We start from the raw sequence: 144,179 nt of genomic DNA on the forward strand, positions 1-144,179 counted from the left end.
ATTATCAGGTAAAAATGTATGAAAAAGTATTACAAAAGTGTGATAGTTAATTCATAAATATGTTATTTTATGGATTTTAGAATGTTTGTTGTATTTGTCAGCTTTTTAAATAAATTTGTAATTTTTTGAGATTCCTTTTTTTCAACCTAAATACATACTTACTTTTCAAAATAATTTTGTAATCATTTCATATTTCTCTTTTTAAAGAAGGATCCCAAAATCCAGTAAGCTACGGACCCCACCGAACCTGAATCTACTTTAATAAGAAAAGTCACAGATGAATAAGTTTCCTTTATTTTATACCTCTTCTTTAAGCATCAATCAAAAGTTACACTTCAAAAGTCTACAGTTTCTTAGACAAGGGATAATGTAGGGACAGGTAGGAAGCAACCAAAGTAAAAGGGAAGTGGTGTGGCTACTGTGTTGTTGGTAAAAGCATGACCAAGGGAAATGTATTCTATTAGCTTGTATTAGAGAGCTGAAGAAAGTTGGATAAGAAAAAAAGTTGGGTAGAAATGCTTCAGTGAAAAGATGAAATACTTATTTGTCCATCCTTGTCTAAATCAAGGCTTGCTGGACATACATGGTTAGTGTATGCACAAACTTCTGGGATCTGTAGATTATCCATTTCTGTGTATCATCTTGAATGCTGCCTGTGTCTAACTTAGGGACACATAGGGCTCCTTATTCACTGGAAAGAGGTGTATCTACAGCACAAAATGCTCCACAGCATCAATGGGATATTAATAACAAATCAAAGGGAAAGGCATTTTTAAATCCCAAGGGAAAATTCAAAGCGAAACAATTTTTTTTTTTTTTTTTGCAAATCAAATTTAAAGTAGAAAAGGGCATAAACATAAAAGGTATGGTTTGAAAAAGTAAAATAAGTTCTCATTAGAAATCATTTAGAACAGTGAACTGTTGGAGGAATTTCCCTTCCTTGCCTTATCATGCTCTGTTTTCTTTGAAAAGGCAGATGGGCTATCGTGTCAGTATGTTGTTTAGGAACCTAAATCTGTAAAAACTCTGAGAAGAGAAGAGTAAAATAACTTAAATCAAAACCACGTAAGTCACTTGAGATTGTTTTGATTAGATCTTAAGAGGAGAAAGTTAGAAAGTGGGTAAAGCAGAAGGGAAGCATTTTTGCCCTCTCTTCATTTCAGTATGTGTGTAGAGCTAGAGGTGATGGCCATCTTGGAAAACTGGGATATAGAAGTCACACAATAGTGTTGCCTGTAGATTGGGCCACAGATTTTGCAGACTATCTCTTAAAATCCATTATCAGTTATGAAAAAAAATCACACTGAGAAGAGACTTCTGGGTACTGATTATTTTTCATGTAATTTGACCAAGGGTTATTTAAGGGACTTTTGTCCCTTAATTTGTACTTCTCTTCTGATTTGTGGTTTTTCTTATTTTTCTTACATACTGATTTGTGATACTGATTTAAGTAAGCAGGAGTTAATTTTGACTCTGGTTGAGATATACATAATTACATTGATATGACTAGAAGGTTTACAGCCATGTTTGCATTTAGATAAATAGAATAGGCATTAGTGCTTTTCAAGTAGAACACTGAGCAACAATTAGTTCTCATGATTTCCCATCACCATTGTGTAGATTATATTTCCCTAAGATGTCCACACCAGTATATCCCATCCAACATGCTTTCCTTACCATGAGAGATGCTTTTCTTTCCATTGAGAGATGGGGTTGGAGGGAGCCTGCATCCGCCCCCCCTTAAAACTGGTTGGACCTGTGACTCCAGTGGAAGCAAAGTTATATGTTTTCTAATGCTAAGCCAAAAAGAGCAATAGAGCTTCCACTTGATCTTCTTGGGATGCTCACCCTTGAAACCTAGCCATATTGTAAAGAAGCCAAATAACCACATGGAAAGGCCACATGTAGGTGTCCCAACAGTAGCCTTAGCTGAGGTCCCAGATGACAGCCACTGTCCACACCACGAGACTGAAGACGATCTCTGCCTTCAGCCTTCCAGACGCTCCAGCTGATGCTGCATAGAAGAGAAAAAAAACCTGTCCTCACAAATCCTATTCACATTGCAGATTTATGAACAAAAATAAGTTTTGTTTTTGTTTTAAGCCAGTAAGTTTTGGGGAGATTTGTTACGTAGCAATAGATAACCAGAATAATTATCAACTTAAAATAATATTTCCAGGGGAGACAACAATACTTCCATGTTTAATAACAGTTGCATGCCTATACATTCTCTTAATTCATCAAAATGTTAATGATAGTTAAATAAAATGATAGATACTATTGATTATAATCATTTGTATGACAAAGAATAAAAGTTTAGAAAGTCTGTTTCAAGTAAGTTTTTTTTTTTTTCCTGCTCACTAGCCACAATTCAGAAAACTGCCTCCTAGGGGTATAATGAATAATCACAAAAGATCTTTTTATTCCATTACATTGATATTCTATACTAAAATGACTCAGGAAGGCTAGCATAACAAGAACTTTATTTTTTTTTTACTGGAAAATTTATGTTATGAAATTCTGTAGTCTCCACTCTTTAATGCATTACCCAATATGCTAATTGCCTGAAAAGTTTTAAGGAACAAATATTTTATTCAAAGGCTTATGCTTTTTTTTAAAAATCCACAGCTCAACAAAGAAACTTTTGGTATAATAACCTCTTCCCAAGTAATATTAATGTGGGTCATTTATGATTTTTAAAAGTATTGCTACAGTGTTATTGCATCTTAATTGTACTGATAATTGATTCAGACTTATCCCAAGGACTATGTGTTCCTTAAGACATTTTTTGAATGGTGAATGAGAAAGAGGTCAGGACATGAAGCAGCATGCAACTAGCCATGTCACTAATACAATTTAATAAACACATAACATTCTATATAAGAATGTTTTTAAACCTTAGTGTAAAATGCTTAAGAATTAATTGATCGCCTCCAGGTCTTTTAGACCGGGCAAAAGGTGAGACAATGTTGTTTCTACACTCGGAATATTATTAGTGTACATACCTCTGTTTTAATGTATAAGTAAATAAGTCATAGCCTATTGCTTGTCCTATAGTTATGGAATCAATTTATTTTGTGTTGCCCTAGAAGGGTGGGCGTTACAAGGAAAACAGTTTCAGTTGAATATCGGGACAATTTTAACAAAGTTTTTCTGCAATGGAATGGAGTGCCTTAAGAGACAATAAATTTCCCATAATGGAAAGCATCCTGTTGAGAAAAGTTTAAGAATATTTCCTCATTTGAAAAGAGATTGAACGAGATGTCCTTGTACGAGCTCATGCAACTCCAGTCTGCGATTTTATTTTTCTAAGCTAAAACAAGAAAATATTTTAAGCAAAAAATAGAGACTGAAAAAAAGCTCAGCATTGAGAAAGTAATAAGGATATAAATGGGGAATTAAACAGAAAAGAGAGTATGGTACAATAAAAGATGAAATTAGTATAGAGATTTAGCCAAGTATAACAAAGCAGTTTGACCTCTAGGATGAGGGTCAAGGCCATGATACAAAACGCAGCCAGAGATTGACAGATTGACCAGAAGAGAAAGAAGAAAAATCAGAAAGTCAATGCGATGCTATAGAGGTAAATGACTGTTAAGACATGCCCAGTGCAAATGATAGGTCAGCATCCAATGACTTCGAGATTATAGCAATTTCAGTGAGAAAAGACCAGAATGCCGGCTAAATTCTTGACCATATATTTTTGCATACTTTATGTCAATGCGATAATGTGGTCAGGGAGGAGGAGGAAGGTGAGAAGTTGGGAGAAATGAATGGAAAGAGATGTGAGGAGTTTTTGTGAAGGTAAGGGAGAGAACTTTCCAGAAGGTCTGCAGAATTTGCATATGTTTTTTACAATGTCACTCCTCCCTCAAGCAAAAGGGAATTCTTTTAAGGAAAATAAGTAAAATCTGAGCCCTTCACACATTTTCATTTACTAAAGATTACACACTACTTCAACAGAAAGGTATGTGAATATCCTCACATCCTGGTCAAATTTCAAGTTGAATAATTTTGTTCTCCCTGCCCAAATACTCTGCTGTTTAATTGAGGGAAGTCACACTTCACTCCAGGGGAGTCACACTTCACTCCATTTCAACAAAGGCTAATAAAACATGTCTGGAGTTGTTCACACTACTATACTATGCAGTATAATGTAATTCTTAGATTCTTAAAAGTCCACAAACTCTTTGTATCCCTCAGAAAAAGACTCTAAACTTAGGTTGTCAACATTTGTCCCAGCAATAACATTTTGGATCTATATTATGTTAGTTACATATGTTTATGAAACATTGTGATAAGGAAATATAATTTAATATGATTTTTTTATATAGCAAGATGGCATCTTTCCTCAAATTACATAATAAAGAGCAACTTGCAACTTTTCTTGTATTTTGTTTGGTTCTCTTTGGAATGCTTGTTAGGCTTAACACAGAAATCCAAGGAAACATCAACCTCTGCTTGTTCCTTTACTTTACCTCTCAGTTGTCAGTTTTTCTGAATTCTCTTTTATATTAAAGCAAGACCTAACTTGGCTTGGTTGTTGGAAAATCCTGGCCATCATAGGAGGATGGAAACTTGGCCCTAATCCAAATAACTTTCATGATAACACCCTTTCAGCTTCATTTTGGTGGTTTAATGTGATAACCAGAAAGAAAGGAACTACTTAAAAAATATGTCAGCTTACTATCTAGTTTGGTTCACACCTCTAAATTAAAAAATTCTACTACCCATTGCTAGGATAAATGTCACATTGTTGCAAAGACTAATCTTGTTCAATGGATGCACTTTTACATTGTAAATCTACTTAAAAACCCATCTGATAACAAAGACATGCCTGCAGAAGGATAATTCAGTTATATCAATGTACTTGTCACTCAGACATCAACCCCCCAAAAAATAATGTGATGGGGCTGGGTGGGTGTTAAAAACATGCAGTCTTGATAATAGGAAATCATTAGCCACAAGATGAAAAGAAAAAACTTTTTTTTTAAGTTCCAGGCAAAACTTTGTCTAAGTTTTTTCAGACTTCATTACATGAGTAGAAAGAGACAAACTGTCAATTTGCCTGAAAAATTAGTAAATCTTAAGAAAAGTTCTATTTACTTTGGCCTTTATCATTATTTTTAAATTGAGATTATACTTATTGTCCTTACTCATTCTCAAATGGTAGGTTTGAAATTGGGAATATAACTCTTCCTTGCTCAAATGTAGTCAATTTTGTATACTTGTAGGGAAGAAAGACTTTCTTTTAACTATACTTGCAGAAAATGCATTCTATCTCCCTACCATTTCCTAGTTTCTCCTAGTTTCTTGCCCAGTGTCTCAGTTTAGTTATTTGTTAATATGTTATAATATAATTTTACTTCTAGAAACCATTGGCCAAGTCCAATAGCTTCTAACTAAAAGTGAAGGTCATTTTCTATACATGCTTTAATACTTGAACAGAGCACTTTAATTATGTCCAATTTGGCACAAGAAACTGTTCCTCTGAAAGCTAATTAAGTAATTCTAAGACAGGAACATATTTACAAGTTTGCAAAATCCAGCCCCCAAAAGCCACTTTTCCTAATTAATTCAATCAGCCCCTCCCTACTTCACAAACCAAATCCAGCATGCAAAGTCAAATAAAAGTATAATTATTTGATATATCGATCAGGGTACTCTACTATTCCCAGGGAATCATTATTATTTTTAATTATAGTAAATTAGGCTCTCTACCCTTACTTTTTAAATGGATAATTAATTACCCTTTACTTGACTTTTCTCACATCTGCTTGACCTTGACTTGATTTTACTATTTTACTATGATATTAGGTGGCAGGAAGATGTTATCCTTCCTTCCTTCTTTCCTTCCTTCCTCCCTCCCTCCCACATCACTCATGGTGCCCCGCTTCCTCCTTCACTCACCCATCACCCTCCTATTCTTCCTTCATGTTTCAATTTAAACCTCACTCCTTCAGAAAGATTTCCTCCAACTCCATAAACTTGGTTAGATACATATCAGCTATAAACTTATAATTTTTCCTTATAATGAAACCAACTATTTTATTACACCTATCTTTGGAAATTAAAAGCAGAAAACATCCCATTTTTTATTTTGTTTTTTTGGTTGTTGTTTTGGTTTGGTTTGGTTTTCTATTGTATCCTAAATACGTTGCACATAAAAAGTGCTCAATGATTACTTTTTGAATTAACAAATAATAGACGCAGTTCAACATTTATAAATATATATATTTATTTAATAAATAGGTTGATTAAAATAGAAAATTGTTTGTTTGTTTTTAAGCACAAATTCTTGGATGAGATTCAGAAACATTTGTAGGTTCCCATTGATAATACACATCCTTGGTATGAAATTTGATTCAGTTAAACTATGTGATGATTAACTTAGACATTACTAATTATGGGAAACAAAAGTCACAAATATTGAAGTTATCTTAATATTATGATTGTACTTAAGATATAACTCATTTTGGAGGAGGCCATTATCCCACTTAGTCTCTCACATAGGGAATTGCAAAAGTCAGCAGCTTCCATGCATTAAGCATGTGTTTTACTATAAAAAGTGGTGTGCTAAAATGTCCAAAAAGAAATGTGGAAGCTATGCCACCAAATGTAATCATGAGTTTCCCTTAAAATGTTTAAATCTTAAATTTGATGAAATAAGCATTTATGAATGCTTCTCATAGTGTTTTCAGAATTTTAATTAAATTAAACAGCATTAAATATCTAATCATGCTTTGGGGTTATACACAAAAAGACATCAAATGCAACAGAAGATTTAAAAACATTCTGAAATATTGCCACTTCATATGCCAGGGGCATACTGCAGTATTCCAGTCAGTGAATTGTTGGAAGCATGGTTTCACTGTAAGACTTTCTATACTAATAATAATATTTAAGCAGACAATCTATTCAAGATTTCTTCCTGTTTAATTATTACACTCGAAGTTTAATGTAAGCCTGACACATTTATTTCTGTGAATTGCAAGTATTTTTCTGTAGAAAGAAAGTGTTTATAAACATTGCCATGTAATCCTTGTAAGACAGTCATTTGTTTTTTTAATTAGAAAACAAAGACAGTGCATAGACTAGAGAGAAGTAGTGCTGAGTTTTGTTATTTAAAAATGTTTCAGGTTTTCACCTAAGTCCACATATATTTCTATAAGAACGTGACTTGTAATAAAGGGTTAATGAAAAAAATAATAAAAAATGTTCTAGGGATTTTTAAATTGTTTTTAACTTAAGATATAGAAGGTATATGGTATAAAAGTAATTCCTTTTTATTGTAATATATATATACGATGTTGGGGGCAACAGATTGGGGGAGGGGGTTATCACTTAGTCAAGAGTGAAATATCTAACTATTGCATTGTTTTATCTAACTATTCATTGTTTACACCTGAAACTAATTACAAAAAATTTGTTGAGATTTTATGTTATGTGTTTGCTTTTTTTTACCATAGTAAAGAGTAATAATGATTATTGAGCTGATCAACTACAAAGAGTAACCCTTATACACTGTTAATAGGAATGTAAATAGTACAGCCACTATGGAAAACAATATGGGGGTTCCTCAAAAAATTAAAAATCAAACTGCCATATATCCAGCAAGTTACACTTCTGGGAAACAAAATCACTATCTTGAAAAGATATCCATATCCTCATGCTCATTGCAGTGTTATTTAAAGTAGGCAAGACATGGAAATAACATTAAGTGTCCATCGACAGATGACTGGATAAAGATGTGATGTATATATACAATGGAACATTATTCAGCCATAAAAAAGAAGGAATCCTGCCATTTACAACATGAATGGAACTTAATGGCATTATGCTAAGTATAATAAGTTGGGCACAAAAAGACAAATACTGTATGATCTTACTTATATGTGGGATAAAAAAATCCAACTTATCTGATACAGAGAACAGATTGGTGGTTGCCAGAGGTAGGGAGCATGGGGTGAGAGAAATGAGTGCAGGTGGTCAAAAGGTACAAACTTCCAGTTATAAGACAAAAAGTCCTGGAGATGTAAAGTACAGCATGATGACTACAGTAAACAATATTGTATTGTATATTTGAAAGTTGTTAAGAGAGTATGAGTCTTAAAAACTCTCATCACAAGAAAAGAAATTTGCAACTATGTGTGGTGATGGATGCTAACTAGACTTACTATGGTAATTATTTTGCAACATATAAATATATCAAATCATTATGTTGTATACCTTGGACTAAATATAATGCTATGTGTCAATTATACCTTAATAAAAAAGCCCCAAATACAAAAAAATATAATAATAATAATAATTCCTTTTTCATACAATATAAACTCTCTGCGTGAGAGTTGAAAGCATACCTCAACACACACACACACACACACACACACACACACACACACACACACACACACACACCCTCAGCAAAAAAAATAGAAATTTATTAGTTGAGGAATTTAATGAAATCTGTGACCAATCACCAATCACTAGCTGACCACTAAGCTAGCCAAGCAGAGACTTTAGTGGCCAAACTCAAAAAAATATACAAGGTCTGACAATTAAGTTCGCGAACTTGTTGCAATGATGTTACTAAACTCTTCTGATATCAGAGGGATTATTCATTATGAATTCATACCAACTGGACAAACAGTTAACCAACTTTACTCTTTGGAAGTGCTGAAAAGGCTGTGTGAAAAAGTTAGATGACTTGAACTTTTCCCAACAATTCATGGCTCTTGCGTCGAGACAATGCACCAGCTCCCAGGGCCCTGTCTGTGAGGGAGTTTTTGGCCAGTAAACAAGTAAATGTATTGAAACAACATCCTCCCTACTCACCTGAACTGGCCTCCAATGACTTTTTTCTTTATCCGAAGATAAAGGAAATATTGAAAGGAAGACATTTTGATGACATTCAGGACATCCAGAGTAATACGATGACAGAAAAAGAGTTCCAAAATTGCTTTGAAGGGTGGGCTAGGCTCTGGCATCAGTGCATAGCTTCCCAAGGGGAGTACTTCGAAGGTGACTGTAGTGATATTCAGCAATGATGTATGTAGCACTTTTTCTAGGGTGAATTCATGAACTTAATTGTCAGCCTTTATAGAATTAATTTGGAAAGTCACTAAATAAACAAATAGCATTAGTAACAACAACAAACCCTTGGATTTCCAAATTTCTATAGTTGCCCCATTACGTATTTTTAAATGTCCAATTTTCAACATTTAAAAATCATAAGACACACAAAAAATAGGAATATATGGCTCATATATAGGAAAAAAATAGTCACTAAAAACTACCATAAGGAAATACAGACATTGGATTGCTTAGACAAAAACCTTAAATATTATGAATATTTTAAAGAACTAAAGGAAACCATGTTAAAGAATTAAGGAAAATGAGAATGATGTCTCATCAAATAAAGAAAATCAATAAAGAAGTAGAAATTATGAAAAATGAGCCAAATAGAAATTCTGGAGTTGATAAGTACAACTGAAATGAAAATTTCACTAGAAGGGCTCAATATCAAATTTGAACTAACAGAAGAAAAATATCAGTGACTTTGAGAATAAATCAATTGAGATTATCCAGCCTAAAAAAACAGAGGAAAAAGAATGAAGAAATATAAACAAAGCCTTAGAGATCTTTGGGACAACATCAATGGTACCAAGATAAATATAATGGAAGTTCCAGAAGGAAAGGAGACAGAAAAAAGCAGAAGAAATATTTGAATAAATAATTGTTAAAACTTTCCAAATTTGATGAAAAACAATTTATACATTCAATAAATCTCAATAAATAAGCTCAATAAATCTCAAGTAGGATAAACTTAAAAAGAACAAGATAAATAGCCAAGTCATTATCAACCTGTCAAAAGATAAAGATAAAAAATCTTGAAAATACAAGAGAAAAGTGACTCAACATGTACAAGGGACCCTCAGTAACAATATTCTGGCATCTAATCAGAATCCATAAAGGCCAGAAGGCAGTATGATAACAGAAAGTGCTAAAACAAAAGGATGGTCAACCAAGAATTCTATATCCAGCAAAACTATCTGTCAACAATGAAGACGAAATTAAGACATTACAAATAAACAAAGTCAGAAAACACTAAAGGTAGACCTTTGACCTAAATGAAAGAACCCTAGACAGTAATTCTAATCCACATGAAGCAATGAAAGCACCAGTGAAGGAAAATTTACAGGTAAATATAAAAGCATACATGCATTTTTTGGTAACTCTTTTCTTCTATTTGATTTAAAAGACAATTGCATAAACAATAATCACATAGCTATGCTTATGGGCTTATGATCTATAAAGATGTAATTTGTAAGACAATAATAGTATGATGGAGGTGCAGGGAACAGAGCTATATTGAAGCAAAACTTTTATGTCCTTTGAAATTAAGTCATTCAATCCAAAAAGATGGTTTTATATTAATATTTACATTCTAATGATAATCCCTAAGGAAAGCACTAAGAAAATAGCAAATATATGTATATGAATTAAAATGTTACATGAGAATATACCAATTTAACATAAAAACAGGTAATTATTATAATATTTCATCCAAATTTTTGGCTTAATGTGGTGAAATTAAACCACTGAGTTCCTATTAGGTAAAATGACCATATAATTTATCATCAACGTCAAAGTAGTTTGAGAGTGACAGAGGACATTATTAATAATTATTTCAAGACAAAGTATAAATTGGAACTCGCTGGCTAGTCAGAACATAAGATCACCCTACTTTTAAGAGAAATGTTTAGGTATATTGAATAATAAATTTAATTTGTATTCTATCAACCATTTTTTGGTATTCATATTTAGCTACTAACTCCTAGGGCAAATTAGGCACTATGTTTTAACATTCTAATACAACCTGATTATGAGAAATTACTTTTAATGATTTAAATATGGCAACTACCACCAAGTAAATATTTTGTTTGGCTTTATTGATCAATTATGAGGAGAACTGTTTCATAGTTTTCATTATACAGGTCTTGCATCTATGTTGTTAAACTTACCCCTAAGTATTTCATGCTTTTTATGCTATTACAATCTGTATATTTTCAACTTGTTTATTGCTGATGTAAAGATATAAAATTGATTTTTTTTGTACTGACCTTGTATTCTGCAACCTTAATAAATTCCCTTATTAGTTCTATTAGTTTTTTTTTTTATAGATTTCATTTTACCCTGTCAGGTAAGGCTAAAATTTTAAAGCATTAATGCTTAATACTGGTAAGGATGCAGAGAAATTGTATTTGGAGATGTGAATTATTAACACCATTTTGGAAAGCATTTTGATAATATCTATTAAAATTTTATATATATATTTCGCTCAGAAATCTCACTGCTGAAAATCTATTTCATAGCCAGTATAAGGATATATGTACAAGAATGTTGATTGTAGCTCTCATTCATAATGGCAGAAAATGAAGTGGATGTAAGCAATAAGTGAGTGGCCAGTTGATGATATATCCACCATTTGTGTAAGCTAGCTTGAATGAGTTTCTCAGGCTAATAGAAAAAACCTGTTTCAGCGAAGGAATATTAGTATATTAATAATAATTCATTTCCAGATCTCATATTTGCTGAAAACCATAAAAGTTCAAAGATCTATTACTGTCCAGTGGAACATCCTTTTTTTTTTTCTAAAGTTTTATCTTGCTGTAAGAAGAGGTATCCACAGTATGGAAAACATGTGTTGGTTCCTTTTGAATTTTCATAACAGATATGCAACTATGAGTACTCAATTATTTTATTCAATTGTCAGAAAATTTTCATATCTCTTTCAATAGGACCTACTTAAATATAGCAACATATGTATTTAACCTATTACTAACTTTTAAAAAAAAAACTCTGGTGTCTATCTCTCTCCAATCATTACTGCCTTAAAAAGAAAAACAAACAAAAACAAAGAAAACTTTATTCCAACAGGTGATGAGATGACCATGATTTCTATATATCTCCTAGTATCACATTCTTTCATGCATACTTTTAGTAATGGACGCAATCTGAAATTATTCATTGTATCACTGGGTATCATATTAAATGCTTATTTTTATGGCTCTGTAGACTTTATTTCCCTTTGGAGAAATACAGAAATACTTTTTGAATAAAAGTAAAAAAGTAAAGGAATGTAAAGAGGTGTTATGGTCAGATCATCTACAGGGCCATTAACAGCATACCATGGTTATCTTCCTAAAGCTTGACATATGAGAGGTCTGATTTATAGCAGATTCTTGGAACAACTACTATCTGGTGAACCTAGCAGAGAGAAAAAAATACAAAGACATAAAGAAACTCAAAAAAAAAAAAAAAAGCCACTTTTGCATAGTCATTAACTGCAGAGAATATGGTTTATGTCCTTAAAAAGAGATCGTTTGAAACATCTGATGAAGAGGGGAGGTCAGAAGCAGTGACAAATGCTTCAAATGGGGCTTAAAAAGGGAAACACAGAATGGACTGGGGAAACAAGCTGATTATTTCTTTTTCTATGTTTTAAAATTTTATAATTATAATGAAACTCCTTTTTACTTTTTTCTTTACTACCCCCTTTGCCTGAAATGTTCTTATTCTGCTATAGAATATTCCAATTCTCAGAAATATTATATTTCCTCACCTTTTGCCATGAACCAAAGAGTTCACATAACAATAAATTGAAAATTAATGCTAAGTACATTCTTCAGAGAGAAAGAATTCTCCTTCAAGCAATTCCAGACTACCAGGTGTTCTTATAAGTAGTCAAAATTCTTAGAACTATCTATTGAGGTAATATTCAAGGAAACTTTTCAGTGTAATCACCAAAGATACCAGCTTGGTTTCTGTTGTGAAAAAAATATACAATAATAATTTTATTGAGTGTTTTCATACATTTATCAATATAGCCAGCTAATTTCAGTAAGTATGATGGCTTAAAATGAGTATTTTCTTCAATATTTTGTAGGTTTTATTTGCAGCTGCTCAGTCCTTCATCTATTCAGAAGATAAGTCCCAAATAAATATTTACTGAAAATCAATATACTTTGTCTGTCATGTAATAGACATAAAAACAACCTAATTGTAGTGCTTATAGTATCAGTCTAATATAGAAAACCATAATTTGGTGAACTGGGGCAAAAATGAATGAATCAATAAATCAATGAATCAATGAACAAATAGCAGTTTCTGAATTTCAATCTTCACTCTATCTAACCTGTTGAGAATAGAATGTATGCTGCAAATTTAAAGCATTGTCTCCCAGAAAAGATTAAAAATTAATGAAAAATCTTGTAAATTTGGTGCAGATTCTATAATCATCAAACTAAGTAGGAATAAAATCACTGTAACCTTCGAGGTGCCTTAGAGGTGCCTTTTACTAAATATTACATATAGAAAATATTTTACCAAGAAAACCGTAAGGAAGAACAAGAATCTATGAGATTGGCTTTGGGTTGTCAAAGCAAAGATCATCCAGGATAAACAAGGGGTGGAGGATGATGACCACGACACATTTTTTAAAACAGCAAGATTGAGCCAAACTTGGAACTCCTCCTCCCCACAAATAGATAAGCCAGGCTTTAAAATTACTTCCAATTAAGCTCTTGGCTTAGGCCTGGATGTCCCTGGCCAATTTCAGGAGATCAGCTTTACCCTTTCTTGGGGCTAGCAGGGAGCCCCTGAGCAGAGAGGGTGGCGGTGAGGGGGAGATGACTTGTGCTGATTTAACATCCCTGGCACACCCCTCTTGCCGGGGTTATTCTTGGCTACAGACACACAGACGAATGTGCTGCCATGATTGACTCTAAAGATTACCTGATTAAGATCATCTAATTCAGGAGGATGCTTTAATGTATTTCTGCATATGCAATAATACCATAAAAAAAGACAAATTCAACTATTTTCACTTTGCTTTCACACAAAGGAATTCTCTTAATGCATTTTCTCCTTTTGTTTATGTAATAATTTCCTCCAGATTGACTGGGTTCTACTTTTGTTTTTAATTTGATAGAGTCTCTCCATTTTGTGTATCTATATACCACACCTTGTATCTGTTACTATTATTGTGGTTCTACACTCTGGATTTTGAAGTCTCAAAGATATGAGTAATCATGGTAAGGCAACATCCATGGCTCTGTTTAAAATATTCCATCAGCAGGAACTTAGCACAAATAACTTTCATTGGAACAGCCCAGGCTCTCTTAAATATCTTTATATTTAAATGATGTGCTAAGAAACAATGGCACTTATTTTTACTTAACTTCAGCCACATTTGGAAGAAGATGAGGACATTTATTCTGAACTCCATCACTTGAATGTTATTGTGGTTACTTCATTGCTAAAACTAGAAAAAATCAGGCTGAGATGTAAAAAGAGCAACTAAGTAATTAATTCCAAATTTTCATCCACAATGACTGGACTATGCCCCCTCCCAAAGACAAAAAAAAAACACACAGAAACAAAAACACTGTTTTAGAACAGTAGAAAAAGTGCAGGCTTTAGAGCCACCTATAGACACAAATCCCTGGGAAGTATCTTTTGTTCAGCTATTTAAGGTCATTACATTTCAGTTTCCTTATCTATAAAATGGAGACAATACCTCCTTCATGGCATTGCTGTGAGGATTAGAGCATGATGGGTGAACCCTAATACTTGGCACACAGCAGTTACTCAATATCTGGGTGTCATGAGTAATAGGAGGGCCTCTTTCTGCTCATGATATGGACAGTGGTTAAGAACCAGACCAGGGTTTTTATGATGACTACGTAGAAAGACTGGGTTCTATGGTGACATCATGGTCATAGGAATGAAGACACAAAACTTTCTCCTCCTTTTGTGAGACTCAATGAAAAAGAAAAAGCTAAGAGTGCTGAGAGTTAAGCATCAGGATAGCAATGGTTGCATTAACACCTCTGGACCAGATGGTGCCTGATGGTTGAGGACAACCATCTCTTTCCCTCCCCAGCCCATAAACCCTAGAATCCATGCCTCTGTGTGAGCTTTGCCCATGTGTGAGGCAGCTAGGATCTCCCACAACAGGTCCCCGCTGGCATACCTACCAACGACTTTCGCCAAATAACACTTGCGTCCTGCCTCCTCTCCATGCCTTCCTGCCCTTTCACTCACAATAATTAACACCTTTGTTATATGATTGTTTTATTTCATTAAGCAAAATATTCTGACATCCCCATGCAATTAGATTCAAAACCTAAGTCCTAGTACTTGAATAATGATTTGTGGTTGTGGTTGTTTTCTCCCCCCACCCCTTGAGGGAACTTTACCTCTGTAAACTACACGGCAAAGGGACAAGACAAAACAGGAGTCACAGTATACATAGGAACAAACCACCAAATAGCCAGACATTAAGACAGACAGCGTCACAACAACTCCAGAGCCTGGCAGTTTCTGGGCTTCTAAAGTAGAATAACTTTTTTTTTTTTTTTCTGACTAGATAAACCACAGCTACTTGTGTGGTTGGTGTCTTGCTAAAGGCCATGTCTCTCCTATCACATGATCTCACACAGAGCTGAAGTTCTTCTAGTGAGCAGGTGCTAACGGTCCCTGAAAACCATTTTTTAAAAGAGAGCATAGAGGGGTCAAAAAGACACCTCCAGCTCTTATCCCAGAATGATCTGTTTTGAAATCGAAAGAAACCCAGGTTTCCCAGAAAATTGATATCAAAGTTGAACAGAGATTCCAGTACATGCGCAGGACACAATTTACCCACCATTTATTGTTATTGAGCACCTGGTACCGTGTGCCAGGTACCTTGCCCTTCCCCAGTTTTGTCTATTTAAATTCTGCTGTTTCTTTAAATCTCAGGGAATTATCAATGAGGAAGGACTTTCCTTCCTTCCTTGGCCAGGTCAAATCCTATTTTATACATGCTGGTAACACTATGCATCTCTCCGTCACAGCTCTTACCAAGCTGAAATTTACATTTATTTTTGTTCCTCTTTGAATAACATCAGTCTTCTCTACCATGGTGCTCTAGCAAGCACCATGATAGCAAGAGATTGTAATAGACAAGACAATAGCATACATTCTATTTCTTACATACAATATTTTTATAATATTATATATAATTATATATATAATAAAATACAGTTTTTTCTTTTGAATATTTCTTTAATATTACATTTAAATATTCTATTTAAATACAGCACTATCACAATGTAAAGGCCCTACAAGGCAAAAAAAAAAAAAAAAAATTTTCAGAGGGCCAGACAAGCTTTGGATTCACATTGAAAATATTACCTGTGTACAGTATCTGAGAAAGGAAATTGGATGACTTTGGTCATCACTGTATCCAAGAGTGTGTCAGGCACTTGGTATATATTGGCAAATGATGGCAGGTTTTATGTTGACTACAATTTTACACGCTCTTAAGGTAATAGTTCAGCTGACCTGGCTTGGGATCAGCTAGAATGAAGTGAGTAAACACTGAGGAATAGTACGTATTTCTTCCTTTGGGAGATAGAAATTACCCACACCAGTCATGAGCTGGTAAACCAGCTCTCCAAAAAGAAACAAACACAAACAACTCTGATTTGCATTGTTGCTATGGCTTATATTTACAGACACAAGAGCAGGCTACAACACCTTTTGTCCTCTGGTAGCATGCAATTAGAGATCTCATGAAATAAAGTCACAAATGATTCACCAGGAAAAAGGCCATGTCACTGGGAATGGAATGTTAATTTTTCTATCTGCACAGGATTGAAATTATTGTTAAGATCCTGTTGGATGGAACATGGATTCATGTTAGAACTCTCAGGGTAAAAATGACCTGGGAACATGTATTCTCAGTTTAGAATATTATTGATCTAGTACAAGAAAAAATAATGTTTATAAATTATTGTCTGGGCTTCAATTGGTCAGCTTCATAAGTGGCCACAAAATGAAGACTTGAAGGACTTCAAACAGAATTCTTCCCCCTAGTCTCTACTTCTAAAATTCCACTATTAGAGGTGCTATTTTTTAAAGCTTATTAGGGCTGTAAAACCACTATAAAAGTGAGTATTCTCCAAGGAGAGCTGGCACTTTAATCCTTCATCAGCCAACACTTTACTAATAAATGAAAATGAGAACCAGTAGAAATAGGCTTGGTCGGCTCCAATACATGGGAACAAAAGCATTGGAAGGAGAAATAGAAATTTGCATAAACAGCTTATCTGCCTCAGTTATTGTATATGTATTTCCTCATAATCTAACCACCTACTTCTGTTTAGGCTTCTGCAATGCCTAATATTTTACTTTTCAGTCATGTATTTGTGCTAACTTTTATTGAACAATCACATTTGTTGAGAAAAACCTATAGGAGCTACGGGTTTAGATCCAGAAGATGGTTAGTTTGAACCACCTGTAACTCTCACATAAACATGACTAAGAATTCGCATTGATTATTTGCTAAATATAAATACCAGAAGCCATTACCTAAATGACTACTGTTTTCTTTAAAGTGGTTGCCTTGGCAGGCTCTATAGGTATTATATAATAATATTTCTAACATCTGCCAGAGCCTTTGGAGCTTTCAATAGCCTCCATGTCAGCAAATCTTTGACATTGGGGGACAATTGATTACTGAATTTAGCCAATATCACATGGAGCCAAGTCTAGACTACAGCCTGAGTGTAAACCTGGAGGTCACTATTGGGAACAAATGAGGTCCAGAGCCCAGTAATGGGACATACAGCAGCTGGACACACTCTGAGGATTGAATGCAATATGCTGACACACGCTGGAGCTTCTAGCACAGGAAGGTACTCAAAAAGCCTTCATTTGATTAACTATAAACTTAAATGTGTGAAACAAGCCTTCTATAAAAGAAGGTTAGAACATATTTTATAATAGGTACAAAACTGAAGCAGTAAATGGGGGGGAGGCAGATATGACAACGGAGTCTTTGATGTCAATTGAAAGTCTAACTGGAAAATATTCATCCTTCAGAAGCTCAAATCCACCCACACTGGAAATTGTCACTAACGTACTCTTGCCCAGGAATAACATACATACTCTCACTTGTAAAATTTGTCTGATTCTTTTACTCTTATAGTAGAAAGAGGTCATGGGGCAGAGAGAGGATAATTTACAGTTCAAATAAAGCCAGGTTGAAATACATCAGAATTTAACTTGGCAAAAAAAATGGTGAACAATTTCAGACACTAAAACAGTGAGAAGTTATGTGGCCCAGATTTTAAACAATCTAGAAAAATCATCCTTCTAATAGTCTAAATATCTATCAGGAAAGCTCTTAACTTTGAAATATTTTATTTCCATCCTGAGGGACTGGGCAATTCCCCCTTCACTTAGTTGCACTGCTTGGCTTATGATAAAATCTTCTGCAAATATCTCAGTAACCAAATATAACATAGCTGTATCTCCTTTGTGATCACTTCCTTTTTGGGGTCCCCTAAAGTACTGGTTGTTGTTTTGCAAGAAAATATGGAGCTGTGGTTGTTTCTCAAAAACTGAATTTTTGCTTTACAGAAAGTGGTAAATAGAATAATAGTCTCCACAGACTTCCAAGTCCTAATCTGTGGACTCTGTGAGTATTTTTAATATACATGGAAAGAAAGAGACTTTACAGATGTAAACATTAAGATGTAAAGATTAAGATTAAGGACCTTGAGATGGGTAGATTATCCCAGATTATCTAGGTAGACCTAACCTAATCCCAGAAAAGCAGGGAACACTTCCCAGCTGAGATCAGAGTCAAAGAAAGAAAGAAATATAGAAAAAGGGCTAGAGAAATGTGATTTGAGGAGTCAACCCTCTTTTGCTGGCATAGGAGACGGAGAGAGAGGCCTGCGTGGCAAGGAATGTGAGCAGTCTGTACAAGCTGGAAACAGATTTTCTCCTAGTCTCTTGAAAGGAATGTAGCCCTACTAACATCTTAATTTTAGTCTGGTGAAACTTGTCAGACTTCTGAGCTATAGGACCATAAGATAATTAAAGCCATAAGGTAAAAAAATTATGTTGTCTTAAATGACTATATTTGTTTAAATTTGTTACAGAAGCAATAGAAAACTAAAGCAGCTATTATCAAATGTATGCCCCACTGCTTTGTTTACATGCTTTTTTTTGTACACACTTACCTTTACTCTCAATTCCAAATATCAAAGTCTTTAAAAAGACATCTTACATGACAATTAAGCTCAATACCTGTAGTGTCAACAATGCATGTAATTAAATTAAATCAACCATAATACAAACAGTTATGACAAGTTCATGCATGCTCAGGCAACGACAACTACAAATGCCACCTCACTGACAGTGACTATAGGATTGTAAGATGCACCCCAATTGCAGAAATGTTAAAATGTAAACAAATAGGACCTATGAAATATGGAAGATAGGAATTGTGTTCTCCAGTTCACAACCCCCACCACTCCCCACCACCAACTTTCTATGCTCACTGGCATTACTTGCCTGGCATTGGGGGTCCCTGGTTTAACCTCTCAGTATCCTCTTTTGTAAACAGGAAAAATGATATCCACTCCATTGGTTCATAATGAGGGTGAAATAACATCATAAGTATGGAGACCTGTAAATACTACAGAGTATCCTGCAGATGACCAAGACGCCCTTAGGCTTCTAGTTATCAGACTGGAATCCTTCGCAACCCCTTTTTCTTTCCCCTCTCCTCTTCAATCCATGTCCAATTGGAGCTCAGATCTTTCCATCCATCTACTCTTTTTCCACTGCTCATTCCACATGCTAATGCTTAATTATTTTAATAACCTCCTAATGGTTCTAACTCTAGGTGTTGTTTGTCTTCTCCTTCCGTCAGTTTACAAAAACAAAGTCTTATCTATGTCTGTCTTCCTTGACAGGCAACTGCAAACCTTTAATGGTTCTAAAGTTTGACTGAAAAACCCAAACCCCTCAGCCTGGAATCCAGGGCCCATAGCAGTGTTGCTTTCTACCAGAACACACCATAAACCCAGCACGTCTTTGCTGAGAGCATTCTTCTAGTCTCTCTTTCCTCCTCTATGAATATCTAAGTTCTAAGATTTTGTTAGAATTGAGCTGAAGATGGAGCTCCTCCACAAAACCTTTATCAACCAACCCAGGCCTTGAGTGCCCTCTCTGACGCCTTGTATCTCATGTTTAATGCCTCTAAATTTTCTGACACACCTAACTCTATGCCCTAAATGGTGGTTGTTAACGATCATGAAAATCTTCCCAGGTTTTCATTGTCCCTTGACTCTGTTATGTTCACCCCTGTATTGGCAATATACTGATGCATTTCATTTTGACTGAAGCACCTTTCCCTTACCTGTAACCTGTCCAAACCCTACTCACCTCTCCAGGGCCAGCTCAAGTTCTCCACCTCTCCTAAGAACTTAACCACTCTAGCTCATGCCATAGGCACTGTTTGAATTATTAATTTGGACACCTGAGTTTGGTCTGTGAGATATCTCTATTTACCTAGGTGATATGTGTAATTCATGTTTTTTCCTCCCACCAAATTTCAAGCTCTTTAAGACAGGAAACTTTGCCATATTGTTTGGATATTAGAATTCCACTCCTGCCACATGCTTACAGTGTGGCCTTGGGAAAGTCACTCAATCTTCAAGAGCCTTATTTGTAAAATTTCCTCATTTGTAAAATGGAGAAAATGTATGAGAAAAGACTTCACCAAGTGCCTGGCACATAGTAAGTCCTCATTAAATGTTTATTGTTTTATAATATAGTTTATAAGCTTCTATCTCATCCCATTCCCCGCTACTCTGTCCATATACCGTTTCCCCGAAAGTAAGACCTAGCCAGACAGTCAGCTCTAATGCATCTTTTGGAGTAAAAATTAATATAAGACCTGGTCTTATTTTAACATAAGATTGGGATATAATATAATATAATATAATATAATATAACATAATATAATATAATATAATATAATATAACATAATAAATATAATACCGGGTCTTGTATTAATTTTTGCTCCAAAAGACACATTAGAGCTGATTGTCCAGTTAGGTCTTATTTTCAGGGAAACACTGTATATATAAAGGCTACTTGTTAAACCAATTATTTCATCCCTAAACTGGTATAATTCTAATCTTTGGAATGGTTTGTTGCTCACCACAATGACCACAACTAATGATATGCTAACCAGAGACAGACACTCCCAGAGGTTGGTGCTTTGTTAGTGAGATATTGAAGGAAAACACTGTCATCTTTTGATCTTGAACCTTATATTTTTCATCTACAATGACACTTGCCTCCTTAACAAGAGTTTTGAGAGGTTCAAATGAGCCAAATTATGTGAAAGTGTTTTATATGTTTTATAACATACTATTAACATGTGTTGTTATCACAGTGTCCTTATTTACACTTTTGTTTTAATTAAATAGCTTTCTCAATTACAGTAAAGAGGCTACAAATAATTCTCAAAGATTACTCACTTATCCATTCATTCACTTTGTCAACAAATATTTACTGATGTCCTATTCCTATTACAGGCAGAGTAACTGTGCTAATCACAAAGAGGGGGTGAATACAAAGATGTAATACATCTACCCTCAAAAAAACTTTGTGTGATCCCTTTTTTCCTTCTCACCTTTCAACTTAAACCATCCTGTTTATCAACTGAACATTTTATGTGTCTGCACATGAGACAGAATGGGGTGGAGAAAGAAGCTGACTGAGTAGGTGACACAGAAGGGGACTCATTTGTATGATCCACTCTGTTGTACCATGTGAACTACAAGAACTGTATTTATAGTGTAGTGAATCTTCTAGAGATTAAAAGTCTCAGCTCCAGAAAAGCAATGCCAAGTTATGAAAAATCTGAAGGCAGAAGAAAACCACCAAAGGGTATTCTTAAAACAAAAAAACGTAAACCTACTGAAGATTCTGACCACATATCATTATGATTCATAGTAAAATGGTCCTTGGTGATTCATTGTTAACTTATTTTTTTAAGCATGATAATTATCTTTACTGCTTAAATTAAGCTTTTTTTATTTCCAAAAACAATTTTTTAAAACCCTGAGGCTTGGTTGAATTTTTATTCCATTGTTTAATGTAAATAAGATTAAATATTCTGAGCCTTTCAAGTCTAACATGATTCTTGGTTACACGTTTGTAATACAGAATGTATTTTGAGTTCCCATTCTAGATTCCTTTTTGGAACAATAAAAAGGTGTGTTTTTTTAAATAAAAAGTTAGCTATAAAGTAGAAGTTTTGAAGGTAAATTATAAAAATGCTATTTCAATGTATTTTACTCATTGAGCACTTAAAGATAAGCAAAGGAAGAGAGGCTGGGAATGAAAAGTCTATGAGATATTTTCACTGCCTTTTACTTAAACAAGTATTAACCTATTTCAAAACCAATATCAGTGTCATAGTAAATGAGTTTTGACATGTACATGATTATGGTTATGTTTTAATTGAAAATGGCCTGGCCTGAGGCCAAGAATCTTCTGAGATACTAACCACTTCAGATATTCTCACTACTACATATGTTCATTAATGACTGAATTCATCTGATAGGTAGATTGGATGCAACTGAACTCTCCATTAAGTAATTGAGTTTATTTTTTTAAATGCCTGAGAATTTAAAAATAAGGAAATAACCTGAAATACTCTAAAGAATAGCAAAAGCATATCCTCCAAAGACCAGATTATCTCCTGAGCATGGTCCTTATTCTCTTTTGTAATTCTACACATCTACCATGTTACTTGGAACATGGTAGTTTGTTGTCCAATGTGTTCTTTTTGAATTGCAAAGAAATCAAAGAAAAACAAACCAAATTCAGAGAGAAAGTGTGCATTTCTGCCTATGTATTTTTAACAATCTTATCTGACTTATTATGCAGAAAATAGTACTTTGCCAAGAATTTCATTATTTAATTAATTAACACTGCTACTAATTTATACCCTTTAACCAACTCACTACTACTTTGTTTATTTGTTTAATAATTCCTTTAGTATTTATGAAATAAGACTATCTTTTTTGACTTTATAAATGTACAAATATATCCTTTGTACCTGCCAACCTAGGCAAGGATATATAATCAGAAGTTTGTATGTCACAAACTTAGTAAAAGGCTAGTGCTCAAGCATATTTAAGTACTAAAACAAGACTTACTTGCAATACCATCCCACAGAATTCTGCAAAATTTTAGAAAACATCTGTTCATATTGTCTTGTGTGTCTTGAACGTATTTAAAAGAAACAGTCTCTCAGACACTTAGGAACTATCATGTTGGGAGAGTTAATTCTAGATTTGCCCCTAATTATGATTTTCAGTCCTTTATTTTCTCTTAAACATCTGTATTTAAAGGAAGCTACTGAGAAGACAGTAGACTGACCCATACTAAAATACACATCTTTAATACAAAAGTTTTCCAAATATCTTGTACCATTTAACCTACCCAATGAACTGATGAGTTTGGTAATATCACTGAGCTTATTTTTCCAGCTATTGTAATAAAACAGAGGACCAGGTGGTAAAAAGGCATAAATTATTTCAATGTATACACAGGGCCATTGCTCAAGAGAAATGTGGATGTGGCTAGAAGGAATTACACATGTTTGAAATTCAAAGAAGTAGACTTGTTCTATCAGTGAATACTAGCAACACTATGTAATTAGCCACTAGACCACATGCATGTATATAGCGGGGTGCCAAAAAAATGTATACACATGGCTTGTATTCATCTTTTGGTATGAGTATATATTGAGTATTACAATTTTAATACAGCTTTTTCCTTTCTTAAAATGTGTACACATTTTTTGGCATGCCCTCTATAACTATTTATATGTTGTTTAATGTTAAATATATATTAGTACCTTAATAAGTGCCAAATACTATTCTAAGCACATTACAATAACTCTTTTAATCCTCCTAACAAGTTTTGAGATAAGTATTACTATTGATCTCATTTTACAGATAAAAAGCTGGGACACAGAGAAGTTAATGCCCAATGTCCACACAGCTAGTAATTGAAGGACTTGGGTTTGAACCCAACACTCTGGATTTTCAGCCTCTACAGAGCAAAGATTGTTTTCAACAATCACGCACTCCTGACATAATTAGTGTAGTACATTGTATTTGGAGGCATTTATTAAGTATTTGCTGAATAGAACTATGACAGCAGTGAAGGGTTTTTTTTGGTCATTATAATTTAGGGAGCCTTTCTTTGTAAGCCACTGTCACCAAAGTACACCAAAGCTATTGCCTTTAACTGATGTTTATTGGGGCAATTAGGACTTTAGTGAACAAAACAAACTGGAAATTTCATCACACCTTGCTCTGCAACTTAGAAGATGGGTCACAGTCAGCAAGCTCTCTGAACCTTAGTTTCTTCATCAGTAAAATAGGGATACTTAATACCCCGAGAAAGAAGTTGTGGGGATGAGATAATATAGTAAGTACTGCAGAAAGTAATATATTGCAATTAAGTGGTTAATAATAATAATAATAATGCCTGTGATTATTATTATTGTTCTCATTAGCTCTAAAGCACACTTCTAGCTGACGGAACAAATGGAACTAGAACCAACATCTTCATATTTCTAATGCAGCCTGTGCAGACACTCATTGTTATTTTTTCCCTCTGTTATTAGGGATGAATTAAATACCTTCTACATCCATTTAATACCAGCATCATACGTTCAATGCACAGCATTTTTAAGTTCTGTTTTTAAGACTGATTGTGAAAATAATTTTGCGTTGTTTCAGGAGAACAAAGCAATTTGGTCTTTCTGATTAAGGAACTCAAATGACACTACAGCAGGATTAAATTCACTCTGGAAAGCAGATGTTATTATATCAAAACCACAAAATGTTATCAGGGCGGTTCCCTCAGAAGACACTTACTGGCAAAAACTTGACACTTACTATCAAAAATTTAACCCTTTTCTCTGTATTAGAGTTTATAGTAGAAATTTTAGAAAGTACAAATGAAAAAAAGAAAGAGTAAAATAAAAATTTCCACAAATACCATCACTGAGAAAAGCATGGGCCTGTGGCGGGGGGCGGGGGGAGGAAGAAACTGTTCTGAAATATTACATTTGCATTTTAATTCTACAATAGACATTTTTTTACGTCACTAAATAGTCTTGTACAAATCACCTTAAAAGGCTGTGTGGAATTCTATTGTATGTATACGTAGTAATGCAGTTAACAGAACATTTGGTTGTTTACAATTGTTCACTTATAAACAATATTGCTGTGAAGATTCCTGTTCAAAGATAGTTAAATTCTTAGGATAAAATTCTGGAAGTGGATCAGTTGGTCATAGGTTTTAAATATTTTAAATGCTCTCCAAAGTGCTTCTAGCAGTAAATGGGCCTTGCCAACAATAAATATTATCACTAAAAACTATCTTTGTCCATTTATTGTTGTTTTTAAAATGATACCTTGCTAAGCTTCTAAAACTCTGTATTTTTTGCTTACTAATGATACCCAAGTTATAAAACATATTTATCTCTCAGTTTATATTCTTTTTTGGTGAAATGTCTATTCATGTTACTTCATCATTTTTATATTGGACATTTTTTATTATTTATTTCTGTGAACTCTTTTTGTAGTATTCCTTTGTTATATATATAGCAATATTTTTATCAGTCTTTTTTTCATTTGATTTTTAATTTTTTATGTTATTTACCAAAAAAACCCTCAAGGTTCTTATTTTTATGTAATTTGATCTGCTACATTCGGCACCAGAATTAGAAATTCTCACTCTACCCAAAGATTATAAAAATACTAACAGCTATTCTCTGGCACTTAAAGATTTTAGTTTTAAAATTTAAGAACATAATGTATTTGGGATCTGTTTTTGGATATTACTTGAGGTAGCAATACACATATACATAGAAATTCCTATATAAAAGTACATGTATAATGTATATTTATGTTTTCTCCCTCAGTGATTAGCCATTTGTTATAAGACCATTTGTTGAATAACTATCATTAGAATTGCACACTTGAAATTTGTATAATGTTGTTAACCAATGTTACCCCAATATATTAAATAAATAAATAAATAGATAGATAGATAAATAAATAAATAAATAAAGCTAAGGATCTACAATTTATCCATTAGTGATCTAGTAAAACTTGCAATTCCACAGAGTACTTAAAATTGCAATACTTCTGACTGGTAGAAAAAAAACAAGGTTGTAGATTATGGAACATGACACTCGAAAAAGTTGTGAATTATTTTCTCTATGTTTTTAATTCCAGGATAGTCATTTAGACGAATACGTACACAAAAACAAGACGTTCGACTCACATTTCCTAGTCATAAAGTTTTATTGATTTTTTCCCCACAATATTTCTGAAAGTGTGACCTGTGTGATTCAGGCCCAGAATTACAGTATGTTTAAATTAGTGCAACTTGTGAACCAAGAATAATTGTTTTAAATTAAAAATCATGAAGGGGACATATAAGGTCTATGTTTCCTTCAAGATCTGGATCACATTCCCTTTCTTACAGGAAGTCTTCATCGTTCTCTCCAGACCTTGGTGTCTTCTCTTTCATCAAGAACTGAAATCAGACTATCTCTCGGTATATAGTGCCTTTTATTGTTGGGGGAATGTGCACGTGTGCGTGTTGTGTGTGGGTGTGTGGGTGTGTTGCTTTGGTGTGTATCCAGTCTCTCTATAGCAGATTGAAAACATTCTATCAGTCCAGTGCCCCAGAGACAATACATAGTCAAAATATATCCTTCAAGAGTCATTACCAATCTTGTGATTCCATGTTTTTTTGATTTTCCAAAGATTATGCTACCTATTTAATTGTTGCCATAATTTCAATATAGTCTGGCACTGGTATTCAAGTATTATAACACTTATTTTATGTAAAATATCATAGCTTTTATAATTAATCAACATGGATTGGCATTGGGTTGGTGCAGATCATATAGTAATCATATGTATTTTTTAAGATTTCTGGAGCAAAATTGTGAAAAAAAAAAAAAGCAGGATCACAGAATCTCCCTTCCAAACATACTAGGAAAAGTGAATAAACTGGGGCTATGAAATTAGAAAAAACATAAATAGGAAGAAAAAAATGTTTGATGGGCACAACATAACATTGTATAGCTTCTAATTCTTTGCCAGACATAATCAGAGAGGAGTAAAAAAGATGAGCTAAAAATTTTGTATAATAGGCTTTGGGTGCCTATTGGTAGCTGTGGGAAAAGTCAAGATAAATTCTTCAAGAGTACAAGCAACTAAAATTAACTTATAAGATTGGCTGAGGCAGAAGTCTTACCTTTTTATAGGGTGCTGTGCTGTCTTGGGGCGGTAAGCCAATGCCCATAGATGGGCTATACCTCTGGCTAACTGGAATGGGCCATAGAACAGCACACTTAACAACCTAAGAAGACTCTGAAAAACAAGAGTCTTGTTTTTCAGCAAGAACTACTACGACCAGCCCAGATTAAGTTTGCTCACTTTCTCTTCCCTCATCTCTTTATAGTTATGCTACAGAAAAAGTGAACTGAAAGAATAAAACTACCTCCAAATATTAGCCCACAGGGGAAAGAATAACTAGGTCCCAGAGATCAGTGGGAAGAGGATTAGGGAGAACACATCCACACTATATTATGGAGTCACAGTGTTTGAACTATGCTGTCTAAATAAAACATGAACAAGAGGAAGTGAAATTTCATGGCAACTAGACAAACACACTAGAGAGATACGAAGGAAGGAAGGAAGGAAAGAAGAAAGGAAGGAAGGAAGGAAGGAAGGAAGGAAGGAAGGAAGGAAGGAAGGAAGGAAGGAAGGAAGAGAGGAAGAAAGAGAGGAAGAGAGTGGGGAGGCAAGGAGAGAGAAAAAGATGGGGGAGAGAAGAAGGGAGAGAGGAAGGAAGGGAGGGAGGGAGGGAAAGGGAGGCAGAGTGGGAGGGAGGAAATTATTTTAGCAGCAAAATTAGGTGAGAACCTTGTTTGAAAGAAAAAATAACAAAGAAACAAGCAAATTTCTCAAAAGTATAAAATAATGTAATAAGTGTATATATATATATAATAAAAAGAGCAGAAAGTCAAGCAGATGAACAGAATGAGATGATAAAGTGATTCTAGAGCAGTGGTCCACAAACTATAGCTATTTTTGTATGACCTGTGACTGCAATCTAAAATTGTTTCTTACATTTTTAAAGAGTTGTAAAAAAAACATAAAACAAAGAATATGTGATAGACACCATATATGGCTAACCAAGACTAAAATATTTACTCTCCGACCCTTTACAGAATAAGCATGCTGACTTCTGCTCTCGAGCAATAAAATAAATTTAAAACCAAAATTGTGCTATCATAGATTGTAATATCTGTATATCAAAATGTATTTATGAACGTATTTACATATGCATGTATTATATATATGAATGTTAATTATCTGATATTTGAATGAAAACAAAGCTTGAAATAGTCATTGTAAATCAAAAGACAAAGAAAAAATGAAAATAACTAGAAAAATAGGGAACAAAGATAATTAGGTAATTAGAAGACAGATAATTTATCCAACAGATAGATAACTTGACCCTTGAAATAGCATCTCAACGAACTTAATTAAAAAGTTCTTAAAAATGTTATTCAGCTATATTTTTTTTAAATGAAGCAATAGCTAATTCTATAGGTCAAATGGACACACTGTATACTAGGAAAGATTAATACAGATTGCAAACACTAGGACATATACTTGTTAAGTCATTGAACATCAAGGCTAAAGAAAGAATTCTTCTGGAATACAGGCAGTAAAGGGAAGTTATCTACAGGTGAGGACATGGGGGTGTATCAGTCAGACTTCAGATATCTTCACAGCAATATTCAATACCATAAGACGCTTACAGTGCTCTAAAGGAGAGAAAATATGACTCAAGATAACTGTTACCCTGCAATTTGAAATCAAATATACAGGTAAAGGCTTTCTTCGATGTGAAAGCATAGAGGGAATAGAGCCCTTCTTGAAAAACTTACTTTAACAATGAAAGCTAACCAACTTAGAGGCGAGTCAAAACTAAAAACTCAACAACAGATATTGTAGGTAGAAAGACAAATGATAGTCACTAAATCCATTTAAATATAAAATTAAGACTAAACAATTTGGGAGACTGCATTTTCAGAATAGGGGGTAAGTGCTATAAACTCCAGTAAAGTTAAATTAATATAAGCAACAAAATTGGGAGATTGGAGTTAAAAAAAAAAAAAAAGAAGTGTAAGAGTGCTAATCACCTTTCTTTCATGGTATGGAGTCAGTTAATACACTGTCTAAAACTGAAGCATGAAGCTTTAAAGCATATATCATTCCAGTCTCTTTTTTCAGCCAGAGTCATCTTGTGGTCAAAGAAACATTTATCTGAATTTCAGTAAATTCCTTCAGTTTTATTTTCAATTTTTTTTCTTGTGTCATATTTAGGTCAAATTAAACATAACATTTCTATTTTAAAAGTAGTATGTGCAATATGATCTCATTCTGATTAAATTGTTTATGTTCTGTCTCCAACCACACAATTGCCAATCCATTTAACCATTCATTCAACCATCTTAAATATATGCAAAAAGAGATGTCTGAAACTTTTCTCTGTTGCCTAAAATTCATACGCATATGCTATCATTAAAAAAAACACTAAAAAAAATAGAAATAAAAAACTAATGAAGTCATTACCTTTTTCTGCACGATTAAAGGATTTTTTTTCTTTTTTTTTAAATTGCGGTAAAATATACATAAAATGTACTATTTTTACCATGATCAAGTGTACAGCTCTGTGGCATTAAGTGTATTCACATCATTGTGCAATCATCAGTATTGTCCATCTCCTGAACTTTTTCACGATCCTCAGTGGAAACTCTGCCCGTTAAACAATAACTCCCCATTCCCCACTTCTCAAGCCTCAAGTAAACACTATTCTTTCTCTTTTTTTTTTTTTTTTTTTTAATATTTTATTGGGGAAGGGGAACAGGACTTTATTGGGGAACAGTGTGTACTTCCAGTTCTTTTTTCCAAGTCAAGTTGTTGTCCTTTCAGTCTTAGTTGTGGAGGGTGCAGCTCAGCTCCAGGTCCAGCTGCTGTTGCTAGTTGCAGGGGGCACAGCCCACCATCCCTTGTGAGTCCAGGAATCGAACTGGCAACCTTGTGGTTGAGAGCTCACTGGCCCATGTGGGAATCGAACCGGCAGCCTTTGGAGTTAGGAGCATGGAGCTCCAACCGTCTGAGCCACTGGGCCAGTCCCGACCACTATTCTAATTTCTGTTCTAGGTCCTTCATATAAGTGTCCTTTTGTGACTGTCTTACGTCACTTAGCATAATGTTTTCAAGGTTTATCCATGTTGCAGACTGTGTCAATTTCATTCCTTTTCAAGGCAAAATAATTTCCATTGTATGTATGTATTGTATTTTATTTATCATGGACATTTGGGTTGTTTTCACCTTTGTGCAATTATGAATAATACAACTATGAACATCGGTTGTTCTCTCGGAGGTCCTGCTTTCAATTCTTTTGAGTATATACCTAGAATCATATGACAATTCTATGTTTGATTTTTTTTAGGAACACCATAATGTTTTCCACAGTGGCTACACCATTTTACATTCCCACAGCAGTACACAATGGTTCCAATTTCTCCACTTCCTTGGCAACACTTGCTACTTTTCTTTAGATTTTTTTAAATAATTATAATGTGTGTGAAGTAATATCTCACTGTGCTTTTGATTTGTATTCCCCTAATGATTAGTAATGCTGAGTATCATTTTGTTGGCCATTTGTATATCTCCTTTGGAGAAATGCCTGTTCAAACCATTTGCCCATTTTTTTGATTGAGTTGTTTGGAGTGTTTTTGTTGTTAAGTTGGAGGAGGTTTTTAATATATTCTGAATATTAATCCCTTATCAGACACGATTTGAAAAAATTTTCTCCGCTCTTTGGGTTGCCTTTTCACTCTGTTGACTGTGTCCTTTGATGTATAAAATTTTTTAATTTTGATATAGTCCAAGGTATCTATTTTTTCTTTTGCAACCTGTGGTTTTGTCTGTCTTATCTAAGCAATCATTGCCAAGTTCAATGTCATGAAGCTTTCCCCATTTTTTTCTGAGAGTTTTATAGTTTTAGCTCTTATGTTTAAGCTGTTCATCCATTTTGAGTTAATTTTTGTATATGTTATAAGGTAAGGGTCCAATTTCATTCTTTTGCATTTAAAGTCATTAATTTTCAATACATACTATCAACTATTGATTTAGTCTCTGAAATTGAAGGCTTATCCAAGAGAAAGTGCAAGGAGAACCTAAGTGCCCTGATGTACATTCATGACGTAGTGACCAGAGTTGCCACTGAGCCAGTCTTCCCGTTGCTCCCACTCATCACTTCCTGAACGCTGCTATAGAAGCTGGTACAAGAGCTGGTTTTTCTTTTTTAAACATCTAGAGGCACCTGTTCTTTGAAGTGGGTGTCAGCTGCAGATGTAACACCCATCATCACATGACATCTGTTTTTAGTTAGTGGAAAATGCTGCAATTCTTTACTGAATTGCCACCCTGGTTACAAGTCCACAAACCAAAATTTCCCACAAGGGATAACTATTTTTCACCTCAAATAATTCTTTATTATATCAAAAGGCATCTTTTTAGCATTTAAAGGTACTATTTTAAATGTCTACTATCTTAAATGGAAATAAACAAAATGACATATTTTTAAAATAGCATCTTATATGCCAGTTGTCAAACTAAAAATATCAAAAATTCTTGGCAGCCTTCCAGTTGGAAAGCCAAATGAATGATCAATTTAAAAGCCAGCAGCAGCAAATAGGGCACCTACCACAAAAACAGAATATTAGAAGTCAGTGAAGATAACAAATATGACTTTTTATTAAATACTCCATCATAGTTTTTCTAGTTAGTATCAATTGTATTTTTTTTCTCTGAGCAAACCAAATCATAAAGAATATGCATTACACGCATCCAAAAATGTGTTCCTGCTTTACGCCAAGTAATTAGTACCATGAAGTATTTCTAGATTAGTTATTTCTGATACCAAGACTGCTGCAATTATTGACACAAGAAATCAGCCCTCTTAATTGAAATAGACTATGGGAAGTTCCTGAGTATTTCTTAGTGACCTACCACCCAGCTCTATAAAATCTATTCCTGTCATTCCAAATTCTTGACATTCTATTCATCTTCCTCAATTGTAATGAAAAACCCACCTAGGGTTCGCTACATAATTTGTGGGGACCAGTATAAAATGCAAATGCAGGGTTCCATGTTCAAAAATTATGAAGAACTTCAAGACAGCAACAGCAGAGCGTTAAACCAAGCAGAGGGTCATCTCAGCACGGGGCCCTGCACAACGGCACGGTTTTCACACCCATGTAGTCAGCACTATGTGTATTTGTTTCTGTGTTTAACCTTGTAGATTTCTGAGAACTCAATTGCAGATACAGATTCTCAGATGTTGCCAAGAGTTCATTTTCATTTTTTCCATAATACAATCATCTTGTTCCTCCCTATTATTGGCAGTTCTGTCTCCTGGTTGCTTAACTAACTTTCCACCTTCCGTGAATCTATGCTCCAACTGTCTGTCCCCTCTTAGCCTTTTTTTTTTTTTCTAAATATATATTCAGAATCCCCGATAATTCATTCAATAATAACAAATATTTACTGTCTTGATTTGCATTGCCCCAAGCAGATCCTGAGGGTAAATAGTGTCCTTGAGAGGTACAAGCTGGTCGGGAGTGGAGGAACGATAGAGGGAAGGGAAGGTGGCCAATAAAGAGTGCACTATGAAGACAGTTACCTCAGTCTGGTAAGTGCTCCCTCATCTCCTCCCTGAATGGGAATGAAGTTGTAGTATTTATGCAGCAAATGCTAAGAATCATCAATTGAGGGTTGGTCTGTGCCAGGAGAAGGCTGTAAATCCTCCAGAGTCATGCACAGGTGGGCAACATGGCCTTCTACAGTTTCTGGAAAGCATCTCCAAGCTTTGTGATGTATATATTGGATGTTGGAATTGGGCCAAAGCACACTTAAATACTATAATCCAAGGGAAGGGCACTGTTTTGCACACCTACTTTGTTCAAGGTACTGTTCTAAGTGTGGGAATATAGTCCAGAGTCAAAATCCAAGCTCATGAAGTTTATATTCTGGTTGAGGGAGAGAGGGAAAACAAACAGACAACAAAGTTCTATAACAAGTTATATAAAAAGAAATAAATACAACTGGTAATGGGAATAGAAAGTTGTGGGAGTAGGAAAGGGGAACTTGTTTAGAAAAGGTAGCTGAGGAAAGTCTCTCTGCATGGTGATGTTTGTGTAGCGATCTAAGTGAGGGAGAAAGCCCAGTGGATATCTGGGGGCAGGGACGTCTAGGCAGAGGGACAAGAAAGTGCCAAGGCCCTGAGATAAGAGCATACTGGCATGTTTAGAAACAGCAAGGAGGCTAATGTTGCTGGCTAGATCATAGGGAGAAAGGACAAGAACATCAGGTGACAGAGTCAGAATTGTAGGTAGGAGTGAAATCTTATAGGACCTCATAGACCAAAAAATAACTTATTTCATTTTGTTTTCTTGTGTTGTGAGATGGAAAGAAAGTGGAGGCTTTTACGCAGAGCAGTAATTTGATCTGTGGTGTCACCAATCAAAATTGGTGCTTGCCATATTGCTTCTGTTTTTCATCATATAATAGTAGTGAGGAACAGATGTCTGTAGGCCAAAGATTGCTTAGCTGTTTTATGCTGCCTATAATCTAACTTCAAAAACAAAACACTAAAAATAGTAAAGTAAACACATGATCACCCATCCATTCATCCATACATTGAGAAAGCCTTTCAGAGTCGAGTAATTCCTGCTGGCTGGCCCTCACTGCCATCTGGGACAAGCTGCTGTGGGGCGTGGCAACTGGGAGATAACACATGTGAAGGAGCATAAGGCAGAATGAGAAAAACAAAGATGCTGGCCAACCTAATCATTGTTGCTTTTCCTCTTTCCTTTTTCTTTTCTTTCCTTTTTCATTTCTTTGAACATCTACCCTAAAGAGTTCTAATATAACATACCCCATAGTTCTTGACATACAGAAAGTATTCAATGTATGTTGAGGGACTATAAAAATCTGTGTTAATTTAAAAAAAAAGTGATTATATAAAATGCATATTAGCATAAGCAACAGAACAAGTACAAGTTGGCCCAAAAAAATCACACAAGGGACTTGCTTGTGCCTTGGTAGCTAAGACCGTAGGTCAGAGGTCATCATAGTGAGTAAGTTGATTTTGCTTTTGTTAGAAGGTTAGACTACTGTGATTGTTGAAAATGAGGATGGAGAATCAGGAAAGACAGCTGGAGCTCCCCTTGTCGGATTAAAAATTGTCCATAGAATGCTCTTCCTCCCATGGAACAAGCAGTAGATTAGGAAGTGCTTCTTGTCAGAAGACATGTACCCTGGAAACCTCAGATTTTCATGGGGCAGAAGGGAAGAAATGGAAAAATGGCCTCTAGTCCTCTGTTCTATCTGTGAGGAGACAACAGATAAGTTTAAAGTATACGCCGTTGTTTGAGACAGATTTTTTTATCGTGTTCTTTATCATTCTACTAAAAGCAGAAAAGCATAGGTGTCATCTGTGCATCACTGCAAGAGAGAATCTGTTGTGACAATGACAAAGGGAAGTTTGGTCCATAGCAAAAATGGGCATCAAGGGCAGCATTTTTGGCTACGGAGAAAGGAGAAGCCCCAAAGCACTTCATAGTAATGCCATGTTTGTGATGCTGGGCAGCTGCCATGGCTGCAGTCTGGAAACAGGATTGGAGGAGCTCAGGTGACCCTTCCATGACTTATATTGGAGGGAGCAATGTGGGCAGTTGAGCAGCCAGGACAAGAGCAGTGAAAAAGGAGGCCTTGTCTCTTTGTCTGTCGGTCCTTTAAGATTTGTAGAGGGAGATATTAGCACTCTCCTAGGTAGTTTGCAAAATGTGGGTTTAAGAGAAATTTACCCTCTGCCCAGAATAACTAAAGAGTCACATTTGGATTGAATATCAAGCATTGAAAGCCATGAAAGAGAATAATACTTCTGATGAGGACCCAGCTAGTCACCAGGTTAACAGAAGGAGCAGTAAATCCTCTTTGAACCTCCTTAGAGTCTTCTTTTACCATTAAAAGGTGTATATCTCATCATAAAAATCTGCTTAATCAGTAGAATCTCTGCTTTTTTAATTTATTTTTCTTAATCTCATTCAGAAACTGCAAACTTGGTGTATTTTTCTTGTAATGCAATCTATTTGGTTTTGTTAACTTGAGCAAACTGTTTTGTACATAAAGCAGTCCAACAGGTCTAGTCCTCAAATTAAGATCTTAACTGAAATTCAAACTGAAGATCATTCTTTGAGTGAAACTATAAGCATAATTTCTTATTTAGAAATTGCAGTTATAATACACATAGATTATGAATATTCTTCACCTACAGAACTATCTATTTCTGTTCTTGTACATATTAAGATGGAGGTATAAGTGAAGAGAGAAATTATGATAATACATGAAATAAATACGGCTTGACAGCTTTTGTGAAGAGTAGAATTTCTACTACTAACAATAAAATCCCAGTTCATAATACACTTTAAAAAGCACTGATAATAATTTGATGCAGAGAAAAAAAACTAAATTATTTTAATGCTATAACAAAGGCCTCTGTTTCTTTCCCCCACCAAGTTCTAGAAGTGAAAAAGGAAATCAACATTAAAGTATGAGGGAAAAATCTTCAAACGCACTCTTCATACTCAAACATAATAATACAACTTTCTCAGAAATGCCAATTTCCCTCTAACTTTATATCATCAGTGTTTGTAAAGGGTCTCAGGTAGCAATAAAACATTTCCCGTCAAATAGCAGCAACAATAAACAAGAATCTTTGCATAACGTAAACAAGAAAATAGAAGTAGCATTCATTTAATAAAGTGCTAAAATTTCCATCTCAAAGTTGTCATCGTTAAGCTCATTGTCTCCACAGCCTTAGAACAACTACTTTTGGAGGGGAGAGATAAGGAAAAGGGATTAGGAAAAAAATCCTTAATTTCATCCTCAAAATAGTGTGCAGGGGTGAGGGGGGAGTGGGGTTCTAGTATAGGGTAAATGGGGTCTAATATATGGTGATGGAAAGAGAACTGACTCTGGGTAGTGAACACACAATGTGAGATATAGATAATGTATTACAGAATTGTACACCTGAAATCTATGTAACTTTACTAATAATTGTTGCCCCAATATAAACATTAATTTAAAGAAAAAAAATACTGTGCATATCATAAGACACATAAGAAAAGTAAGAAATGTGATATACATTGGCTAAACTGTATGCTTCTTTAGTATAGTGACTATTTCTTGTTGAACTTGTTGGTAGTTTCTTCCACAGTGTACAGCTAATGTTTTACAGAACGGCAGATTCTCATTATTGGAGAATAATTTGTCCTGGAAAAAGCTCACTTAGGGTCACTTCTTAAATTATATAAATGTCTAACCACTATGCTCTAGCCCTGAAATTAATATAAAATAATAATAGAGAAAAAAAAGAAAAAATGTTTATACTAAAAAAAAAGCTCATTTAACGTGAATCTACTTAAAATAGAAAACAAAATGTCATGTACAGAGTAAACAAAAAGTTTAATTACCTTATTTTAAAAGTGTAACCCAAATTTATAAAGCTATATCATCTTCTATTTTACAGAATATAGGTTAAAATCATAGCTACGCAATACTTATTAGAAGAATGAGTCAAGTGTTGATTCCTTGTAAGGTAATTAATTTTTATAACAAAGATGCAGGTTAGCAGGATATACCATTCATACCTGTTTGATTCTTGCAAAATGATCATAGTGAGTCATTAAAAATTACTCAAGAGCTTTAATTTCCCAAGGTGCTCTCTTAATACACTGGTATGCAAATAAGCCTCTTTAAAATGCCTATTATGTTATCATTCTTGTCAAGTATTTCCTCTTTTATTATAGTCTACCAGGTCATCATTTGTCAACAGCTTTGTCTATAAATAGGAATAGTTTTCTAGCATCACTTTCATTGATTTTTTTGATTGGCTTTATGGTAAGATTTCCAATTTCACTTCATAATCAGTATGTATTGTATTTGACTACATGTTTATAACATCCAGACAGTGATTAAGAAACCTATCACCAAAACTGTTGAGGTGATAGAGACCTATGCTTACTTACGGGAGCAAGGGGCCATAGAGTATATGTTAGGTTTTGATCACTTCAGCATCCCTATGAAACACTCCTGGTTTTGGAGGGTCAGGTACCAAAAACAAGAAAAGAAAATCTACTTTATATTCACAGTAAATGTCTGTTAAATTAACAAACAACAATAAGCAAATATGGAATAAATATTCAGGCACACACTGACACAGAACCTGTAAGTTGGTATATTGAGACGAGTTGTGAAAAATTTCAAGACTTAGCTGTCCAAAGCTGTTTTACACTGAAACTGCAACATCAACAAATTTACTCATGAAATATGAAACAAAACTGGTAGAATTATGTGGGCCTATGGAGAAAGAGCCACTTTTTTACAGTTCTTGTATAGATTGTTTCTCTTAGTCTTAGAACCAGTAGCATTCAATTAAGTGAATGCTTTACTTTTATTATGGCTCTTTTCACCCAATGGTTAGTCTATTTTCTCTTTACTCTGAAGAAGACAGACTCTTTAGGATCATTCTGAATATTTTAATTTCCTAGGAGGACAGCAGTCTGGGACTGCCTACAGGTTTAATTACAGTAAATATTTTACTCATGTCTGTTTCTTAGAAAGCACTCAGGCTGTTTAGAAATTTGTGTGCTAGCCATGAGCACTCTGGCTATATGACGCATACACAAAAGTCAAATTGAATCCTAGAAATCCAATTCTAAAGGAGCATTCTTGATCCATGATGTGTTGTGACTCCAAGTTATAGCTATTCTTTGCAAGGTAAACAATATGGTAAAGAATCTCCATAAGGAGGTGCTCTCGGTTAGACCCAAGACTAGAGCACTGAAAAAGGTTACTTTAATGATGAGCAAAGGGCATCACCTTTTCTGAACATATATATTTCTATAGACAATATGATCCCATGTTGGATATTGAAAGAGGAGAAGGTAGAGTGAGGACCTGTTGATTGAGGACCTATTATGTGCCAGGTCGTTAACACATTACATTTTAATTAATTAATCAGGCAAGTCAGAAATTATCTGACTTCTACTTTCTAACTTGTTTTTGTTTATCTATAGCCCCTATTCCATCTGAATCTTGGATATGTCTCTGTGCGTATGCATTAAGTTAAAGAGTCTAGCTTAATTTTTCTAAATCATTTACTAACTATTTCAATAACATTTATTAACTTTCCCCCTTATATTTAAATTACTATACTCATTACATCAACAAGGATTGATCTTTATGTCCACTTTAATGCCAATATCATATTATTTTGATTAGTAAAGCTTTATGTTTTCTTATGCAGTAAAGCAAGTTTCAGTGACTATAATTTTCCCAATCTTTTATTGAATATTTTTGCATATTTTTCTCTTTTAATTTTAGAATTATCTTCCAGAGAAATTTTTGAATTAAATATTAATAAAAATTCTAGTAATATTTCAGTTGGTATTGCATTAAACTTATACTTTAATTTGGGTAGAAATTATTTTTTTTAATATTGAATCTTCCCATATAGGAACATGGCTTATCTCTCCATGTTTTTCAAGTCTTCTTTGACAAACCTAAGAAAAGTTTGATCATATTCTTCATATGGGACTCACACGTTTAATATAATTATTATTAAGCATCTTATAAATTTTTTATTGTTGCTATTATGAATAGGGTGTGTGTTTTTTCCCTTTTACATTGCTTATCAGTTATTGCTGGTATGCAAGAAACTATTTTTGTTTCTAAATATTGCATCTGGCCACCTTAGTGGACTCTTGAATTAGATATTATAGTTCATCTATTGACTCTTTTTAAATTTCCTGTATGATTACCTAATCATATCTCCTGTAAGTGGCAATTTTACTTCTTCTCTTTTAATATTTACATTTTTAGTTTCTTTGTCTCATTATATTTTTAGGGCCTTTAATACATATAGAATGGTAATACTTTACCAGAAATTCTTGTCTTTGTAGGAATTCTAACATTTCACCATAAGAATATTTTTTACATCTGTTGAAATAATTATCTATACTTTCTCTTTATAGGTTGGGTCTTACAGCTAAGAGGTTATTAACAAAGAAGTTTATAACTGATGTTTTTCCTTTTCCACAACTCTAAGTTCAGAAAAATAATTGGAACAAGATGTGTATCTTAAAGAGCCTGATGGGGATAAACATACTGAATAAATCACACTGTCCTGTACCATGCCAGGTAGTCTAGCATGTCTTGGGTTCCACGAAGACTGATGATACACCTAATTCTTATGACATGATGCTTCACAAATATCTACTCTACCCTATAGAACTGCCACAGCCTCAAAAATATAAGCCTGAGTTTGGAGGTGTCAGCTGAACTTCTACAAGGTCTCATGTGGCTCTCACTCTTTTGGACTTACTATCTGCAATTGAACATCTGCCAGTGTCCTCTGTCTGTTATTGGAGAATGCTGCTGGCCTCTTTGCTGTATATCCTGATTGCAATGACTTCCTTCTGTAGCTTCCAGATAAGCAAATTTTCTTGATTTATCAGGAGGTGCCTTTATCTGGTCTCTCAGTCAATTGGATCCTACTATTGACTTATATCAACATAGTGGTTGTGAGATCTTTTAATCTAATAAGTTATATTAATACATTTTCTAATATTAAGTGACTCTTGCATCACTGAAATATATTCCTACTAGTTTATGAGATTTCAATTTTTAATATACTACTGGAATCAAATATATTCAAGATTTTATTACAGGATAAAGATTACTTCTCAATTCAATGTGAAAAAACGACTTTTACAATATATGGTGCAGCAAAAAGTGAGCAGTATAATAGAAAAACATTAAATTGGATTAATCTTTACACTATATCTCAAGATACTCTACAAACGTGCCAATGGTTAAATATAAATTATCAAATAAAAAGTTAAAGGTACAAGAAGAAAATATCTGTCCTTTTTTTTTTATAACTTCGAAGTAGAAAAAGCCTTTCTAAACCTAGTCCCAAATTGCAGAAACCAAGGATAAAATAATAAAATATTAAAATGGAAAAGTTCTACATGGCAAAAGGCACCATGAATAAATATAAAATCAAATGACAAACTGAGATACAGAATTTGAAATTCACAACAGGAGCAATACTTTAAAGGCCCATAGATACTTTAGTCCTTTAAAAGGCCCTAGAAATTGAGAAGAAAAGATCAACAATCTGAAAGAAAACCTATAGTTCATAGAAAAGGGAATACAAAGAGTTCTAACCTATGAAAAGGTGTTCATAACAACATCAATGAACATTAAAACTACTCTGAGATAATATTGTTCACCTACCAGATTAGCAGACCTCCCAATAGCAAGTTGGGGGAGAAAGTCTGTTCATGTATTCTACGTAGGCATGCAAACTAGACCAAATTTCCTCAAGGGCATTTTGGCCAAACCTGACAAAATTGCAATTTGGATTCCATTTCTGCAATTTTTTTCATAGAAATATACCTGTTTGTATATAAAATTCTGTATTTACATTTTTATTGTTTATTACAGAAAACAAATTTTAATGGGGCAAAGGGAACCCAAGAGTCTATCAAAAGATAACTGTTAAAATAAATTATGGTAAATCCAGACAATGGAATACTAGGCTTTTATAAAAGCGAGTGAAGATTATTTCTTTGTACTGGTTGTTAAGTGAAAAACAAGCAAGGTATAGAGGTGAATAGTGTGCTATTAATCATCCGTGGAGATAATCAATGTCACAGCAATTGTTCTCAAAGTGTGGTCTTCCCACAATCTCTCCAGGGTTTCATAGGTCAAACCATTTTAATAATACTAAAAATGTATTTGCTCAATTTTAACCACTTTCTAAAATTTATGAATTTTCACACATTAGTGAACACTCCAGGAATAAAGTCAGCCTTGAACTTACTGATTCAAATCAATCTGGTTGACATTTCCCTTGCTCTGTCACTTACGTCTGTGCCATTATCAAAGGCATTTAGGTCAGGCTGTGAAGAAATGAATAGACACTGCTGCGAAAGTCTAAGGAAATAGACCACAGAAGCAGACCACTAGCTTTTGAAGGCTTGCCTTTTCCACCAGGAAATTTACAAACAGAAAAGGAGGATCACAAAATAAATAATCTCAGAAGTCAAGTCCAAAAGTGTCTGTTCAAGTTAAACTCATCTTTCCCCTTCAGACTTGTAATGGTATAAATAAGGCAGATACTCAAGGTAAGTTCTAGGTCGTAATAAAAAAAAATTTAAATGAGCAATTTATTTCTGTTCAACAAGTATAGACCTACCAAATACAGGGTTTGTGGTCTTTGCTATATGTAGCTGGAGGCCAGATGCTTGTTCACAAGGGAAATTGAATGAGGGTGGAAAGTCACCTCTTACCATTAAGACAATTCAAAAGCATATGGCATTTGCTGTTTATAAAACGTTTCTCCCCTGTGTAAAATATTTCTGAACCATGGTCTCCAGGGCACGCACACACTCTGAGCTGTTTTTTCCTGGAGTAGTGTTTCATTCGTACAAATTAACCCACGTCTTCTTCTGTGATTCTCCATATGACTAATGAAGCATAGCTTTGAGGTAATGATTTAGGGGAATATATGGCCATGGAGTGCAGAGCACTGACTGGACCCATAACCTGATTATAAACCTGCTCTACACAACTGGCTGACCAGCTTGCCTTTTCCTCTTTTCATTTTGATTTTTTAAAATGATCTATTTCACTGTAATTGTGTGATTAAGAAAAACTCTATCTTCTACACTGGCTCTTAGACTTAATGCTCCCAATGAAAATGTATAGGCCATTGGTTCTTCAGGTTCTGCACAGACTTTTCCCCAGGAGATAGCCCTAGGGCTTCATTGCTTCATACTAGACCAATCTATCAGCTAAGCGCATGTCCCAGCTGTCCAAGGCTACAAAGCTGAAAAGATACTGCAGTGTATGCTCTGAGAATGTTTTTCCCTTCCTGCTCAAATTCATCTAACTTATCCATCCTTGTATAATAGCCCCTTAAGTAGAGATATAGCTATATATCTATTTACTCATATATAATGTAAAATGAATGCAGGTGTAACAGCTTCTGAGTGTGTTTATTTGCAAAATAATGAAACAACTTGAAGAGCAAATGCCTTTCAAACTCAGAAATTAATACATAACATTTTTAAGGGTATATTAAAATCTTATTTGTATTTCTTCACCTAAAATATAAATAAGTACAATAAACACAAAAGCCAATTATTTTCTAAAATTGGAGCCTCAGTTAGTTCCTTAAACAGGTAGAATTACAGCATCACAAGGACCTTAGAGTTTGATTTCTCTGAAGGCCATATTTGATTTAAATAATGTTTCAATTTCCAGCATCATTCCATAGTTAGCCCCTTCATGGAATCTAGGATTTGGTATTATTTGTGGAATTTCTTTTTATACATAGTTCTAGAAATTTGAACTGCCAACACATCTTGAATATTTATCTGAATGGCTTCGTCAAGATAGGGTTTATAATCTGTGACCTAAAGATGGAAGTTTCTGAATGACACTGGCATTTGCTGAAGGCAGTCGAGTTCTCGTGATGAATATGGACACCTCATTTACAAATGTGTCATTTCATTATTACAGGGAATCAAAAATTGCAAGAACAAGAAAAAATAAGCCAAAAATAAAATCATTAATTGTAGTAAAGTTTAATCTCATACAGTAATCACCTTCTTACCAGAATGATATTATTCTGGGTATTATTCTCATGTCTGGATATTATTTTCATATCTATAGTTTACTCCTACTGTCTTTGGATGTCACCTTCTCCAGCAAGCCTTCTGTAAATCCTCTTTGTTCAGGGAAAGGTGGGGTGACCCTATAGTTGTTTTTCCTTTCAGCTCGCCCTTATTCATCAGTAAACTAAAGGTACAGAGTGTTGGTAGAATGTGGGCATATCAAGAAGTGAAATGAAAACAGTTGAGTTAATTCTGTGAGACATTTCCACTGTTCTGGTAAGAATAAAAAGCAAACATATGAACTACAAAATACTAATTGTGCAATTTCAGTTACTCCACATATGAAGTCAATGTTTTTACAGGTAAAACTGGCTGTGCACAAAATAAAGATAGGTGGTAAGATTTCATACTAATAATTTCTAATTTTAATTTTTCTTTAATTAAAATGACATTAAGTAGTAAATAAAAATTATCACAAGTGGCGAGGAAGACCCCAGGAGAAAGGAAAAAGCCTTATATGTAGTACATTTAACAGCACTTTTTTCTGTTTTTTGAAGAAGGGTTTCTACCTTTCATTTTGTGCTGGGCCACAGGTTAGGTGGTATTGGTCATAATGATGCATCAAACAAGATTCTTTGAAGTCTGAAAAAGTTCAACATCTTCCAGAATGCCTACTCTATAGAAAAATGAGAGAGAGAGAGAGAGAGATTGTTTATTCATTTGGTTAAAACAGCCACTGTGTATTTCTGAAGTCTGAAAACTTGGTACATCACTTGCTTAGAATCTGCCTACCAATATTCATTGCCTTCCAATCAGTACTGGACTTATGGGGGGATCGCTTCATAGACTGTGTGGATGCCTGACCACTGCACTGTACACCTGAAGCTGATGCAAAATAATATTGAATGTCAACTATAATATATATATATGCATATATATATATATATATATATATATATATATGCATATATATATATATCATGTTTCCCCAAAAATAAGACCTAGCCGGACCATCAGCTCTAATGCATCTTTTGGAGCAAAAAATACAAGATCCGGTCTTGTTATATTATATTAGACCTAGTCTTATATTATAGTAAAATAAGACCGGGTCTTACATTAATTTTTGCTCCAAAAGCTGCATCAGAGCTGATTGTCCGGCTAGGTCTTGTGTGTGTGTGTGTGTGTGTGTGTGTGTGTGTGGTCATGGGATGTAAAGTACAGCATAGGGAATATAGTCAATGGTATTGTAATAGCTATGTACAGTGTCAGATGGGTAGTAGACTTACGGGGTTATCACTTTGTGAGGGGTGTAAATGTCTAATCAGTATGTTGTATTGTACACCTAAAACTAATTTTAAAAATTGTTTCTAGTTTTAGGGCTAGGACGCTTGAATTTCTTTTCAATACTGTACCTGTGCTGGGCTTTCTCTGGTGCTCCAGAGCATTTCATCACCAGTACGCAGAGCACTTGATGACCTTTAGGGGAAGATCAGGTGGTTCCTCTGTTCTTCACACTTGGGAAGGAAAGACCTGCTTATAAAATGCAACAAATGTTTCCTGGGCTGAAGCCAATTTGTTTTAGATCTTCATTTGATCTTTATTTTGACTAATCCTTTTATTTCTGTGATTTCCTTTTGTTGATATGCCAAACTTCTGCCAACTTGTTTCCTTTCTAAAAAAAAAAAAAGAAAAAGAAAAAAGAAAAACCCTAATTTCTGTTAAGTTTAATTTTGTATTCAACTTGTTTGCCAAAACTAAATTAAATCTCCTCTGCCCTAGCACCCACCACTAATCAGGGCAGAAGCACATCTTGCAAAATGCCCTTGCAATTGGCTCATCTATATGTTTACTGTGTCTTCACTTTTAAAGGATTGTTATATATTGGTCTTTATGGATATATTTCATGGGGGCGGGGGTGTGGGGGAAACCCAGGATTCTCTTTCTCGTTATTCATTCTGACCAGTAAGAGAATATTTTCATGTCACTGTGGTCATATTTATAGAATACCAAGTATCTAGGTAATACAGGCAACACATTCAGCTTTAATTTTAATTGCCCAGATAAACTGAATTGCCAGAGATACCTATAATCCCAATTCAGAGATGTGATATAAGGATTTGATTGATCCATTCCATGGCCTACTTCAGGGACTGTGCATGGCAATCTGACATTAGGGCAATTTGTGCATTTTCCTTGCTTCAGACTACCTGTTAGCAAGACCAAAGTCCTCTTGAAAAGAGTTACTAAATTCTACAGATGCTAAGAGAAACCTTTTTCCAGACAAAACTCTATTCAGAGGTTTGGGCAAAGCAAATTAAAGCACCAATTAGCACTGTTAGCTCAGCATTTTCAAAATGCAAGTTTGCTTCCAAAAACCTCCCTTTGAGCCCCAGTTTGCAAGAGGTTCAGACCTCCTGAGTTTCACTTTGAGTGTCAAGTTCAAGCAGAACCCCAAAGAAACTCAAAGCAAAACCCACTTTGGACCCTTTGAGTTTCACCTGGCTTCTACCTGAAAGAAAAGAACTACCCAGTGTTCCCTTGAAACTTGACCCAAGTTTGCATGCAATTCAACTGAAATCCAATTCAGCACTGCTGAAAGGTTTGCAAACCTCCATAAAATGGGCTGTGAACCTAAAATATGACCTTGGGGTATCTAAGGAAGTTTACCAAAGTTTCCAACAAACTTAAACAGGGCTGTTAGAAGCTGGTGAAGAATCTACATGTTGTATTTTAAACTATAATTTACCTCCAGGAAATCTATGAATCACATATAATTGGCCCCAAGGGTTGAGTTATTCTGCTTTGTAAAATTATTTTTCATCTCTGTATACTCTTTTAAATAGGAAAAACTGTGGTTAATTGATGAGAAAGTAGGTGGCTATCATTACATGCTGTTTTCACCTCACCCTGGCACACAGCAAACTCCACAAGCTCAGGCACGTTGTTATGCATTGGCCATAAAGTGGCCCCGGGAATCTACACATTTCTAATGGCAAACAGTTGAGATAATCCAATATCTTAGCACAACACAATGGGTGGAACAACCTGTCACGGAAGACAAACTTCCACTTTTTCTAATGAAGATAAAGCTGTACTTACTGTTTTTTGTTCTTTAGGCAAAGTTTCTTCTCGTCTCATCTCTGCCTTGCCCTCCACCCTCTCCTCTCACCACAAAGCCCTACTTGTTTCTTCCAGATAATCCTCATTCACTCTCCCTTCTCTAATCATTCACCACTTTCCCCTTTTTTATTCTACAATACCTGTCCCCCATCCTTTCCTCCATCTGCCTCTTTTCTTAACCTCCCTGATGTGACCTTTCGACTGGTTTTCGACTACACCTGCTTTACGACAGTGTCGTAAGTGGGTCTCTTCCATCTCCTTCCAGTCTTCCTGTGCCTGTGCCCCTGCAGTTCTGGGCTCTTTGTGCTGAGAGCTGGCGTTTTGCGAGCTCCTCAACAGGGGAGCTTGTAAGGTTGTCCTCAGTGAGTAACACTCTGTGAACCGCCCTGCCAGTGAGCAAAACATAGCAACAACTAAGAGTGACATAGTGACTTTATTTCATTGACCTAAACACAAGCAGGAGGGGCCAAAAAATTGTCTGCAGTGAAAAAAAAGCATTGATTTGGGAATCAAATAGACCTCGGTTTGAATAGCGTCTCTGCCATGATGACCTTGGACAACCGACCTCCCTTTTTGGACCTCTGGTTCCCTCACCAGTGTAATGGGAGTATACATATCTACCTCAAAATGTTAAGACAATAAATGAAATAATGCACATCATGGGACTCGGTTCATGTCAATTCTTTATCCTTAATAATTCTTTAAGAGAACATACCGCATCTTACATTTTAGGCTTAAACCAGGAGAGGTTAGTGGGAAATTAGAAAACTGCTTATTTTTAGCCTTCTCATGTAGTGTCACTTATGTGTTCAATGTTTTTTCATTGAGGCACAAACAACACCAGACTCTAAGAATTCTCCTGTTTTCTGGTTTTGGGTGCATATTCCAAAAATACTCATTTTGCTAGAGCCAGGGTGATTTCATGTTATCCACTTGATTTAGAACACTTTTCTAGCTATGTAGAATCTTACTAAAAATAGTATATTCATAATTCACATTACTTTGCAAATAATAACATTCATTGCCAAATACTATCTAAAAAGAAAACCAAATTAAAACGTAGTGCTTATATTATAATTATAAACATAACTTAATGACATTATTATTAACATACAAATAACAAAACATAAAAAGATTGACTCAGTTTTTTAGGGTTAAGCTCACAAAGACACATAACTAAGGAATGTTGAGCACTGTTTTTGACTGTGAGTCAGACTAAAAGCTACTTTTTCTGACTAAACAGGAATCTTAATCTCTCATCCATTCTCTTCACCACACACAGCTTTTGAAACTATATTTTTCTGCGAATATGTGCACTTTGAGATAAGGTGGATTCCTCGCAGACTTCTCAATGTAGTTTTTTTCTCCCATTTTGGTAAACACATAATAACTGGTGGAAAGGTACTTAATACTATATTCATATTGCATCTATCTACAGATTAGGCTCTAAGCAAGACCAAAATGTCTTAATCAAAAATTAAGAACTCTGTCAATCAACGAGTTTTCTTTTATTTAATTTTATAAGGACATCATCATTAGAGCTAAGGAAACAAGGTGAGTATTTGGTGCCATGTGGATTATACTTTAATTTAAAACCTCTGTTAGGTTTAATTTTGTGTAAAAATTATCTGGCATTATTTGAATGGGCAAGATGAAATGTATAACAACATTTGCTTTCTTATATTCAGTAGAATGTATAGTAGAAAACTCAAGAAAAAATGCAATATGTAAAAAGAGAAAAGGTCCATTTCCTTTAACTTTATTATCATGTATAGGGCTCTATAAATATATGTTGAATGAATAAATATCATAATAAATTAATAGCTGAACCATTCAACATAGAAGATGAGGCTGACCTAGAAATATCAGGGAAGGAGGGAGCTGGAAAGATGGCTGCACCACCTTGAAGCAGGTTGAACAGACCCTGTTGGGACTCACCAGAGGACAGCTGTATAGAAGCTGTACAGAAGGAGGTGATACAGAGTAGAATCCAGCAGTCTAAAAGTAAGAAAGACAGAGATTACATAGAGATGCAAAGTAGGGCTAGGAGAGGTCTGTAAAAGTGAGAATAAATCAAGAGCTAAAAGTTGTATGCTAGAACTAAATCCTTATAGAAATAGGGAAAGCAAGCAAGGACAAAAGACTACCTGAATAAATGTTTTGGCCTTAGTCCTTTAGTCATATAAGTCACGATTTGCCTTTTGGATTTAAAAGCTGCCACAGAATTGCCTAGATTGAAATAAATAATGGAATGAGAAAGTCAGAGTGTAAGGGTGAAAGGGAGGGAAGAATAGAGAGATAATAGGAGGAGAGAAGAAAAGAAAGTATCGTCATCCCCTCTTACCCAAAGGGCATACATTCCAAGGCCCTCGGTGGATACCTGAAACCACAAATAGTACCAAACTCTATATATACTGTTTTTTCCTATATATACATACCTATAATAAAGTTTAAACTACTCTTGCTCTTTGAGAAAATTAACTAACAAAAAGGTTACTTGAACACAAACACTGTAAAACCACAATAGTAGATCTGATAACCAAGCTGGCTACTAAGTGACTACCTGGCATGGAGCATATACAGCATGGATACACTGGATAAAGGGATGATTCACATCCTGGGCAGGATGGTGTGTGACAGCTCAAAATTTCATCACGCTGCTCAGAATGGCACACAAGTTAAAAAAACAAAAGAACAAAAACTTACGAATTATTTATTTCTGGAATTTTCCATTTAATATTTTTGGATGATGGTAGAATTGCAGTTAACTGAAACTATGCAAAGCAAAACTGTGGCTAAGGGGAGACTACTGTAAAAGAAAGGGCAATACGAAGGGAAAAGGAAATAGACATGGGAAGGTAGAAGTGGAGGGAAAAGATAAGGGCAGGAAGGTGGGAAGGAAAGAAATTCCCACAGATTGGGAGGAATATTGACTATTTCCCCCACTGGTCTTACAGAACACAAAACAGTGCATTGGCTCATTTATTCACACCAGTATTCCTGTGTATCAAGCCAGGCATCTCTAAGGTGTGTAGTTTTGGAGCAGAAATGGCTCCAGTCTCAGAAGATAACTCTGAAATAAATATGAGGGACGTTTCATTATAACCACATATCCATAAGAGTGAAATTAAAGGAAAAGGAGAACATTATGTTTTATTTGAAAATGTTGCCCTAAGGTCATTACCCAGTAATGATTCATTTTACCTAGCAAAGGAAGTTAGGGGTACCCCTTTCATGAGTCAAATCTTTTTCTTGTGGATTTCTTTGTTTTGAATATTTTACTTCTTGGTTTGTTAAACAATGTTAATGTCAAGTGACATAACAAATAGAAAAGTCGTTGAAGCCATAACCACACAAAAAGCTTGAATATGGGGCATCAATCCTGCAGGGTACACTTGATAAAGAGGACTAAAATTTTCATCTTCTCTAATTAATAAATTGTTACCAGGTAGTCAGTAGCAATAAAATGCTTTCTATCCTACAAATAAATCCTTATTTGCTCTAGATTGGAACTTAGAATACTGAGTTTCCAGGTGTCACCCAGAACATACACTTGGAAAAAACATACTCCTTTTATATAACAGAGAGTAAGATCAAGGATGTTATTAGCCTTAACAGTGGTTTGGTCTCAGCAAGGATGTAATATAATGAATGACAGATTTCAAATGAGCTCTCAGGGATGGTTTGGTACATAGATAGCCTTCTTCCATAAAACAGTTCTTGGTGCCACTATATAAAATGCAATACTCCCCTGAGAAGGTCATTGTTATACGCCATTAGTACTTATGTTATTAATAATAATGATAATGATAATCATACTTTGCATTTACTGAATATTGCTGTGGACCAAGAGCTTTTCTAAACATTTCACAAATTAATACAGTCAATCCTGTCCAACTCTAAGTGATAGATACTTATTATTATTCTCCCCTATTTTGGTGAATTGATGAGCCTAGACTGATTCCTAGTGAACTAAACATTCAAATTCCAGTCATCAAATTACAATAATTGAAACCAATAATAACTACTGGTAATTCAGCAAGGTGATAAAAAGGTATGGTTACTAAGTTACAAAACTTTCCTCTAACTGTGAAAAAAAAGAAAGATAGCTCCCAAAGGTCAAACCATAAACAGCTAAATATTTCAGAAATTCAACACAATATGAGATAATTTTGAATAAGACATTTTAGCAAGAATTCTTATTGGATTTCAGTGGTTTATACTTGCACATCTGACCTAGGAAATCTCAACTTGAAATTCAATATTTCCTACATACATGATAACATTAGATTCTACAGTTTGTCCTTAAGATGTGTGCTCTTATTGAAAGAATTTGGGTCAGACAACCAATCACTAGTGCTATGGAAACACTGGCCTAGAAACAAGAACCCTGATCAGCATCTCTATTCTTCCAGCACTGGCTGTGTCACCTTCCTCTTAAAAATGGAGGATAATCATGTTTACCCACCCACCACATGACTTCTAAGAGTCAAATGAGTTATAGATGCAAAAGAACCACTTAAACCTTTATTATTTTTAATGATACCAAGCATGAGCATATCAGATGATGGGAGAAATGGAAGGACATATATTTGCTCAAGGGTGTTATAGATTTTGATCACCTTTTTTAGCATTTAATTAATCAGGTATCCATCTTTGGTAAATGGGATAATTACTTAACTTGCAACTATAATAATCAATGCATTCTGAGTTATCTCAAAGGTTCTGTATATGGTAGTTAAGTATATATTTAGTCCAGACCTGCCTGGGTTCAAATCCAAACTTCACACTTACTAGCTGTGCAGCATTAAACAATGTCCTTCACCTCCTCAGTGTCCTCATCTGTAGAATGGGGATAATGACAGCATCGGTCTTATAGGGTTGTTGTGAGGATTAAATGAGTTAATAGAAGTAAAGCATTTAGGATTAATGTCTATCATATAAAATATACTATATAAGCATTTCTTATTACAGTTGACGCTTGAACAATGTGATGGTTGGGGCATGACCCCCAGCATAGTCAAAAATCCACGTATAACTTTTAATTTCTTTTTCCAAGTCAAGTTGTCCTTTCAATCTTAGTTGTAGAGGGTGCCGTTCAGCTTCAAGTTGTTGTCCTTTCAGTCTTAGTTGTGAAGGGCGCAGCTCAGCTCCAGGTCCAGTTGCCGTTGCTAGTTGCAGGCGGCACAGCCCACCATCCCTTGCGGGAGTCGAGGAGTTGAACTGGCAACCTTTGTGGTTGAGAGCCCGCGCTCCAACTAACTGAGCCATGCGTGAGGCAGCTCAGCTCAAGGTGCTGTGTTCAATCTTAGTTGCAGGGGGCACAGCCCACCATCCCTTGTGGGACTCGAGGAGTTGAACTGGCAACCTGTGGTTGAGAGCCCACTGGCCCATGTGGGAATCGAACCAGCAGCCTTTGGATTAGGAGCATGGAGCTCCAACCACCTGAGCCACTGGCCCGGCCCCACGTATAACTTTTGACTCCCCTAAAACTTAACTGCTAATAGCCCATTGTTGACCAGAAGCCTTACCAATAACATAAACAGTCATTAACACATATTTTGTATGTTATATGCACTATATACTGTATTATTTCAATAAAGTAAGCTAGAGAAAAGGAAATGTTATTATGAAAATTATAAGGAAGAAAAAATACATTTACAGTATTTATTGAAAAAAAATCCATGTATAAGTGGACCCACACAGATCAAACCTATATTATTCAAGGGTCAACTGTATTTTGAATTGTAACATAGATTCAAGTAAAAGCAAGTTACATTATTATTTTTCTAAATCACTCCATATTCATAATCATGATTTGTTTTAAAATCCTTTAAACAAATTAGTGTTACACACATATTGCTCACCCAGCACTATGCTGGGTACTATACAGTAACAGCAATAGTAACAAAACTTTGTGATATTTTCCCAGCCCTTAAGGTATTTATAATCCATTTGCAATAAAGAGAGGAGAAGGTAAAAAAATATTGAATACCAGAATAAGTTATTTGTGTACAAAAAAAAAAATATATATATCTGTTTTGAGAATCCATAAGGTCATTATGGATTCTTAATCAGGAGAGTAATATGATAAGAATGGTGTTTGAGGAAGATTAACCTGGTAATGGAATGCTTAAAGACCTAAAGAATTTTCTCCTGTATTTCCAGACTGAGTTGATGGCAACATCATATACCAGTCACCCAGCCAGAAAGTTGGGAGTCCAGGAAATCTCCAAATCCTCTGACTGTGAGAGCCTAAAGATCTTTGCAAAGCACTTTCCCCTCTGAATGAAGTGCCCTCTCTTCTGTAAACTAGGAGCATGTCTCCTCATCTCCCCACCACACCACCACCACTAAGCCACACCATCTCTTATCTGGGCTATCGCAATTGCTTCCTAGCTTCTCTGATGCTTTTGAACTCCTCAAGTCAAACTAATTGTTACCTACCGTCTACCTAAAATGCATACCTGACCATTCATTCTCGCATTCTTAAATATTTATTTAGTGCTTACTCCATACCAGGTCAAGTACAAACAACTGTTCAGCAAAAACAGATACGGTCTTTGAACATCATGGAGATATCATGGCGACAGACAATAACCAAACTATCCTCACAAACTAATGTTGAATTAAGGTAAAGTTGAACATAACTTTCTAAGCCTCAGTGTCCCTGTACTTAAACAGGAGTGATGCAACCCACCTCACAAGGTTGTTGTGAGGATAAAATAAGATTACTATTATGAAAGGAACAAATATCATTGACCAATGTTTATCAATGATACTTGATAAACATTTACTTTGTTTCTGAAATCAAATTGTAGGAATCAGCCAAAAGGATAGAGCTAGAGATATAGATTGGGAAGTCAGTGGTAGAAGATATGCAAAGATAAAGCCTTAAGGACCGAAGGAATTCTCCAAAACAGAGAGAAGAGGGCTTGACAGAGAAAGCAAAGGATCAAATGCTAGCTCTACTGAGAAGGAAGGAGAAGAGGAACCATAGAAAGAAGACTAAGAATTTACATGAAGGAGAAAAATAAACAAGGCTTACTATTATTTAATATTAAATGACTTTGTGGGAAAGATTTACAAATTATCTTGTATTTGTTTTATTTTTAGGAATACTTGCTCACACAGCTAGTGATAACCATCAGGTTATAATATGAAGGACAAAAATGTAAACATCTTAAATTATGTCAAGAAAATGATCAACCCTTAGCTGGTCTATCAACCCTTAGTTGTGTGCAGTCAACTTTTATTTAACTCAGACAAGTTGGGGAGCAGACCAGTCTAAACTAATGAAAACTATGAATTATATTATTTAAACAAATGCAATTTTATGTTTTATATCTATACAATGACATCCTAATAGGCCCAAAAGCGTAGTCAAGTAGATACTTTTATACTGCTTTCATAAATAACAAGAATTACTTTATTAATATGTAAATTGAGAGTACATAAACAGATATCAAACTACTTGAAAAATGTGTTCTCTCAAGTAGGTTAATTATATCCTCGCAATCTTTTATATTATTTTTTGTTTACTGAATCTACTTAGCATAGAGAAGCCAAAGACCATCTTTATTTTAACCCCATGCCAACTACCAAAAACTCCAAATTAGCATTCCAGAGTAATGAGGTTTTATCATACATAGTGCTCCAGCTAACATATGAATATTTTTGTCTGAAAATCCACAGTTATATTCAAGCTATTTCTCTCTAGACCAAATGTTCAATGGTAACTGAAGTTGTTGAACCAAATAAATGTATTTAAATTCATTACTCGTTTCTTTTGTAAGAAATACACTATCTATGCTAAGAAGGGGTTGGTCTTTTTATTCTGCCCCACCTCCTACCCCTGTCAGGCCACAGCTAGAACATTCTATTCAGGTCTGGGCATCATATTTTAGGACAAATTAATAAAATGAAGTAGTTCAAAGAGAATGAAACTTGTCACCATTTCATATGAGGGACAATTTAAAAAACTGGAACACTTGGTCCAGAGAACAGACAACATGGAGAAACTTAGACAATAATACTTGTCTCCAACTATCTTAAGGGCTCGGTGTATGTAAGAGGCTTTGTCTTTGGCTTTAGAGCAGTGATGTGATCTTCAAACATAAGCAAGCAGAGGATCGTATTAAAGCTTATGAAACAGGGATCTGGGCTCCATAGCTACCAACTGCCAGTCAAATGACCCTGTGTGGAGGAGAGTCAGGGAACCTGCATTTCAACAAGTGAGGAGCTGCTGGATAGCTCAGTTGGTTAGAGCACGAGCTCTCAACAACAAGGTTGCCGGTTCAAATCCCACATGGGGTGGTGGGCTGCACCCCCTGCAACTAAGATTGAAAACGGCGACTGGAGTTGGAGCTGAGCTGCGCCCTCCACAACTAGATTGAAGGACAACGACTTGGAACTGATGGGCCCTGGAGAAACACACTGTTCCCCAATATTCCCCAATAAAATTAAAAAAAAAAAAAAAAGAACCACAAAAGGGCCCAGATTCACGCCCTTTCCTTTTTTATAACTCTGAGGCAGATGGTCCACAGAACATACTTTGTGAAACACTGCTTCACGGCATGAACAACATCAGTGGGTCAATATTACAAGGAGATAGATTGCAGCTCAGTATACCCCAAAGAAGTTCTTAATGATTAGAGTTTTTCTGAAAGGAAAGACATATCATGTGGTTGTACATTCCCATCATCGGTGGGTTCCAACCAGACCCTGAGTGACCACAGTCAAAATATCACAGAAATTAGTGTTCAACAAGCAGATGGTTGTGAGAGGATTCAATTGCTAATGAGACTGTTTATTTCTAGATTTGTTAAATAAAGTGTCAGTTCTGATCATTGTGCCTTATATAGACATTCCTTGGCAGTGGGATAAATAAAAAAGCAGAGGCTATAAAGACACCTGTTAATTTTGAAACAAGGACTGTAACTGGCTAATTAAGGTTTTTTGTTTCCTTGAAGAATCATAAATTAAATTAAACTATGGTTACAGGGGAAATATTAGGGTATCTTAATTTTTTATCATGCATTATCTTTGCCACAAGATGAATTCTTGAGCCTTGTGAGTTATTTAGCATGTATTGAAACATGATAAGAAACCATGAATGACACGAATATCTGAAATAAAGAACCAAAGACCTGGCAGCAGGGAGTTCACCAGACATATGTTCCATGGGGAGAGGGAAATGAAGAAATGAAGGAGGAAGGAAACAATGTAAAAAGGATCTTTTATATTTGTGGTTCTCTGATTTTGCTTTCTAAATTTCAGTTGTCAGCTTTAAATTTACTATAAGCCAAGAGTTCAAAGTCAAAATTAATTTCTCTAAAGAGAATGAAAAAGAAACAGGAAGAGAAATGACATCTTTTCACATCCTGAACAAGCCAATTTTGATATTGATAGGGAAAGAGGGCTGATTCACAATAGGTCAGATGTGATGGGAAGACAATAATGAGACATTAGTTCCACTTGTGGTTTGGCTGTGTGAACTGTCAGGCTGCTGGGTGTGAGAGCAAGCCCACGGCCCAGATTCACGCCCTTTCCTTTTTTATAACATAAAATGTTCTTCATATGTGGGGCAAAAGTACATTCATTTTTAAAAAATAATAATAACAAGGATACAAGTTAAAAAAAAAAAAAGGAGATCAATGTATTTCTTTATCTGAGAAGGAGGAAAGCTGTGCTGCTCATTTAAAGGCCTTTCTGAAAAGGTAACTTTTGAGTTGAGCACAAGATGATCCAAAAAAATCCTGATATTTGAAGATCACACGAACTGCTTACAAGGCAGAGAGACCAGTCAGTGCAAAAAACAACTGCTTGCCTCAAATATCTAAAAAAAGATTACTGAGGGAGCAGCAGCTAGTTTCCCAGGTTGGAAATACTGGGAAGAATCCAGAGTCTAATTATATGGCTCATATTATCCCTGTGGCTGTAAAATCACGGCCACAGTGGCCACTAAAGATGAAGGAGCCACCATGCTAGGCTCTGCCTGACAAGGAGAGACCACTGGGCCTGCACAGTGGCTGGACAGGACCCATGGAGGCTTTTCTAACAGCTGTCTAGAGGGCCAGCTAATACAATTCAGACATGTGGTGGCATTACAACCCCATAGGTCAACTTTGACCAATGAAAGACAGGAGATAGGAAGAGGCCAGCAGATAAATTGCTTGTTCATCCTCCTCTCTGCGGGTCTATTTCTAGGTGTTTTCATCCAGCTTCTTGGAGAGGTCTGGTGAGTCTGTGCAACCAGTAAACTGTGACTAGCTCAATAGCATACTCCCCTGTATTTACTCTCTCTCCTCTCTTGCCTTATGAAATTCCTTTGCCTTTCACTCCATTTTCCTGGAGTTGCACTCCCTAATAAACACATACGTTTTCCCTCAGGCAGTATTCTAAAGAGCCTACTCTCTGATGTATATTTAATTCATTTAAACCTCACAGGAATCTCATAAGGTAGGTGCCCTACCAAGCAATATTGGAGCCTGAGGCAAAAGGCATAATCAGGCCTCCTGCTCCTTCTTTCTAGTCCCATCCTGTAAAGAAGAATAAACAATTCAAGGTACAGTTGTTCATTTCCTTGGTCCTAGGGCCATACTCAACCCTAGAGCAGAATCAAGACTCTCGTTTAATAACTACAGTGTATAGATGTAACTAATACACACATTTGAATGCTTTATTCAAGGACTAACATGAACAACTACTATCTGTGCCCAGCATTGTACTCTGTTCCAGCCAGCCTAGAGGCATAAAATGGTACTATTCAGAACCAAAATTATCTTTAATGATCTTTATCTTCAAAAATGGAAGACAACCACTATTTTCTCATTGATAATTTTTTTTAATCTTAGAGTTAAATAAGAAATATGATTGTAGGTGATGGAAATGTCGCTATTCAGTAAATATTCGGTAATGTTCAGTAAACGAGGAAACTGAAAAGCACTTGTTTATTACCTTTATGTTATTATTCTATTCTGTTACAATGAATGATAACAACAGTTAATATGCAATAATTTAAACTTAAAATTTACAAAACTAATTTAAATTTACAAAACTATAAATTTCTAACGTAAATTACAAAACTATATATCTTCATATATGCTAACTTTGAGATAATCAGGTGAGACAATGTTCTCCTGTGTCTATGAAGAATTATCTTCTAGGGTGGAAAAAAAAGATTCTTTGAAAGATTAAGTTTGGCCTAAATTGTTGTACTGGATTCAAATACATCAAAAACTTTCTGTTTAGGCCCGGATTCTATACAAGGGGACAGATCTAGGAAAAGGCTTATATGCAAACTGCTCCACTGATGAGCTGGGGGTGGGGCAAGCATGAAGAAAGGTAGGGAAATTCCCAGCTCTGGAGGAGAGCAAGAGGGAATACCCACAAAACTCAGTGATAACTTGGCATAGATTTAACTTCCTCTTCCTAAACTTGCTGAAACTCTTCTTAAAATCAAAATAAAATATAGCAACAATAACAAAAACCCTTCTCTTCTTTCTTTTACAACTGAACAACAGTGATAATTGTGAGACTGCTGAAACGTACTTTCCAGCAGGTCAGGCTGTGACTTGATTTAAGTGCTTTCGCACCAGGACAAACAGAGAGGAAGTGACTACCCTCTGTATCCCATCCAGCCTCGGTCTATTTGCCAATTTCTATAAATATGCCACATTGTTGGTACTTTCTTATTGCTCCTGTAGCCTACAGTCATTCTGGAAGTTCTTTGTCTTTTCTTAACCCCTTTATTTATATGCTGTGTAGCTGATAGGAGTCTTGAATGTGCCAAAAAGATAAACTCTCCTCTCAGTAAATAACGGTTGGGGGGAAGGTACTTCTCAATGATCATTCAAAATGACTAAAGCAGTAAAATTTCAGTTATTGGTTTCCTATGTGCATCTTGTGAAGGTTTGCTTGTTAAATGTCTAGAGCATAAAAAAAATAATAAATGAGCTCTGGTGCCTTTAGCTATTATGCCTTTAGTTAGGAATTTAGTGTAACCATTTCCTTATGTAATAGTTCAAGCATGTGTGTGTGTGCGCACGCACACACACACACACACACACATTTTTCCAGAAATCAAGAAAAGTTCCAAATTTCAATTCACAGTGACATTCTAATACGTGGTTTAACATTCTTAGTCCAAGGAGAACAGACTTGAAATTTCACAAGCATTAATTTTGTTGCGAACCTTCAGATTTTTTCCCCCTGATCCAGTCATGTAAATAAGGTCCTAGGAAAAACTTGGGAGACAAAATTTTAATGCTTTTGATCCAGTACTTTTAGTGTTCTGAAACCGAATGTTGCAAAAATACCATAATAAATATTTATGTTCTAATGATGATATGTTTAAAAGCCTTGTCTACATATATATTAGTCTCCAGTTCTTTATATCTGCAGTTTGGACACAAATATTCTTTTGGAATGTATGTTTGAACCAAGCTCCCACCTTATAGGATGGGGACAGTGATGTGTGTTCAATTCATGTGTTCAAGCTCCATGAAAGTTCTTCTCTATGCAAAGTTTCAATATAACTTAACAAAATAAAAAAAAAGACTATAATATCTACCTAGTTAGTAATTTTCTAGATACTTCAAGCCAAAAAAGAAAGTGAAATCATTTTTTAGATGTTACACACCGGGCAAAAATTACACAACCCAGTTTTGATTATTGTCATTAGCCTTTTTGTTTTCCCCAGGGAAAAAAGTTTTTCACGCTCTAAAAACCAACAAAATGTCAATTAATCTCATTTTAGTATGTGTAAATTTCATATCTTCAGATGTGAGATTGGATATAGAACAGATGGAGTAAATGAGAAGGAAAAGGAAAAAAATATATAGGATAATTCCCACTCCCCGCAAAAAGATGACTGTATAAATCATTGGAACACAGACTTTGCAGGTATAAATATGGACATTGTTTGACCTAACGAAAGCTATAATCTCTGGAACTTTAAGTATGTGTGGTGAATGAATATTTCTTTTTTATTTTCATGCTCATTTGTTAGAAAGGGAAGGAATAGCTACTATAAACTGGAATACCACTCATTTATTATATCAACTCAATTGACTCCAGGGGTTCCTCTGATTTATAAAAAATATTGAGTAAAATTCTAACCTTAAAATGATGTTTATATTTATTAACTTTGGATTAATTATTTTCACTTCACAGTTATATCTCTATGAGAAAACAGGGAATAATATTTTCAACCCACTATTCAGACATGTCTATTATTCTAGATGGGCTGCCTACCACAGATCCTTTACATAAACGTCTGAGGTGCCTGCTGAGGAAGTCTTAAGGTTATAATCCAACATGATAGTTATAATCTAGTTTTGTTTTGTTTTTTAAGCCTCAGTGGTCAGAGGAGAGAGGGTTCTAAGTACAGCCCTGTAATTGTCCCTCAATATTCTCCCCTGATCCAGCCCCCACATGCTGTGTAGATCTTGAAGCTGTTACTCTAAAAACCTTGTGACATCAGGACACAGAAAGAAGAGCCATGGGGAGATGTGTAACCCAGCCAGGTGGACAGAGCCCCTACTCCTTCTTAGGACACAGCCTTGCTGTGGTCATCTGAAAATCCCAGAGAACACTGCCCCTCGGGCTCCGTGAGGAACCCAGCTGCAGAGGTAGACATGCTCAATTCATATCTACTGTGCCTGGCGGGGATGAGTTTTCATGGGCACCACAGAGAGCTACAGAGGACACAATATCAAAGACACAAATTGATGCATCTATTGACTGCATTAAAATCTTATAAAGTCCACAGGAAACATAATGATGGACTATTTTGAGTACACATTTTGAAATGAACCTAGGTAATAAAGTAGATTTACTTATCAACATTTGTATTTGTATTTATGAATTTCAACCTCACAACTGTCGACTTTTCCGTCTGGGAAAATCACAGGAATCTGTGATTAGACACATTTCATCATGTGGCATAACTTGAAAATGCATTATTTCATCAAACCCAGCAGCTTTGGGGGTGCACATTTCTGATCGAGCCCTGTTTTAAAGTAGAGGAACTATTTTAAGGAGGCCCAATGACTTGTCCAACATCACACAGTTAGAGCAGAAGGGGACAAACTCAGGCCCCCAAGCTCAGAATCCTGCACTCCTTTCATAGCCCTGTATGACCTGCCAGTTCCCCGACGGCTGCTTGGTGACTCCAGAGTCAGCAGGTAAAAGGTCTGGGCTGACAATTGGGAAACCCCAAAAGGAATCCTCTTGGCTCTTGTTTAGCTTCTCTTTGACTTTGAGAAAGTCACTTAACTTTCTATTTTATTTCCCCATCTGCACAATGGGCTGGGTAATAATAACACCTGCCCCACCCAAACTTGCATCAATGTTACCAGGAAGAATTAGATAATGTCTACACTGAGCTATGCTCTACCTTAGAAGCAAGTCCCTATAAAACAAAAGGCTGAAATTCATTATGAGGGCTGATGAGATCAAAGCCTGGGGCCATGAGCTGGGGAAGCCTTCCCCTGCACAGAGAGCATTTACTGCGCTACACTCTAATAACATTCCTCCCTTAAGATTCTCAAATGATTTGCAGGTAGTCATTAAGTAAATCTTGCTGCCCTTAAGCCAGGTACAATTTGCACTATAACAGCCTAAAGCTTTACTAAAAAGAAATCTTAGGAGTAAAGGCAATTCTTTAAAAAAAAATAATCCAGGAATTGAATCCTTAGTTCTATTTTCTAATCACCTACTCTCTGTATGCGCAAAGTATAATTTTCATTTAACTTTTTAGTTTTCCATTTGTGGCAGCTAAGTAGTGCCATCACAAGCAGACTTTGTGGTGAGAGACCCTATGCAAAAATAAGGGGAAACAAAAACTCCTAAATATCAGTAACTTTTAAAAGCTTTGGCCAACTCTAAAACTTTTTATGAATCCTTAACTCTAATATTTACCTGAACCAAAAATACTGCTTTCTCTCCTATTTTTTGTGCAGGCCCTTTCCTTCAGAAAATGGGTAAGACCATTAAACCACAAAAGATCCACTGTTGGGCTTTAGGGAATCCACGTTCCCAAAGTGTCAGGGTCTATTACCCAGGTCTTGAGATGTTTGCATAATACTGCCTAACCTCATTTTCTAATGTCTCAACTTGACTGCATTTCATTTTCATTTATTAAACTATACTGGCAAAGTCTCAGAGTAAAATGCTGTGCTATCTTATTTTTGAATCTACACGTTAATTATGTCTAATTGGCCTTCATTTCCATGGGCATAAGTCTCCGGCCCTCATTTCTGGAATTAGTAGATCAAATTGCCAAATCCAACCTAACCATGACCTCATAATGTTCATTTGACTTTGCCTCAATGTTCTATCAAAGCCTTAAAATGTAAGTTACCAGTGAAAGTAAGGGCAGGGTAATAAAAAGATGAGTTTCAGCTTTTATAATGTTTCTTGTTTGAATTAGATCTCTTGAAAGATATGGGTTAAAAGCACTAGAGAACCCTTGTTCTCAGGGCAAGACTGACATAGACCTTAAATCTTTTCTTTCTAGACCTGCTCTACTGTTTATTAAGACAAGCACTGGGCCGGTGTTAATAGGCCATACACATTAATAAGAGACTGAATACAAGCCACTAACTCTTTGCTGAAAGTCTCCAGGAATTCTGCCTTTAAAAAAGAGAGGCCCTTTCAATCTAGTTCTAAAAAGAGAGAACTGACCATGTATTAACATCTCAGTGCTGAATTAATTATAATGGAGACTTCCCCACCCAAAAACCGTAAGTTTTCTAGTTCTGCTCATATGTAGCCTCATGGAGTAACCCTTAAAACTGGGGGAAATAATGTTGAATGTGTTACAGAGACGGCTTTTTGAAAAATAATTTTCTCCATCCAAAAACAATGTGATTCCTTGGGCTAAACGCCTTTCTCCTGATGAACTGTAAATAGCTCTAGAAGCCATGTTATATTAAGTCATTCATACCTCAGTGTGAATGAATTGAACAGATTCTCTGGGTGTGGGGAAAGGGCTGGTAAGGAAGGCCTAAAGGACGTCTGAGGAGCTGAGGACTAACTCCACTAAATTTTAGCTGGCCAGGTATTGTCTCAATAGTAACGCAGACTTCATTCTATCTTCCTGTATGTAACAGCTTCTTTCTTCTATGGCTGAAATGGCAGATAGAATCGTTTCTCTAAAGTCTACATAGGAATTATGTGTTAGGAGAGTAAGAAGGTAAAGAGGTGGAGGAGACTGACCCAGAGGTTAATGTTTCACTCCGTGCCCCGGAGGGCATACTGCTAATAGCTTGCAAGCTGGCTGAGATGGCAGTGAAAACCTCCTGTAGCAACACGCCAGCGTCCAGTGTTCCAGACCAGAGGAGGAGGAGGATGGCAGAAAGGCATTCTAATTATGCCAAGGAGTCTGAACTAAAAAAATAATAAAATCTCAGTAACACTGGAAGATTGCATATTGCAGTCTAAAATGAACTGGGGCTACTAAGATCTAGATAAGAGATAGTGTTTCCAGTTCTCCACCTATAAAAATGTACGATTGTGAAGCACAATGAACGTCTCTGTAAAATGAAGAGTAACATCCCAAGACCCAAGACCTTTGGTTGGGGGAGAAGTGAACTGGGCTTAAAACTATGATCTTGCCTGAGGGAAGGAAAAATGATCGTTTCAAACATATTGTTAGCTCTTCCTACTGCTCGGGGTCATTCGGGTTGACTGCTCTTTGTTTTAGTAAATAAGATGATGAGTTTTCTGGATTAGCAAAGATATGTGTTGAGCATAATCTAGAATAAAGATCACAAATTAAAAATTTCCAAATAATATTACAAAAATTCCCGGGAGGTGGGGGATGGAATGGGGTTGAGGGAGGAGATGCACTAAGACTTTGGGAGCCCTAGAAGGAGACCACCCAAGGCAGGAACTTTAGGGCAAGAAGGCCTCATACTGAGGTTCCATCCTAATCCTAATTTCTTCTCTGTTCCTGCTGTTGATGCTGCTTTGGGAAATGAAAGAAGATGGGTGATGGCCTTGTGATGAATGATAACATCATGAAAGTAAGGCAGTGTGGGCAGACTCTAGCAGGCAGAGGCAGCAAGATGAAGAGAGCAGACAACTCAGCAGGAGATTCAAGGTGAGAGGTGGTCATGAGGAAAAAGACACCCATCCTGGGAATTCTTACGAATCTCAGGGAGAGTACTAGGCTTTACTCAGTATTTGGCATAGATGTTTGAGTCATTGTATTTGTAAAAACAGAAAGGAAAAGAAAAGAAAGGATAAAGCCAGAATGCCAGAGGACATTCTTCATACCTAATTAGTTTGCTCTTACTGTGTAAGTTGTGATGGTCACTGGAAATCACAGTCTCTTTTCCTCTCCCAAGATATGTCTCTTTGTTGCTTCAATTCTCAGATTAGGAATCACCTGGAATGGTTGGATCCTGAATCCAGGCATAGCTCCACATAATTCAATCCAATGGTGTGCTGGTAAACTGGCTCTCTGGGGGGTAAAGAGAGACTTGGCTGATTTTTATGGTGTAAATACACCCACCTTGGCCAATTTCAAGTCACTGTATGTGGAATTGGGAAGACACATATGGAGTCAGGTCTCAGAAACTGGTATAAGCCTCCTCCAGCATACCACTGGCCCAATCCATATGACAGCAAGTCACTCCAATCTGTCACAGGATAGCCACCTGGCCTTCTTTCAATTCCCTTTACTTGCTCTGCTTCCTCTTGCCTCAGGACCTTTGTATTTTCTGTTCCATTCTGCCAAGGAAGCATTTTCCTTCCCTTTCACCTACTCCTCCATCTGTTTTCTCACCCACCTGTTTTCAGCACAACTGTGACTTCCTTAGGGGAGCTTTCTCTGACCTCCCTGGCCAGGTCAGGTACCTTAAGTCTAGACTCTCATTGTGCCATGCACCTTTCCTTCCTAGAATATGTTCCAAGTATAATGTCACACTTGTTCAATTGATCATTTGATTAATATCTGTTTCCCTTCCTTGATGGTAAACTCCAGGAGGTCAGACCCCATCTGCTTTTGCTCACATTGCATAGCCTGGTAAGTGACAAGCATGTGATGATAATTTGTTGAACGCATGAGCATCACAGATCGTTCCCAATCCTAGTAAGTCATCAGCTGGTCACTTTTCATTTGCAAATAGAAAGTGTATGGCACAAAGAGTTAATCTTATCTCTCTTTTCATCAACACCATACCTGGAGGTGCTTCCGATCAAGAAGGCCTCACTTAGACTCACTGGAGTGAGTCTATAGGAACTTCTTCATAGCTGAAGAACCACATAGTAAACTGGCAGAGGTTTAGAATCATTCTGTGTAATCTTGAGATACATAACAATGTCTGTGTGGTTGCCTGATAGTCCCTTCATCAAATGATCATTTTTTTTTCATTCTTTTGTGTCTATACATATCTGCTGAATACACTTGGACATATCCAATTAAAATTATTTTAATATGGAAAATACTAAGAGAAATGGAAACTTTTAAGGCTATATGTAATTTCCAGTTTTCAAAATATTAACATTTCACAGTGAAAAACTACATTGGCATTTAAATAATGGAAATACTTAAGTCATATAGCAAGTTGAAAGAGTTTACCAAAAAACTGTGAAACAATAGCTAAAACGTATTGTAGTACTATGTCCTAAGTCCTCATACCAACTCTATGAGGCACAGAGAAGTTATAGCGCTCACGTAGAACCAGGATGGTAGAGACTTGGAAGGTAAGAACTCTGACACTGAAGCCCACACTTCTAAATCAAATACAAAGTACGTGCAGTGACTCCTCAGTCAGGGAAGACATAATATGGATAAAGACATTCAAATAGAATTGGAAGAAAGCAAGGAGAAATTTAAATAACCATGCTAGTGTAACAGGATAATAGGTAGACTTTTTGTACCTTTAAAATTTCATTTAAGATTGTTGCATAGCAATTTTTAAAGGATAAAAACCCAGCTTGCATCTTTGAAACACTCATGCACTGTCATTCGCCTCTTGCTAAGGATTCTAAGAGGAAAAGTAGATTTCAGCTTATCCCTCTGTAACCATATAAGCTGTGACCCGGCCTAATCATAGTAGTAGAAGCATATTTTCACAGTAAAGTCATAGTTAAATTTAGTTAAACTGCTTAGCTATGCACCAAAAGTCAAAATTTGCACAAATGCAGTTTAATGTAACATTTTGTAAAGAACCCGTTAAGGGTGATAGCCAGGCTTAAGCAAAAATTCAAAAGACACTTTTAGAGACCAGGATACATCACTCACTACAGTACAATTCCCTTTACCAATAATTCCAAGTTTCATTGAGTACTTCCTATGTGCCAGGCAGTAGTCTCAGTACTAGGATGGGCCATGTATTATTTATCTTAATTCTTATAAACCACTGTGATCTACCTACTATTATCACCTTCATTTTAGAGTTAAAAAGTGAAGTACCTAGGTCAAGTTAATACATTCAGAGAAAGGAGGAGCAGAATTTTGAACAAAATCTATCTCATTCACTTTACACACTTCACTGAAAAGCTAAAAAGGAAATTTTGGAAGCTCTTACTGGCCATTCATGGGATTTGATCATTTATGCCATGCCAATTCATGACAGTTTCCTTCTGGAAATCTTTTAGATATATATTCCATGAGGGCCCTCCTGCTCTGTAAGAAGCCTGACAGAGCAGCTGCTTTGCTTACTGAAAAAACCCAGCTTCAATAAATAAGAAGCAGCAGAATCGTAGTGGTAGTTTTCAGTTGTGACATATTCAAATCATCTGGGCACATTTCAAAAAATACTGATACTTGGGCCCCAACCCACACCAATAAATCAGATTTTCTTAGGGGTGTGACTTGGGCCTTGGTGATTTTTAAATGCTTCCTTAGCCCCTCATCTGCTTTCTCTGCCTCCACTACCCCAACCGTGCAGGTTAAAAAAAAAAAAAAAAAGTTTACTGAATAACAAAGATAACGGCAAAAAATTCCAATGTTTTTAAAATTCTTTATGCCAACAGGACTAATTCGTAAATTGATATGGCTGCGTGTAATTCCTTATTTTATAAATTTGTCTAAGCTCTGCAACCAGAATTTTCCAATTTCAGAAGTTATACCAAAAGGCAACAGTAGGTGGCCCACCTCTCTCAGAAAGAAAGATCAAAGAATTGCACACTAAATGGAAGAACCAAAACTTTCCTTGTGAATTAGTTGTAGGGGGTGGGGAAGAAGATAAAAACATGATGAGGAAAATCAGAATTTAGAGTCTTTCCAAGAATAATTGAAGAGTGGGTTAAAAAATCACACACACACACACACACACAAAAGCTAAGAATGAAAATGAGCAAAAGTGATTCCAAGCGTGTACAGTCTTGATTGATACCGATAATGAAAGTAGTGAAAGTTTGAACAGGGAAGTTGGCAAACCATAAAAATTGAGTCCCAAAGTTCCCCTAATCATGGATATCTTTTTTCTCCTTTTTCAGTGAAAGTGAGAATGGAGGATTTGGTTTTATAGGGACAACATCTGTGAGGAAACTTGATTATGTCTCCCTTGACTGTCAGTATGCACCATACAAAAGGGCCAAAAAGGCCAGAAATGTTCCATCGCATCATCTGTTCTTTAAATTGTTTTCATTTTCATTTTTACCATTTATATTCTGCTTTGGAGACACAAAGTAAATATACCACTTGTTAGCAATTAATGACAAAGTCTAGTTTAATGCTAACTTGTATATGGTTAGTCTTCTAAAATGAAGTATTTGTCATAAATGAAGTAGAGTGTAAGGGGATTGTCTTTTCATTTTTATACAGGTGTAATTCTTAACTAATAAAAATAACAATATACTCTTTCAAGACCTTTTTTCCTGAAGATCGCAATACATACTCAAGGGATACTCATTTTCATCCAGTAGAAAAGAACAGATTATTATTTCCGTTTACAACGGAACCAACTGAGAGACAGAGAAAACATGATTTGACAAAGATCTTCAAAGGAAGCTATAATAATCTCATCATTCCCAATCCAGAGTTCTACTCTAAAATGACTCTTCTCACTTTATGACCTCTGAGCTGATAGAGGTTTGAGGTTACATTTTCACTGTTAAGGCTAATTGTGTCCTAGTTCTAGAACCTATCATGACTAAAAGCTCAGAGTCCAACTTTAGTCATTAGTTTCAACTTTTGACCCCAAATTCTGGACCTATGTAAAACCAGAGACCCCACTTGGAGCTGTCATGGGAGGGCAAGAGAACACTTCTTTCCCACAGTGCTTATAACTCAAACCAGTACTGGATTCCAAGAACATTAAACCACACTAACAGTAAGATTCCTTCACACATGCAACAGTGTGTCACCAGAGTCCCATTTCAGTATACCTAAAAAAGTGCTGAGCTTTCATTTGGCCCCACAATCTGTCAGTGTGTGCAGTTATGGCAATGCATTGAAACTCTGAAGGGAAATAGAGAAATTTTCCTTCAAGTCCATTCATTGCCAGGCCTCAGAGAGCAGAGAAAAGGGAGTAGTGGCCATGCGGGCAGGTAAACAGTGGGGTACAGCTTAACCACATCCTTCTGGCATGAGGTCACCCCAACTTTGGTTCAGCTCTAAATATTTATACAAACAGGTAAAGGTCTAAGGATGCGTTCTGGTTTGCTTATTCGACCTGTGCATGTCAGGTTATTTTTAGTGAGGCTGATTCCTATTTAATGCTCAGAATGGGGGCGTGGCTGGTAACACTTTTTAACAGTGCAGAAAATTTCAGCTGATTTACACGACTGCATCTGCAAACATGTGGCGGTGGTGGTAACAGAGTTGTCCTATGGTTCATTTAATTTCTGAGTATTTGATTAATCCCAGTTGTAACTACAAACAAGTACTAGATCTGCTCCTGTCTACACTACATCTGTGAGCGGATCATGTAAATCTATATTCAGAACTTGTTTTAAATTAAAACAATAAATTATTCTGAATATTTTCAGGAAGTTATAATAGATACAATTATTATAGCATGTTTCTACATAAAACTGTTTTACTATTCTCTATTACCTCTAGAATGAAGTCCAAACTACCAGACAAAGAATAGGTCTTTTACACACAATCTCCAACCGATCTCTCCATCTTCACCTTTTACCACTCTCTCTCTCATCTTCCAGAACATATTCCCTGCTCTTACTACCCAGAACTAACCATTTCTGGAGTGTGTTATTGGCCAAGATTCAGATCTGTGGACCCATTCATCCATATGTTCTGTTGGGCTTTAAGTGTTTACAAAGATTAATGTTTGGGTATTTCACAGGACTTTTATCTTCTTGTTAAAAATGGAAGATTCGCCAATATTGGGCCCACAGTCCTGCATGGCAGCAACCCGTTGAAGCTAAGTCATGGCTTTCTGCTTTAGATGTGGCATGCAGGCTCTAATTCTCCATGGTCCCTACCCCTTTCCTAGACTAGTCACTCATTTTCTTTATCTGCATGGTCCCTGTAGGGCTATGCCCTTTACACTGCCATATTATTCCCTCATACTAGTGCCTCTTTTGAAAGTGTTCATCTGTGTTTCTCTCTGGTAGACTTCTACCAGTCCCAATTCGATATCTCCTCCACTGTGAAGTCTTTCCTTTGTCCCCTTCATCTACAATCCCTTATACACATGCTTATCATGGGACTGATCATAATATTTTAGAGTTTATTATAAGCATCAACTCCCTGACTACCTGTCCCCTCACTCAAGTTCAAGAACCTGGATCTATTTACGTCTTCGTTGCCAGTATTTAGCACAGGTGTCAATGACTGAATAAGTATCCAGGAGAGTCATGATATAGAAAAGAATTAATTCCCATGACATTGAAGAAGTGACTTTTTTCTGAGACAGGCATCGTTTGTGCTAACAGTGGTTGAAAGTGGGGTAGCAAGAAAGTTAAGAATACAAGCACAGAATCCTTGCTTAAGAACAAATTCAGAAAGCAGGACACTAAATTGTACATATCTTGCTAATACAGATAAGCAAATAATAATGATAATAATAGTACACTTGAGGAAAATTGTAAAGGAAACATGGACACGGAAGTATTTGTATTTATGGTCTCTAGTTGAAAGCATTACCAAGGTAATCATATTGTTCTTACAATTAAGGAAGGACAATTTCTAGAATTTATAAACCTATTCTTCTACATTACAGAGGTAAGAGGTTCAAACTCCCAAATGTGTGCTGTAGAAGAAAAAACAAAAACCAGCAGCACGTAACTCTCGGTTTTCTGAAGCTTTCACTAAAGAATGAAGGGGAAAGGAAGGGAAATACTGAATTTATTAACATCTTAAAATTCTGACTGGTAGGTAGACCAGAGGTCAGCTGTATTTTCCCAAAGCAACAATTACTATTACATAGTCTGTAGCTCTCTTATGCTTTCATCTTAAATTAATTCTAGTAAGCAATAAATATATAGGGAAACAGTTGAACAGTTGCTGACTGAACAAGGCATATGAAAAGTAAAATTATTTACACACATCATAACAACAAAACTAAAGTCCTGTGCTAATGAATAACGAAAGCCTGGTTTGTGTAATGGAGTCTTCTTGATTACTCCAAGAGATACACGTGCTCTTTTGTATAATTCTAGAGCACTTCCTTTAGCTTCTAAATGAAGTCCTCACAAATATGTGCTTACATGCATTTAAATTTATCCTTTATATTACCTACTATTAATCTACCCCTACTTCTTTGCCATTAGCTACTTAAAAAGAAAGAAGAAAGGAGCATGTAGTAATTGACCTAGAAAGAAAAGTCACAAATTTTTTAAATGAAAGAAAATATAGTGTCTGTAAGGTGACAGGTTTATGTGGAAGTGTTATTTTTGGGTGACTTCAAGGAACCTCATACTTTTCTGGTATAACATGAAGTTAGTGGTGTGCTCTTAATTTTTTAAAAAAGAGTTCTCTCTCTTACAAAATCCTGTTGAAGAAATAAAACATGTGCATCTGAGTATAAGATACTAATTTCCTCAAGTATCTTCTATGAAGTTACAAAACTCATGATGAAATAACAGCCTTTTTAAACACTGTGTTCAATATCTCTGACTTCAGTTTATGCCGTTAGAGGGTACCTGACATCCGAACATTCATTCTCAATGTCATGTCCCCCAAACTTTGCTCAATAAGCAAATAAGAGGTAGAAAAGTTAAGAACTGAAATGTCTTATTCTGGGAAGAAGAAAGCATGTCTCCACATTATCATTCTAAAACATCTATTATCACGGTCAAATCCTTTCCTGTCACCAGTTTTTTAAATGTTTTATTTTACTTGAATGAACGGCAAAATGTATCAGCTTTACAGTCTATACATATATGAAAATATGGTTTCTAAAATCCATTTGCTAGGGTGTTAAATTGCTTCCTTTGGAAAACTGACTGAAATTTCACCCGGATATTTAAGACAAAATGACATTAGTTATAGTCTTATTTCTGTTTTTTATCGTAGGAGAAACTGACTTTTAAGAAGAATACAAAATGCATTTTTTTCAATAAATTAGTCAGCATGAGATCTTGTCTATCTATCATTTTCCATTGAAATAAATGCCCTCCCAAGTAGAGTAGTGCCTATTACAATTCGATGTACTTAACTAAGCATTTGCTTTTAAAAGAATGTTTAGCTTTGCTTTTGTAGCTTGATTCTGTATTGGGACTCATTACCTTGCCTGTGAACGTGTGGTCCAAACCATTTGCAAATGGCCCCATTTTTACATGTTTATATCAAATATACAAATATAGATCTAGGGAAATGAGGGATGGTAGCAGCCTGAGACCTTTTGACTTTGCCACTCACTAGCTGTGTAACCTTGGGCAAATTTCTTAACCTCTTTATCTCTTAGTTCCCTCATCTCAAAAAGGAGGATAGGAGCTAAATTACAGTGTGGCTGTAAAGATTAAATGAGACAATGTATGTCAAGCTTGTTCTAGCTGCTGGAAAATAATAACATGGTCAATAAACGACAATGACAACAAAGAGAATGACGATGATGATGATGATGATGATGATGATGATGATGATGATGACAGGAAAAAAGAGAGGAGAATGGTTTTGGTTATTTCAGATCCAGCTGCTGTATTCTGGACAGAATTCATAAATTCTTTACTCAATTCAGGAAATGTTGGGAAGAAAGTGGGGTTTCTGAAGCTGTTTAAATAGTATGGAGAGATCAGAGAGAGTTTATTGACAAGTGACGCAGAAGTACTATGTCGTTTTAGTCTCTCCTTCATTCATTAAATATTTGTTGTGTGCCCAATATATGCCAGGCACTTCTCTAGACAAAGGAGACACAGCTGTGAAGAAACAAGGCCTCTTTTCCTCTTGAGCATATGTGCTAGTGGTGGAGGAGACAATTACAAAGGTAGGTCCCAATATGTCCTTCATCAGAAAGTGATCATGTGATAAAGAGAAAAATTTAGCAAGGAAGGAGCGCTGGGAATGTGGGGATGGGGAGCTAAAATATTAGGTAGAGTACACGGGGAGGCCTCACTGAATAGGGAAATTTGAATGAAGGCCTAAAGGAAGGGAGGAAGCAAGTCATGTGGCTAGAGGGGAAAACATCCAGGCAGAAGAAAAAGCAGACCCTGAAGTGGGAGCATGCCTACCATTTCCAGGATCAGCTAAGAAGTTCTAGAGATTGGAGTGGCCTGGGCAAGAACAGTAGGAGGATGTGAGGTACAAAGTTGGGGTGGGGGTGGGGGAGCAGTGGGCAGTGAGAGGGAGGCAAGGGATGGTGAATCATACATATGTCATTATAGGGACTTAGGGTTTTACTCGAAATTGGGAAACCATCAGGCTTTGAACAGAAGAGTGACAGGATTTATTTTTTAAAAGGATCTGGCTGCTGTGTTGAGATTAGACTGCAGACAGCCAGTTAGAGTAGTATATTATGGGTGAGAGATGATGGTGGTGAATAACAGCGTGCTAACAATGAGGTGGTGAGAAGTGGCTACATTCTGAATATTGTTTTTAAAGGTAGAGCCAATAAGATTTCTTGATGGGTTACAGAGAAATCAAGGATATAGTAGTTTCCCCTTATCTGTGGGGCATACATTCCAAGACCCCCAATAGATGCCTGAAGTCACGCATAGTACCAGACCTGATACATACTGTACTTTATTCTATACATACAAAAAGTTTAATTTATAAATTAGGCCCAGTAAGAGATTAACAACAGTAACTAATAATAAAATAGAACAATTATAACAATATACTATAATAAATGTTATATGAATGTGCTCTCTCAAAATATCTGGAATTTCCCTTTTTATTTTCAGACCATGGTTGACCACAGGTAACTAAAACTGCAGAAAGTGAGACCATGAATGAGGAGGGACTACTGTAATCTCTAGGTTTTATAACTGGGAAAAAAAATGGAGTTGCCATTGACTGAAAAAGGAAAGGCTTGGAAGAGTCTGGAAACGAGGACCAGACTTTTAGCTACATGAGTCTGAAGTTCGAGAGACAGACCCAAACTGAAGACAAAATTTCAGAATCGTAAGGGTATAGAAGTACCGTATATAGAAGGTATTTAAAGCCATTTAGAAGAAACTCTTAAGCAACAAGGGTATAAACACCTAAAACAGACTCTGAACAAGCAGAGCAGAGGATAGTAGAGTAAAAAGACAGAAATGTAAGGAGATGGTTTATGATGGTTTGCTGCAAGGGGCTTCAAGGTCAAGGGTGCCTAGTACAACTCACTGTTACAGGAAACTGGCCATGGGGGCAGGGCTGTGAATGAAGATGAGCAATTCTGCCTTCTCCTTGCTCACCAATATGCCCTGATGATCTCACCTTACTGCCGGTTCTTACACCTCAGCCTACTCTCCATATTCATTTAAAGAACACCTGCTTCATTATTTAAACCTAACTTAATTTTTCTACTGACCAGATACAACTTCCTAAAGGACTATACAAATAAATAATACTAAAACGTTTAGAAAGGAAATGTTTATTCATTCACTTCATATGCAAAGCAAATGTTATGCATTTGTGATATTTGGTGGTGCTTATTAGGAATCATTCCTATCAATTTATTAAAGCAGGATCTTGGAATGTGCTGTCCTCAGTTATCCTAACATGGCTTATGACACCTCAAGCCCTTGGGCTTTTCTGCTCATACTCTGCTCTTGGTTAGCTTTTTCTCCGCCACCTCCAGGAACTCTGTTCTTGGCCCCTTCCCCTCCTCATCCTGCACAGTCTCTGGGAGTTCAAACACCTCACACAACCACCACCCATATACTGATGATGCTGACGCTCTTCATTTTCCACTTCTCAGTACTAAGCCAATGGAAACAATACTTCATGGGGCATTTCCCATCTCTCCTAGGCCTGTCAAAAGCCACACATCCCAAAATATTATTTTCTCTCCAAACACTCTTCTCCTTATCTAGAATTACCTCTCCCACAAGATACATCATCATTTATGACATCTCCAGAGCCAGAAACCTAGGAGTGACCCTACCCTCCTTCATCCATCCCTTTCTCAACCCAACATCCAATTAGTTTTGTTAATCCTACAACTTAAATGTTACTTCCTCCCTTATATCACTTCTGTAATTCCTGCATGCTTGTACCATTACATAGATCAAAAGATTTAGCAATTCTGTGTTTCTTTGTCTGTGTTCCCTATTAGCCTGTGAATTCCTTAAGGGAGGATACTGGATCTTATTGTGGAGGTGACTGACTAATTCAGATTTCAGCAGAGGGAGACTAATTGGTAAGGGTGAAGCTAAGGACATCTGTGACCTCAAAAAGTGGCACTGAGAAGAAAGGGGCCACCATCTTGTAACAGTAAAAAGCATTGCAAAGTTGATGCTGGATGGTGCCCCCTAGAGTTAAGCATACACAGTTTGTACAGCCATATGCAGAGTTCCTCATTAAATACACTTGAATCCATGAATGAGAATTTACCAAATGCCTCCTATGTAATCGACACAATGACAAGCCTCCTATGTAATCGACACAATGACAAGTGAAGAATAAAGAAGTGTCAGACAGTCCTCCTTCCTCCAGGAGACTTCCATTTAGCTGAAGAAAAGAGGTGGCTGCACAATACATGACAGTACAGAATTAATTGATTTACATGGTGTAGACTATGTTTTGGAAGAGAAAACTCATTGAGATTAGTAATGAAAGTCTTCATGCCGGAGGTGAACTAGAGAAGTATCTCAAAACTGGGTAATATCCAATAGAGTAGGAGACTGTGAAAAGGAAATGAACACATAGGTTCTAGAATGTGTTCACAGGTCACTCAAGAGACTGGCCTGGCTGAAGGAGAGATTTCATGTTGTGGGATAGTGGGAAATAAGGCAGGGCAGGTGAAAGACTGAAAAGTTAGCACAGGAGGATTGTGTAAAGCCTGCAAGAAGCATTAATTCGAGCAAATTATCATTAAAATTTGATCCTATACTCTACTTAAGCTTGATATTTGTTTTGGCCTCTGTTGAATTTCCTTAGGTCTTACACAGAAAGCCCAATGACATGGATCCAGCAGTCTGCAAAAGTGAAGGCAGGGAGAGGGCGTGCCTGGTATCAATCAACCAAGGGAAACACACCAGCTGATTAAGGAGGGGCATTATTTCACTTTAAAAGGAGCCTCTTGCTTCCTGCTATGGACGAAAAGACTGATCACGTCAATAGAAAAGGCCACATTGAAAGGAACTGAGAGCTGGACAAACAAGAGTAAGAACTCCACAGTAGAACATCAGTTATAGACATTACAAACCTGCGTTTAACTACAAAAGAGAGCACTTAGAGCCTTGTCCAAAGAAACATTTTTGTGAGTGAATGTGATGAAAACAGAAGCTATCAGTTAAAGAAAGGACAGGAAAGGAAATGAAAGAGAGGTGTGAAGTTTGTCAACCTTTTTTCCTAAGCATCATCTCCAATTTGCAGCGAGTGCAATGTAACTCCCCAACATGACAGAAAACTCATCATGAAACTCGAGCCAGTGGCAAAGCAGAATGAGCAATTTCATAGAACAACGGACATGAGGTCTGCAACAGAACTACAAAAGGAAGAAAAGTGAACTGTTAAACCCCCAGCAGTTATGTGCTGCCTGGTTTAGGAACAACAAAATTTAGCAGCCATATAGTCTTAACTTTAATCCCCAGATGCAAATGTTTTTCTTTTATAAGCTTGCTTAGAAACTGAACATACCAGAGTCTAGGAGACTTTTTTTTTTTTTTGTAATTTGTTGTGCATTATCAGCTATTTACATAATTACTCTAATTAAGCTAGTTACAGCAGTTCCTGTAAATATGTGAAAGATCACTAAAACATGTAATTATGTCTTTATATCATTAATTAAACTGTATCAGCTGGGAAAATTACTATAAATATGTCTGGAGGTGTCATCAGTCTATGTAATGGAGACACAGAATTCTTTATTGAACTAAAGTGCTCTGCACTAATAATCCATTGAAAACACCACGTGTGATTTTTGAAATTCCAGATTTAAGGCATCAAAGAAAAATGTATCTTTCATATCCATACGGTTTGAAAAACTGATACAGGTTTTAGATTTCCTTTATTACCAATTTGGGTGGAATGCATATTGACAAGTGGTTATTTCCTAGTGGTCATTCCTGGAATTGCAGCGGCAGTGGGCGGAGCCTGAGCCCTAAACTCTTCCTTTGGAAGAGACACAACACAGCCAAGGCACATCTACCAGGACATGTCTGCCTCCCATGCTGGACCGGCCCCCAGCTGCTTCCTCCTGGATTCTCATGTACCTACAAACCAATCTCTTTTCTTAGCATTTATGTGTGCATAGCTGACCCAATGCCCCTTGCCAAAATACTAGAGTAATAATAGGATTCCCAGTCAACTGCGTTTTAAGAGAAAGAAACATCAGAAAAATGAAAATCTCAAACTACTACATTTTTAGAGATAGAATTTCAGACATTGTGAACATGATTTGTGAGGCTTTTGTCCCTTCAAATCAGACAGCTTCTGCCTCCCCCTGAGGCAGGCCCCCCGCATCAGCATTTGGAAGTACTTCGAGCCTGATACCAGGAAACAGCACACTGATTCAGTCCAGAAAAATTGCAGATATCAATGCCAGGGGATGACAAATGATGGCCACAGCAGCCCTCATTGGTTTATAGGATGCTTGCCATAAGGGAAAAGGTAGCTAAGACTAAAAAGATGAGGGGATCCCCAGAGCTTCAGAAAGACACACAGGAAACCCCCTTCCTCAGAAAATAACAAACAGAGAAAGCTTTCAGTTCTTCAAGTGCAAAAAATAAAAGCTTATGACTAGAATTCTGATTATCTTTAGTTTAATGTTTATTTCTGGGGAGAGGAAAAGGTTAACTTTGTTCTTATACCAAAATCTTACACAACTTGTCATCTTTTTTGGAAATCTACATTTTAAAAGTTTCAATTCTTTGAAGTTGAAGTTTCTAAGTATTGGAAGAAAGCATATGATTTTATTTTTAATAATCATAAAATATAATACTTCTATTTGTCTCTAATCTTTGTGTGTAGTAGATAACATGCCTGACTATAGTTTCATCAAATTCACATTTATGGACTAAATAGTTATGTAAAAACTAAATTTAGATTAGGATTTCTGACTTCTATCAATTTCATTCTCTGAGGCAGAATTAAACTCATTCCACAAAATGACACATAATCATATAGCTCATTTTTTGGGTCCACTAATGACTTCATAAATCTAATGACTACTATGGAAATTCTCCCCTTAAAATATGAAATAAATATATGCATTATAGTTTACATGCAATTTAAAGTGTCCCCTGAAGTCTACTCCCAGATCCAGATTGGCAATCCCTAAAACACACTTTGGATTTTTATTACTTATTGGATTGTGAGTGTTCTCTGCTAGAAGCTCTGGAATAAGTAAAAAATCAACAAGAAAACCTTTAATGAAAGAAAATCATGGCTGATAATAATATGTAATACAGAATACTGGCAATATTATAATGTAAACACTGGTCAGGAAATTAGACCAACTTTTAACACACAAATACTACACATACTGCTAGTTCCCCTCTCCCATCTGTTCTTCCTTTGGTGAATTTTTATATAGGCTCAGAATATATATATATATATATATATATATATATATATATATATAGTGTATGTATATATGTATATATATATATTTATATATATAATATATAACATATATTATATATGTAAATATATATTATATATTATATACATTTACAAATATATATATTAAAACTATTTTCAACATATTCCTGAGGTAACATTGTCTTCCGATCCCGCAGTATTGTCATATCTGCTCCCCGACCGCACCCCACAAAGTGAGGCAGCCTCAGCAGGCTCCAGATTGTCAGCTCTGTTTTTACCTCAGGATTCACCTACCTTCAGCAGCATTCTAGTTTTCTCAAGGTGAAGCATGGTTCCAAATAAAACCCAGTAAAGGCTGAGGGGCAGGGGACTGTGGAGAGAAAACAGAACATTGGAGAGATTTTACTAGATTTCATCATCCCTAAAGTTGTAACTCGTTAAACAGAGCATCTCAGCAGCAGAGATACTGCACCAATTTCAGAGAAGGGATCTGAGTCTCCTGGAAATATCTGCTGTTTCTCTTGTATTTGGTGATGGCTGAGCCATGATCTCATTTGAAAGCCCTCAGCTAAGCTATGCAATGTTACCTTCAAAGTCAAAGTTCTCTTAGATCTATATTGAGAAGGAAAAGCAATGTGTAAACTGCATTTTTCGTATTGGTCTGAAGTTTTATTTCTTTGGGCAAGTAATTGCAGGAGCTAATCTCTTGACCAGCCAAAGTACGCGTAAATAAGATTTTAGGATCACAGAACAGGCTACAGAGTTCATCTCAGGATACTGGACTACGGATGGAGTCTCTGATACCATCAATGAATGACCTCACTTAGGTAGGTAGGTGCTCTCACAGTTGCTACTTCAAGTGGTATCAGCATGACTATTTGCATTAAGGAAGACAAGACTCTAATATATGACTTTATGGACTTCACTGATATCCAAAAAAAAATAGTCTTTGAAGAAGATGCTTTTAAAAACATTTCACAGGGACAGCCGGAGGGCTCAGTTGGTTAGAGCATGAGCTCTTAACAACAAGGTTGCCAGTTCAATTCCCACATGGGCCAGTGAGCTGCACCTTCCACAACTAGATTGAAAACAACGACTTGACTTGGAGCTGAGCTGCACCCTCCACAACTAAATTGAAAAGCAATGACTTGACATCATGGAAAAACACACTGTTCCCCAATATTTCCCAATTAAAAAAAAACTGTAATACTCAAAAAAAAAAAAAACCACCAAAAACTTTTCACAGCATGTTAAATAGAATTTGTATACTATGGGTATTGTATTTATTATAGACAGAGTAAGACCTGGGCAAAATTGAAAAAGCAAGGTTAATCCTAGGCTTCTTCCTGAATCCATCAAATGGCATACACTCACTAGGATTCATCTCCTACCAAATGAGGTTTTTCACTCCAGTGTCTATTTGGGCCAATTCGCAACCAAACTCCCAACTCAAAAATGAATGCATCCTAAGATGTAATAGTTCTAAAGGGATCCATATGGTCATTTAATTTAAAGCAATAGTTGGAACAAGAGTCTGATATCACCCTAGGGTTACTCTCAGGAGGACAGGGAAAGTATCCTTGGATAGGCCAGTCTATTGACAACACATTAGACTGGGTTATATAGGGAAAGTGCTCACCAACTTCTCTGCTGCTTTATAATTATGGGTAACCTAAGCTCTCTGCCACAGAAATTTATGCATCTTGTGTGGTAATTGCTACACACTAGTCTACCCCCTATGCCCCCTCTCCCCCCCTACACACACACCGAGCTCCTTCAGAGCAGAGACTTGTCACATTCTTCTTTGTCACCAGTGCGGAAGGACTTACTGGCAGCTGCACTGGCCATCAGCTGCATCACTCTGCTGCTGATTCTGCTCCTGCTGACACTGAGGAAAGAGTTCAAGGCCTTGCAACTATGCTGCCAACTTGGCTGCTTGGAGGCCACGCTGAGGGGGGGCCAGGCCTGCCCAGCACCGAGGAGATGGGGCCAGTAGCGAAGGCACTGGAGAGACTCTCTTCTTTGGAGGAGGTGGGTGAGGTGTCCCAGTCTACCCATCGTGGCCATCACAGAGTAAACCCTAATGGAATGTTTGTTTGCATCCAAAGAAGTAATAAGATGCTCTATTTATGGGACTTTGGCCAACACAACACCATAATAACTGTAAATCTTGAAAATCATTTTTAAACCCCACAAGAAAAAAATAAAGGACAAATACAATTCTTTTCTACTATAAACACCACAGCAACATAAATTGTGTAAGCCACATTGCTAGAGCCGTCTTACATCCTTTTTGTTACAAATGGAAGATCAATAGGGTATCTGAAAAGTAAATATAATTAAAGCCTTGCCTTTTTGATTTTTGGACTTCAGCATCGGTCACCTCAGGTGATCTGAGTATTTGCTGATGATTTCCTTTCTTCTCTAAACATCAAGTCATGTAGTCCATAAAAGAAAAGCTTGTAGATTTACATGAAACCTGATCACAGCACTGCTGAATTCCAGTTGTTTTCTTTAATGAGTGTGTGCCTAATTATTGCCAACTCATTCCTATGATGCTAGGCATGACTCAAAGCCAGAAATGCCAATACTTGCCTATCTCAGAAGGTCACATACTCCTTCTTTGGGAAATTATCTGATGTAAATCCTCATTCAAAATCCCTGTGGAGTTATTCTTTTATTCTATCTGTTGCAATGGGTAAACCCCCCACAGAGGCCTGGAATTCCACAACCTCTCTCAAAATGAGTTACAGTCTCAGCTCACTTTATTTCCAAAAATCATGATTGGATTATATTATTTCATTGTTGAAAATAAATTTAGGAACCTCACTTTTTTTATGGGGTTGGGGGCATGGTAATGTTTCTAGGAAAGCCCACAGGCTTTGGGAATCAAAAAGGCTTAGGTTCACATTCTGGCTCTGAACCTGAAAGGTCACGTAACTTTGCACATGTACTAAAACTTTCAACTGTCTGTTTCTTTCTCAGTCAAAGGAGATCATATCACCTCCCTAGCAAGGATGAGATTTAGAGTTAGCCTGTAAAGTGCCTGCCATAGAGCAAATGCCTAATAAATGGTAGTTGTTAATCTAGTCCTTCAGTTTATTAGTTGTAAACCATATTTGTGTTAGAATAAGTTAGCCATAGTTTATGAAACAGTTTGACCTATATTACCCACTTGATCCTCACTTTGCGTCTATAGACTTGTGCGTAGACTAGGCACCATCTATAGTATATAGATGAAGATACAGGCTTAAATATTAAGCATTTTGCTCCAAGTTACAAAGTTTGTTTGGGAGTGCTAGGACAACTTAGGGACTTTCACTCGAGTTACGTAAATATTTCTGTCCTCCTGCGACTCTGCCTCCTATTACTGAATCAGTCAGTCTTTTCATCCATTTAAGGTAAACTGTTAAGTATTTAAGTAAAATTCTAGTGTTAGATAATATAAATAGAACCCATTGGGAAAATTTTCCTTATTTTTAGCATTCAGGATTTCTGCAAATCTGATTCTTAAGAAAATAATAAGGCTGAGTATATCAATAGCTTGAAGATAGCTGATTAATTAGTGTCTGATCTTGAACAATAACACATTCTATAGCTACACTGTCTAAGACAGTAGCCATTAGGTACATATGGCCATTGAGCAATTGAACTGTGTGGTTTGTATGACTGAGGGACTAAATTTTAAATTTTATTTATTTTTAATTAATTTAATGACACATTTAAAACCCAACAGTTGCTTCAGTTACTGGAAAGCTTTTAAGTATGTTGTGAAACATCTTGGGTGTGTAAATTTACCTTTTCAATTGTACATTTTATGAATTTTAAAAACAGATCAAGTATTTCTGATGAAAATTTAACATTTGACTTCAGATGTTCTGTAAGTGTGATGTACACACCAGATTTCAAAGACTCAGTACCAGAAAAAAACAATGCCATATAACTTCTTAATAATTTTTAGTATTGATTTGCACTGAAATGATAATATTTTGGATATATCAGGTGAGTTATTACAATTATGGTTGTCAGTTTCTTTTTACTTTTTTAAAACATGGCCACAAAAAACAATTTAAAGGAAATGTGCAGCTGACATTCAATTTTCTTCAGCAGCACTACTCATCTGGAAACCCAATTAATTGTTTAACTAGAGACACTCACAGATCATATCTTTTTTCATTTTATTCATAAAATCTATTTTTTTACTGCCCTGAGTCTCAGTTTCTTCAATGCTAAGATATTGCAGGGGTGCTTCTTCCTCTAAGACAGCAAGACAGAAGGCAAGAACATACGGGGTTTTTGCTGAGGTTAAAATGGAGAGATAGACAGAAGGCCTAAAAAATCCTGAAGTTGACATAACTCTTGAATCAAACGCTATGTTCGGCCTAATCCAGTGCCTCAAACATTTATGAAATATCTATGAAGTGAAAATAACTCGTCACATGAAGGTTAACAGAACCCCAAAAGCTGGCTTCTGAGGTGTTTATCCCATCAGCATTACCTGATTCTGCCTGATAAAAATGCAGATCCCTGGGTCCCAGGGAGACCTGTGGAATTACACTCTCTGGATTACGTAGGACCCTGCGTGTTGAATGGCAATTCTTATGCCACTGAAATATGAGACCTGCTGTTCCAGAGGTGAGACATGAAACCAAGGTTGTTCTAATGTAAGTACTCTGCTAGAGGCACTGAGGCATTCACAGTGTGCCATGGAAGACTTTCTTGAGCAGAAGGCCTCTAAACTGAGGCTGGAATGACAAGCAGGAATTAGTCATCAAAGCAGGATGGGAGGAGAGTGGCAAGCAGAGGGTCAGAATGAGCAAAGATTCTGGGCACAGATCCTCATGGCATATGGGTAACATATAAGCAGTGGACGCCTACGAAGTCATAAGTATGATATGAAGCTATGAAGAGTCTTCGATGCAATGCTGGGATTTTAATTTTTAACCTGTAAGTTGGTTGTTTTTGAGGGTGAAGGGGACCTTGGGAGAAGTGGTAAGGGAGGCACATGTAGTCTAACGACCCTGATATTGTGGTTAAGAGCCCTGCTACAAGCAATACTTTAAGCAAAGGAGTAATATGGTCAGGTCTATGTTTACAAATTTTTCTGCGTGACAGCTCTGATGAGAATGGTTTTATGGAGCATAGCCCAGCATTGGAGAATTGATAAGTGTCTAAACTGAGATGGCAGTGGGGGGATAAAAAGGAGAGAAACTATGGGACAATCTTTAGCAAAAATTCGTGCTTAATTCAATGTTGGGGCAAGGGAGAGTTTATTTATTTATTAGCTTTCTTTTTTAAGGTTTTTATTAAAATATAGCTAATATACAATATTATATTAGCTTCAGGTGTACATCATAGTTATTCAACATTTATATACCTAAAGAAGTGCTCTCCATGATAAGTCCAGCAACCATCTGACACCGTACCACACTATCATAATATTATTGACTATATTATCTATGCTGTACATTACATTCTCATGACTTATTTGTTTTATACTTGGAAATTTTCTTATTCTTATTCCCCTTCCCCTTTTCCCCCCAGGGGTGGGGAGAGGGGCAAGAAAGAGTTTAGAGTGATTCCCCAGGTCCTGGCCTGACCAGCTGAAAGGGTGGCGATACCATTCACTGAGCGAGGACACCAACAACTCAGCCTATTCTAATTTCAAAACTTTGCTTGGCATATTCTTTTGAATGAATCATTCTCTGCAAAACCTGTTGACAGTCTTCAAAAGGAACCAATAAAGCCACAACATGGCACAAGATTGTATAGCATTCCACAGGAACTGCCAGGTTTTGCATTAATAAAATCTATTCCCATATTACATTTTCAAAGAAACCTATTCGCTATGAAATGCTTTGGGGATTTGAGTCAACATTATCATGAAAATTCTAATATTCACATACTGAAAGTTACCTTTAAGTACATTACAGTGATATTTTTTCATGGTTTTACACATTAGTAACACCTACTTAATGTATCTATCTATCTATCTATCTATCTATCTATCTATCTATCTATCTGTCTCTATATATCTCGAATTGTGATATAATAAAAAATGTAGGGGCAGCTGGTTAGCTCAGTTGGTTAGAGCGCAATGCTCTTAATAACAAGGTTGCCGGTTCGATCCCCACATGGGCCACTGTGAGCTTTGCCCTCCACAACTAGATTGAAACAACTACTTGACTTGGAGCTGATGGGTCCTGGAAAAACACAATTAAAATAAATAAAAAACAACTGAAATATAAAGCATTTTAAATAAGAATTTAAAAAATTTAATAGTCTGAAGATAAAGGTATCTCATTTCTAAAAGTGTTTTGTATATGTACTGTTCTTTCAACGTTTTATAAGAACATCATTAATTCCCAATTATTTAAAGGAAAGAGAAAGCACCAAAAAATTATTTCAGAAAAGAAACTGTATGTAATCTGGACTAAAACATAAATTAAAACTTTAATAGGAGATCTTTGGTGTATGTGACATATTTCAACCAAAAGATTGCCTTTCATTTGCAGAAGTACTCTCTCTGCCAGGCTCTAAATTCAAATCGGATCAGAGGAGCTTCCTCAAGGTCCCAGAAGAGCCAGCACTTTGGGACTTTTTCAGAATTTTAATAAAATGGATGATAAACACTGTGATACAGTTTCTTAGAGGCTGTTTTCTTTACAAAAAGTAAAATGTTTTGCTTAACACAAATATTTAGACCAAATTACGAGAATTCTTGGAACTGATATTGCTCGTAAACAAATTGACTATTTTTATTTATTTCCTTAGTACCATTACTAATGCTGAAAAGTAAATCAGAAGAAGTAACCTCTATAATATCACAACTTTGTAGTATTGGTTTCACACTTCCACAAGCTTTTTATATTTCTAGCAATAAATTTAAATGGAAGGAGTAGAGCTATGGTATACTTTACCCTAACAGGGTTGATGTTTTAAATTAAGCAGTCCACTTGATGTGAAGAGCCAAGAAAAGGAATAGCTCGCTTAAAGCTATTTCTTCTTGTTCTGCTGGAGTTAAGAACTTTATTTTCTTAGACTCTGGGTTTAAATAAGAAAGAAAAGAAAGGCGGGAGAGAGAGAGAGAGAGAGAGAGAGAGAGAGAGAGAGAGAGGAAGAAGAGAGGAGGGGGGAGTAAGTTAGAAAAGAAAGAGAAAGAAAAAGAGAAAGGAAGGGAGGGAGAGAGAGAGAAAGGAAGGGAGGGAGAGAGAGAGGAAGGGAGGGAAAGAAGGAAGGAAGGAAGGAAGGAAGGAAGGAAGGAAGGAAGGAAGGAAGGAAGGAAAGAAAGAAAAATGAGAAAGAAAGAAAGAAAGAAAGAAAGAAAGAAAGAAAGAAAGAAAGAAAGAAAGAAAGAAAAATGAGAAAGAAGAGAAAGCATACTAGTGATCAGAAAAGATGCCAGTTCTTACCAAATGGATTTCACAAAGACTAAGAAAGCTTTTCATATTTGCTAGAATTCAGCACTCATTGATTTTATGACTAGTTTAAAAATGGATAGTCCCTTGAAGTAAATAAATAGATTCAATATTCTATGAAGATATGTTAAAGTAATAAATGGAGGTAAATATGTAATGATAAAATAGGAAGGAAAGAAATAAGATTCAGACAAACAATATGTGAAAAAACATGCTTTGATAGAAAATAGCTCCAGAGTCAAGTTGCCCAAAGGACAACAATGTATACAAATATTACAAAGAAAGCACAATTAGTAAGATTAAGCAATTGAATCTATGTGAAGTAGTTACAATTTGGGAAGAATTATAAGAAAATAAAGGTGTAGGAATTAAAAGTTGGAAGCTACAATAGAGTAGTAGAAAGAACTCAGGATTTGGAATGAAAAAACCTGGGTTTAAACAATCCCAGTTAATTTATTATGTGTGTGATTTGGGGCAAATCACTTCACCTCTCTTAACCTTAGTTATCCCCACTCAAAAATGGAAAAATAGTACAGGGTGAGGTAACCATAGGCAGAAGGATAAGAACTGCTATGAGGATGAAATGAGGTTATGCGTATATGACAAAGCCTGTTGTAAACTCTAAAACCCAAATATAAAGCATTATTAAGTATATTTAACACACACACACACACACACATACACAACAGCATCAACAAATGCCTCATCAATTGTCATCAGCACTACAAACATTTACATGCATACTTGTGCTTAAAACCCTGCTCCAAGATTCCAGTCAAAATGGTGGAGTAGGTAAATGCTGTACTTACCTTCTCTCATGACCACATCAAAATTACAACTAAATTACGAAATAACCATCATTGAAAATCTCTGAAGTCTTGCTGAACTGAAGCCCTACAACTATTAAGGACATACAGAAGAAGCCACCTCCAGACTGGTAGAAGGGGCATAGACACAGAATGGGCTGGTCCCACACCCATGTCTGACCATTAAAAGTCCGGAGGGATATTTTGGCTGTGGAGGTCCCTTCCCCGCCGGGAGAAGCAAGGGGTCCTAGTGCCACACCAAGCTCCCCAGCCCAGGGTTTCAGTGCTGAGGAGAGAAGCCCCCATAATTTCTGGTTGTGAAAAACAGCAGAGATTGTGGCTGAATGAGACAGAGGGTGGCTGCACTCCCCAGATGCTCCTCTTAAAGGGCCTACACATGGATTTACTCGCTGATGGACTCACTCTGAGCTCCAGTGCTGGGGCAGCGGCTTGAAATGCGCAAGGGACATATGGGGAGGAACTGAGTTTTCTGGCTTCAGGGTGAGCGCTGGAGCAGCAGCTTTCTCCCAGATGGAGGAGCTGGCAGAAACCACTGTCTCTTGTTGAGCCTTCCCCCTCCCCAGCATGCAGAGGCAGACGTCATATCGCAGTCTCCATCAATCTGGCTAACAGCTAACACCATTGGCTCCACCTTGGTAATTCTGAGACCACGCCCCACCCAACTTTCAGGCATACTCTAGTCGCTTCCAGTGGCTTTTTCATACAAACTGCCTGAAGAGAATTGCCTGATTCTTATGTTCATCGCAGCATTGTTTACAATAGCCAAGATATGAAGGCAACCTGTGTATACCTGAATAAATGAATTGATAAAAAGAGGTGGTACATATATACAATGGGATATTACTCAGCCATTAGAAAGAATGAAATCTTGCCATCTGCGACAACATGGGTGGACCTAGAGGGTATCATGCTGAGTGTAGTAAGTCCAAGAGTGAAAGACAAATGCCACATGATTTCACTTATAAGTGGAATCTAAAGTACAAAATAAACAAACAAATGAAACAGAAACAAATAGATACAGAGAACATTTTGATACTTGCCAGATGGGAGGGGGTTGAGGGAGTGAACAAGGGATTAAGAAGTACAAATTGGTTGTTACACATTAGTCATGGAGATGTAGCATAAGGAATATGGTTAATAATACTGAAATAACTATGTGTAGTGTCAGATGGGTACTAGATCTATCGGGTGATACTAGATGAGAGGAGTTGGGGGCAGAATGAAGGTATTAAAAAATACATACTGGAAGTTACAAAATAGTCACTGGGATGTAAAGTATAGGGAATATAATCAATAATATGGGACTAAGTATGTATACTGCCAGGTGGGTAATAGACTAGGCAGTGGGATCATCTCTGAAATTATATAAATGTGTAACCACTATGCTATACACCCGATGTGATGTACAGCATAGGGAATGTAGTCAACAAAACTGTGATAGCATAGTACAGTGTCAGATGGCTGCTGGACGTATCATGGTGATCATTTCTTTAGGTATAAAAATATTGAATAACTATGGTGTACACCTGAAACTAATATAATATTGTACGTTAGCTATATTTTAATAAAAATCTTTAAAAAAATTTTTTAAAAACCTGCTCCAGAAACTGAGCATGTAGAAAGGTAGAAGATACTGTCCCTCGCTTCCAGTTGATAATCAATTCTCAAGATGAGATAAGGCACCTTATAAAAAATAAAGAGATAGATAGATAGATAGATAGATAGATAGATAGATAGATAAGCAAATAAATAGCAAAGGAAGGTAATACAGGCCATATGCTCAATAAAAGGCAGGGAAGGTATGCATTAACACAACTCACAGGTTGGAGTGATGACTGAGGATTAGGGAAGCCTAAGGCAACTTCAGGAGGAAGGCTGGGCTTCAGTGGTGCCTGAAGGATGTGTGTGGGGGGTGGGGGTGGCGGGGGATGGCACTTATGTAAGCAGAGAGGAGGAAGGAAGGCATTGCAGGCAGGAGGCATGGTGTAAGCAAAGGCCCTGAGATTGCTAATGGTTTTGGAGGGGAGGAAATGGACTGAGCAGAACGTGGTAGGAGATAAGGTTGGAAGGTAGGTTATGTTGTAAAGCAGAATGACATTCAACCAGCGCACCCAAGTTGAGCTATACAAGCTGTTTATAGCCAGGCCCATTCTAATTGGTCAGTACTTGAACCAACGATTATTAAATCCCATCACCCCTGGGGGTAAGATTGTGTGGGCACAGAGGCCAAAGCAAGCTCAAGACAGAATGCCAAGTTAAGGAGTTCAGATCTTATCTTTTCAACATTAAGAGTCCAATTATGGGTTTTAAAGAATATGACTAAACTGTCAAAAGTGGTTATAGTGAGATTGATCCAGCAGTGAGGTGAGAATGGGTTGGGGAGAAAGAGATCACAGAGTGGAAAATTACTTAGGGGGCTGTGATGGCAGTTCATGGTGAAGTAATGGTAACCTAGAAGAAGGTGGTGACAAGAAGAATGGAAAAGGCCTTGAATGTACGCAAATCATCTAGCAAAGGGCCCGGTTCTTTCTGTCTTCAAACCCATGTTTAGCTCAGTGCTCAATTTAGCACCGAGTCAATATTCTCTGTGTGTTTATCAATAAAAAGGAACTATGAAAACATTGTCAGATATATAGAGGTTCATAGGAGACCTAGATATTTGGGGAAAAACAGAATATTACAGACGGGAAGCACCTTTAAAGCTCTCTACTACAACCTCCACATTTTGAAGATTTGAAATATGAGGCCCAGAGAAGTTGTGTTCTCCTCATAACTTTGATGACCCTGGCTTAGACACCTTGTCGTTCTGTTACGTTTATAACCGCTAAGTGTTGTTGTTGTTATTGTCACAATTTGTCTTAATAAAAGCTTGCTATTTTGTTGACTGACTTTGAAAGCTGCTGTTTTACATTTATAACATGTGGGGGAAGTGAGGGAAGAGGAATTGGCTAAGACCAGTTGTGAGAAGAGACGGGAGAAAAATGAATTCTGTAAACTAGTTCTGAGGACTTTTCCCAGACCTTTGAAAAGATGGGACTGTAACTTGAGGAAAAGTTAGCTATTCCAAAAAGCATATATTCTAAAGTAGAAAGAGGTGAGGCCTTCCTCCTCTTAGCAGTGTTTTTCAAACTGTGGCTCATTACCTACAAGCAGGGCACAAAACTATGTAGGGTCCCTGGCTAGGATGGATAGGATAGGATGGGATGGGATGGGATGGGATGGGATGGGATGGGATGGGATGGGATGGGATGGGATGGGATAGGATAGGTTAAGAGTAAAGTAGAACAGGACAGACTACAAAATACCAGATCACAGGATTGGTAGTACAGGGTGAGTACTGTTTTGTGAAACATTTTTTTTAGCTGTGTGTGTGTGTGTGTGTGTGTGTGTGTGTGTGTGTGTGTGAAGATGGAATTTAAAATGGGTTTCTTACTGTAGGTCACAGTGAAAAATGTTTGAAAATCACTACTCCAAAATACTTTTTCTCAAAGTAAATGAAAACCTTTCAAAATCAGTTGACAAAATACAGAATTCTATAAAAAGAAGAAAAGACAAAAACATTCCATTATACATGTATAGAGAAAATTTACTTTCCAACAGTTCTCTCCATCTGGTCCCTACAGTCAGTCTCAGTCTCACTTTTGAACCTCTTAAGTATTCTCCACAGGGTTTCCCTTGGTCATCTCTACACAGATGCATATTAGCACATCCCTGATACAGTGCAATTATCACCTTCACGCAGATAATGTTAATTATAACATTTATTCAGTGTTGCCGTGATCAAACTTTTAACAACCTTTGGGGGGGAAGGGGGAGAAGCCCTTATTTGTAGCATTTGCAACTTTTTGTGGTGTAAATTCTCCAAGTATCACCCCTTGTAAGCTACACTCATGACTTCACTGAACACAAACTTGGAAAGATACACACCTTAGCAGACATTACATGGTATTTCCACCATACAGATATAATAAATAACCTCAAGAGCATGTGTAATAGTAAAGTGAAGCAAAATAGGAAATGATGAGTTTTAAACATTTATTATCTTTCAAAATATAATCCATTTAATTGTAAGTTTATGTAATTTCATTTTTAATAATATCTGCATCCAACAACTGGCTCACAAAATTTCACTCCAGCACACCAATGTCCTAGCTTGACCCCTCCAGTGGGCTCTGATCCCACAGCACCTGCTGAACAACTCTACCGGATCTCTTCCATAAGAAACCACAAACTTAACATACTGAAATCTAAACTCACTTTCCTCTTTGAATCTCCTTAGCGCACACTTCTCTTCCCCTCTTAACTTCCCTATTTCTATTAATGGTGCCTCCAAAAGCCATCCAATCAGTTACTAAGTCTTGAAGTTTCTGCCTATGCAATGTTCTTCTGATCTGCCCCTTCCTTTTCATTCCCATTAGGGTTACCGTCCCAGTCCAGACCAATTAACTGAACCCTTCCCCTTCTTCTCACTCCAATTTTTCCAACGACACTGTTAATTTTCCAAATATACAGCTCTGACAATGTAGCTCTTCCACTCAACACACATAGGCTGTAATCTGGCCTTCAAGGCTAGCTCTGCTTGCTCCAGGCAACCTGGATCCCTGTGCTTGGAATATGCCTTGTGGTTCCTGATTGTGTGCTTTTACTCATACTTTTCCCTTCCTCTGGAATGTACTTCCCTCATTATGAAAGAACTCATACCTATATCCAAGACGCCGTTCAAAAGGCGATGAAAATATGCAGGTTGGTTGTCATAGGACTATGCAAGTTTATGAGAATCTGGAGGGAGTGGAAACACACAGGAAATGCAGAGCTCAGGAATCATTTATTTGGTCACTATCTCATAAGGAGGTTCTAGGAAACGTTGCACTAAGGTAGCACTTCCTCCATTGTTATTACTAAAAGGTTTGCTGTGAGCCAACGTGAGATTTATCTCAAACCTATGGATTTCAATTATACATACTCCAGCTGTCATTCATTAACTGAAATGATCAAGAATTGTCTGTACTTTCACATGTGGTGTTTACTGTAATTATTTCCCTTGTAATGCTCTGAAACAAACTGAGTTGAGGGGGTGGGGGAAAGTGGGTGGTTAGAGACATGGAGCCCCTAACGCCGGATCTGTCACCACCACTGATAATCCTCGTTCATCTTTGGGACACTGATCGCAGGTTATTAAAGACCTACCACATGCCTAGGATTTCTCAGCAATCAGAAGCAAAACAGCTGGAATATGTATCTATTATACATCTTTCTTTCATCAGCCCTTCCCCAATGTTTAGAGTAAAATAAAGTGTTTTAAGTGCTTGCTTTCCTGAGAGTCATAATGATAATCAGCAAGTGATCAAGTGATTCCTTTTCTTTCACATTTCAGATATAAGGCTGAAGTTTAGTAGTAAAGAAAGAAGGAGTAGGCTGCCACAGCCTTGTGGTCACTGGCACCAACTTTCCCATGTTGTTGGTATTATTTGAGGTTATTGAGAGCCTGAGTCCTTAGCCCAGGCGAGGTGAAAGAGAATGAAGTAGGAGAAGGTGGTGAGAAACAACTGGCAAAGGTAAAAATGTATTGAATCAGCCTGCCCTCACTCTAATATCAAGACTGTCAATCAGTGATATGGGACCACTTCGATGAAAACCATTTAGGTACTTGTTTAATATGCAGATTCCTGCGCCTGCCTCAGACCTACTGAATTCACAGTCTTTAGGAAGACTGCCTGGGACTGTGTGTTTTCATGGGCACACCCAGTGATTCTGCTACACACTAAAGATTAAGTGTCTTTTAGTGTCCGCCACCTATGGCCTGTAGGCTGGAAATGGCCTTCAAGGTAAAAATGTTTTTTACACTTTTAAAGGGTTGGTTAAAAAAAAAAAAAAAAAAAAGGAACGTAGATGAATACGCAACACAGCCCACAAAGTCTAAAATATTTACTATCTGGCCCTTTATAAAAAAGTTTACTGACCCCTTACAAATAAGTCTGTCTGAATTTAGCTCTACCCCAGTCCCACCACAGCCAAAATAACTGATGCAGATCTTTAAAAAAAAAAAAAAAAGTGATGAAAAATATAAAGTTGTCATCTAAAAAATCATTTGTAATAATTGTAAGTGGAGAAAGGAAATTTACATAGTTATGGTAAACATTCTGCAATGTCTTTGAAAAATGTCAGGTTGGTGCAAAAGTAATTGCTGTTTTTGCAATTGTTTTTAATCTTTTCAACCACAATTATTTTTGCACCACCTTGTGTGGTGTATATTTTTATCCACACAAGAATTTATGATAACTCCATTTTGATTCTATCCTTCTTTATACTTATCAGGTGGCAGTATATCCCAAATTAAGCTAACAAGAAGCATTGCATATACTCTTTATTGGATTATGCTTGTCCCCAAATATATATAAGGAAAAATATAAACCTATATCCCCAAATGTCTGTAAATTCTCAAAACACATATAGGAAAATGATGCACAAAGGGAATAAAGGAAATAAAATTGAATTTGGTATCTTTCTACTTAAAAGGAGTTTAAGAATCATAGAGAAGTTGCGACTCCTAAGAATCTTGGGAAAGAGACTATGAATTCACTTCAGGAAGGGCTCAGATAGTCTCATTGTGCCAGAGGCTCAGAGTTTGGGAGTCATGCCAATTAGGTTCATAAAGTAATCCCAGAGACAGAATGCAATTCCTTTAGGGGTGGTTTCTAAATGTTTGTTCTAGATATTTTTTAAAATGTGTTTATTTTTGATGTGGAAAAATTTTGCTATAGAATCTAGAAATAAAATATTGGCTTTGAAAATACATTAACTTGCAAATGACTTGTCTTTCAGAATTATGAACTGCAATATCTCACAATAATTTTGTTTCAGTGTTATTTTTTTCTCATGAAGAAAGTAATGTTAAAATCTTACTAGCAAGTAACATTTTTAATAAGGATTTAGACTACATTTCAATTTTTAAGAAACAACGTTTAAAACACCAGATAAAGTTTTGAAACCTAGCATGCTTCACCATTTAATAAAATTATGACTCATTTCAGTAAGAAAATGCGTTTTTAGTAAGAAAAATGCTTTCTGAGCTAAGTTTGAACCGATGGGGCACATGGGACACCCACAAACCCAGTCAGCATAAGTCTCAAGCTCCTATAAGATTAAAGGAAAAATAAATTGGTGTCTACAGAGAATGAAAAAAAAAAATCCCCAATAGTACAAGTCTATAAACGGAAGTAAAACTAAAACTCCCCTAAAATCCCCCAATCATCAATCCTTATAAATTCAGCACTTATCTTCGCCCTTCACTTCTTCGGGAACCCATAGTTAAATGAACACTAAAGTCCTGGATGATTTTTACCTCATAAAACAGTCTTCAAACTACTCTAAGCATGGATATCGACCGCCCCATCACAAATTGTTTAACTTTTAAAACCACGCATGCAAACGTGGGGTTTTCTGAGTTCTCCTAGGGGCGGGCTGTTTGGAACCCCGTGGATTTTGCAGGTGTGTAATCCAGAGCGCGCGCTGCACGAGTTGTGCAGGGGCAGAGGCGTGTGTAGCGAGCCGCTCGGGCCGGGCAGGGTGGGTGGGGCCGGGCGTGTGCCCCGGTGAGAGTGAAGGGCATGTGACTATACGGAGGCGGCGTGTCGCCTCCAGGATCTGGGAGGGGAGTAAAAGCTCCTCCTGGGTGTCACGTATGTGAGCGGTGATCGCTCCAGCCCCACTCGTATTTGTGTCGTTTGTCACTAACAAGTTAGAGATATTCTTTTTTTTTTTTTTTTTTAAAGGACCTAGCCAAACACACTAGGAGAACATATATGGTCCCATCCCCTCCAAATGGCACCCCCCACCCCAAATTCCCTCATCTGCAGAGCGCTGAGTTTTAAAATCTGCCTAAAATCCAATCCTGAATGCGGGAGTACACCGCCACCCCCACCCCCAACGCCCCTTGCCGCGCGCTCGATAGTGAGTCAGAGCCCAGCGAGCTTCGGGTCTGGTGCCCAGGAGCACGCCGAGTGGAGCCACTGTGGAGTGGCCGCGGAGCAGGAGGGAGGCAGCATCAGCGGGACGTAGCGCGGGCCCTGGCGGCTGGGTCCAGGGAGCGGGGTTTGCACAGCAAAAGGCGCCGCTGCGGCCTCAGGCCGCCCCTCCCTAGTCCCGGGTTCCCCGCCCGCGAACCGCCCTGGCCTCGGGGCGCGCCAGGCGCAGCACAGCGGCGCGAGAGCCGAAGGGGAGCGGCGGCCCTACCGTCCCCGCAGCCCGGCTGGCGGCAGTCAAGGAGACCACGGAGGCGGCAGGCAGGGCGCGTGCGCACTGCAGGGGCGCCAGATTTGGCGGGAGGGGGAGTGTCCAAAGCTCTTTGTTTGATGGCATCTCTGTTTACAGAGTTTACACTTTAATATCAACCTGTTTCCTCCTCCTCCTTCTCCTCCTCCTCTGCAACCTCCTCCTCCTCCTCCTCCTCTTTCTCCTGAGAAACTTCGCCCCGGCAGTGCGGAACGCCGCTGTGCAGCCGGGGAGGGACGCAGGCAAGCGGCGGGCAGCGGGAGGCGGCAGCCCCTTGCGGTCCCCGCGGCTCCCGGCGGAGCCCCGCGCCCGCCGCGCCATGGCCCGGAGACCCCGGCACAGGTAACGGGGAGCCCGGGCGGGCGGCCGCAGGTGGGGGCGCGCGGGGCGCCAGGCGCCTGTTGAGCAGGTGGTAATTCATTCCCGGATCTTGTGCGGGGCTGTCAGTTCCTGCGAGGACCTAGAGCCTCTGCCTGTGCAGCAGAAACCGCACGAGAGACTGATGAATGGAAGAGTCTATGCAGGAAATATATCAGGACGTCGGGAAGCATGCCCTGCGGCTCATTTTGCAAGTTGCACGGGGATACATTTCTCTCCAGGGGAGAAAAAGCAGCATGTTTCAGCTGAGGGCACAGAGGTGCCCACCAGCCCCTGGGAGCCCACAAGGTCCCTGGCTTGATGCCGCGGGTGTCGGCGAGGGAGTCGCAGCGTAATTGCCGGATGCATTACGATATGTTTGGACTTGGAAGTGCAGAGCATATGGCAGATATAGGGAAAATGCCGGATTGTTTAGTAGCTGCAGGTAGTTCATTTAAATTTCATTCATTCTTTATGGAGGCAAAGAAGAGTGTCAGCTGACAGGCGGCTGGAAAGAAGATTTTAGGGGAGGAAAACGGTCCCTACAATTGCAAATTGTTTTAAGCCCTGGTTTTGAAGGTTCTAATCGTTATTCTGTGGGAGGCTTTTATTTCTAATACAAACATTGCGCACGCGCCCGCGCTGCACATGTCACCGCACTTGGGGTGCGTGAGTGAAGTCCCTTTACATTTTGGCCGTACGGAGGGGATAAGGGAGCAGAGAAGGTGGGAAATACTCGTCCGAACTGTCAGTTGTTGGCGCTCCCGCTTCCACCCATCTCTGGACTTTCCGGAATTGACGCGCCGGAGCTCCCTGCCAGCGGTCGGGTGCGCGGGCCAGCTCCGCGGCCGTCACTGTTGCCATTCAACTGAAAGGGACGGAGACGGGCAGCACCCAAGGCCGCTGCCGCGCAACCGGGACGCAATCCCCGCGGGCTCTTCCCCTCCGCAGGAGGTCCGGGCGCGGCGCGCACACGTGGACGCGGCTGAGGTCGCCGCTCCTACGCATCCTGTTCCCACCGCCTTAGGTGGTCCGGCCGGACCGACCCCTGTGAAGAGGTTCTGGGGAAAAATCCTTAGAGGCAAAGCAAATCCAACCTCTTTTCCCCCGGGTTGTTTGATTTTCTTGTACTAATTTGTTTTTGAACTGGCGGCCGCTGGTCCCCGCGCAGTATTGGGAAGTTGTAAAGAGCAAGGGTGTGGGCCTTGCAGCGGCACCCACGAGCCCTGCCTGACCCGGCGGGGAGCGGCACCAAAGCGTGGCTGGTGGCCGGAGAAAGAGGGAGGCGACTTGGTGAAGTCCTGGCTCCTACGCCTGCCGCTGGGCCCGGCCGCTCCGGGCGGGGGTGCTGCTCCTTAAGTGGTTTCACCTTCGCTTTTGGGACTTTACAGTAGAGAGCCAAGGCCACCTATTTTTTCTGAGAGCAGAAACTGGGAGGAGGTGAAGGAGGGAGCTGGGAAGGGGTGCTGGGAGGAGGCGCGGTGGAGGCTCCGCGCCTGGAGCTCTTGGCTGACCCCGCGGGGCGTGGCCGCTCAGGTTCCCGGCGGCTTTCAGGTAGCGGAGAGGGGAGGTGGCCTGGAGGGGCGGGAGCCTTGAACCTACCTCAGGGGGAAGAGAAACCCGGCTGCGGGCTTGTAGCCGTTTCTTGCATAGCGAGAGTCAACTCGGCAAAGATTATTAACCAGGTCAGCGAAATGAGTCTGAACCCCCTTTCTAGAATCACAGTAGCGGCCACAAGGCACTTCCTCCCGCTCCCCTCCCTCTTCCCAACCCCCAACACCTTTTTTCTTTTTCGTTTCTTTGCACGGTTTGTTTCCTTGACAGAATGTAATATTCATAGTTGTACTCTTGTAACCGCACCAGGTCTAGCAGGTGGGGGAGTCGAGTGCATCAAGCCTGAAATCAGCCTTTGAAAGTTCTCTGACTGTTGGGTCTGAGATCTTGTCAGAGCCCATAAAGGAAAAGTTATTTCAGGTCCTTAGTAGAAATTAATCATGCTACTTAGGCGACTGGGATGACTTAGAGCAAGGAAATCGCATGCAAATCTCAAAGGCGAGCGAGCCCCTGTTCGTAGGCTGCTGGTGGACCTAGGAGCTGTGTGAGCAGCCCTTGGCTCGCTCTGCTCGCCCTACTCCCCTCATGGCCCTTCAGGACCTGCAGAAGTCACATGTCACGTTTTCCCCCAAGACTTTTCTTTTGCACGTCTCTGCTTCTGTACGTACATTTTAAGAGGCATGGAAGACATGGAATCATCATTTATTAACACTGGAAAGTACCTTAAAAATAGAATCCAAGCCCTTAGTGTACGCGAGGAACTGAGGTCCTGAGAGAGAGGAAGTGATTTGTCCAAGTAACGCAGCTAGGTGGAGGCAGAATTTAGGACTGGCACCTTTGCCTCCAGAATCCTCGTCCTATTTGATGTCTGTTCACTCTCACCTGGTGTTGGCTGCCCCCTATAGACCGCTGAATATATTGCTTGTTTCTGGGTGTTCAGCTGTTTCCGAGAGAGGTGCCCAATTACTACCAGTTTGGAAAATGTGCTCTTCAAAATTCTGAAAATGTTATCTCCAGACCCAGCCAAAACTAAAAAATTAAATTGAGTTGAATCTATGACTCCAGTTTCAGATTACTCGGTTTTCTTGGTACCCCTGATATTTCACAAGGGTGCCACTTCATTTGGGGGCTTTCCAAGTAGTTCCTGGTGAACCTTTCAAAAGATGCTGACCTATAGTTCTGGACTTATAATAATATTTTTTTCGCCTTATGATGCTTATGTTTTTATTAAAGGGAAACTACCGTAATTACTGATCACTTTTGCTTGACTTATAAGGGGCGGATAATGTATACCTATACGTTAGTTTGAGAAGACAAACCTGATATGAATATAAGTTTCCCTTTTGAAAATAACAAGTTGCATTATGATATTGCTTTATATCATTTTTATTGGTCTCAGTTTCGTGGATTTCTCAATATTACAATGCTAAATTTTAGCGAAGTTTCTAAGATCGTATAATTTTTCCTCATATCTTAATTTTATAAGTAAAATTATAACTAAGTAGACTGTGGCTGTAAAATTACTCTCATCTATTCAGTATATGATTAAGTATAGAGTTACTTCAAAAGTCATTAAAATTCATAGTTTTGGTGAACTAGGTGAAAGAAAAGGCTCTTGTGAAAACAGTAATGGGTTCTTTTTAAACCCATCTGGGGGAATCCCTCAGTTTTGAATTGGGTACATTTAAGATATTTCAAATACCATTCAGTCAGAGGTAGAAAAAACAAAAGAGTAAGTAAGATTCTGACTGTCAAGTGGCCTAATTATTCACTTTGTTACTCTGGAAACTGAGTATTGTAAACATAGCCACAAGTTGGATCGACCTGACCTGGAGTTTTGAACTGTTTGATATTAATATTATTTATAAAGCAGTTTGATCACTTGATGATCTTATCCTTCCTCAGGTTTTTAAATCCTTTCCTCTTAGATTCTCTTAGTCTTCTAATCTTTAAGGGATGACTATAATTGTATTGTTGAGTATATTACTTACTGAATCTTTTTTCTCTTAATAAAACACCAGTCCCATTGGAATAACATAATTGAGCTATTTATTGCATTTGGGAAATATTATGTAAATGATGTGATGTATGCCAAAGATTTTGAGTGTGTACTTATATTAAGGACATGGGCTCTCATTCCTATTATTGCCCTTAACAAACCTTCATTGGTTGGAAGGTTGCCAAATGTGTAACTTGTCACTGGTCTAACAGTAACAGCAGGTTTAAACATGCAGAGCAATAAGAAAGTGCCAGGTCCTTTGGCGTATCTGTGGATACCAATAACAGCAGAACCAGTTTACATTACTAGAGCAACAGAATGCTGAAAACAATCTTGTTGTGCAAGTTTTATCTTCACAACCTCTGCAAAGCTTGTTGAGGAGTTTTGTATAAGGTTTGTAATCCAATGGTTTAAAGTCTTGTTTCAGTCCACCTTTGCCTATTTCGTATTTCCGCAGCATATACAGTAGTGATGAGGATGATGAAGACATTGAGATGTGTGACCATGACTATGATGGGCTGCTTCCCAAGTCTGGAAAGCGTCACTTGGGGAAAACTAGGTGGACCAGGGAAGAGGTAACTAATCATATCATTAAAACATGGGGGAAAACCCATGTATTAATTTATGAAAAACAAAATTTCAGCTAAACTACAGAGGCGCAAGTTCATTAGCAAGCTCTTTGCTATCTTATCCTATCCTGCCTATGCAGCTTGCTTACCTCTCACCACTCCCCCACATGGACTCAATACTATCCATTTCCAACCTCTTTGTAGTTCTTTGATTGTCCTCTCCTTCTTACATTATGCTTCTGCTGTGTTTCCCTCTGTGTCTTCTGTTCTTCTCTTTTACTCCACAACTTCATACTACTTCATTGCTTGTGAAGATACCACCTCTTCTGTGAAGCCATCCCTGACTTCCCCAGACTGGTTGGATGCATCCTCCAATCATTGGCTACGTAGTCTTACTTACTGTTGCTGTAACATTCATGCCTACCTCAGTAGACTACAAGCCTACTGAAGGCAGGGCTACACGCCTTCTCATTTTTGTGTTCCCTGGACCCAGAATTGCTTGACAGAAAGTGGGATGATAACAAATGTTCTCTTAATAAATGAATAAATTGCTACATCCAAAAACAAAACAAACAAAAGGATAAAACAAAACACTCATAGACCTTGTCTTGTTATAACGGATTCATTTAACATTCTTGACATGTAATGTATATTTCACAAAGCCATATACATGGATGTCTGTTCAAAAAGCAATCAATAATTGATAGAGGTATATCTGCGTCTCACTTTTCTTTTTCTGCTTGCTTATCAAAAGCTTGCTTGTTGTAGGAATGAAAAAATAAGGAGCAAAATTATTAATGTATGGCAAAAGTTGCTTTTTCTTTAAAGTTTCAAAAAAATTTGCAGCTGATATTTTAAGATTTTATGTTAGAATTCATGTTATTGACTCTTCTTCAGTTTTATTCCACCCTTCTTCACTCAAACCAGAGCTCCTCCTGATAGGTAGGCAGGATTTCCAGTGAGGTCAATGGGAAACGCCTATTTTACTCATGGAGATTGACTTTGATGGTCCTTAGAGATGTAGAAGTTCTGTTGTTAACACTGGTTTCCTAATTCCCATGTCTGTCTTGTACCAGGGACCCACATTATGTGTGAAAGTTACCTTTGCAAAAATGTGAGGGTTCTCTTGCTTCTAGGGACATGTTTAAAAAGACACTTGTGAACTGAAAGATTTCCCTTGATGTTTAGTGTCTTCTGTGTTCTAATAAGTTTGGCCTCATTTAAATTATGAACGTATTGATACAAAATCTAAATGATTTTCTTATACCATACATGCTTTCAAGTTCAATTAAGAAAAGTGATCTTCTTTTTTTTTTTATATGAAAGAGGTTGAACAAACTAAATGGAGGTTGAACTATTTCTTACTTGAGAGCCTGTCTGTTGCCATAGTTAAATGTCTATTGAGTCTAACATTGGATTTCATTCTTTTCTTCCCCTCGGAGTAAAACTTTTAACAGTTACCATATATTCATCATTCAGTGAGCCAGGCATTATGCTAATGTTTTGCATAGTTACTTCATGTAACCCCCAAATCACCCTGTTGACATCAGCATTCCTATTGTACAGATAACAATACTAAGTCCCAGAAAAGTAAAATGGTATACCTGAGCTTATACAACTAATCGACAGCTGAGTCAACATTCAGACTTGGGTCTGTCTAACTTTAAATAAATCTATGCCTTAAACCAGTATATTACATTAATGTCTGTTGTATTTGGATATTTTTGAGAAGTTTTTTTTTTTTTTAATGGATTGGATTATTGGATTGGTTGCCTTTTACTCTAACTTGAAAAGAGTTATACAGTAAATGACTGATATCCTAGGATTACCTTTAAATGTCTTAGGATGAAAAACTAAAGAAGCTGGTGGAACAGAATGGAACAGATGACTGGAAAGTTATTGCCAATTATCTCCCGGTGAGTTATTAATTTTTTCTTTCTGTAAAAGGAAATCTTCTCCCAAAGATTTAAGATATTCTAGGATAGGATATTAAGACATTACATATTTGCTCATGTAGAACAAGTAGGGGAAGAAATGCCTCATCCATAACTTATAGTGTATATTGTAATACAGATAATTGGATTTCTAAATAGATTGTTAAAGGATTTTTTCAATATTTTTAAATGTTTGCTTCTTATTTTTTTATTTATTAGGATAATATAAATTAGCATTTTGACGATTTGATACATGGCAGATGACTAAACTTGTGATTATTTTCTCCAAGTCAGCTTCTTTGAAATTTCCTATTTTTTTAATAGCTATACTTTTGGTATCCCAGTTTAAAATTTTGGAGTCCTTCTAGACTTATTTCCCTTCCCATCCCCCCACATCCAAGCAGTGACTAAGGATTCTGGAATTCTTTTGTCATCAGTCCCTTCTTTTCATTCTCCTCCCTTTCCACAGGTCTGGTCCCCTTCCCTCCTCTCTGGATGATTATAATGGTTTCCTAACTGGCTTCCCCACTTGTAGCTTTCCACTTTTCCATCCATTGGCCAATGGAGCTTCCTAAAATGCAGCTGTACCTTATCTTTTCAAAACCAGCAACAGTGACTTAGTTTCACAAATTAAATGTGCTGCCTCAACCTGGCACACCAGGGCCCTCCCATGTGGCCCCAACATACAACTCCAGTTCTGTTTCCTACTTCCTCTCTGTAAGCAGACTTACTTGAATTCATTTCTGCTTTCCCTCCTCTGGGCTTTTGTCCTCGGTGATGTTACTTCATGTCCTTCAAAGTCTGAATCAAGAGCTTTTCCAGACTCCTCCTAAGAAAACATAATTTCTCCTCCAAAAGAAGCATTCCTTTCCCACCCTAATGTCATTTTGCTTTGTTTTTTTTCTTGCATATGAATCAAATTCTGCCTTCTATGAGTTAATGATATATTTGTCTTTTCCTTCTTATAAGATTACAAGCTCTTTAAGGTAGGGCCTATCTTTATTTACCCTTGTTCTGCAATATTAAGTCTTGTGGCCCTAAATTGAAGAACATCTCTTAGTTTGAATGGGAGTCATTTACAGTGGGTTTCCATAAAAGCCTGACCTTAATATGGACTCTCTAACAAGGCTTAGTCTTAGTCCATGCAGGTACTTCCACATGCAACAGATTGAGGCTAAGGTCAACGGACAGCCACAAGTGCAATATCGTGGTCCTTTTGTTCACATGGCAGGACTGTTGCCCTCCGGAGGTGGAGCTCCTAATTTTACATGCAGTTTGATATATTCTTTGTATATTATTTAGCTGCAAGTAATGAGGGATAGGTGGGCTCTCAAAACATGCCCTAGAATGTTCTTCAATGTTTTCTCTGTGTATGATCAATGTATGATTCATATTACAACAAAGTATTTATTCGTACTTATCACATCATATCTATATGACAATGTATACTTTATCTTATTTGTCTAGAATCGAACAGATGTGCAGTGCCAGCACCGATGGCAGAAAGTCCTAAACCCTGAGCTCATCAAGGGTCCTTGGACCAAAGAAGAAGATCAGAGAGTAAGTTTGATCTTCAGTGGTATGTGAATCATAATTAAGAATATTCCCCAAGCATCGTTGTTAAATGTTTCCCAACTTGAGGAAACAGGTAAAGTGTGCGAACAGGAAGCAGAGGACTCTATTCCCATATTCCCAATGAATGAAAGCAGATTTTTAGAAATTTCCTAAAGATCTTTTAACACTGAAGAATGATTACACTGACTCATTATATAACATTAAAACATAGGTTATTTTTGTGTGTTTATCTGAAGGTGATAGAGCTTGTACAGAAATACGGTCCGAAACGTTGGTCTGTTATTGCCAAGCACTTAAAAGGGAGAATTGGAAAACAATGTAGGGAGAGGTGGCATAACCACTTGAATCCAGAAGTTAAGAAAACCTCCTGGACAGAAGAGGAAGACAGAATTATTTACCAGGCACACAAGAGACTGGGGAACAGATGGGCAGAAATCGCAAAGCTACTGCCTGGACGGTAATAATATGTCAAAAAATATATTGATGGGGAAGACTGAGGGAGTGGGTACTGAACAATCTGTTTTAAATGTATGGTGAGTGAATTGCATTCCATCAACTGTGTTTCATTAGATAAACCAGATACATAGCATTTAGAACTGGAGGAGATCTTAGACTTTTCCTGGTTGAGTACTTCCAGAATCTACCCAGCAGTGAGCCTTGGGCCAACTCATTGAGCTTTCCTCAGCCTCAATTTCCCCATTTTTAAAATGAGTAATAACCGACTTCACAGAGCCAATGTTAGCATAAAATAAAAGGAATGTCAAAGCACTTTGTAAACTACAAAACTCTAAGTACATGGAAGGAAACTGAGGCATTTTGTCTCTGATCTGAGTTCACATAGCTGGTTAAGTGACCACAAGAAACTCAGCTACCATTTTCCTGATACCAGCGTTTCATTATACCACTTCGCTTAATTTTTTGTCTTTCAAAGAAAGATAATGTATTTATAGAATTATCATACTGCTTCCAGGTTCTTAAATAATATCGATGTTACGCTTTCTTTTTAATAAATGGCACAAAAATGACCTCATTATGAGGGATATAGATGGAAGCTCATTTTTGCAATTTTCCCTACTTAAACAATTACAACAGATTTTGTTTAATTTGGAAGATACTTTTTAAATAAAGCTTACATAAAAATAATGTAAAATAGAAAATATTTAAAATCTTTGTATTCTTGAGCTTTATAATCCAAAAGTGGAGAAAGGGTTATTTCAAAGATGGCCATGGCTCTGATGGTTTATGCAGTGTTTTCTTGTGATGTTCCAAAGCATTTCCTCCCTTGTGACTCAGTATAAGCTTAGAGAATTCAAGAGGTTGATAAAAGGAGACCTTTTCTCCCATATGGTCTGAGAGGATATACTGTTGATTCTTATAAAAATTTAAGGGGCGATTGAACTTCCTCTTTCTTTAGCATACATTCCCCACCCCCATAGAAATAGTAAAAGGGAGGCTTAAAACGGTTTTTTTGTGCTTTTTTTTTTTTTTTTTTCTGAATTGAGAAACTGTTTTCCTGAGAATTGAAAGACTTTAGTAAAAATGCTTTGCAGTTTGAAACTACATTGGTAGTTAGCATCTCTTCCTTCTGGATCCCATTTTCCATTCTTGCCTCTGTCTGGTTAGGGAACAATTTGAGGTGGTTTTCAAAAGGTGGGAGGTTTTTTTTCACTCAAAATTTCTGGCTAGTACTACCCGAGGTAAAAAGAGGAGAGTGAGGCAGCACCATCATTATCATTCACCGAACTATTGTGGCATGGAGGCCCTGGCAAGTCGTACTCAAAGGAGTAACTTTCTAGGACAGCTGGAACTTTAAATTGTATTAGTCTTGTCCCACAAACAGTCAGAATAAACATGAAGGATTGTTGTATTGAAAATACTCTTTTATCAAGGAAACAAAATGGTTAAAGGATTTCAAAATGTTGGGAAAACTACAGTTCCGTATTAGGGTATTAAGAGACATCTATGGATTTCTAATTAGGTAATAAAGGAAGCATGATTTTAGGAGGTTAGAGAAGACTGAAACAGTTAAAAAGAAAAAAACACTATTGGTGGACCAAAAGAAAAGGTCTCTGTTAGAAACAGTTTTCTGTCAATTAACTCTAATCTGAATTGGAAATTTTGTTTGTAAAATTTGTATGTAATATATTTCTGTGCAGAACTGATAATGCTATCAAGAACCACTGGAATTCTACAATGCGTCGGAAGGTTGAGCAGGAAGGTTATCTGCAGGAGTCTTCCAAAGCCAGCCAGCCAACAGTGGCCACAAGTTTCCAGAAGAACAGTCATTTGATGGGTTTTGCTCATGCTCTACCTTCGGCTCAGCTCCCTCCAACTGGCCAGCCCTCAGTGAACAATGACTATTCCTATTACCACATTTCTGAAGCACAAAATGTAAGCCACTCCTGAGAATTTGGTTTAATGAGAGACATGGTTATTTCAGCTCCAGGTAATACTAATACCTTGCAGCTGCATACTTTTTAGAGAGCTTTCACAAACAGGATCAGGATTGATCAGATAGCAGTAGGTATTGTCATTCCTGGTATGTTTCCAGAAATGAGAGTGTTTAATGATTTGTCCAGAGTTACACAACACATAGAGACAGTGCAGATTAGATTGGAATCCAAGTTGTTCGATTCTAAAACTTCTTTGAATCTAATTTGAAGTTGCTTTTTGAATGTAAACTTACTTAACAAGTTCCTGCTGACAAAGAATTGGTGAATGGGGATTTAGCTGTAGTCTAGTATTTTTCTGTCCCCATATGAAAGTGAACGTAATAATACATTTAAAGAGGAGGTAGTTTGACACTGAAATTCAACAGATAATTGTAAGTTCCATTCTGGTAGATATCAAGCAGAAATGTCTTAATTTATTCATTCCATAAGTACATACCTTCTTACTCTAAGGAGCAGTTTTTTGACACCGTTCTCTGGGGTCTCCTTTTATCCTCCTTGGATCAGTGTGATTTCTTCTTCATTTATTGATATTTATATTTAGGGGAAGAAATAATCCTAGTGGCTGGAAAGAGAAGAATAAAGAGACAAAAAAATCAAGAAACTTTAATCTTAAAATTAACAATAATTACTGGTGAAAGTTACCCAAGAATACAGGGTTCCTATGCAAATTCTATGCAAAACATATTTGTAAATAGTTTTTACTCTTCTCTGTTGCATGTATTTGACTATAAACTTTCCAGAAAAGTCTCAGGTGAATGAACTGTCATAAGAGGTTCTGTGCTGTTTATTAAAACTCATATTATTCCCAGAGAAATATTTTTATTTATAAGCAGCTAGTGCCATCGGTTTTTCTCCTCAAAACTCCTTTCATACATTTGTGAACATATTTTAGATTTGTTTTTCATTGTGTTTCTCTCTAACTAAGGAATATTTCTTGTCAGGATCAAAGAACACTTTAAATTTCATTTACTATGTTGCTTTAGCTATTTAGCCATTACTAATAGGCCTGGATAAAATTTCAAATTAGAGTTTTTGTTTTGATTTTACTGTTGAGTGAATTTGATGGGTAAAGTTTTTTATTTCTTAGTCCTAGAGCAAAATCTCAGGAAGCCAAGTTCCCTGAATCATATGTAACCATGAATGACTTTGTTTTGCGTGTTTGTCTAGGTCTCCAGTCATGTCCCATATCCTGTAGCGTTACATGTCAATATAGTCAATGTCCCACAGCCAGCTGCTGCAGCCATTCAGGTAAGTTCATTTGAAGGTCATTTCATTGGCTGTTTCAGGCTCCGTTTTAAGACATGCTTTATTTCTTTCATCTAAACACTTGTTTTCACCTGACCCACTAAAGTAAAAAGAGAAGGGAAGAGTGGAGAGGGGGGTGGAGCCCGCCAGCCAGCCCGCTACCAATCTTCACCTCTAGAGTGAGTTTGCTCAGGAATTCCCTGGATCTCGGATGTTCCAAGTTGAAACAACTCATCAGTCAGCATCCACTGTAGCCTGAGATTTCACATTGCTCCCTTACATGTAGCGTAGCATTCACAAAGATTTCCACGGTGGCCAAATTCAGTTGGCATTGGTTTCACGCCGAGGCCGAGGCTCTTTGGGCCATGCAGTCCCTCAAGACTATAGGCCACAGCCATTGCATTTGCAACTTCCAACCAGGCCCTTATCTTTTTGTCTCCCTTAACTTTTCAGAGACACTATAATGATGAAGACCCTGAGAAAGAAAAGCGAATAAAGGAATTAGAGATGCTCCTGATGTCAACTGAGAATGAGCTCAAAGGACAGCAGGCGCCACCAGTAAGAATGTCACCATGGGCTTGAATGGGGGATAGCAGCTTTACCCGGTGGTCTTCTGTTTCTTTTCCTTTCTCTTCTAAATATGACATAATCAAGACTATGTATCCAGTAACAATGTTTAAACACGAGAAGTTGCTTGTAATAAACACAGTTGGTATCAGAATGTAGACTACATTGGAAGTAGTCCTTTGGTTGGTGCAATAGAAACTCAACTTCTAGTTGGGATTGTCATCATTGATTTTTTTTTTTTTCAAAAGGACTGTAATCAATTTAAAAACTAGCAGATATAAAAATGAATGAAAACTTGCATTTTTTTTTACAAAGCTTTGTATGTGGTACATATTTAAATTTTCCTTTTTCTATCATTTTTCTTAACCTAGATTTTCATACTTTATAATTTCAAACATAAGTTGATGCATGTTCAGTGTATACATGAGGAAAAGACATATATAATCTCTCCGTAAATAACATTAGCTGCTCTCTTTTGTTTGCATGTATGAAAGCTATGTGGATCATTACTGAATTTTGATATCTTTTTTAGTGATTGGGCAGCAAACTGGGGAAGCAGCTTGTACTTTGTAACCTATGTAGTTAACCAGCCAAGAGAATAAAAGAGATATGATACATAGTAGGTATTCTTAGGAATGATTTTTTTTTTTTTTTGGTTAAATGATAAAATGATTATGTGCTTATATTAGTTCGACCACTTTTTAACTTTGTTTTGCAATTTCTCCTGTTGCATGATCATGCTGAAAGGAGACATCTGTTAATTTGCTCTTCTGCTTTCTTAACCACGTTGATTTGGCAGCCCCTGACTGCATCAGTGCAATCCTTCACATGAGAAAGGGATAGAAGCAACAATAATATGTGCAGATAAAAGCAACTCTAACTTGAACTATCCAGCTTTTTTGTAGGTGAGAAAGGATAGGAGAATTCTTAATTCACAGCAAACATCCATGATCCTATTGGAAATGTTGTTAACAGTAGATTTTAAGACACTGCATGTGAGAAGTGGTGCTTTGTAACAGAGTCCCTCTATTTGCATTTTCAACAAAAAGATGACAATTAAGGTAATCGTGTAGATGACAGAATATACCACTATTAAAAAGCAGGGCCCTGCATTGATAAAAGGAAACATCTTGACAACTGTTTTATAGGCGCAAGTTTTAGATGATGCAACTACTTTTATCTTTCCTCCAACAGCATCTGATACCTTGTGCAACTTCATTGCTAAGTTCCTTCTCCCTTTCTTCTCCCCGCTCTTTCTTTATTCCCCCGCCCCCCTCCTTAGACACAGAACCACACATGCAGCTACCCTGGGTGGCACAGCACCACCATTGCCGACCACACCAGACCTCATGGAGACAGTGCACCTGTTTCCTGTTTGGAAGAACACCACTCCACTCCATCTCTGCCTGTGGATCCTGGCTGCTTACCTGAAGAAAGTGCCTCTCCAGCAAGGTGCATGATCGTCCACCAAGGAGCCATTCTGGATAATGTTAAGAACCTCTTAGAATTTGCAGAAACACTTCAGTTTATAGATTCTGTAAGTAGAATTTTTAAGGCAAGTTAATGTTTTTAGAAGGGGAATTAGGAAACCCATTTCTCAAGTCATTGCCATTTTCTATAGCAAATATGTTATGAACATATATTAATGTGAAGGTAAAAGTATAATTTTAGCCTTTGTGTGTATGTTTTCTGAAAGATCTGATTTCATAGGCTACCCAGATAAAAGGTAGCTTTTCACAAATTTCCGTCAAAATGCATATTTTTGAAAAATAGTGAAGTTAATGACCTATAAGTAGAGCTTGGGTTATGGGAATGATGCTTGAGTTATTTTTAACTTTCACTTTGTTTACTTCTTGGTGTTTCTCTAGAATTGTGCTTTGCTTTTGGATAGAACATTAAGAATTATGTTTACTCAGAACTTAAAGCAAGTGTATTTGAAGAGGTAACAAGTTCATTGGTGGTGAATGGCTTTCTCTTTAAAACATTGGTTTTTGACTACCAGTCCCAATGGGTTCACTGAGAAAAACCATTTTTAGTGAAATAGACTTGAGTTCAGCATCTCAAAAGCAGACAATAATTTATTTCCTTTGTTTCTCAGTTGATTAAAAAGCCTTTATTGCATACCCATCAGACAGAGAATAAACATTGCCAAATGCGCCATCTAGAAAAGGGTTTTTTCTGCTTTGGATTGCGTGCAAATGCTAGCGTACTGGGAGGTCTCAGCAGCACTCCTGTAGGCTCAGTCCTGAGGCAGCATGGAAGACCTACCCTGCAATGTACCCGAACAACTGTTAATCCTGAAGCTGTTACTCATGAAGCCAAGCAAGGGGGCCAGGTGTTTCTGCATTCAGCATCTTTCTCAGTGCTGTGTTTCAGGTGATGGCGCACAGCATGCACACACTGTCTCAAAGTTCTGCGCCTCCCACATTGTTTCAGGATTCTTCATCATGGTGTGACCTCAGCAGTTTTGAACTCTTTGAAGAAGCAGATATTTCACCTAGCCAACATCACTCTGGCAAAGCCCTACAGCTCCACCAAAGAGAGGGCAATGTGACTAGACCTGCAGGAGAGTCTAGCCCACGAGCGAATAAACACAAGTTGAGCGAGAGTGCACTTAACTCACTCAAGCCCTTACCTGCTGCACGGCACAGCACAATTCCACTGGTCATCCTTCGAAAAAAGTGGGGCCAGGCCAGCCCCTTAGCCACTGGACACTCTAGCTCCTTCATACTTGCTGACGTCAGCACTTCAACTCCCAATTGCTCCCCTGTCAAAAGCCTGCCCTTCTCCCCCTCGCAGGTAGAGCACAATTTCTGCACAGCTGTTACTAATTTTCAGCAGACAACTGAGCCTTAATAATCTAGAAACTAATCCTTTGGAACAAATGACTAATTACTCTTGCCCTCGCTGACTTCATTCTGTTGTGGAACCTAGCTGTTGCTAAGTCATACTGCCTCCCATAGTTTAGGCTGTCTGTAGGTTGACTGATGATTTTGTCATAATTCTCTCTTTTTGGTGATTTGAAAGATGGTTAGTTGCATGCGATGAGCTTGTATTTCCTTCATCCCTAACGTTTAACATTTCTATCCCTTCCTCTTCTCCTGCCTCTTCCTTCCCTTTAAAAACTTTAACAGATTTTCTTCCTTTGTTCACTTATTATGTGATTCACTGACCCAGGAGAGGAGGGAATCAAATTATGTTTGGGTTGCAACTAGAAATTTTAAAGGTTCCAATCCATCTTTAAGTGGAAACGTGTTGGAAGAGGATGAGGAACAAATGCTTAAGGAAAACAATTTACTTTCTAATTTCAATTTCTCAACATTGGCTCTTTTGAGTTATGCCATACATAATATTTTATTAGCACAGGTTTTGCTAATTAATATCCTTGTTTCACCTGTATTTTTAAAGGCATAGAAATTATAATTCTTATCAGAGACTTAGGTTTCTTAATTATTAAAATAATTGAAGTTAATAGATAATTGGAACTTTAAAACATTTTTCCAATTATGTGAGTTTGTTTTAAGAACAGCTTTAAGTATAAACAAATGATGCACTCACCAAAAAAAATTATCTTGTTTTTTTTTTTTTTCGTTATGTTTTCCAAATTGTGTTCTGGAGAATATTAGTTCTGTAAGATTTTAATAGATGTTCCAGAAAAACATCTAAACACATGAGCATGTAAGTTTGGGAAACATTGAATCAAGCAAAGTTAAAACTTGGTTTCTTTACTGCAGGATCTCTCAGAGTTTTTAATACACTGATGTGCATTGTGAATTTCCAGGAGGAGATTATGATATGTGTATTTCCCAGACTTATTTTATCTTGGAACCATCTGAGGAATACCTATTTCCCCAGAATATTGGTGTTCTGAGAGACACAGCTTATTATTCAATAATTTTCCATAAAATGTAAACCTTCCATGATAATGGTCCATAGATCTTTAAAGAGAGAAAGCAGGGTATGAAAGAAAACAATAAGTACTTTCCAAAAGATCACTTTACCACTTTTAATCTTAATAAAGAGTGCATCTCATTCTCTTCAATGGCAAGTGTCATTTATTAAGAATATTTTCTTGGGATTTTGCAAGTTTCTCAAGCATTGACCTTAGGTTTTATTTCTTTGAAATAACAATCCAAATTTTGGGTGCTCAATTAAATAAAACAATACCCTGTTCAACACTACATGTTGTTATCTTTATTATTTTATATAGTGGGTCAGTAAAACATACTTACTTGTTATCAGGGTGTGATTTTTAAATTGGGCTGAACAAAGAATCACTGTTTAATCTGAAATTTTTTTTCTTCCCATATTTAGTTCTTAAACACTTCCAGTAATCATGAAAACTTAGACCTGGAAATGCCTTCTTTAACTTCCACCCCTCTCAATGGTCACAAATTGACTGTTACAACACCATTTCATAGAGACCAGACTGTGAAAACTCAAAAGGAAAATACTATGTAAGTCTTTGGTTCATGAATAAAATTATTTATCTTATTTACTTATATTTAATTAATAGAACACAGTCCCTGAATGTCTGATCTATTTGTATGTGTATAATTTTACTGATCCACCTGTGTATACACAATCATGTGCATTCCACGTTGTATATGTCTGTCCTGGGCATGTGACAGATACCGAGAGGTGGAAGGTGGGAGGATAAACTAAATTGCCTTTTGTATTCACTTCAAAGTTTCCTACATATGCGGAGATACTTTTCATATAACTTTTCCATTCAGTTTTTTCTGTTTGTTCAGTAAGGCCTTTTCTCCTTCACTGAACACAAGATTTTCTCACTGATTATAAACTTCAGAATGAGTATGGTTCTTTACTTAGTTCATATTTTTTAATTTAATTTTTTCTTTTTGAAATTTATCTATAGATAGGACCTCTTCTAATATTCGCAGGAATATTATATGATTAGAAGCCAAGGAGTGATTAAACAGTCATTTATATTCAATAAAGGCCTAACCAGCTCAAAGAAATGACAGAGAACATCAATATGTGTTATAAGAAACATTTAAGAGAAATGCAATCTTATTTCCAAGTATAATAAGTACATTTTAAAAGATTAACATGTGTTTCTTATTGTGGACCCTCTTTTAACGAATAGATAAAATTGATCTGTAAATGACATCATATCTTCACAATGCGTAAAAGGCCTAAGGCAGTACATGTGTCTTCAGAATGAGTCAAGAAAGATGAAAAATATTTTAATGGTTTTAGTCTTAGGGGTATAATATTTTGAAATATTTGAAAATATGTGATGAACATAGTTTTTTCTTAACAACACATGTGTGGTTAATCAGCATACCCAATTCTGTATCAATAATAGAGTTTATTGTAGTCAGTAGAAAAATATTAAATTTAATAGGTAGAGCAATGTGAGGGGCATATATGTTGTTTTATATTAAACCAACACTACTTTTCTTTTTAAAGTTTTAGGACTCCAGCTATCAAAAGGTCAATCCTAGAAAGCTCTCCGAGAACTCCTACACCATTCAAACATGCACTTGCAGCTCAAGAAATTAAATATGGTCCCCTGAAGATGCTAGTAAGTTTTAGCAAAGTTCTTGTGTTTAGTTGATTTATTATTAGTTCAGACATAAATTTTCCTCTGATGCAAACCTACCCACTCTTCTCTTCAGCCTCAGACACCATCTCATCTAGTAGAAGACCTACAGGATGTGATCAAACAGGAATCTGATGAATCTGGAATTGTTACTGAGTTTCAAGAAAATGGACCACCTTTACTGAAGAAGATCAAACAAGAGGTAAACATAAGATGTTCCTTGTGGGCATCTTGAGGTGCCTGATATCAGCAGTGTGTAATACCACCACTTTTCATGTAAGCTTTTCATACAAGATGCAGTTAAGAGATACTCCCAGACTTCTGGCATGTGACCTCTCATTTGGAAATTGAAGCCACTTCTATCTACTTCATGTTTGAACAGAAAACGTGCTAGAGAAGACAAAGGAAAGAGAAGGAAGCAGCTTTTTATTGTACAGTGATAAAAATCACTGATATATAAATAGGTAGATGATTGACACATAGACATTTAACTTTCAGATATCATAAAGAATTGCAATTTAAATTAAAATAATGGTATCTTTAATTCATAGTATAAAAGAAAGGAATCCCACTTGCAAGGATCAAAGTTTTAGCTTGGTGGCAAGAAACATTTCTAACAAGTTAGAGTTCCTCTTGAATTTATTTTCATATAAAGATAAGTGTTTAAGAGACAGGCCAGAAATGAACTCTTTTTTTTTTTTTTTACAGCCTAATTGAGTCATAATTGACAAATAAAATTGTAATATATTTAAAGTACACAATGTGATCATTTGATGTATGTGTACATTGTAAAAGGAGTTTCCCCATTGAGTTAATTAATCCATCCATCACCTCACATATTTACCTTTTTTGTTTTTTTTGGTGAGAACATTTAAGTTCTCTCTTAGCAGATTATAGTTATACAATACAGTGTTATCAACTATAGTTATCATATTACACATTAGATCCTCATACCTTATTCATCTTATAGAAATTTACTCTTGAGTGTAAATGTTTCATGGGAAGTTCTAGTTCTAGAAACAACAAAGCACTTCTGTTTCTTTTAGGTGGAATCTCCAACTGATAAAGCAGGAAACTTCTTCTGCTCAAACCACTGGGAAGGGGAGAGTCTGAACACTCAGCTGTTCACACAGGCTTCGCCTGTGGCCGATGTGCCAGTAAGTACATACCCATCTTATGAGGTGTTGGTGCCTCACAGAATTCTGTATGAGAAATGTGAGGCTACTGTGGTTTCAGCACTCCTTACTGCATACTCTAAATATTCTCTCGCATGATTATTTTCTTACAATTATTAATGTTGAATATAAAGTTGAGATTTGGTTTATGTATTGGAAATAGATTCTGTTCCATTGCAGAGTTTTTCGTTATTTACTTTCTTAGGATTTGAGAGTCCTTGCCATTTAAAAAATTTGCTGTTATGCATGCATATATACATTTCGCTGAAAACAGAATGTTAATTTTTACATCTTCTTTTGATTGATTTATTTGTCTTCTAAATGTATGTCCTCCTTGTTGTCTCCAGTTTGGTTCCACATAGCATGTAGCATGGTGCTAACCACAGCGTCTCTAGTAGATGCCCTTTGTTGTACCCAATATTGGATTGCTTTGGTTACCACCATCTTTTTCTCAATAGGGTTCACAGCAAAGTTGAGCAGAAGGTACAGAGATTTCCCATATATGCCCTGCCCCCACACATGCATAGCTTTCCTCCTCACCTGCATCTCCCACAGAGAGGGACATTTGTTACAGTTGATAAACCAACAATAACATGTCATTATCACCCAAAGTTCATAGTTCATATTAAGTTTCACTCTTGGTATACATTCTGTAGGTCTGGACAAATTTATGACATGTACCCACCATGATAGTATCATACAGAGTAGTTTCACTGCCCTAAAAACGCTCTGTGCTCTTTCTATTCACTGCTCCTTCTTCACCAACCCCTGACAAACACTGATCTCTTACTGTCTCCGTGCTTTTGCCTTTTCCAGAACGCCATATAGTTGGAATCGTATAGCAGGGAGCCTTTTCAGATTGGTTTCTTTCACTTAAAAATATGCACTTTTCTTTCCTTCATGTCTTTTCATGGCTTGATAGCTCATTTCTTTTGAGCACTTAATTACCACCATTTTTTAAGTTTGTAATTAGTGAGTGGTTGTCCTTTATGGAGAACCAAAGCGAATAACAATTGCTAATATTGATTCAGTATGTACTAAGGGGTAAGTACTATTCTAAGAGCTTTGGCTGCATTAACACACTTAATCCTCTCAACAACCTTACAAGCTTGGTAACGTGATCATTTCCATTATACTGACTGGGAATCCGAGGCATGTGGAGGTTTAGTCACTTGCTCAAAATTATATAGCTAGTAAGTGGTGGTTCTGGGTTAGAACCCAGAAAGTCTAGTTTTAAATTCCACACTTTTCACCATTATAATACACCACCACTAATTTGTAGCTCTAACATATTTCTGTACCAGTATGTGAAATAAACAGTTCTCTCACCAGAGATTAGTAGAGCTTCCATTTTTAAAAGCATGTACTTAATAATTAATTTAACAGATGTTTTTTGAGTGCTTAACACATGCCTAGAACTATGGGGACAGCTGTTTCAAAATGTTACCTCGCGTCTTGTTTTAGTGGTGTTTGCCACAATGGGATTTGGGTTCATACAGAGTTGAATTCTCCTTTGAGCTTGTTGAGAAGAGAATTTCTGGCAAATCACCTGCCTTTTTTTTCCTGCTAATGTGTATCACCTCATAGTAATCTACTCTCTCCAGTGCCAGAGTTGTGTCAGCTCTCCTATTGTCCAACCTCATTTACATTTCAAATTATTCTGTCTCCCTTTAGAATATTCTTACAAGTTCCGTTTTAATGACGCCAGTATCAGAAGATGAAGACAATGTTCTCAAAGCATTTACAGTACCTAAAAACAGGTCCTTGGCGAGTCCCTTGCAGGTAATGACTATTCTAACATGGGTATCTTCTTAAAAGTCATGCACTGAAAAACTGTCATCTTGTTTTGGTTCTTTACACAACATTTTAGGCAAGGAGGAGTGGTGCTTTGAAACAACTCTTGATGTATAAAAATCTCCTGAAAGTCCTTGCTGCTGCTCATATGAGACTCACTGAAAATTTTTAGTAGAGCAGGTTCCCAAAGCATGATGAAGTGAAACATTTCTTACTGTGTCTGAGCCTAAGATCATATGTTACACATGTCAATATCGTCTTCTGCTTTTCAATAGTGTTTAAAATGTTTATTAGTATAGTTTACTTTTTGTTTTAAAAATTTTTAATGCTCATCACTAAGCCATCAAAACTCAGACACCGTGTAGATTTGAAATGAAGTTTGAAATGAAGTAGCTAGTTTAGATTTTAAGTGAAGTTTGAAATGAGCTAGCTAGCAAATAATTACGATATATTGGACTATCAGAATAAGAAAGTCAACTGTCAGTGTCGTGTAGCCAACCTGTAGTTAACCGTCTGCTGCTGGGTTTTAATATCAAAAGAGATTTCCCTTGTAACTGTGAAGTCAGTGTATGTTGATGAAATACAACAAAATCCAAATTAATACCGAGCCAAATGTAAATAAGAATGCAAATTTACTACTAAATTATTTAAAGCAGTTCCAAACATTAAATAAGCCAGTACTCAGCCACCTGCAGAGGCCTCCCCTCTGTCCCCCTGAACTACACTGAGGGGAACTTCACAAACCCTGGAGCACATAGGGAACCCGGGGTTCAGAAGTGGGAAGTCATGTTTGTACTGTGAGTTAGAGGCACTTTAATAGGATGATGTGTAGGCTTTGAGAGGCTGCCCTTTCTTTTTAAATGGCTTTTCTCTCTTTGCGGTAGGCCTTCTCTCTCCAAATTGTGAGAATATTAAAACTTCCCCTTTTTAAGTATTTGTGATATTTAGCATTATTTGTTAAGGAATACAAATACAGCTGGAAGGGCGGTAGGCACATTTTGTTTCTTAATTCAATCAGATTGCTTTTCTTGTGGTTTCTATCTGATCCTACTGCTTTGGTGAAAGAGAACTGTTGATCCTCTGGAGTATAGATGGGGTAAGTCAGTCCTTGTGGGGAATCTGGAGTTGTTCCTGAGTCAGTCAAGCCTGGTGAGTCCTCATGTGGAGAAGACTCAGAGTATCACAGACAATTGGGAGATGAGGAAAAGAATGAACTCTCCCACATACGAGGGACACAGAAAGCGGGTTAGAAGGATGTCAGGGCAAAGATAGCTATTTAAAAGTTTTACCTAACAATGATCCTGGCTCCAGAAAGGAAAGGCTATCCTTGTTTTCTTTCCCTCTTCCTTCCTAAATTACTTGGCCCTTGGTTTCCAGAGCATAGAATTTCACTAGTACTATTAGTACATGAAGCTTAATTTTTACATATATTTTGTAACCTAGCCTGGGACTCAACCTACATTTATAGTAGTATATCAAAAGGGCATTCTGAATTTCAAAGAGCAAACATGTAAATATATTTGAGGACAGTTATCATTACAAAAGTAGTTATCATTATGTAAGTTGAAAACCCCTGGTTATTTTCCTAAAATCAAATCCTAAAAGCTTTTGGCCTAACCAAACAGTGTTTAGCCAAAACCACTGAGCTGAAGTACTGATATAAAGTATATGTTACATAAAATTGCCAAGTTATCAGTACAGTTGACCCTTGGACAAGCTGGGTTTGAACTGCACAAGACCACTTATACGTAGATTTTACTTCCATAAATACAGAGGGTGCCAAAAAAAATATGTATACACATTTTAAGAAAGGAAAAAACTGTATTAAAATTGTAATAATATATATCGATAACAAAAGATGAATACAAGTCACGTTTGACTTGTGCAATTACAAGAGGTGCTCAAAGTGGTTACCATCAGTGTAATTTTAATAGTTTTTTTTTCCTTTTTAAAATGTGTATACATGTTTTTGGCACCCTCTGTATATAGTCAGCTCTCTGTATCCCCAGATTCTACAGATTCAACCAACCTCAGATGAAAAACAGTATTTTCAATAACGCGGTTAGTGGAATCTGCTGATGCAGAGGGCAGACTGTATGATCCACGGGGTGTCCTGGAACCAATGGCCCTGCGGATACTGAGGGATGATACTGAGTTTTGGGGGAGTCAAAAGCTATACGTGGATTTTTGACTGCAGGAGTCGGTGCTCCTAACCCCATGTTGCTCAAGGGTCAACTGTATTTACAAAAGATAGGATGTTCAAATGTTTACATTACAGTTTTTAATATTTATTGCATTTTTTAAAAATCAGTATGGAACTTTATTATCAATATGTTTATATTTTATTTAGTGAAAATGTTAGCTATCTTCAAAACTCAAAATTAAGTAGTAACTCTATTTTATTAATCTATATTTTCTAGCATATCAATGTGTTGTATTTGGCACTTTATAGATTCTAATATCTGTATACTGAGATTAAACTATCTATGTACATCTCATGGTGGAGGTGATATTTGTTAGTTCTACTAAACTCAATAACTGAGACCTGAAAGTTAATTTTAAGAGCCAATGCTTCTATCTGCACTATATGGTTTACTGATTTATACTGCTGAAATATATTTTAATAACCTGCTATAATAGATAACTAATTCATTTTAAGAAATGCTCATTAAATCAATGAATGGTACACATCAAGTATCTCCTCTGTTTTGTGTCATGGAGATCTAGCTTCTGATACCATAGAAATATGTGATTTCTAAAATGTTTCAAACTTTTGTGATAAATATTGGAAAATGCATCAAATGATTCTAAATACTTAGACATGTATTTCCTATGCTTCATATAATCCTAGTTCAATAATATTTATATAGGCTTTTAGGTAACTTGGTAATTTTGTTTATTTAAAACATAATGCTTTCTTATATGTTTCCACTGATAATTTGACCTAATTGGGCAGATTTCTGGTATTATTGAACATATTGTACCTTTGTTAAATGGCCTGGCCATTCAACTTAAGAGTATCTTATATACCCTATAACTTTTGTAATTTCTATGAACAGTAAATCAAATATTAAGTGAGATTTTAACCAATCTCTATATTTTTATCATAGTGCTTTTAATTAAAACAACTAAATATGATTCCTAAAATATTTTAAAATTCGGATACTTCTAAAATAAAAAAAATATTTGCCGCTTGTAATAGTGCAATTGATTGTCCAGCTATCTTATTGTCTAAATAACTTTACTTAAGTACAAGAACAGTTTATTGAAGACTACAGTAACTGCAATTTTGTGTTCTACAGTTTCAGTTTTAATCATCCCTGACTTAATTATGGCAATAATACTTTAGACAGAGCAGATACTGGGCCCTTATGATTCAACTTCTAATGTACATATAAATGCACATGCTTATAAATAAATATGTGTAAATTACATTTGATATTTTAAAATTAGAAATGCAAGAAGCTATGAGTTTCACATTTTGTTACAGTAAATCTCAAACATACATAGAAGTATAGAAAATATTCTGTGATTTAGATATAACCAATTATTAACATTTTGCCATATTTACTTCATCTATTTTTTAATGAAGCATTCTAAAGTTCTGGATAATATAACATTTTATTCTTACATCTTTTCAGATGTCTATCTAAAAATAAGGACATTTTTATATATAACCTAATACTATTATCACACATTATTAACAATAATTCCTTAAGATTTTAATTCTCAGGCTATATTTAGATTTCCCCATTAATCCAGAAAAGAGCCTTGTTATTATTTGTTATATAAAAGAACATTGTTATTATAAAATTGAAACAGTTTACACACTGCATTTGGTTTTTAAGTCTCTTAATCTCTAGACCATTGCTGTCCAATAGGACCTATGTAATGATGGAAATGTCCAATACGCAGCTGTCCAATACGGGAGCCACTAGTTACATGTGGCTACTGAGACCTTGAAATGTGGTTAGTGCTATTGAGGAACAGAATTTTCAATTTAATTTAATTTAAATGGCTTTAATTTAACAGCTACATTTCCTTCCTCTGCCTGGAATCAACCATTTCCCTAAGGGGTGCTGATCATTTTAGTGGGAAATGCTATGTAGAGACCAAAATCAGGGTGCTAAGGATGCCCGTTTGTTATATGGGTTGTCACTGAGAAGCAATAAATTTCAATAACTCAGAACTCTCCGTTTAGCCCCTAATGCATAAACTATTGCTTCAATAGAGGCTATTGTTAGCCGTTACACACAAATAATATTTTATTTGTTTTTAAAATTATTTATGCTTAATCTTTTTCCAAAAGTAGTTTGTGGCAGCTGCATAATCTTATAATTGTCGGATTTCTTATTTTTTTAAGGTGCTTCAATTTTAGATTGTACAAGCAAACAAGGACTCATAATAAAAATGTTCTGAGACATTTTTGATATTTGTGTCTTTTCTGTAGCTCAGAATATGTGAGATTTTCACATTGGACCATTGTTCCATTTTTCCCATAATGAGTGGGGGTAGCGGATCGGAGTCTAGACGCTTAAAAATGATCACAAGAGAGGAAATAAATATTCATCTAAAAAGCTTGCAGTTTGGATCAGGAAAGGCAGATTCACTGTGGAACATTGTTCACAAGTTACCCTGAGAGAGCCCAAGACAGACAGACCGACACACACACACACACACACACACACACACACACACACACACAGCTCCTTCCTCAGCAAGGAGAAAAGAGCTGCCTGTTTTCCTCAATATGCTTTCAATTTGCTTTACAAACTGCTTTACACTTTGAAACACACTTTACCACTAAATATTTCTTAAGGTAGACATCTTCATCGGTATATTTGAAACTGTACTTAAGTTATAAGCTTTCTAAACTTCTGTGTTTTTCTCTTAAACTATAATTTCCTTTTATTCCTATTTAAAACCCAAGTGCAAAAGATGTGTTCATATGCTTTTTACTAACTCACTTTCCTCTTTTTGGTAACCACAGAATGACAGCTTTAAATTTTAATTTCCTGACTTGGCTTGTCATGGCCTTACTTCTTTAAAACAGTGAGTTTAATTTAAGTAAATTTCTCAACCATTATTATTTAAACACATTTGCACGGCATCAAAGAATCTTAAAATATTATTGCAAGCAATTGAAACTCACTTTTTCAGTTCCATGTGTTTTGGATCGCTCCTATTTTTATATGAATTACTTGTGAATTTTTCAAAATATCGGGCAAAACCTTTTTGCGTGATTGGCATTGCTGAGGAGTGTAATAAACTAGCATGCAAGCAACAGGATGCTGGGCTCTAGTCTAGACTCGACCATTTTCTAATAGTCTTTAATTCATTAACCTCTTCAGGCCAAAATGATCGTCTATAAATTTGGAACTATAGTGTATCCTTCACTCATCATACAAGGTTGCTGTGAAGTTCAAATGGATATAGTATTGCTTTCAAAATGGCAGCACACGTGGCAGTGTGCATTGCTGTTATCTATTATTAGGCAAAGCTATGCACAGACCCTGTCCTTAGCAACACAGGCAAGGAGGCTTCACCAAGGGCCAGGTCTTCTTGCCCTGTGGTGTATTATTTCCTCTAGCACAGTCTTTCTCATTCCCTGCTCCACTCTTGCAGAAGTGTGTCAGTGGGTCACCAAAAGAGACAGCTGATTCAACTGATTCCTGAAATAAAGATAGTCAGATCTCTTTGGTTTTACGGAGACAAAAAAACAGATTTACTGGTTTTCTCTACTTTTCTGGTACTTCTGTTGTTGGCCTGTCAGCAGACATGGAAACAGTCTGTCTATATGTGACAGAGCTTTCCAGGCATTTCTTAGTATAGTGTGCTCTTGACCTGCTCCTTTGGATATGTATGTATTCATTTGGTTCCCCTCTTGGGTCACTTTTTTCCACTTGTCCTGGCAAGAATTTACATAGCTGTCAGTAGTATTTCAGCAACCTGCTTTTAATATATGTTATAAATTAAGCAAGTTTACCACATACAGTTTTGGGGCTGAACTAAGAAAGGCTAAATGAGTGGGGAAGGTATGTCAAGCTCTTATTCAGAGTTCCGTGCCCCAGATATTACAAGATGTGGATATTTTTGTTGTTGTTTGGTTTGGTAAACAATATGATACTGAATCTTCCCCGAGCCAGCAAAGATAGAATCACTTTAGAGCAATTTGGCACTTGTCTTAATCTTAATAGTCTGGAACTAATATATGACTAAGGAAAGAGCTATTCTGCCAAAAAGTTGTGACACCCTAGGCTATATAATATAAACTGTTGGAAACGCTATAAACATGTAAGATGAAGAGACCCCTAGAGATATCTGGGACAAACTCCAAATTTAGGCAAAGTCCATCCACATTAGCAATTATTAACTTAGGACTGGGTGGAAAGAGGAGGCACTGGTGGATCGGGCAACTTCCAATCACTGACTGGACCTTTTGTCCCCTGACTTTTAGGGTTCTTTTCTATGAAAAGTTAGCAACCTTGAAATTGAGGGCGTTTCATTGTTTTGTGGGGACGTAGATTGGCATGTATGTGTGAGAAAATTCCAGTAACTGTTAACCTTACCTTAGTGGCATTTCATCTCAGGTTCATCCCTGACTTTCAAGATACAGCTGAAGATTTCTATGTTACCTCTTATAACTGATACACTTTAAAAGGAATTCTCACTTGGTGAATTGTAGTTCAGAGTTATGTTCTACAGATGGGTTCAACAGAATAATCAGATCATTCTTATTCTTTTGGACACCATTCATATCTGCTTATTACTTAAAAACAAGAAAAACATAATAGTATCTCACAAGTTGTTTTGGTTTAACAAAATCATTTTTTATGATTTATGCACATTTATTATTAGGCCCGTGAATTGTAAAGCACAGTAACTTGCCAGGGCTTTTGACATCAGCAACTATCGTGTGAGGTTGATATATCAGTACAATAATAATAGTAGTTGTTCAGCATGATGAAAAAACTATTCCTATTCTAAATGAAAAATGTGAAGATAATCTAATTCTGACAGAAAACCACCTGCGGACATGGTCTTGTCTCCTTTTACTTCTTCTGTTTTCTACAAAGGAGCTGAGTATTTAAAGTGCTTTAGCAGGATATCCCAGTTAAAGCTTTGACAGTCTATTTACAGTTCACTTCTGCCCAAGGGCAATTAAAGGCAGATTACAGGATAAGCAAGATGACTCCCGGGCAAGAGGAGGAGGATGTGAGGTAGGATTATTAATGGTGAAATGAATTTGGGTAGAGTGACATGTCTGCAGTAGTGCCACGGGTTAGTAATTTAACAAGAATTCATGTGCAGAAATCTGTAATTCTTATCAATTCTTTAGCACAGATGAAACTAAAATTTATGGAGAGGGAATAAGGAGGATGCACACAGATCTACATGACAGTATTAAGAACTTCTTCCAGCACAAAGACTTTTAATCCTTGTTTGTCAAAACTATTCTCTTTGCTTGAAAAGTTGGCCGAGGGCCCCATGGCTTCAAGGTAAGGAGGGAGAAGGAAATAGCAGAAGAGGAGGCAGCTGCCATGTAGACTATTGGACCTGAGCATTTCTTTTTTTACCTGAGTACTTGGCTTCCTGCTCTTCTTTTCATGCTGTAGGTTTGGGTGTGTGTCCACTCTGACCACTTTTTTTCATTCGTTCTTATAAATTGCGCTTGCTTTGCTCTCTCCTGGTACAAAAAAGGAGGTACCTGCACACAGTAGCCCATTGGCTTTTTGTTCTGCACAGTGGTTGTTGTAGACAGTGGCTCCTGTGTCCTGGTGCTTGTCTACTTGGGAGATTCAGGTGTTGGAAGCCCTCTTGCCTTCCATAGGCCCTAAGATTCAGGGCTTATACGCCCCTGAAATGCTCTGCTTTCTGGACTTTGGATATTTGGGTCAACTGGATTTCTTTCTTGGCAAATTCCATTTTGACTTAGGAGAAGCTAATGAAAAGTTTTCTCAAAAATCCTAATTAAAAATATATGGTATCTTCTTTATATTGACCTTGTTTTAAATATCTGGTCCTGGAGGAAGAGCCAAACATGAATAAAATGATGAGCCATGTGGGAGACCCAACAAGAACACAGTCAAATTTCAAGTTGAAAATACAGAGGGTGCTAAAAAAATGTATACACATTTTAAGAAAGGAAAACTGTATTAAAATTGTAATACTCAATATATACTGATAAAATATATATACAAGTCACGTTTGACTTCTGCAATTAACAAGAGGTGCTCAAAGTGGTTACCATCAGCGTCCAGACACTTCTGATTATGGCGAACTACTGCTTGAGCAACGTTGACCAAAGTGTCCACTTGTAACATTTTTTTGGCACCCCTAGTACATTAAACTGATAATACTTAGTATTAGAGTCTCCTAAACAGATTTTGGGAATTCTGCATTAACTTAAATACCATATTGCCAAGGATCACAACTTGACTTTTTCCAAGGGGCATAGCCAAAGCAAGCATAAGACTGTTTTAAAATAGTATTTTAATTCTATATTAATTCAAGCATAGCTAAATAGAAAAAGTCTTAACCAGAGAAAAACAGAAGCAGTCTTCCCTGCTCCTCACTTTTATCTCTATTCTCACTTTCATTTTTTTCCCCTCCAATTGTTTGCCTGCATTCTTTCAAAATATGTAGTTTTGGTTTTGGTGGTTTATCTTTATGTAATGTTAGATTTGCATGTATTAGTATATGAAGATACTTCCTTCTGCTGCTTCTTCAGTCACTTAGTGTTTAAGACCCATGCACTTTGTTGTATGTACACCATGGATTCTAGGTGCTGCTTAGTGCTCCATGGTTGACATCCACCGTATGTAACTCTTCACTCTCAGATGGTAGTTATTATGTTACAGTGCTACAGTGACGACCAACACAAGCTTAATAATTGAAACGATAACATTAACTTTTATTTTTTCATTTGGGTCAGTTGCTGTTTCAGAGCTGCCCTGAAATTTTTTAGCAACAACAGATAAGCAACGAACTAAACTAAAATGTTGAATTTGTATGGATAGATACACACCAGAGAAATCTGTGTATTTAATCCACTTGCTTGAACCTAGAGAAACATCTCTTATTCAGAATTATTCATAGAATGCTATAACTACCCTGGTGATTTTTGTGTAGCAAAACATAAATGTGACTCAGTGGCAGAAGTCAGCCCTGAACACCTGTCACCTTTGTTCTGTCATCTTTGTGATACATGGTTCCAGGAAAACATTACAATAATCCGTCTTGCTATGTAGTATTTCAAGTTACATGTTGAGCCTCTGAGCCGTGATAGTCAATATATGTAAACCTGGATGGTTTTTTTGACATTGGCAGGGAGAGGGCATGGTAGATTGTGCAGAAGTCGGGGAACCCAGTCTGCATCCTGTGAAAGTTTACAAGTTAGAAACAGGGCTCTATAAACCTTATGTCCTTGAAACTTTGTTCCAGCCACTAGGTGAAGAAACCCCATAACCATACAAATACCATGTTCCTTTAGAATTATCTTGAACCTCTTTGCTAAAAAGTCTGATGACTTCAACACCTCATCTAAATGCTTCTTCCTACATTCCAGGGCCCTGCTGACCTGACCCCGCAATTTTCCACTAATAAGAACTCTGTTGGAAGCAGCATCTTACACTCATTAGGGCCTGGATTCACACTCTTGTTTCATCACTTCTTAGCTGGGTGACCTTGAAGATATTGCCTAAATTCTCTTTTCCTTTTAAATTGCCTGGTCTGTGAAGCAGGTGCAGTGTTTCATGTGTTTTTCTAAGAATTAAATTAAATGAGATGACACACCTAAAACACTTGGAAGCGTGGGTGGCACATAGTAAGCACTTGTTAAATGTTGGCATTTAATGCACTATATCTCTTCCTGTCTCCCAATCGCTCCTGCAAACACTATAGAAATTGCAGCTTCCTGACTCTTTTGTGCTATTCCTGGGTTAACTCCTTTCTCACCTGTCTGTCTAAACCCTGCCTATTCTTGCCCTTTCCCTAGAGCATTGCCCTGGCAATTCCTCAGTGTCCCATCCACTCTTCACCTGGGCACGTGTCACACTTCCTGTTACTATGCCACCTGTATCACATGTGTTCATTTTGTCTCCTAAAGAACATCTGAGGCTCTAGAGAGCAGTGGTCTTTCTTCTCTTATCCTTTCGTTTCATGGCAGAAAAATGCCTCCTAGATGTCAATACCAAGAATAGTTGAGCTTTGTTAAACCACTGGTTTAGTTCTGAGCTTACAGATGCCAAATCTTATATCTGCTTGTGTTTCTCTTTCCTTCTTTGCATTGGCTGGTAGAGAGCTCAGAGCCAAGGTTGAGGGTTAAATTGAGCTGATGCACTGTACTTCATTGGCAAGTGTTTGGTGTACCATATCGCCCCATCTTTATGTTATTTATTTTTCATACATTTATCTGTGACCCTGCCTTGTCCGCTTTTTAAACCATATTATCTTGTATTTATTTTGTAAGTATCTTAAATCTTTTGGGAACTAAGTAGGGCACAAAGAGTACGTATTTTAGTTTGAAGCAACATGGAGGGAAGGCAGGAGCCAGGGCTGTGAAGAGGGCAAACGTACATGCAAAGCCACTCTACAGTGTGCCCTCGGAGTGGCCTTGAGCAAGTCATCTCCACTTTCTGAGTCTCCATTTCCTGCCCGACCAAAGAGAAAATGAGCCTCCTTCACAGGCTCGTTGTGCTGTACAAATGAGAACATGTGTACGAAGTGCCAAACACTAGACCTAGATCTGGATGCTGCCCCTTAGATATTAGTTCCATCTTATATTTTCCAATATGTCTTTAAAAAGTAAAGCTGTCCTGGTAAAAAGATATTTCTAAGTTAATTGTTATTTAATTGATATTAAAAATATATACTAAGTTTAGTAGGCATTGATCAATTCTAGCACCTATGGGATCTTCTTCACTCAGAGGACTCAGGCACTCACCAGTATGCTTAAGGCGTAAATGCCCAGAGCTTACCTTAGGTACCTGGGGAATTATGCCCATTCCTGCCTCCAACTTTGTAAAATCACCTTATCATAGACAAAGGCACTCAAGTATGAAGCTGTGGTTGTACCTTAAGATACTATTAGGGAAGGACTTGTTCTCTTAGCAATAAATAACTTCTAATAATTAATATCACTTAAGAATGCTGGATTCCTGGGTGTCACAGAGTTAAGATTTTATCTGACGAAGGCTCTCTGGTGTCTACCATTTGCTATGTGGAGGGCAAAATCCCCTCTGCTGACTCTGCAGGGAGTGGGACTCCATTTGTGGGTTAAAGTGTGTGCTTCCTGCCTGACCTCGCTGTTACTCTCTTTTCTCCATTAGCCTTGTAGTGGGGCCTGGGAAGCTGCATCCTGTGGAAAGATGGACGATCAGATGACAGCTTCCGGTCAGGCTCGTAAATATGTGAATGCCTTCTCAACCCGGACTCTGGTGATGTGAGATGTTTCCAGACAAGCATTATGGTTTACAGAACACTTCAAGTTGACTTTGGATATATCATTCCTCTACATGAAACTTTTCATGAATGGGAGAAAAACATATATTTGTTGTGGTACAACAGTTGACAGCAGCACCAAGTGCATTTAGGTGGGTGAAATCTGATAAGATTTCACCCAACTAAAAGGATTTTTAAAAAATAAATAGATAACAGTCTTACCTAAATTGTTAGGTGATGAATTGTAGTCAGATGTTACTATCTTAGGGCGGTTTTTTTAAATGTCAAGTCGATGAATCTGTATCTTAGAGGATCCCACAGACCAGTATTTTTTCGTTACGAGGTTTTTGAAATTTTACACGCAAAAAAGGGTACTCCAATATTTTACTTTTGTCAGTCACTAAACACAATGCATTACTATAAATGTTGGCTTAATATGATGAGATCATTAATCAAGATTGTAAATGCTCATGTATGGTTAATAACATTGGAGGTACATTTATTGTACTAAACCATTTTATGAGTTTTTTGTTAGCTTGCTTTAAAAATTATTACTGTATGAAATAGTTTTATAAAGAAATTATATTTTTATTCAGTAATTTAATTTTGTAAATGCCAAATGAAAAATGTGTTTTGCTGCTATGGTCTTAGCCTGTAGACATGCTGCTAGTATGACGGGCAGTAAAGCTTTGGACAGAAAGAAAAGAAATTAGGTGTTAGGTAATTAACTATGCACTAGTATTTCAGACTTTTTATATTTTTATATATATACTTTTTTTTCTTTTGTAATACATTGGAAAACTTATTTGGGAGATTTTGCTGTTATTGGTTGTTGTTTTTTTTTTTTTCTTGTCATGGTTGGTTTGTAAGAGCATGCGTTGCACTTCTTTTTTGGGAGATCTATGTTGTTGATGTCCTGTGTTTTGTTTTGAATTCAGCCCCACTGTTCTTTAATTCAGTCGTACGTGTTTGATCAGCATAACCCACAGTTTCTAAGTGTCTGGTGTCAGGACTGCACAGAACTTGTGTTTGCAGCTGGGTGGAGAGGCAGGAATCCACAACCAGTTGCTGCCTTAAAAACACTTGGTGCAAGATGGATGGCACTAAACCTTTGATATGACAGTGTACTTACTGCCTTGTAGTGAAATAAAGCTGACCCTTATTTTCCTTACTTTTGACTTCTCTCTTGTGATTGTGGATGATAGTTTTACTTTTAAGAAATGGAGCTAGCACTTTCTTTTGTTAATAATTTGCACACCATCTGAACTTCACTTGAGGAAGCCAAGAATCATTACTTCGGAGAAAAAAGAACAAGAAAACCAAGTTCACAAAATAATCATGTGCAAAGTGACAGCTGGGAGGAATCTTCCAGAATGTATCAGTCATGGTTCCAGCAGCATTCAAATTGGGATAGTTCAAGGAGCGTTCACTTACAAGGGTACTGATACTATGGATGTGGGCAGGGGTTCGGGGGAACACTGCCCCATGCAAGGGAGGAGTCATGGAAAGCAAGAGTCCTTGAGAGGGGTCGTGACCTTCAGAAACCTTACAGGGCGAGAGCCAAGTGTAATCCCTAACTTTTCTTCCTCTATCCCTTCCATCTCTGCCAAGGGTCCTTGTTGGCAGAACCAACCAGAAGCTAGAGGGCAAGGAAGCACCTGGAAGAAAGACAGACAGCCAGCCTCCTAGGGCAGAGCCAGAGGATATTTATCTGTTGGGGCAAGGAAAAGGCGTTTCAGCCAAGTCGTCCAATCCAGCTCCCTCTTTTAGAGATAAACTTCCACTGGCTTCCATTTCTCAGCTCAGTGTTCTTTTCGCTGTGCTTAGAAAATCCCTTTCATACAGGTTCCTTATAATTTCCTTTAGTCACTCTTCTAACTCAGACTTTGAATTCTCATCCTCATATATATATATACGATGCACTTGGTATTCCTAGAGCCAATGATTTATTACCCTTCATTACTAGTCTTTAAGACTGTTTAGTATTCTTTGATCATATTTCTGATGGATAATAACACATCACCCCAGTGTTGGGAAGCTTTTTATATTCATGCCTGCTCATTCTGTTTTCCAGGTGCTATCTCTGCCACTTACGGGCAGTTTGAACTTGGACAAGTCACTAACCTCTCTGAGCCTTTTTTCTTCATCTGTGAAAAGAGGTCATTCTTAACAAGAGAACTCTTGTTAAGTAATGCACTATAGAAATGTCTGTTAATACATATGCTTTCTATTATTAAGTGATGCATGTCAAGTAGTATGTCAAATGTTCATCTGGCCGATAATATGCATTGCCATTGCAGAGTTAACTTAGGGGTCATATTATATCTATTAAAATAAATTAATGGTAAGAGTGAACTCAGAATTATACAGGATTGAAATAAATATTTACTTTTCTAACAAGGACGTGACCCAATAACTAGAAACTAAAAACCTAAACTAATGAAGGGTAAATTTAGTTTTATGTGTAAATACTCACATTCTTATAAAACCCATTTCACAAGCATTTCTAAAACATTTATTTGTTTTAGTAATTTTTTTTGAATCCCCCTGCTCTCCACAGCAGAGATTCAGGTATTAAAATAAATGGAAACAGTATTACTTACTACGCAAAGAAAGGTTATCCTTTTGAGTTACTGTGTGTAAATCTTGCGTCCACATGTGAACATCTGTAGAAAAAGAGAGACATTATGAGAAGATTATGAGTTGTTTCCCAAACACTGATGGGACTGATAAGCCAAGATGAGAGATGTGCAGGGAAGAACTACCTTGTGTCTTTAGAAATTATACAATATTAGAACTGGAAAGGAACTTAGCCATTACAAGGGCTTTAATAAGGGGCTCTCCACATTGCTTTATTGAAAGAAAATCCATTTAGGAGCCCATTCAGTTTTATTTAAATTCAGACTCTGACCTTTACCAGCTCTGTGACTTTGTCTGAGTTTGACTTAATCTCCCTAAGCTTCACTTTTATTTTACTTTCGTTGGGGATAAAAGTCCATCTCAAGGTTGTTGAGTATTGTGAAGATGTTGTGAGATACTACATGCATTCTTGCATCACTGTACATGTTTCTGTGTCCATTGATTAGGTAGGTCACTTATAGTAACTTATAATCAGTGGTGTTCACCAGCAATGGACACACCACCGAGGCCCTGTCCCTGATTGTGTGTTAAACTTATTCTTTGTATTAAAACTAACTTTAAATCTAAGTTATATCTTCTCAAAATATTCCTAATCATTCTAACATGTCTTGAAATACATGTTTCTCCCCCTTATACAAATGTATGTGGGAAAAATGGGATATAGTTTTCCTTAAACATGTTGGCTCCTAATTCAAAAAAGAAAACTCTCTAGTAGATAAAAGTTGATGTGCTGGTGTGTTACAGTCCATTTAAAAATACAAGTTTGGGGCTTACTTTTCTCCTTTAACCATTGCTGTTATAAAATAAAATCTTCCTTATTCACCATTTTTAGAGGGTAGTGTTGAGGAAAGGAAGCCGGCTACAATGTAAACCTCTTTTTAAAAATGAAGTTGACTTGTATACAATATACGTAGTAACTTTGGGAACTGCAGCATGACAAAGCTGAGCTATAAATCTCAGGGAACTTGTTAGTGTTTTGATAAGAATTCTTTTTAACTAACATTCAATGCAAATGTTCTTGATGCTAATATGGACATTGGAGACACTGATAATTGCCGCATGGACCATATTTCTTTTCTTCAGCTAGTGTGTGTTGAAGACCTATAGTGTGCTAAGCGCTATGTTTGAACTTGGGGTAGAACTCAGAACAACACAGATAAAAAATCCTTGCCTATCATGAGCATCTGTTCTGATGGCAGATACGAGTAAATGGATAATTATAGCAGGGTCACAGTAGGGGTAACAGAGACAAGGAGAGCTTCAGATCCAAACTTGGAGGACCAACACAGCTTTCCCACAGACTTGGCATCTGGCAGGACTGACAGATAAAGCCAAGCTAAAGTAGGGGGAGAACTTGGAGGGGGCAACAGAGTGAAGGTAACATCTGAAATGTGCTGGAGGAAAACACCCAAATATAATGACTTGTCTTATTTTAAATTCATGATGACAAATTGCCGATGGGCTCTCAGGCAATTCTACTGCGTGAAGACATTCTCTAATGTATTCCTTTTTCCATGCTGTAAACAATTTCACACCTCTTCCTCTCAAACCTCTCCAACGCATCTCTACCCAACTCCCAGCAGATAACTCTGACTCACCCATCAAGGAGAAAATAGAAATAGTCACCGTCTCACACCGCAGCTATCTACAGACCTGCACATGTTCTGAGGTCGTTGTCTTCCCGCTTGTTCGCATGGATGAGCACCCCCAGCTGCAATCATGGGCCAGCCCTTCCATGCGGCCTCCACAGAGCCATCCCCTGCTATCCTCCAGGGCCTCATCCTGCAGATAATAGCTCCTTTTCCTATATCAAAATGTCTTCCTCTCTCCTGCATCATTCTTCTCACATTAACATAGGCTCCACCTCCCAGCAGTAAAATATAATCCCCCCTTTACCACATATCACCATCATACCGCTCCATTTATCTGCTTCTCAGGAAAACTGCTTGAGGAAATGTCTATGGCCGAGGTCACCACTTCCTCACGTTGCCTCCTCCTGCAGCCCACACCACATGAACTTTCATGGCCCCTACCCCACCGTGCTTGCCCTTGGCCATGTCGCCAATGGTCTCCATGTTGCCAAACCCCGTGGTCACTTCTCAGGCTTCATTGTGCTTCAGCTAGTGTCAGCCTTTAACAAAACCGACACGCCCACTTTCTTAAGCCTCTTTCCTCTTTTGGCTTCAGGGACCACTCTCCGGGTTTTCCTCCTTTCTCACTGGTTTCCTCTCTTTGCTCTTCCTCCTCTCCTTGGCCTCTAAGTGACTCTTTCCACCTTCTCTCTACACCATTCTTCCTAAGGGATTTCATTATTGCTGTTGCTTGAAGTACCGTCTCCATCTTCAGTTCTGACCCCCTTCTGGAATTCCAGACTCCTGTGTTCTATTCCATGCTAACATTCTCCCCACATAGACATCCTAGATTTAGTAAAAGCAAAACAACATTCATACTCACTTAATGCTATTTTTCTCATTCATAATAATTAGCTCTAATTTCTTAATTAATGCCTTCCTTTCCCAAACCAAAAATTGGTCATCATTGATTTCTCCCTTTACCTTATCACCTCTCTTACTCAGAACCATTTGAATACTCTGCCTTGAAAAGATTATCTTAAACATGTTCACTTTTCTTTGTTGTCAGTGATGATGTTATTAGTAACAGCACAATATGTGTTAAGGGCTCACGATATACCGGGGAAGAAGGAAGAGGGAGGGAAAGTTTCTGACAATGAGAAGAATAATGGTGATGTTTGAGAGGTCAGAATGAGGGGAAATTGAAAGAGAAACATGGAGGAACGGGAAAGATATGAGGCTGGAGAGGGAAGCCATATAAATGGTCTTCAAGAGTATAAACTTTGTCCTTAGTGATATGGAGAGTCATTGAAGGGCTCTAGGCAGGGAACTAAAATGATTCATTTATACCTGATTTATGTAAATAATTGTGGTCAAATCCCTTTTTCACAGATAGTATCAAATTAAATCTCAGGTTAACAGGGCCAAATGATTGCAGAGTCTGAATTTTATACCCGGTTAATTAGATTTTACACAGTATAATTCCTATTGCTTCTTAATTACAAAAGAATGTGCTTTAATCCCAGAAAGTCTTATTGAAAAATATAATTTGATCTAATGTTTATAAAAGCTGTTTTCATATTTTATAGTACATAGATTAGTACATGAAGAATTGTTTGCATAAAATACTTTTCCCCTTTAAGAGCAGACGATTTCACCTGTAATCAATAATTTATCTAAAACCTTCCTTGTTATCAAACACCAAATCATCCATTGACTTTTTTTTTAATTAGTTTCAGGTCACGTCCATTGACTTTTTAAAATATGGTTTGATTTGCCTGATGTTTTGTCCATTAAGGAATCGGCCAATATTTCTTCCTGAAGGTGACTGCAGCTTACTTTTACATTTATCGTATTATACTCTCTAACCTAGTACACATTCTTATTGTCCAGTGGTTTCCAGACTTTTTTGGGCATCAGAAACACACTGAGAACTTGTTTAAAATGGAGTTTCTTTATCTCACTCTCAGGAATTTTAATTCATGTGGCAGGTGTAGACCTGGGAAGGTTTTAACAAGCTTCTGGGTGATTTTATGCCGATGGTCTGAGGGGAAAATACTAAAAACCCCGCCTTGGGAAAAATTTTTTACTCCCCCAATCCTTTGCTGTTCTTCTAACACTCTCCATAGCCTCCAATTCCTGTGGAGCCCATAATTCTTCATTAAAATGCCCACAGGTCTAGAGAAAATCAGAAAAAATATTAAGCCCTTAACGATAAGTAGAGTTCCTTAACTCCAGAGAATTACAATGTTACAGATATTAACTAAGGCTAAACTTGGCCTTCAGGTCCATCTTTTTCTTGATTTTTAAAATACGTAAAGAAGCATAATTTTCACATACAGTGTATCTGAAGCTCTTTAATAATATAGTTCTATTCCACAAGATCTATCAAAAGGGAATTCAAATCTCAAGAAATTTAGCATATAAAGAAAACAAAACCAAAACACTGTTTCCATCTAGAAGTCCCTGGTTCTAAACCAGTCTCTAATCAACTTGCAAAAAACCCTTGTTCAAGTCACGTTATACCTCTGTCATTTGGGATTTCTATTTAAATGGAGGAAGTATTTAATCCTGTATATAGTTACAAAGCACACGGAAGCCCACAGATCAAAGACGAAATTCAAAGTAGCCCAAAGACATTGGAATACTTAGGATAGAATTTTGAGGTTTTCCTGCCAGAAAACATCCTCTGAAATAAATTTGTAAGTTAATAAATCATCCTTAGCCTGTTTGTGGGGGCAGATATTAAATAGGACAGAGCTAGGATTTGTTTTCATTCAATCACTTTTCTAAAGAATATAAATCCATCAACCTATACTTTAATGGTCCTAAATGTCTAACAATGGAAAGACCGTACTGCCTTTTTTTTTCCTTGGCCAGTTTCCAAGTCAGAGCAAGCAGTGACCAAATGGACAGCCTGAAGGACACTGGAAAGATGGTCATTTGGGAGACTATTGGATAGTTGGCTTTACAGAGGTCATCCCAAATCCACTCCTCTATTTCAAATCTGCCAAAATGAAAAGACATTAGAAATGTATGTTCTGGGTAAACCTAGTGCACTGAAGACATGAATTAATTCCACTCCATCAGGAAATTCCACCAATTGACAATGAAGGGGGAAAAGTGGGCAATAAATACACAAGTCAAAGAGAATACAAAACAACAGGTAAGAGATTATTTGCCAAGAATGTAACTCATTCAACCAATATTTATTGAGCACTGCCCATGCAAGGCATAATTCAAAGCTATACATAATTTAGTATATGTAATTTTCAAATTACTGGCAGAGCAATATAGTCTTAGATAACCCCAAAGAACTAAGAAAACGGTCTGTTTCAGATTTGCTATTTTAATAACTGTTTTTCTCTAAGTTTACCATGTCCTTTTTCGTGTTTCAATATGTCTGACATCAGGCTGTATCTTTAACATAGTCTGATTTTCCTTTCTTTGAAAATTGTTATTAAATCCATAGAGGCTTATAATGGATGATGCCATGAAATAGAAGGGCTTGTGATGTATAAGCAGAAATTTCAGACAGCACTCTTAGCTCTTTATTAGTAATGAAACCAACAATTGTTCAGCCCCCCACAAACTTTGTCCACTTTCCTCAGGTACATCAGAGCTACATGCTATGGCTCATGGGTTGGTGTATGTCTACATCACTTAAGGGTGGGAACCCCCTTTTTTATCTCTACTGTCTAACCCAATGCCCAATATGTGGTAGGTACTCAAAAAGTATTTGGAAAATCCATGACAGAATGTGAGTATCATCCTGCATGGTCTCCCCTCCGTCCTCTCTGTGTGACTGTAGTCAGCTACTTCATCTCTCTGGGTCTGTGTCTGCTCAGCTATAAAAAGAGTTTGAATGAGCTCAGCTATGGACTCCTTCTAGCTCTAACAATCTTGAGTAAGTGAACTCAGTAAGATGCTGCCATTGGGAAACTAGGGGGATTTTAGAGGATTTATTTGACGTGTGTCTTGATCCCGAAGGTAATACATTTGATGACTGTTATGGACTAAATTAATACGGTGAAGTCCTATCCCCCAGTACCTCAGAATGTCACTATATTTGGAAATAGGGCCTTTAAAGGGGTAATTAAAGTAAAACGAAGTCATCTGGATGGGCTCTAATCCAATATGATGTCCTTACAAGAAGAGATTAGGACACAGACACACACAGAGACCATGTGAAGACACAGGAAGAAGATAGCCACCTACAAGTCAAGGAGAAAGGTCTTAGAAGAAACTAAACCGTGAACACCTGGATCTCAGACTTCCAGCTTCCAGAACTGGAGAAAATAAATTTCTGTTGTTTAAGCCATCCAGTCTGTGGTACTTTGTTATGGTAGCCCTAGCAGACTAATAGAATAACATTTGCCAAACACCAATTGTGTAAGTAGGAAGAAGGAGTTTCCAAACTTTGAGGCTCCTTCCATTTCTATCCCTAAGCCTCACAACTGGTGCTTAAATGGGTTGTTCTTCTATTCCAGGGAACTCAACAATACTCTATAGCGTATCACCTGAAAGCTACTCAACATATGGAAGCTTTCTGTATGTCTTATAGCTACCCTGTATAACTTTACCTAGGTTAACTAGCCAGCTGCTTTATCATGCAAAAGTCTTAGACAACTTACATCTACTCTCTAGCACTCTTACAGAAAATCCATACCATAGAACAGGGCCAAATGTGGCCCACTGCCTATTTTACTGAACACACTTTTGTTGGAAATCAGCCACACCCTTTCACTTACATATTGCTGGTTTCCCACTAAGATGGCAGAGTTGAATAGTTGCAGGAGAGACCATGTGGCCTGCAAAGTCTAAAATATTTATTATCAGGCCCTTTACAGAAAAAGTTTGTGACCCCAGCCTTGAGAGGAAGTGACTGAAAATCCCAATAGGCGTTCTATTATTAGTGGTGAACATAATGGATTTTGCTTCAGTTAAACAGACGAATTGAGCTTACAATTTCTCCGTTTCCTGGGCCCTCTTCTTGGCTACATGCCAGGACTGTTTTTGTTTGGGAGTTGAGAGTATCTAGTAGGTTAAACTGTACATAGTTGCTATCACATTTCACAAATTTTGTCCTACAATGATGGCGACTTCATGTGACTCAACCAAGTATTTGGCCTCCTTCAGTCTGCTCAGTTTCAAGCTCCCTTTCCCTATGCAGTCTTCCTACTACCTCAGTGGTTCTCAATCCTGGTTACATGCTAGGCGGCAGCAGACACGGTGATGCCGGCTCAGGATCCACACGTTGGGAAACACTGTGCTGTTCCTGTCTTCCATGAGCACAGTGCCCAGCTCACAGTAAGTCTTTCATGAATGTCTGTTGAACATATAAATGGGAAAACTGTGGCCGAAGGTCAAGCTGGTGACTTGTCTATGCTAGACGCTAGGGACAGAGCACTGAATAAGACCAACAGCCTTTGTCCTCATGGAGCTTATGCTCTAGGGAGAAATACAAAACCACAAGGCTGACTATGAGTACTACAAAAGGGAAACATGGAATGTTCTAAGAGCACAGAGAAATCCCCTGGCCTCATGGTTCCTAGTCCTCTGAAAAACCCCCTTTAAATTCCATCTTGTTAAACTCTATCATCACTAGGTCAGAGACTTGGGAAAATAGAGGGGGGGGAGAGAGAGAGAGAGAGAGAGAGAGAGAGAGAGAGAATGTGAATGAAAGAGCTGATTAATAGATAAAAAGAAGAGCAAAAAGTATGTGAACCGGAGTCAGATCTAAGTTCCTATGTTTGTCCCACTGTATTAGTCAGCTTGGGCCACCATAACAAAATACCACAGGCTAGGTGGCTTAACAGAAATTTATTTTCTCACACTCTTGAGGCTAAAAACTGTGATCAGAGTGCCAGTACAATGAGGTTCTGGTAAAGTTTCTCTTCCTAGCTTGTAGATGGCCTCCTTCTCACTGCATCATTACATGGCCTTTCTGTATTGTGAGCACCTGGAGAGAACAAGAGATCTGTCTTTTAAGGCCACCAATCCTACTAGATTAGGACCTCACCCTTAAGACCTCATTGAACCTTAATTACCTGCTTAAAAATGTTGTTTCTCCAAATACAGTCACATTGGGAGTTTGGGCTTCAACATATAAATTTTGAGGGGACACATTCAATTATTGACTATAAACATAGCCTATTAATCAACTACCATGTTTCTCCGAAAATAAGACCTAGCCAGACCATCAGCTCTAATGCATCTTTTGGAACAAAAATTAATATAAGACCCAGTATTATGTTTATATTATATTATATTATATTATATTATATTATATTATATTATATTATATTATATTATATTATATTATATTATATTATATTATATTATATTATTATATAAGACCCGGTCTTATATTATAGAAAATAAGACCGGGTCTTATATTAATTTTTGCTCCAAAAGACACATTAGAGCTGATGGTCCGGCTAGGTCTTATTTTCAGGGAAACGTGGTATATAATTATATTGTCTCTAGTATATAAGATCCTAATACTTATTAGAAGACAAGACATGGAGGTATAAGTAAAAATTACATAGTTCATCCCTCTGGGCCTCTCATACACGTACAGCTTCTGGAGTGCCAGAGCAACACAGAACCAGAAAAAGTCTCCATTTTCAGTTCTTAAGTCTTGTGGAGTCCTGAAGTGTTGTCTGAGATATCCTGGCAGTTGTGATGGCTCAATGGCCCCATGTAGTCTTCCATTGCCATGACTCAGTTGCTGTTTCCTCCTGGTCACTGTGGTGCTACAGCCCTTCCCACCATGAGTGCCCCCGCCAGGCCCCTGTCCATCTTTCTCGCAATGGTCATAGCTTCATCTTATCTCCATAACCAATTAGCACGACATGGTTGTTTTCATCCTGGGCTTAATTTGTGAATTCTTTCCTACCAACTATTACCAGATACTTTCATTTTTCAAGCCAAGGTCCAAGTAATATTGTCATAGGGAACTCCATAAATAATGTAATATACTAATAATAGACTTACGTAAAGTAGAATTTTTCCTTACTCTTCATCCTGCAAGACAGTTGCCTAAGTTCCTCCAAAGTTTCCTCTTTCCAGTCCTCTGATTGCTCCCCTGTGAGTGCTCTCTTTGTAGGTGGTAACAGTTTGTAAACATCTGCTTATCCACAAACAGGGTGGCCATGGTTTTAGCAGGGAGAGAAGGAGTCCCTGGGCTTCACTTACTGAAGAAATTCACAGCAGCCAGAGTCAGGCAGCCACAGGAATTCCCCCGCCTGATTTACAAAAACTATCAGCACATGTTGGAATTTCTGGGGCTCCCAAACCCATACACTTCAAATCCTTTGGTCCAGTACTTGTATTAAGTGTGTGGAATAAGGCATGAAGTAGCATGTTCCAGGGACCAGTGACCAGACTATGCAGTGGGAATCATGGTTTTAAACCAGTAGAGGAGAATTTCCAGAACCATCCCCATAGCACGTACTGACCACTCTTCCTCCTACCATCTAGCTGTGTCACTCTTCTGCAGTTGCCTTGCCTCTTCTTTCCATCACTATACATGCTTTTCAGTTTTCTGTGCTCGGTGACTTTCCCCTTAATCTTGGGCACCTGGCTGCTTTGGCAGAGTCACAAGGTGGTCTCCTGCCCTTCTTTGACTCCCTTCTATGTCGGCTTTTTTTCACATCACTATTGAGAGGGGAGTCCCAGAAGTGAAAAAAAAGAAGAAGAAGAAAGAGAAAAAAGAAAAAAGAAAAAAATGCCTGAAGTATGACTCAGAATTAGAGCTGCAGGAAAAGAACAGTCTCTGGGCCAGCAGGCAAGAGTTGCATTCTTGCCAACACTTCCTATCAGCAGGCAGGCAGCGCCTCCATTCAGAGCACCTAAGTCATTTTGAAACTGACTGCAGTTGGCGCTTTTATTGGCATCCTTCCTTCAAAGTTGACTTTCACATCATCAGTGGTTTGTCTGCAGACCCTGGTGCCAAGGTGAAGTGACAAAATTTTGCTCACAAAGCAATATTCTTAACAGTGTTCTCTCCTGGGCTACCAAACAGTCCAACTAAAGGTGAAGACAGAAGATCTGATAGATGGATAGGATCTGGGTAGGTGCGTAGATGATATGATAGAGCAAGTCTTGTAAAATATTACTTACAGAATCTAGGCAGTGAGTATACAGGTGTTTGCTTTAAAATTCTTTCAACTTTTCTGGGTGTTTAAAATAGTCACAAAACATTGAGGAGAAAGACGAACGCAATGTCAGCAGTGAGGTCAGTAATCGATTATAAACACTTGAAAGCTGGGCATGCAGGTAAAACTGTAGAGGCTTTTTTTCTTTTTAAACCAAATGACTTACTGTTACAGTGTATTATTTCCCTAATCCATATTTCCCAAATTAAAGACATAAATGTTATGTAAAAAGAGAAGTGATTAACATTGGAAATCTTAAATGAAAATATTCCCAAATCCAAACCACTGGTCATGTATTAGCACATGCAGAAAGCATGGGTCTTGGTGTCAGATGGTCATGGAAACATGCTGTGCCTCTACTGGTAGAGCCAAATTACTTAATCTCTCTCTAGGCCTTGTTTTCTCTTGTGCAGAAAGGGGGGTGATGGTAGAGAGGAAAAATACCCACATTTTAAAATTATAAGGCTCAAATGTTCTGTAAAGGATAAAGTACCTTATAAAGATTACTTACAACAAGAATAAAGAGTCATTTTTGTTATCCAGATGTTTCAGACAAACTTCCTCCCCACCCACCTCTCACTCCCAAATTTGGCTAATGCTATGTGAAGCATACTGGAATTAAATTCCCCTTTTTTTCTTCTGAAGCCCCTGAAACTCATCAGACGTTTAATGGGCTTTTTTCATTCTTAGGAAAAAAAAAAAAAAAAGATGGAACTAAAATACTGTGACTTTTAACTGTACTTAAGTAAATTGCCCCAAATTTGTGTGTACCTATCACAGAAAGATAATTTGTACATTATTGAAACAAAAGGACTATGTCATGCTTGCAAAGTTCCCATGAGAAATCTTTGTCCCAGGTCATTATTTCATGTTGCTACTAAAGGACAGAGAGGGACTTGCCCTTTTAGCCTGCCTCAGAAAGAAATGGAACTATGATAGTTTATAACAAAGCAACCCAAAACTTGGTGTCTTAAAATAACGGCCATTAATTATTTCTTGTGAACCCACACTTCTGCTGCTCTCAGCTGGGTTTCCTCAAGCACCTGAAAGTCCAGCTCTGCTCTGACTTTGGGTGCGTGGGTACTGGGCTTGCTCATCTAGTGGTTTAGCCGAGTTCCAAAAGAGCAGACAGGTGGGCCCAGTCTCTGGATACCAGGGCTTAGTCACCTCTTTTGCATTATATTGGTCAAACCAATTCACAAGGTCAACTGAGAGTCAAGGGAAGGAAAATAAGCTCTTCCTCTGTGATGGGAAGAGCTACACAGTCACATTGTAAAGGGAGCTGAATAACTGTAGCCATATTTGCAAACAATCTATCAAAGCAAGCACCACTGGCTCACTTTTACCCTGAAAGATGCTACTAAAAGAGTTAGCATGCCTTCCTCTTTAAAGCAGATGTGCGATTGTGGACCAAATCCTCTGTGTTAGGATTGCCTATCAAAAGGTGAGAGGCCTGAAACAAAGATATCTTGTGAGGTATGTAAAACCAATGTCGTGATACCTGAATATTTTGTAATAATACTTTGGACAGAGACTAAAACAGCAATAGATCATCTGCTGGCTAGTCTCTGAGTCTCTTAATGTCATGACATTGATGTCTTAATGTCATGATTTATTTTGAAATAATGAAAATTAGATATGTCAGAAAACAGTTGCTCCTCCATTAGGTGAAAATACCTTTTCCAATCTGCCATCACATTAACGTGCATGTTATAGGGGGCAGATTCTTCATAAATGGGCCTGGGTCGCCTGGTCTCCTGGGTCTCACCTCATGAGCTGCTCTCCCATGCAATGTTCTGGATTCCTTAGCTGGAAATAATCTTCCTACCTCTGACTTCACAAAGCATTTTATTCTTATCTCTCTTTGGACACTTATAAATTTCTCCATTATTTTTTATGTACATAATGTGTTTCCCTGAAAAGAAGACCAGGTCTTATGTTAATTTTTGCTCCAAAAGACACATTAGGGCATATTTTCAGGGGATGTCTTAGTTCTTCACATACAACAATCTACATTTATTCAAATACAGTCATGTCATCTTCTTCTGGAACATTATCATAACGTACTACATGTGTCCATCTGGCTGACAATCTTAACTGGGGCTTATTTTCGGGGAAACATAGTAGCTCATCTTCCTCACAAGATTTTTATGTCAGATCTTTTTGCATTCAACTTTGTATCTCCCATAGCACTTTATAAAATGCCTCATAGACATTGGAGCATAGCGGGGCTACTATTTAGTTGCATTGGATATTCATAGCTAGTGTCCATCCATTCTGATTGCTCAGTAGCCATGCTGTACCATTGGTACACACACACACACACACACACACACACGCATGCACACAAATTCAATTAATTCATAAAAAATCAGTGGACATTGACTCCATCATTATAAGGGACTATATACTTCAAAACGCCCTCCTATTACGACATAACTAGATCCTGTATAAATTTCAACAAACATATTCTTTATTTTTTCAGCCTAACAAGAAAGTAGGAAGAATTGCTAAGCTCCCCCCCCCAACTCAAAGCAGACAAAGAATAAGATGATGAAGCATAGTAGACAAAATCGAAATGGTAGCCAGCAAGTAACTCCCAAAGCTGAAGTTACCCTAGGAGAAAATACACCAGCTCCGAAATGTGGAGGCATCCATAGGAAGCCAAGACCCTCAAAGGAGACTAAAGTGCTTCTAAGTTGGTTGCTGTGGTAGGCAGAATTCTAACGAGGCCCCTTCCCCCAAGATTTCTGTGCCCTGGTTACTCAGTCAAATGCTAATCTCGGTGCTGCTTTGGAAGGATTTTACAGAAATGATTAATGTCCCAAGTCAGTGATTCACCAATAGAGATTCTATCGGTGGGCTTAACCCCGACAGGTAAGCCTTTAAAAGCAGATAACTTTCTCCAGAAAGTAGCAGAAAAGGAAGTCAGAGAGATTGGAAGTGTGAGGACGACTGACGTTATTGGCTTTGAAGATGTAGGGGGGCCTCATGCAAGGACCGGAGAGACTCCTCTAGAAGATGAGTTGTCCCCACCTGCAGCCAGCAAGAAAATGAGGACTAATCAAATGAGTGCTAACCAACCACAAGGAACTAAATTCTGCCAACATGCCTACATGAGCTTGGAAGCAGATTCTTCCCCCAGAATCTCCAAATAACCGCTCAGTCTGGCCAAACCCTTGATTTCAGCCTGCGAGGCCCTGAGAAAAGCACACGCAGACAGACCCTCCTGGACTGCTGGCCACGTAACTGTGAGCTAATAAAGGAGCACTGTTTGAAGTTGCTGAGTTTGTGGTAATGTGTCATGCAGCAGCCTATGAGTATGTAGTTTAAAGGTGCGAAGTTTAAAGAGGAGAGGGAATAGGAGCAGTCTGTTCTTAAGAACTGGGTATCAGGAAAACTGGCATCAGGCAAAACCCAGTTTCAATTAAGGCACCGAGGTGGAGGCAGCACTAAAGTTTAACGTGTGTCTGTCAAAATGAGAAGATGATGTAATTCACAGAAAGATGCTGCCAAATACCATTATCAGAAGGAGGGTCTTTTGGAGCCGGCCCGGTGGCTCAGGCAGTTTGGAGCTCCATGCTCCTAACTCTGAAGGTTACCAGTTCAATTCCCGCATGGGCCAGTGGGCTCTCGACCACGAGGTTGCCAGTTCAACTCCTTGGGTCCCCGCAACGGATGGTGGGCTCTGCCCCCTGCAGCTGAGGTTGAACACGGCACCTTGAGCTGAGCTGCCTCCCGGATGGCTCGGTTGGTTGGAGCGCGGGCTCTCAACCACAAGGTTGCCGCGGCGGCTGGACCTGGAGCTGAGCTGCGCCCTCCACAACTAAGACTGGGGGAACAACAACTTGAAGCTGAACAGCACCCTCCACAACTGAGATTGAAAGGACAACAACTTGACTTGGAAAAAAGGCCTGGAAGTACACATTGCTCCCCAATAAAGTCCTGTTCCCCTTCCCCAATAAAATCTTAGGGAAAAAAAAAAAGAAGGAGTGTCTTTTATTTTCTCTTTCTTCCTTCCTTTCTATTTTTCTTTTGTAAAATCAAAGGATATGTAAATGTAAGTTTTACATTTTTATAAAGATAGCTTTTCATAAAGCAGAAGAGAACACAGTCAGAGGGAGGGAAAGCTTCCCAGGCCCTAAAACGTTCCCCAAAGGGACATATAGCTACAACCGTAGACGATACCACCACCTCAGAGTGCATGCTGCTAGTCATGAAGACTACTTTGTGCCCTGCTGGCTGGCTCTCCTCCGACACTGTGCATGCCCTGTCTTCCTGCCTGCTTACCAGGAACAGGAAACTGGTGCCAAACAACCCTAGAATGTTCTTGAGTGTTTGCTGTGAGATGAAAGGGTGTACCAAGGACACCCCTCAGCAGGCCCTGTTGCAGGCTGGCCGGAGGTCCACATTCACAGGGGTTCCCTGATGACCCAGGGGCATGTCAGAGGGCTCAGAGAAGAGAGTATGAGGTGCACCTGGGTGCAGGTCCAGGACTGAAGGAAGAAATGTGGGCCCCGTAAATGGTGCTGCTCATATGGGCCTGGTGGTGTTAGGCCACTTAATCCTTCTGACAAAATATACTGTGTGTGCTGTGGGGACCAGGCTGCTGAGGGGTGCAGAGCAGGGAGAAGACAGCAGCTCTCCCAACTCTCCTGAGAGACGTGGGATTTTTCAATTGGACCCATGAAAGAACTGGCAAAAATACCTAAGATCAGGTAGGTGAATTGTGGAGTACAAATCATGGTTCTATGGATCTTGCACCAATACAAACTTTTTTTCCTAATCAAAGAAATACTACAATCACCTATGTATTGCTCAACGTTAAGAGGACAGTTCAATGATACCATCTCTCCCTGCTCTGCCCACTTGTTTTCATGAACTTTCGGTTTATGAGAACACTTGCACAGCTTTGAATATGAACTCTGCTTGGTGCATACAATTTATTTTTACTTCCTTATTTATTGACTTGATCAGTTGTAATTTCTATATTGGTAACTGTGTTTATTTGGGGAAAAATCCAAAACAAAAGTCATAGTTACTGTTTTTCTCAAAAACTTTCTGAGATTTCCCAGCAAGGCAAGCACTATTAGCAGGAAGCGTAACAGTCAACCTGCGAGTGTTTAATCCTCATAAAATCAAAAGTGCACATATGATGCTAATGTAGGTCGGGTTGAACCCTAAAGAATACACAAAGGTGACTGTGAACCCCAGACATTACATACAAAGTTTTGAGTGACTCTGTTTTCCAAAGAGATGGTCTTTAGCATTTGAGAGCTCTTCAGTCTTCATATTAGTTATGATTTTCTTGGATGCTAATGACAGGATTGAATTTAGCTACCTGAACCACACCTTGGAGGGGTCCTGAGATGCCTCAAAGACAGCTGAAGGCAGAGCTGCAACACCTCAGGGTTGTCTCTGCTACTTTCTATGGGTCAGCTTCATTCTCTCCAACCACCAGTAGCTGTAGACACATCCTGACAAGCTTTCAACCTCCCACCTCCAGTTATAAAAATCTCAGGCAGAGATTTTGACCCAGCTGGAGTCAATGGTGACTGGGGTCAGTTTCCCTGTGAAGAAACTCTTTGTTCACGTCATTCATAATAGAAGTGCTCTCAGGAGAAAGGTAACAGGTGAGCAAGACAAGGAAAAAGAAAGAAATGAAACGGTGCTATTTCAAGTGATATTTTCAACTGCTGCCTGATCATGCAGAGAGTTCTGGAGTGCAAATGGCTCTCAGAGTTTGTCCAGACACAGGGCAAATTTACAGCACTTTTAAACTCCCACACCAGCTAGTCCTTGGCTAAAGGCCACATGGAGAAGCATAACTTCCAGAGGCTTCTGACACTCTGCACTGGCTTGCTGATTCTGTGTGAAAGCAAAACCTCTCCAGTAGCCCAAGCCAGGCCTCTGAAGAGAGTCACAGAGGTGAGTTGTTACATGCAAAACATGTCAAAGCTAGGGCAGAAGCACACAAGATACATGGCCGACGGACCAATGCAGAAACCAAGTGTGGCTGTTACACGTGGCTTTTCCAGGACCAAGCATTCTAGTCAATGCCTTGGGATTCTGTGCACCTT

General features: G+C 37.4%; 1 protein-coding gene and 1 long non-coding RNA gene across 5 annotated transcripts; one reads left to right on the forward strand and one right to left on the reverse strand.

The window, feature by feature from the left end:
- Positions 1-386: 386 nt before the first annotated feature.
- Positions 387-77,360, reverse strand: LOC141571903 (uncharacterized). 2 transcript variants are annotated; one of them, XR_012496951.1, is made up of 5 exons: positions 77,272-77,333; positions 63,207-63,393; positions 44,213-44,472; positions 43,370-43,476; positions 387-2,014 (listed from the first exon to the last, which is right to left on the reverse strand). It is a non-coding gene; the product is annotated as an uncharacterized LOC141571903 (long non-coding RNA). The 2 variants fall into 2 exon arrangements; XR_012496952.1 differs by lacking the exon at positions 63,207-63,393 and having other exon boundaries at positions 77,272-77,360.
- Positions 77,361-93,601: 16,241 nt separating this feature from the next.
- MYB (MYB proto-oncogene, transcription factor) lies at positions 93,602-126,897 on the forward strand. 3 transcript variants are annotated; one of them, XM_019732805.2, is made up of 16 exons: positions 93,602-93,835; positions 97,861-97,978; positions 99,817-99,888; positions 101,374-101,466; positions 101,718-101,938; positions 103,638-103,872; positions 105,102-105,182; positions 105,633-105,737; positions 107,029-107,283; positions 108,183-108,545; positions 110,061-110,203; positions 111,183-111,297; positions 111,392-111,517; positions 112,362-112,472; positions 114,165-114,272; positions 125,615-125,883. In XM_019732805.2, exons 1-16 carry the CDS (start codon positions 93,813-93,815, stop codon positions 125,729-125,731), a joined length of 2,286 nt encoding a protein of 761 aa, XP_019588364.2. In that variant the 5' UTR covers positions 93,602-93,812; the 3' UTR covers positions 125,732-125,883. The 3 variants fall into 3 exon arrangements, with proteins under 3 accessions (XP_019588364.2, XP_019588366.1, XP_019588365.2); XM_019732806.2 differs by lacking the exon at positions 93,602-93,835 and adding an exon at positions 95,456-95,535; XM_019732807.2 differs by lacking the exon at positions 108,183-108,545 and having other exon boundaries at positions 93,674-93,835; positions 125,615-126,897.
- Positions 126,898-144,179: the final 17,282 nt, after the last annotated feature.

This window comes from Rhinolophus sinicus, linkage group LG05 (genome assembly GCF_036562045.2).
Source record: "Rhinolophus sinicus isolate RSC01 linkage group LG05, ASM3656204v1, whole genome shotgun sequence".
NCBI lineage: Eukaryota > Metazoa > Chordata > Mammalia > Chiroptera > Rhinolophidae > Rhinolophus > Rhinolophus sinicus.

What these genes read in the sequence shown, in the direction of transcription:
- MYB (XM_019732805.2), top strand. Translation starts at nt 93,813, where the DNA reads ATGGCCCGGAGACCCCGGCACAG. An exon ending in TTATTGCCAATTATCTCCCG is followed by an intron (nt 99,889 to 101,373) that starts GTGAGTTATTAA and finishes TTATTTGTCTAG; the next exon opens with AATCGAACAGATGTGCAGTG. An exon ending in CCAAAGAAGAAGATCAGAGA is followed by an intron (nt 101,467 to 101,717) that starts GTAAGTTTGATC and finishes GTTTATCTGAAG; the next exon opens with GTGATAGAGCTTGTACAGAA.